Consider the following 136,074-nt stretch of genomic DNA (forward strand, 5'->3'; position numbering starts at 1 on the left):
TTCCCAAGTCCATCTTGGCTTATGGTGATCCAGGAAATTATAGACCAGTGAGCCTGATGTCAGTGCTGGGGAAAATGGTAGAGACAATATAAAGAACAAAATTGCAGAGCATATACATAAGCATGGAATATTGAGACAAAGCCAACATGGATTAGTGACGGGAAATATTGCCTCACTACTCTACTACATTTCTTTGAAGGGGCAAACAAACATGTGGAAGATGAGCCAGTCATATCATGGATCTGGATTTTCAAAAGCATTTGCCAAAGTACCTCATGCAAGGACTCCATAAGAAAGTGGAGAGTCATAGGATTGGAGGTAGTCTCCTATTGTGGATTAAAAACTGGTTAAAGGATAGAAAACAGAAGTAGAGTTAAATGGTCAGTTATCTCAATGGAGAAGGGTAAATAGTGGGGTTCCCCAGGGGTCTATGCTGGGACCGCTGTTTTTTAACATATTTATAAATGATTAGAGATGGGAGTAATTAGTGAGGTAATTAATTTGAACGACACAAAGTTATTCAAAGTTGATAACTAACAAGATAGTAAAAAATTACAAGAGGACCTTACGAGAGTGGGAGACTGGGCATCCAAATGGCAGACGACCTTTAATATGAGCAAGTGCAAAGTGATGCATATCAGAAAGAGGAACCCAAACTACAGATACGTGATTCAAGGTTTCACATTAGGAGTCACCAACCAGGAAAGGGATCGAGGTGTCATCGATGATACAATGAAATCCTCTGCTCAGTGTGCTGCTGCGGCTAAGAAAGCAAATAGAATGTTAGCTATTATTAGGAAAGGAATGGAAAACAAAAATGAAAATGTTATAATACTTTTGAATCGCTCCATGGTGTGACCGCACCTCCAATACTGTGTGCATTTCTGGTCACCGCATCTCAAAAAAGATATAGTGGAATTAGAAAAGGTACAGAGAAGGGAATAGGGCGACTTCCCTATGAAGAAAGGCGAAAGCAACTAGGGCTCTTCAGCGTGGAGGAAAAGACACGATAAAGGTCTATAAAATAATGAGTGGAGTGGAACGGGTAGATGTGAATTGCTCATTTACTCTTTACAAAATACTAGGACTAGAGGGCATGCACTGAAGCTACAAAGTAGTACACGTAAAACAAATCAAGAAACAATAGTTCTTCACTCAACGTGTAATTAAACTCTGGAATTCATTGGCAGAGAATGTGGTAAAAGCAGTTAGCTTAGCGAGGTTTAAAATAGGTTTGGCTAGCTTCCTAAAGTCTATAAGCCCATTATTAAGATGGACTTGGGGAAAATCCACTGCTTATTTCCAGGATAAGCAGCATAAAAGTACTGTTTGGGATCTTGCCAGGTACTTATAACCCAGATTGGCCATGGTTGGAAACAGGATACTGGACCTGATGAACCTTCGGTCTGTCCCAGAATGGCAATGCTTATGTTCTTATGGATATGATCGAGGTCTATAAAATCCTGAGTGGTTTAAAACAGGTAATAATGAATCAATTTTTCACTCTTTCAAAAGTACAAAGACCAGGGGACAGTTGATGAAATTACATGGAAATACTTTAAAAAACAAATAGGAGGAAATTTTTTTTTTCACTCAAAGAATAGTTAAGCTCTGGCACTCTCTACCAGAGGATATGTAACAGCAGTTAGTGTATCTGTGTTTAAAAAAAGGTTTGGACAAGTTTCTGGAGGAAAAGTCCATAGTCTTATTGAAACAGACATGAGAAAAGCCACTGCTTGCTGCAGGATTGGTAGCATGGAATGTTGCTACTAAGTGGGTTTCTTCCAGGTACTTGTGATCTGAATTGGCCACTGTTAGAAACAGGATACTGGGCTAGATGGACCATTGGTCTGACCCAGTATGGCTATTCTTATGTCCCACATCACAATGAACAGTAATCAGGATCTGAACCCCACCTCCATAATTGTCAGCCTGTTCTAACCACTACCCAACTCTTCATTGTGATTTGAGCTGCTTTTATCACCCCATACATGAGAGCTCTCTCTTATACCCGTCATATATGTTTATAAATCTATTTCATTCATGACCAGATCAGGCATGACAGCAAAGAAAAAGGAACTATTTGAAGGAAGCTGGCCAGTGCTACTGCTGCTTTGAGTAAAGCAGCCTTGGATCAAGATTCACACCCTAGCACCCACCCACAAACCTCTGGCTCGGGTCCCATAGATACTCTGGGTCCTGTTCACTACGCAAAACAGGGAAATCAACCAGGCAGGGGCAGGGCCTCCTGCACACACACAGGGTTCCACTTGAAGGAAGGTGTGGCTTCTTCCTGGTGGAAAATCCTTGATTTAAACTCAGCTCATATTGCTACCAAATAGGGTAACAGAAGTGGTCTATGAATTCTATTCTTGATGCAACAACACTAGTGCCTATCCCTAACCTTGGCTTTACGCTCAACCCTAATGCACATTTCTGTGCTTCCGGAAGGAGGACCATGACAGTGCTTTGCTGCTAGTGCAGCTGGGGACAGGAAAGGGTAGCTAGAGAAGCCCAGTCTGATGGTGGATTCCCAGAACCTGAAACCCAGTCCCATTCTATGGGTTCAGGGGCAATACTGACATTTTTCTTATTTCTAACCCCTAGTCAAGATATTTCCTGTTATGGGTCCTTCACAACTAGAGATGATTTTCCATGCCTGCTGTTTAGGGTAGACAATTGAGATCCCAGATGAAACTGTGGGCTTTTAAAGAATCCCTAGCAAAACAAGAACTAACACATTTAGAATGTTTTCCAACTCAATGTTGCAGACCACTTCTAGCTCAGAACTATTCTTCAGTCTCCTCACATGCACTGCAGCATTGAGAAAGTGAGGCCCATTCCAAAACTTTCAAATGCGGCACGGTTGGTGTTGAGGTAGGTCAGACTGTGTCCCGCTAAAATGTCCAACCTCTTGCTGAGATCTCACGTTTTGTTGGAGTGGCAGTTGCTGGCAGGAACGAAACAAAACCTGTTACTATGTCAAACCCACAGTCCCTGTTAAGGACCAGTCAAAGGGTAGGTAGAAGAATACTACTTTCTCCTTGATGTATACTTTGCCCATCTTACTAAATGTTTCAAAGTTACATTCTGGTACTGTTGCATTTTTCGCTTGAGTCTCATAGCCTAGGTGAAATAGATATTACACTGGAATTGACTTGTCACAAGATCACGATAGGATGAACAAAAACTATTTCTTCAAGGAACCAGTGATGGGTGCATGAAACAGACCCCAGATGTGATGGTTCGTAAGAACATAAGAGTAGTCATACAGGGTCTACACCAATGGTCCATCTGGCCCAGTATCCAGTCTCCAAAGTGGCCAATCCAGGGTCAGAAGTACCTATCAGAAACCCAAACAGCAGCAACATTCCATGCTATAAATCCAGGGCAAGCAGTGAACTTCCTAAGTCTATCTCAATAGCCAACTATGGAACCTGTCCAAACCTTTTTAAAACCCATATACGCTAACCACCATTGCTGCATCCTCCGGCAACAAGTTCCAGAGCTTAACTATTTTTTCAGTGAAAAAATATTTCCTCCTTGTTTTAAAAGTATTTCCATGTAATTTCGTCGAGTGTCCCCTGGTCTTTGTACTTTTTGAAAGAGTGAAAAATTGATTTACTTCTACATTCGTTGTACACCACTAAGGATTTTGTCGTCCTCAATCATCTCTTTTCCAAGCTGAGGAGCCCTACCTCTTTAGCCTTTCCGCATATGGGAGGAGTTCCATCCCCTTTGTACCCTTTCTAATTATTGGTTCTTGATATAGCACCTTTCAAGTATATCAAAGTGGTGATCAAACCAGGAATGGAGCTCTAGAGGTTCACAGAAGATCATTATAGTTAACAGAGGAAAAAGCCAGAGCTCAGCTGCAGCGATTGACTTACACCTAATATGGAATATGGCAATGTGTATGAGCCTTGCAGTAATCATAAAACTTAAGGGACCTGCAGGAAAGGTGATGATCTCTTATTCAAAGTAAATGTGAAATAAGAAACAAAACCTGTGGAGAAGAAAAGGAAAACCAACAAGAACAGCATTAAGAATGGAAACAAGGACACGTAAGCAGCTCTTCTTGACTCCTGCTAGCAGAGTTAGCAAGGTCTCACCTCCCCTCCATGTGCCTAATCCCAGCAGTGGAGTGTAAAAGCTCATCGTTCACCTTGTACCAAGAACACAGTATCCTCGACCCTGAAACCAGCTATGCAGGGATTTGTGCGTCTACACAGACAGGGAAGCAAGTTGGCAGGGGAACAGGGCAGATAAAAAGGGGAGAAAACAGGTGAAGTTGCTTACCACCAGCCATGTACGCCTCCCAGGTAAGTCTTGCTTCTGTTAACAAGAGCCCACTAGTACAAAGGAAGCAGGTGTGTTGATGTGTGAGGACTCTGTCTGGCATAGAACTTGAAATGTCCTCTACTTCCCCCCCTGCAGAACTTCAAGCACTGTGCAACGGTCGGAATCTGGACTCGGCTGCTCTTCCTCGCTGCGCTCTTGTCTGCTGTGCAAGGTCGCCAGACATGTTACCCAGTCAATATCACCATCTCCGCCGAGAAGGACAACTGCCCCTACTGCGTGACTACAGTTGCCAGCACCTGTACAGGCTACTGCCAGACCAAGGTGGGAGAAATTATTGGCAATGTTGAAGCATTCCAGTATGTAGTATGTCCCTGCAGGGCTCTTTCATACAAAAGCCATGTGTTGCAGCATATAGTGTGTCCCAGCCTTGCAGGAGTGTTCTTTATTGGCTGTAAATTTCTCTTTTTTAACCATTTTATTATTTTCATGTATACACTCGACAGCAAGGAAAACAGTTCTAATACAGCAAAATTACTAACCAATAACTGCCATAACAGGTTCCTTCCAGTCAACCCCGTCATGCTTATTTCATCCCCCCTCCCCCTTTCAGTATCTTATCAAGTCTACCTTTCGCAACACTGCATTTTAGTCTTTACTGTCCAGAGGTGCGCTGTGAGGATTGCCATTGTTCATAGGGTTTCCAAATTTTTTGATGTTGTATCAGTCGGCCGGTTCGCAGTGCAGTAAGTTTGACATCAAGCATATGTAGTCTAGTTTCTGCAGGACTCTCTGAAGGCTTGGAAGCGATGGTTGCTTCCAGCTGCTGCCAGAACCAGCTTGCTGGCCACAAACACTTGTCAGCAAATTGGTGTATTGGGTTCTGAACTCCCTTGGGTTTGAAGTGCAGTAAACAATGGTCCATTTTCATTGGATAGGTCACCCGTTACCTCAGACAGAAATTGCAAAGTCTGTGCCCAGTATGCCTGAGCATGTTTACAGGACCACCAGATGTGGAACATATCACCCGTTGGCTGTAAATTTCTCTATGTACAGCCCAGTGGAGGCACCCCTAATGGCTGTGCATTTCCATAGCTACTACTACTACTTATTCTATAGTGGTACTAGACGTACATGGCACTGGACATGAAGAGACGGTCCCTGCTCGACAGAGCTTATAAACTAATCAAGACAAACAGGACAAGTAAGGGATAAGGACAAAGGGTAGCAAGATTCCATGCAGAATCCCAAAGAATAGCAAGATTCCATAAATCCCAAAGAGTAGCAAACAAGAGAAAACGACAAAGAGCAGCAACATTCCGGAATCCCAAAGAGTAGCAAATAAGGCAAAAGGCCAGAGTAGCACGATTCTGGAATCCCTGAGAGTAGCAAATAAGGGAAAAGGACAAACAGTAGCAAGATTCCAGAATCCCAAATACTACTACTTATCATTTCTTTAGCGCTACTAGACGTACACAGTGCTGTACACTGGACATGGAGAGACAGTTCCTGCTCGAAAGAGCTTACAATCTAATCAGGACAAATAAAGGAATTACTAAGGTGGGAGTGATAAAACATGGGTACTGAACAAGCGAGTAAGGGTTAGGAGTTAAAAGCAGCATCAAAAAGCTACTGAGAAGCAGCAGGGCACCTGTAACAACTGTGCATTTCCATACCTATGACAGCCCAGTGTGGCTACCTGTAATAGCTCTCACAGTCTAGTGAAGTGCCTACTTACCAGCCTACCTTTCCCATGTGTACTGTGACCTAGTGGGTCACCAGGTTAATAGCCGAGCCACAAATCTCCAGCATTCTTTTGTAAAAACTGAGCAATCCCGTACATACTGTGACCATGTGTCCCCTTTGCTCCTAGACTTGCATTGGCTGATGGTAAAAGTAAAGTTTGCTGTCTAAAACCTTATGCGGCAATATCCTGATAACTTTCCCAGGTAGTCAATCTAGAACCTGTACCTGCGAACGTCTTAGCTTAGCTTTTCCATCTGTTAAGGATATTAGATATAAGATAATCCACTTAGGATCATATATTATTATGCTATGGAATACACTGTCGAATTCAGCATATAGTTGCTTTTAGAAAGTTTGGTTTTTTGATGATACTTCTAGCTGCAGCGCTGTATTATGCTTTTATTTTGTATGTTTTTGTGTGAAATATTTTGTGCCCGCTCTGAACCTGATAGCATAGTAAGTGTTATAAGCCACTATGGGCATATAATAATCCGAGATAAAGTTTCCACTTCTGCCTCTCTCTCTCCACCTCTGGCAGGACCTGGTGTTCAAGAACGTGCTGGCCCTATGCAGCAACATGTCTGCACGTATCGGGAAATTCGCTACGAAAGCATTAAGCTGCCGAGCTGCCCTCCAGGCACGGACCCCTTCTACACTTACCCCGTGGCAGTGAGTTGTGAATGCAGCACGGTGCAAGATGGAATACACAGACTGTACCGTGCGAAGCATTGGGCCTGACTTCTGCTCCACCAACAACCTCCCCCGCTAACAGGCATGGACTCTGAAAAAAACGTGCTTGTAACGATCAGCTGGAAAAAGCATGCAGTGTAAACTTGAATGTGCGTTATTAAAGCAACCCTTGACAAGCCATGTGCACTGTGTGAGGTGGGGAGGGGGAGGTTGCAGCCACCCTTCTTGCCGTTATTATTTATTACTATCACTATCTGTAAATTATGAATTTAATAAAACATCGCTCCTTTCTGTATGCGCACCAAAAGCATTTACAAGAAGCAGCCTGTTATTTTCTACTAAGTATGGGATCGGAGCATGCCAATGTTCATACAGAGCCCCCAATCAGACAACACAGACCCCCACCCCTAAACCCACTGTAGTAAAGGTATACTCCATCTCCTGTATAGAATCCCTGAGCCCAGCTTTGATAGGGGAACATGCCAGACCTCATATACACTGCACTCCCCCAACCCTCCTGCTGTTGTAAAGGAAAAACATTCCCACCTGCCCCTTGTAAGAGCTCCTGCTTCTGATCCAGTCACAGAAGGGGAACATGCCAGCGCCTCAGAGCACTCCCCCATCCTCTTGCAGGCAGTACACCCCTCCCTGTGACAAGTGAAGGCTTGATGGCAGAGGAAACCCATGAGGCCCGGCACCCTCTGCATTACAAGTAAACAAGGCAGTCATCAAAGACCGTGCAGGATCTCACCTTCCAGTTCTACAGATGAGATAAACCACCATCTGGCTAGTTAAAATCAAGGGCCAGAACCCCTGCCTCTCTGTTACTGCTTTATGTTCCTCACAGACTTCCTTTCTGAGATAACTCCCTACATTCTCTTTGTCCTACACACCCCCTTGCATTTCTGTATTTTCTCCTTTATTGCCTTCCAGGTTTTTTCTGTGTGCTGCAGCCCAACTGGGGACTCACTGAAAACACAATAACCACCATACAAACCCTTAATACAATGCAGATAAGGACAGCAAGACCCCTCTGGTCTGCATGAGGGGTTGCAGGATTGAAATTTTAATGTGCGCTCCCAGCCTCAGCTTGTCTTCTCTCTGTGTACGCTTATCCCGTTCTTCATAGGTTACTTTGCAAGTCATTCACCATTGCCCAAATAAGAAATGATATAGAAATAATCAAGAAGTTTCTGTAGCTGGAGTAGTTAAGTACACTAGATGGGACAATTGGTCTTTTCTGCTGTCACCCTAACTCTGTAGGCAGTGACCACCTGATTAAATCAGCCTGTCACCTCCCCCTCTAGTTTAGATTCTTGCCGTTTGCTCCAGTCTGTCCACTAACATTCCTGGTCCCTCTTCAATCTTGTATCCTTCCACAAAGGTTTTGGAGATCTCTCTCTTTACACCAGCTTGTCAGTCAAGTACTGAAAATTCTGGAGAGAGAGACACTGCCTCTCCCAGACAGGTAATCCTTCCGAGAATGCCACTGCCCGTCCCTGCACTGAAGGTGGTAGTGAAACCTGCCAGGATTTCAGGAAATGCCCAGAGAACCAAACATTGACATAAAACTCCTCACATGGTTGTTTTCTTTTCCACAATATTTATTTTACAAAAAACATAAACAGGATTCTTTTAAAGGTAAAAAGCTTTGAGACAGTTAACAGAAAGTGGTAGGAAAACTGTGCCCAGGCGGGACTAATAGCATCATCAAGACGTATCCATGGTTTCTGCCTCTGCAAAACATAAAAGGTGGGGAGTGATGTTACAGAAGAACTGGGAAAAGGTCTGGATGCAATCAAGCTTTGTAGAGAACTGAACTCGGAGCCAGGAGAAACCTCATGGAAGGACCCCAGTATCAGCACACCCCATCACTCACTCAGTTCATTGAACATGAAGGCGTCCTGGTACTCTTTCATAAACTTTGTGGAGCGGGACTCATCCAGGAAGAGAGAATACACCCGTTTGATGTCATCTACTTGCACTTCTGTGCCCTGTAAAGACCAGACATAGCAACAAGTTACACATGCCTCCTCTGGAAAAAAAAAAAAAGGAATCAATATAAGATCAGGCAGTATGAAACAGCCATCCTTAGCCTGCTATGGTGGGGAAAGGTTAGGAAGATGAGAACCTGAGGAAACACTTCAGCTTTCACTGGGGACATGGACATACTTGCTCTCCATAATTCCCTGGACCCTATCACCGTTTTTTGATGCACCCTCCCCCCCCCCCCCCCCCCCCCCCGCAAGTCTACCAGCTTCCCTCCCTCTCCGACTCAAGCACAGCATGAGATCTGTCTTTTAACTGCTGCTCCATGAGGCGATTGTCGCTATACAGGAACAGCCTTTCTGCATTGGTCCAGTAAACAAGCAAGGACACCTCCTTCCTGTTCCCTTTACCTTTCTCTTCCGGCACACCAAGTTAGCAGCTGTGATGAGCTGAATTGAGTATCGCAGTGAAGTCTCCAAACCGATTCTGGTTAACACAGTATAAGCATCCTCGCTCATTTCCACATCCTCCTCTTCACACCTTCAGCAATAACAAGAAAGGGTTTATGTGGGAAGGAGGGGCTTACCTGGCCTTCTTGGTGTATATGGAGAAATAATCTAGATCTTACCTGCTAATTTTTTTTTCCTTTAATCCCACCAGACCAGTCCAGAACCTGTCTGGTGAGGATACTAAGGAAGTGTATGTATTTCAATTTTTAATAACATTTAAAACCTGCACCACTGATAGCTCTTACCATAAACAGTAAGTGATGCACCTCAGGACTCTTATAATACATACTAAAAATAAATTGATTCCATCAGATATTGCTACATCATCAAGTCATAGACTGCCCTGATTTATAACGTCAAACTAGGAGTGCCAACATTCAATCATCCCTGCCACCAATAGGTGCGAGCCATTGTCTCATCTAAAATTATGGAGGGATTGTGTAGCTGGTAAGAACCCTAAGATTGAAATGAGTGTGTTGGTTTATATACATGCAGGATTGTATTAAGATACAGAGGAAAATGCCCATGCAAAGCCCAATGATGCAAGCAGTGCAACGCAAGAGTCTCACCTGATCTTCAGGATCTGTTTGGTCTCTTTCTCATTGTAAGGGGTGGTAGAAATGATCAGTAATCGGTCCAAGAGGTCGATAGGAATCCCATGGGGACTCTGATAATTAGTACCACGAATTCTGGAATTATAGAGATGTGCGATAAAATGCTAAACCCAATGAGACTCCCTCTACACAGAGAGAGTGAGGAAGCTAAACCCCCCCCCCCCCCCCAAAAAAAAAAACAAAAAAAACAAACCAGATACATGCCCATCCCGCTCACAAAGACACACATTATACTAGAAGAGGAAGCTAAACCCTCACCAGACACACAAACCTTGTCTTCACACAGCAACACCCTACTAAGCAGTTAGCTTTGTAGGGTTTAAAAAAAAGGTTTGATAATTTCCTAAAAGAAAAGTCCATAAACCATTATTTTTAAGACTGGCTTGGGGAAAATCCATTGCTTATTTCTAAGATGTTTTACTCTTCTGGGATCTTGCCAGGTACTTGTGACCTGGATTGGCCACTGTTGGCAACAGGATACTGGGCTTGATAGGCCTTTGGTCTCTGTTCTTATGTTTTAGGAATAATAGCCTCATGACACACAAACTTACACTAAGAGTAATCCACAGATATAGGCTTGGAATAAGCTAGGTGTTGCCCTTGTGGGATTAATGCCCATCACTCCAGTCCCTCTTTCTGCTCACCTAGTGATTCCTCGGTTGGTCGCCATGATGAGGACAGGGGCCATGTCACTCTCCAGAGCGCGGTTCAGGAAGGAGAAGCATTCGATGTCCAACATGTGCACTTCATCGATAAACAATACCTGCACAGAGAGGAATAAAAGAACCTCGGCTGAGGGAACCTGTCCTTCATTATCTTTCATCGCATATGTCTGCCCAAACTGAACCCTACACAAACAGCAATCCAGTCTGAACACTGTTACCACAGTGGGGACAAACTCTCTCCATTCTCAACCTGCAAGCAATCTTCACAATCCCGTTCCTTTTCTCCTTACCCCAGGGATAATCTCCGCCTTCCCTTCCTCTCTCCACTCTGCCACCTTTGCATTAATCTGCTCACGAACCTCTGATTTAATTTCTCCAGTATCACCTACAGCAGGCAGATAAGTAAAGAGAATCAGTGTGCTGGCCATAGTGTTTTCCTCCTCCCCTCTTTCCTCTCCCAGTTACCTGAGAAGAGTGCCAGGAAGCCCTGTGTCCGGCTGTTGATGACATCAATCTCATGCAGTGACACAGTATGTACCACCTCCTTCCGTTTCTGCAGCTCCCCATCGGGACACTGCACGAATTTAGTCTGAAAACAGGCAGAGAAGGATAAATACCATCACACTTGAGAAGTCCTTTTATATTACCTTCCCACTCCACCTACATCCCACACATACCACAGTGCCAACAGCCTCATATAACAGCACATTTTACCCATCCCTGAAATACACCACCATCATAAATCTCCTCTGCTGCAGCAACCGAGAGGCCCCACAGCCTTAATCCCTCCATCAAACTAGAGAGCCCATAGCATTATTATTTTTTTACATTTTAAATCTTCCCTCACCAATTTCGCTAAACATCAGGTTACCTTGAAATAGTCAAAAGTTTCGAAAGCACAGGTTCAGACATATTTACAGGCATGGGTAACTGATCCTGCTGGCCCGAGTCATTGTATAAGGTTGCAAATCCTGGCTCTTCCCATTATCTGGTCGGTCTGTAGTATCTTAACCCCTTTCCCCTCTACCAGCACATCCCCAGCTCATACCTGAGCACCCATGGCATCATAGTCTCGTGCCCGAGTGAAGGAGCGCCCAAGCTTGGTAATCTTTCCTGTAGCTTTATCAATTGTGATTACATCACTGCAAAAGCAAGAAGCAGAGGTGAGAAATCTTGCTTTTCGGGCTGGGGATGTTAAATTGGGGGTTCAGAGCATGGTGGAAATCACTCGCACCCCTTTGCCGGGCTATGTCCTGCTCACAGCGTGCCTGAAGGGCAACAGGTTGGGGGATGCTAGATATAAAAACACTGCACCTATTCAGACTGACTTTCTCCATTAAATGACCCGTTATCAACCTCCACCACATTTCTCTCTTACCCAGCCTGCACTTTCTCCTTGGTGAGCGACTCGATCATTTTGGTTCCCAAGTCATAAATAGTTTCCATCTCTGTAGTTTTTAACGTCAGCTTTCCCACTTTACAGCCCTGTGAATCATGACAAAGAAGGAGAAGAGCATAGTTTAACACACTAGCTCAGCCGGTAAAAGCACAATCCCTCTCTCCTCCCAGAATGAGAGCAGTCACTTACAGTTCCCGTAGCTGGTCTATCAATCTGAAGCTCAACAACTTCTCCTTCAATGATCTCAGTCTCCTCTCTGGAAAACAAGAAAAATGCAAAGAACTGAATTCCTGAACCAGTACCTGGTGACTGGGGTTTTGCCCTGCAGTCCTGAACCAACCCATAAACCCTGTCCTGTACCAGTGCTTACGCTGAACAGAGGAAGTATACCCTCATAGTCAATTCCAATCTCTTTATATGTATTTGAAATTGCAGGTGTTGGGGCTTCTTTTGTTTTTTTTTTTAATCTGAAGATGACTGGCCCAATGTACTTGAAAAAGTGAAACCGAACAGAAAGGTGGATATAACACCTAAGTACATATCTATGTAGGACTGTTTAAATTCGTAAGCAATTGTGAGAACAGGGGCTCTTTTTTTCATGCCTAGTGAGTCTGTCCATGAATACAAGTGTTTTTAGTCAGAGAAGTCACACTGAGCCCGCAAAAAGGTGGGAAAATGTGGGATACAAATGCAATAAAATAAATAAATAAATAATTTCCTAACTATTTTGAATTCCTCGTATGAAGTCATCCTTAAGCCCTCCTGTCACAAATTTCGACAAGCTTAGGCCCAAGCCTATTTCGCAACTGGTGAAAAATTCCCTTGATGCTGTCATAAACTCAACGTCCTTTTGGCTGTAATAGTGTGATAGTTGTTTTAGTCCACTTTAAAAGCTAATAAATAAAGACAAACATTAAAAGTAAAGATACTTTTTATGTTGGACTAACAATATATTTTTGACTAGCTTTCAAAGGCCTAAACTTTCCTCAGGTCAGGACAGTATAAGCAAAAGATGACAGTATCGGAATATATAAGTACATCATAAAAGCAGTTTAGTGACTGCTTCAAAGGGAAAGGTGGGGAGAAAGAGAGAGAGAGATGGATGAGATCAGAAGGTGACAAAGCTGAAGAATTTAAATTATAACATAGGCCTCCTCTTGTGCTTTTCTCTTACTCAGTCCCCCCCTCCCATTTTTGCCTTCTTGATTGCTGTAAACTGCTTAAGACACTGTCCTTGATCTGCAATAAGGTGAAATATGATAGAAATTAAAGATCTGATTTTCCTACCATGTTATAAAACCATAAAATTCTACTGCTTTGTCAATCACTCATCCATCTCTCTGGTTTTTTTCCCCTCCTTCTACCCCCTACCTTTCCATGTGAGACTGTCACTGGACTGCTTTTTTTGTAATCAATACATTTTGTATCAAAAAACCAGAATGCAAAGAATCAATACATTTTGTATCAAAAAACCAGAATGCAAATCAATACAAACTCCTCCATAACACTGCAAAGTCACTGGACTGCTTTTATGTTTCACATATATTCTGCTATTGTCATTTTCGCTCATGCTTTGACCTAAGGAAGGTGGTTTACGTCTCTGAAAGCTAGTCAAAAGCTGCATTAAGGTGCTAATTTTTTATTGGAGTAACTTATTTTCCATTTTTTATTTATTAACCTTTCTGACTGTAGACTGATTGGAAAGCACTTACGGTAGAGAAACTCATGTCAAGAAGAATTCCCTCGACAATTTGCTTAGCGGAAAGCCTTTTATTTATGCATTAGGAGCAGGAATTCTTGTATTGATTCACCACCAGAGTCAGCTTTTTATTCACTTAGTGGCTTGGCCTTGCTTAGTCCTTCCTTTTTATCCTTGCTCTAACTGCTGCACTATTTTTAATCTGCTTTCTTAGGCAGCCCGTGGCATGATGCATTTTCTTCTGCTATGACACATTCTTTTCTCTTTTATGTTTATGACTTGTTCTTGGGACTGCATTTTATTACTTTGTATTTTTGGTCTGACAATTTTGTATTGTTTTTTTCATATTGTGCATGTGAATGTATCATGGCTCCCCTTTGCTTTTTAATCTCCTAAAAAGCTTCCAAAATTGTCCTCTGCTGTAATGCTCAGAATGTGACCTGTAACACTCCACGTTTGGATTCAAAGAATGCCACACTGAAAAGACTGAACTACAGAACTGAAGGAACGCTTAATGGGTCTTGGATTCTGTGTTTCTAATGCCAAAGCACAACAGCAAGTGGGTCAAAGATGTCTGCTGGGGTCTCGTAAAAACATCAGGGAATGCTGTCTTCTCTACAGCAAAAAGGAAATAGTTTTGGGACAGAAAATTAAAAATGCACAAACTCCATGTTCCTTACTTTAATCTTTCACAATACAGTTCAATTTGAGGCACAAGAAAAAAGAAGCACCCCTTCCCCATTACTTTGAAGAGCCAAGTCAGCACTGGGCTTGAAGCTCTCTCTCTCAAGCCAGGCACCTCACTCACTTGATCCGGACCCCAATGGAGCGTCGGAAAGCCTGGGTCAAGGCCTCAGTCTTGCTCATTTCCAAGGAAAAGATCTCACTGCCAGCAATGGCAGTGAATGGTGTGTCCAGTCCCAAAGCCTGCGCCATCCCTACAACGGTACAGAAAAAGAGCACGATGCTCGGTTACACAGCGGGGAATCCATCTCTTCCTCCTCTATGTACCGGATTCTTTTGCAGGAAGACAAAAATCTGAAAACAGCATACCCATAGCGATGGCAGTCTTCCCCGTGCCAGGCTGCCCTGCGATCAGCACTGCTCTGCCGGCTATCTTCCCTTCCTTAATCATTTCCAGAATAAGACCTGCGGCCCGGCGGGCAGCCAGCTGCCCCACCATGCCCTGGGATACCTGCAGGGAGAAATGTAGAGAAATCACATACTCAGAATATGACACTGAAGCCATCACGTGAGAGAAATTAAGTAACACGTCGTGGCTGGTGGCACTCACAACATACACATGCAAGGAAGCTTCTCTCTAAAGCACGACATGCGTCAGCAAAGAACTCTGCATCCGTGACACAGCATCCTTACCTTTCAATACAGCAAAATAAGGTTATCATACCTGCCGAGGTTCCAAAGCATCGTCCAGTCCCAGCCCTCGAATGTGTGAATGTGCACCTAGGGGAGCAGAATATGGCGCACTGAATTAGATTTCAAAATCACAAAAAAAGGGGTAGGGGGGGCTGAAAATCCACTGGATCTCCAGCCTCCCTGAACTTGTCGGCTCCGATTGGCCCAGGAGCTCAATTTCATTTGGACTTTACTGGCTTTTTCCCCCGTCTTAGCCTGGGAGAAGAGAGAGACAGATCTCTTTGCTGAGGCTCTGTGGTTAGTTATATTTGATAATCTGTGAGCAGCATTATTTCCTGATCTCCCTAGGTACTTTTTAGAAAGTAAACAAATATTTAGACAGTTTTATAATTGATCCATATTTCAGTTACCTGTTATTGTTTGCTGATTGCACTTTTTCTGTTTCACTGTTCAATTTTTAAGACAATAAACAATTTTCAGCTTGTTGACTCTGCCTGTCTGGACTAATAAAGAATCCTGGTGTTTGTGTTTTGGGTCTGTGAGTGCTTTCTGGGAACTGTGGGACTACTGGGAGTGGGGCCTCCAGTAATCTAGAAATCACTGGGGATAATTTGAGAGCAGGAGACTCACCCAGAGGCGGTTGTGACCCAGTCGGTGGGAGGAGGGTGCTAATGTAGAGCACAAGCAGCAGGTGCAGGCGGACATAAGCTATGTTGGGGGACAGACCCTCTAAGTGACAATGGGGTAACCCCAGGCGGGTGGCTAGGCGTTTCGTGACAGCACTGTTGTCCTTGACTGACAAAAGAATCCTGATAGTCTGTGTTCTTGGTCTGTGGGTGTTTTCTAGGAACTGTAGGACCCCTAGGATTGTGGCCAGAGTGCCCCTAGAAACCAGCTTGCAGGTGGGAGAACTTGTCCAGAGGAAAGTGGGATCCAGCAGTGGGTGGAGAGTATGCAAGTGTAGGGACACATGCACAAGTGCAGGTGGGCCTGAGCAGTGCTGGTCCAGACCCTCCAGGTGGCTACAGGGATAACCCCAGGTGGGTGCGTATTGTCTCCACCTGCTGGTAGATGGTTATAACCCACAAGGCTCTAGACTCTGCTGCTGATGACAAAGAAAGATTACTTTTCAGTCACCTGGGCATTTTTATCCTACCCTCATACCAGCATGCAAGGGGAAGGGGAGTTCTTTACTGACCTATGCGCTCTATCCTCGTGACATCTCGCACTTCGGGCACCTTCGTTGTCTATGGGATAAGAATACAAACGTCACTAGCCATCTGCTGTGGTCTCTTCTCTGTCACCTTCTGTTAGGCACCTTATGTCTCCCACTCCACCTCTTGTTGTCTCTCTCGCTTTCTCTATCATATATCCTATCTTTTTCCTTTTCACACCCACATACCAACCACTCTTCTCTCCCTCGTTCCCTATCACTATCACACATCCCTCTATCTTTCTGCTATCATGCACCCTCTCCCCTCAATCCCGTCAGATTCTTCTCCCTCTGTCCATGTCCCTCTTCTCCTCAATCCCCAGCCTGCATCCTTCATTTTCATTCCCCCCATCCCTATACATCACGCTCTTCCTCACACCACAGGTCTCTTTCTTTCTCTCCCATCACATGCAAGTCTCTCATGCTCACCCCCTTCACTCCGTCATAGCCCCCTTTCTGCTCGTCACCCCATTTCCTGTTATGCTCTCCTTCATGTGCTCTTGTTACCCTCCATTTTCGCTCTCGTGCCCAACGAAAGCAATGGAAGTAAAACCCGGCTGGCTCAATCCGTCCTCCTTTTTCTGGAGCCATATGGTAACCCTAGTCACCCACACTCCCCTTTTCTCTCCAGTTTTCACAGCCTCACATTTTTTTTTACCAATACTCAGATGCTTGGTCACCATGTGCCCCCATTTTTCTCCCCATCACACACCCCCACCTCCCTCTCCCTCATCAAGTTTCCCTCCCCCCCCATCTGTCAAATGTCCTTCCTGGTTCTCTTTCCTCCATCGCACCCCCCTCTCTTGCTGTTGCGCACCCTTTCTCTCAATGTTTCTGTCGCCTTGTTACGCGCCCCTCCTCCTGTTTCTCTCTCCTCATCACATGCCCCCTCCTGTTGTTTGTCTCTCCCCGTCGCATGCCCCTATCCTCCCTGTTTCTCTCTTCCCCTGCCACGCGCCCCCTCCCCTCTATTTCTTTCTTCCCCCGTCACGCACCCCCTCCTCGACTGTTTCTCTCTTCCCCGGTCACGCCCCCTCACAGGCTGCTTCTCTCTCCCCCATCATGCTCTCCCTCCTCTCTGTTTCTCTGTCCCTGTCGTGCGCCCCCTCCTCTGTTTCTCGCTCCCCGCTCTCTTTTTCTACCTGTCACGCACCCCCTCCCCTTTCCCCCGTCATGCATCCTCTCCTCAGTCACAAGCCCCCTAATCTCTGTTCCTCTCTTGCCGTCATGCGTCCCCTCCTCTGTTTCTCTACGCTCTCTGCTCTTTTTCTCTCTACCTGTCACGGGCCCTCTCCCCTTTCCCCCGTCACGCGCAGCCTGTTCTGTTTATTTTTCTCTCTCCCTCGTCACCTCCCTCCCTGTCTTTAATGCTCTCGCGCCCCGTCTGTTTCTGTTTCCTCCCGTCACGCGCCACTTCTTCTAGATGTTTTTTTTCTTCGCGCCCCGTCCTCTTTCTTTTCCTCACGTTTACCGTTGTTGTTGCCATGTTGCTCCCTTGTGCGTCTCTCGCTCAACTTGATTCTGTCGCGCCGGAAGCTGTAGAAGCCCCGAAGAGGCGGGGAAGAGCCTGGGACTGCTGTAACCATGGAAACACCCCAACCGCCAGGTGACGACCGAAGAGGGATGGTAGTGGGACACCGCTGGCAAACCGGTACCGGCATCACCGAGGTCCGCGTCTCAGAGAGAGAGAGAGTGTGGAGATGAGAAAGGGACTGCAAATCCCAGCATTCAGTAGGGGGGGGGTTCTGCTCTAAGTTACTACTGCCGCCGCAGCTGATGGGGAAGCGAGTGCAAGACCCAGCATGCTTTGTGTTACTGCTGTTAACTGAGGGTGAAGGGACTGCAAGTCCCAGCAAGCTTTGCGCTACTGCCGTTAGACCCAGCATGCTTTGCATTACTGCTGTTAGTAGGGAGGAAGGGATTGCAAATCCCAGCATGCTGTGCGCTACCGCTGTTAGCTGAGGGGGACGGGACTGCAATACCCAGCATGCTTTGTGTTACTGCTGTTTGCTGAGAGGGAAGGGACTGCAATACCCAGCATGCTTTGCTCTAGTGCTGTTAGCTGACAGGGGTGCTGGTTCCTGTTTCTTTGGGTGCAGCATGATTTGTGAATGATTGACTGAGGTTTGCAAAGCTCAGCTGCCAAGTTACCTGTTCCTGGGTGGGGGGAGGAGGAGGCTTCTTGGCAGGTCCTGGGTTTAAACTTACATTCCAATGCAGTGTAGTATTTGTAATCCATAACTCAGTGCTTCAGGACCCATAATGCACTAGGATGAAATTGTCAGAAATCAAGGACTGGCCAATAAGTCTCCCTCCTGGACTGGGTAACTTGGCTGCTCTGGGTTTGGGTTCATGGGGAATGTGTGGGTTAAGGCCGGTTGTTTACAGTATAGCACTAAATCTCACTTTGAAGATTAGCTTCCAAAAAGCTTGTACTGAGCTTATGCACTTGCAGAGATGCCAAGGGTGGCCCATCCCAAAATCTGGAGATTGAAAGCCAGTGAGTGACGTTTTTCTCACATGCACTCAGGCCGAAGCACATTCCAAAAACCGACAGAAAATAAAATTATTTTTTCTACCTTTCTCATCTGGTCATTATGTTTCTAATGATGTTAGTCCCAGTCTCTGGCTTTTGTTTTTATCTGTCTTCACTTAACTATCTTGCTAGTCTCCTTGTCCATTTGGCACTTCTTTTCGCTCTATGTCCACCATCCATCTTTCTGTGTTTCTATCTATCCTACCCAGCTTCAACCCTGTGTCCTTGCCTCTATCTTCCCGCTAGGTTGAGCATCTTGCATGTCTGTGACCTATTCTTGCCCAATCCAACAAAGCTCTTCTGTGTCCCTATGTTCTCCCCACCTCACATGTCAGCATCTCTCCCTCTGTCTTCCCTCTCCCAAGCCAGCATCTCTCCCTCTCTCTTTTTCTTCCCTCCACCCCCACCATCTTAGCATCTTAGCGCTGCGTACACCTTGTAGCGCTATAGAAATGCTAAATAATAGTAGTAGTAGTAGTAGTTTTCCCTTCTCCTCTCCCAACTTTCTCCATTTTCTTCCATCCACATGCAGCATTTCCTCCCTCCCTTCCCTCTTATCCAAGTGCAGCATTTCCCCCTCTCCCTTCCCTTTCATCCACATGCAACTTTCCCACTTCTTCCATTCAAGTGCAGCATTCCCACTCCCTTCCTCCTGCGTGCCTGGCATCTTCTCTACCCTCTCCTTTCTGCCTGCCCCTTTCCCCCCTCACCCCCGTGCAGGCCCTACAAACTTGCAGGTTCGCTGGCACTGTATCAAGCTCTCTCCTGCTGCTCTGAGGCTTCTTTCCTTCTGTCATGTCCTGCCTATGCGGCAACAGGAAGTTGCGACAGAGGAAAGGACGTTGGGGCTGGCCAGAGAGGGCCTTATGTAAGAGTGCCAGCAAACAGGCAAGTTTGTAGGGCCCGCACGGTGGGGGGAGGAGGTGGGACAGACAAAAGGGAAGGTGAGAAGCCAGACCTGCCGGAGGGAATGGGGAAGAGGAAAGTGAGGTGAGGCAATACCAGACTTGTGTGGGAGATCGCCAGGCAGTAGGGAGCAAGCCAATGCTGGACTTAGGAAGCAATTCTATAAAGGGCATTGAAACTTAGGCGCTAAAAATCAGAGTGCCGAGTTACTAGCCTAAGTCAACAATTGCACACCCACATATTCCATTTCAATAGCAGATGTAAATGCGCAGCATAAATGTGGCATCCTGCACACAACTTATAGTATTCTGTACATTGCTTGTGTTGCTTGGTGATTAGCCTATTCACGGCCAGTTCAAGGCATGGGTCAGCTGAGGCACTGGCTCAGTGCACCAAGCCTCAAGGGTGCTGAAAGCTTGCCCAATCTGCTACCCTGCATTCTCTGGCTAGCTAGTAGCAGTGTGTCCTGGATCCACAACCTTTTAAAGGCTGTTTTCCCCTCCTGAGCACCAGCAGCGTTTCACCTAACGCTATCCACACCAGCCTGTGCAGAAATAGGGAGGGAAGATGCCAGGGGCTGGTGCAGGTAGCATTAGGTGAAACACTGGTGGTGCTCAGGAGAGGAAAAAACGCCTTTAAAGGTAGATGGAGGGAGAGTAGTCTGGTTAGCTCAGCCTGTGCCCATTGCCCACCCACTGCCCCCTTGCAGTTAGGCGCTATGCTAGAACTTGGCCCCTAAGTGTTCTAGCACATAAGTAGATTTGGGTGTGTACCTACCATTTCACCCCTGTTTAGGTGCGTTGTATAGAATGAGGGGCTTAGAGTGGAAGAGTAGCTTAATGGTTAGAGCTGTAGGCTGAAAACTAGGGAAGCCAGGTTTGTTTTATAAATTATTAAAGTTTATTTATTTACCTCCTTTTTTGAACAAATTCATCCAAGGTGGTGTATAGCGGAAACCAGCAGTAATACAATATGTATGCAACAGTATGCATCATAGCATGGTAAAACATGTGATAGAAGTTCAAGACCCACTGCTACTTCTGCTGCTTGAGCTAAATCCTCAAAGTCCCTCCACTACCACCAAAAGTGCCTATGTGCTTTATATCTGTTATGTCTATGCGGATAGAAGGAAAAACAGCTGTTTTATTTTCTGGATCTCAGCTCACTCCCAAGAAATGTGGTTTACTGGTTAGTGCAGTGGGCTGAGAACCAGGGAAGCCAGAGTTCAAATACCCCTGAGGCTCCTTTTAACATTAGACAGGTCAATTATTAAGCTACTATGCATGGATGTAACTCACCTTTGGCTACCACTGAAAAGGCATGAGTTAGCTCGAAATATAGGCACGTCTTTTTACAAACGTTGTGTTATGGAGTCTCTTGTGTACTTTTTCAAGGACTGAACATGGGAATCACAGGTGGGTCAGTGTCTTGGTGTGTTTCATTTGTTGATGGGGAAACCCATATACCACAACAACATTTTTCCCTCAAAATGATCCGGAAGGTGCATGGAAAAAGGGCGAGGGGAGGTGTGAACTGGAGTTTCAGGATTACTGGATTTTAAGCTCAAGCTCTACCCGTTAGATCCAGGAGCTTCTCCGGTTCAGCTCTACTGTATTCTGGTTTGATTTCACATTTACCAGGAAAGAGGAACATGCGGATGTTTTCCACAGTGGGTTGCATGATCAGAAATCCGTATGTGTGCAAGTCACGTGAATTATTTTAGCCTACTGTAGCATGATTAATACTCATCATAATCTATGAATTCCATCTGAAATTGACTTCATATCCACCAAATAATTCTGCAGTGCTTCCAAATCAGGGGTCCTTTCACTAAGTTGCACTAAAGATTAGAGTGCGTTAAATGAGGACACCCATTACATTCCTATGGGTGTCTTATCATTTAGCGTTAGCGTGCCTTAGTAAAAGGATCCCCAATGGGCATTTTCGAAAGAGAAGGGTGCCCATCTTTCGACACAAATTGGGAGATGGGCATCCTTCTCTCAGGGTCACCCAAATTGGCATAATTGAAAGCCGATTTTGAGCGTCCTCAGCTGCAGTCCGTCGCGGGGACGACCAGAGTTCACAGGGGCGTGTTGGAAGCGTAGTGAAGATAGGACTGGGGTGTGCTTAAAAGATGGGCGTCCTCGGCTGATAATGGAAAAAAGAAGGGCGTCCCTGACGAGCATTTGGTCGACTTTACTTGGTCCATTTTTTTTCACGATCAAGCCTCAAAAAGGTGCCCAAACTGACCAGATAACCACCGGAGGGAATCAGGGATGACCTCCCCTCCCTTACTCCCCCAGTGGTCACCAACCCCCTCCCACCCTAAAAAAAAATTAAATTTTTTTTTTGTCAGCCTCAAATGTCATATCCAGTTCCCTGACAGCAGTATGCAGGTCCCTGGAGCAGTTTTAGTGGGTGCAGTGCACTTCAGGCAGGCGGACCCAGACCCATCCCCCCCTACCTGTTACACTTGTGCTGGTAAATTTGAGCCCTTCAAAACCCACCTGAAACCCACTGTACCCACATGTAGGTGCCCCCCTTCACCACTTAGGTCTATGGTAGTGGTGTACAGTTGTGGGGAGTGGGTTTTGGGGGGCTCAGCACCCAAGGTAAGGGAGCTATGCACCTGGGAGTAATTTGTGAAGTCCACTGCAGTGCCCCCTAGGGTGCCCGGTTGGTGTCTTGGCATGTGAGGGGGACCAGTGCACTACGAATGCTGGCTCCTTCCACGACCAAATGCCTTGGATTTGGTCATTTTTGAGATGGGCATCCTCGGTTTCCATTATGACCGAAAACCAGGGATGACCATCTCAACATTTAGGTCGACCATCTCTAAGGTCGACCTAAATGTTGAGATTTGGGCATCCCCGACCGTATTATCGAAACGAAAGATGGACACCCATCTTGTTTCGATAATAGTGGTTTCCACGCCCCTTCGCTGGGACGTCCTTACAGATGGGCACCCTTAGAGATGGTCGTCCCCGTTCGATTATGCCCCTCTACAAATCTCAAGTAGGCCACATCTTTATGGTCAGATGGGGTCAAATGTTGGACACCCCTGTCGTAGAAGAAGATAATAAGAAAAGAAGTTTTCATTTACAGTGTTTCTGAACATAATTGTTCTTTTAAAGCACTTGATTAAAGGTGGGTTTTAATTTGCAAGAAGGAAAAAAAACTTCAAAAATGTTATGCATCATTGCTGGACCAGTCACAAACAGAAGGAAGAAACCTCCACGGATGGGATGCATGCACCAGGCGAAAATCTGTAGAGGGAAAAAGGAAAACCTCTGGCAGATGGTGTCCAAAAGACTTCTTTATTTCAGTATATTTCAAGAGCAATAAAGGAGACCCACCATGACTCGTGTTTTGGTCAAGGAATTTGTCATATCATACATATTCCCAGAAAGATCATTGGAAAAAGTCTCATATTGATAATACAAAACCAGGTATAAAAATGTAAAATTTTGAAAAACACAAATATTCTTATATTTATATGCACTAGCTGTTAAGCTCGTAAAAACGGGCGAGATTTCCAGCTACCCTCCTCACAGCCGCTCCCTCCCCCCTCTGTGCGGGGCCCCCTGCACTGACCTGACAGCGCCTCTCACCTCCGTGTGAAAGCGCTGCAGGCAGCAGCAGATTGCTCTGCTGCTGCCTGCAGCGCTTCCACACGGAGGTGAGAGGCGCTGTCAGGTCAGTGCAGGGGGCCCGAGCGGAGGAGGGCGGGAGCGGCGGCGGGGTTGGGGGGGGGCGTAGGTAGAGGTTGGTGCACGCAATGTTCGTTTCCAGGCGGCAGCGTCCGACGGTGACTCCGACTCAGTTTCCCTCTCTGTTCCGCCCTCTGACGTCATCACGTCTTGACGCGAGGGCGGGACAGAGAGGGAAGTCTCTACTGCGCATTTGCAGGTGAGTCGGTCACTTGCCGTTTATATGTTTGATTCTTTTAGAAACACAAAAAGGTCACATGAAAATAATAAGATATCTAACAACTTCTTTTTAAAAAACATAGATTTAACAATGACTGATTTATTTATATGTTTTAGATTTTTATTTGGTTGCATTTTCTGTATTTTTTAGACCCCTGATGCAGGCCAGTAGGGCCGAAACACGAGTCATGTCGGGTCTCCTTTACTGCTCTTGAAGTATGCTGAAATAAAGAAGTCTTTTGGACACCATCTGCCAGAGGCTTTCCTTTTTTTCCTCTACTGTTTTTGCTTAATGCATCATTGCTGGTTCATTTTGCCCAACAAAAAAATACTTTGCTGACCGTTTCTGAGTGTATAACTTATTTCCTTGCATTTTATTACATTTATTGACAAGTTAATTACAGGTAGCCATACCAGGTCAGTACAGCCATGGTTTCAATCAGCTAAACACTGATTCAGCTTATAAACAGATTGTGTGCCGGGGTGGGGGAGCTCAACTGGATCTCACTTTGAACATGGGTAGCAGAAATTCCCTTTATATGATGGGAAAAAAGAGGTTCTAGCCATATTGTGAGTGTAGAGTGATTGTAGTTACTTTCTTTACTTATCCATTGACTTACCATATGAAATCTGAAACTTTTGGATATGAATCATTTTCTGATATGGGCCCAGAATGGTGGGTGGAGGGTACTTACAGCATATAAAACCCCCTTTGACAGCAATACAGGGAAACAGAGCTGGAAGCTTTGAGGTTTTAACTAGCCCAGATCAGTCTTTGTAGGCAGAGCCAGCTTCCGTTGTATCTGGAGTCTTGTGGTCCTGATGCTTAGGTAAAAGCAGGAACAGTTCAACCTGACTTTAACCGGGAGAAAGCAACTCATTAGCATGTGGAGGGATAATCTGAGTGAAATGGTTAAGACCTCCACTGACCTGTACACACAGGATATTTACCCTCTTTTCAACACATGCTCATTTAAGACAGTTTGGAGAGCAGGTTCTTTGCTCCTTTATGCAGTGATTAGCTACATGTCTACAGTACGTGCATAGTTCCCTTTTTATTAAGTAACTTTTATGGCACTCTGCCTTGCGCATGCATATGGAAAGGAACTGTTCTATTGGTATGCATCCATCAATCTGCATCTCTGCAGCGGCATCAAACTGTGACCGGGTAATCACTCCCATACGTCTGATACTCCGTCTCATACATTTTTGGTACGGACATGATTTCGGGGAGAGGTCCACTGAGCGGCAGTGTCCAGGGGCACTCCAGTGGGCAGTTGATGTCATGTGATCTTTTGGCATCCAAGGGCTGCTTGAAGGTCTCCTGCACTAGTGTCTTCAGCCCATGATTGGGGACGAAGGCTGCCAGAGGGGGTGCACGCAGCACTTTGGTGGCAGTGGGAAATTGCATAGTGTCACGCATTGGCAGGGGCCGGCGAAGGGTTGGCAAAGATTCTTTGGGGAGCGGGTTCTCCTTTAGCCCATGGCCCCAGGCCTTGGGGTATTCTTCGCCCTGCCAGTAAGTCAGGATGTCCTTCCTGGGATAGCCCTCCAGCTCCTCCCTGAGTATCACCAAAATAAAAAATACTGTTAGAGGATGGAAACGCTAGACATAGGTCCACTGGAGTTTTGCGTGCCTTAACTTAGAACATAAGAATAGCTATACTGGATCTGACCGATGGTCTATCTATCCTAGTATCCTGCTTCCAACAGTGGCCAGTCCAGGTCACTAGTACCTGGCAGAGTCCCAACAAGCAGCAAGATTCCCTGCTGCCCAGTGATAAGTACAGGCTTTCCTCTGTCTGTCTTAATAGCATAGTATGGACTTTTCCTCCAGCAACTTGTCTAAAGCTTTTTTTAAGCCCAAATATGCTAACAGCTGCTACCACAGCTTACTTTGTAAAAGCCCGGAAGTCCTGGGCAGTGGTTGAGGCATAGATGTCATTCCGATTGAGCACACCCTGGTCACAGATGTAGTAGAGAGATCCATTCAAGGCCCTGTTCTCTGTGCTTGGGACCATGTCCTGGTGTGAAAAGTAAGGAAATAGAAAAAAAGTCAACCCTTCATAAGGAGAAAAGAGTGCTCACAGGTTATATGTTCTGCTGAGGTTTCTCCTGCCCAAGACCGCTTATATTGTTCCTATCATGATCATTATTATTGTTCAGCAAAAGGCTTATGCGCCTGGATGGATAGCAATGGTTATTCCACCATTGTGTCCCCAGTGGGATCAGGTATCAGAAGTATCACTCCCAAATATTGTACGTGTTCACAATCCTCGGCTGATAGCTCAACTCTCTGCTTGAATCATAATCCAAAGCAGGCCAAATTCCCATACACTAGTTTATTTGAAGAGAAAGCAGAGCATCTTTATGCTTCTCTTCAAGCTTAAATTGAGGGGCCTCTCTCTACACCTGGCCGAAGCATGCCCTTCCCTCTTTGAACGTGGACTGAGGGGGCCACACCTGGCCGAAGTGTGCCCTTCCCTCTTTAAACGTGGATTGAGGGGGTCTCTCTGCACACCTGGCCGAAGCTTGCCCTTCCCTCTTTATACGTGGATTGAGGGGGCCACACCTGGCCGAAGCGTGCCCTTCCCTTTTTAAATGTGGATTGAGGGGGCCTCTGTCTACACCTGGCCGAAAGCGTACCCTTCCCTCTTTCATAACGGATTTAGGGAGTGACTCACTTGTGATGGCCCTTTGCTGTGATGGTTCTCTAAAATGAAGGGTTGCGGTCCAGCATGGAAGGCGGGCAGGGCGGGCAGAGCATGCTGGCCAGTGAATTGGGCCTTCATCTCACTGCACTGGTTCCCAGGGCTCAGCACTGGCCTCCAGGCTCTAACATTTAACTGTGGAAGAGTAAGCAGTAATAGGTGAAAAAAATCCAGACCTGCAGCAACACAAAACTGATTTGTTTCCATAAATGTCTAGGATACTAAGAGACAACAGAAAACCTGGAGTATTTTCAGTTCTAGACACCCCCTTTCCTTCCAGTGCCAGAAAGTAAACAATGACTTCCTAGAGGAACCAAGGAACGGTGCTGAATCTGACAGACTTCTTTCTTTTTTTTTTTTTTTACAGTATCCAATCATGAATAATAACTCAAAAGAGGAGGTGGTGCCATTGAAAATGAAGCAAAAGTTGGCACAATCGGTGTATAGAACAGCATGCAAGATGAATTGCATGCCAGCATCACAAGGAGCTCTGAATCAAGCACTGCTAGGTCTCTGTTATCCAGATTTATCGAGAGCAGCGAACCAGCCAGTGTTGCGCTGTGCCAGGCTTACCTTTTCCCACAAGTCCTTATTATAGTGGACCTTCCAGTGTGCTGGTGCAATGGGGTAGCTGGGCTGCGAGAGGACCCCGCCTGAATATTTCCTGTTGTGAGCCGTGCCCGTCGTGGTCTCATAGTGATTTATCACCTCATCAAAAGCCAGTATCTCTTCTGATCTCTGTAGCCCTGGTGCCAGTGGTACAGAGAGGGTGGACTAGGGTTGGTAGGAAGGGTAGAAAAAGATGAAGAGTAAGAAGCATTCTGAGTATGTCTCCAGGTCTAGATGTAGGCCTGGGCTGTTCAGCTCCTATTAGCACTGTACGGGGATGGTGTTTTTCTACATCAGGACACAGTGCCCAGACAGCAGTTCACTGGGAACTGGAAACATTCAGGTAAGATGTAGAATCAGCGAGACATCAATGAAACAGTGGCAGTGCAGCTTATGAGATTTGGGCAATTTGATAAACAAGATTCTCAGGGCAGAATCTTGCCACTTCCCAGACTTGGAGTGATACCCCCTACCTGCTAACCTGGTGTTTATCACTCACCTTGATATGTGGAGGAGGGAAGGTAACTGGTGGCCTGTAGTTGAGCCCAATGCCAGAGCTGGTGAAATACCAGTCCTGCCTCCTCCCTGTCCTCACCATCTTAACAACCGGAGGCAAATAACTGGGAAAAGCAAAGAGATTTTGGTGCACCGTGTGCTACTGAGCTGATGCTTGCAGTGGGATCCTCAAACACATGCAGGGAATGTTTGGTTTACATGTTGCCATGGATACAGAAAGCTCCACCCCTGAAGAGGCAGGGTTCACAGCCATGTGTTGGGTTAGAAACTTTAGATGACCTTGAATACCTTCCAGGTCTATGGCCTGGAAAGGATCTGGGTTCAATTCTTGGTCTGGTCAAGGATACTAGGGAGGAGGAAGAGTCCTAGTCATTATGGAGATACAGAAATAGTGTCCTGCAAACAAGCTGTAAGGGACTCAACTCATTCTGCATTTTAAGGAAACTCCAAACTGCAAGTCCCTGTATGCACTGGGGTAAAATTAAGTGGGAATCAGCCAGACCTGAGACAAAATGGAGCCAATTTGTCCCCAGAGAATGGTGGAGGAAATGCAGGGGGGCAAGCTTCAGTCACAGATCTTCAGTAACTGCTGAGGAAACAAAGGAAAAGCACTGGGATAACGAGAAACTACTGAGGAAAGAATACAATGAGATCTTGGATATTATTCTCTTCTGTTAAATAACTGATTGTAGAGTCCGGGAGAGAAACACCCCCTAAGACTAATTCCCTGTTAGGCAAGTGGCCCCCTTTGCAAAGAGTCATTAAATATGAGGCAACAATTCTTCGAGTGGAGGAGTAGCGTAGTGGTTAATGCAGTGGACTTTGATCCTGGGGAACTGGGCTTGATTCCCACTGCAGCTTCTTTTGACTCTGGGCAAGTCACTTAACCCTCCATTGCCCCAGATACAAATACATAGCTGTAAATGTAAACTGCTTTGAATGTAGTTCCAAAAACCACAGAAAGGTGGTATATCATGTCCCATTTCCTTTTCTGAAGGCCAGGTTTGTGTTCCCCTTCCCCAGATACTAATTGTGGATCACCTATTTCCTGGTGTTGTCCATTGGTGCTGAGAAACAGACCTTCAGTATCAGAAATAAGAACAAGAGTCATAGAAATGTCTTCTCTTCAGAGGGTTAGAGATGTAAGGCCACGAGGGGGCAGCAAGGCTCCAGCCCTGGCATAGCTGAAGAAACAAGCTGCCTGAAAGAAATTCTGATCATTGTTCAGTGTTTAAATGTACAAAAGGCATGGAACTGAAAATAAAGTTAAGAGCAACAAACAGTTGAGGCAGGGGGAATACAGTAATGCTGAATGCAGATTTTGGTGAACAACCTACAGATGAGGTGCCACACAAAATAGAGTGCAGTGCTGCTCTGGGTGATTCATCGCTGTGATGTGTGGCAAAAAACAACATGTAGATAAAAAAAATGCACCAAATTAGACCATCATTAAATTCACACTGCAGCACCTTGTGACCTTGAACAAGTCACTTAAACCTCTACTGCCTCAGGTACATTCTTAGATTATGAAACCTCCAGGGACAGAAAACTATCTGCTCAACCTGACTGTAACACACTTTGAACCGCTGGAAAAGCTATGAACTAAATCCAAATTGATAAATAAACATAGAAAACAATGACAGATAAAGACCATGTGACCTATCCAGTCTGTTCATCCATACCAACTACTAATCTCTACAATCTCTTCCTCTCCCTCAGAGATCCTCTGTACATAGAAACAAAGAAAATGACACAGATAAAAACCATACGGCCTATCCAGTCTGTCCATCCGCCCAACTACTAACCTCTACAATCCCTTCCTCTCCCTCAGAGATCCTCTCTGTATAGAAACATAGAAAATGACACAAATAAAGACCATATGGCCTATCCCTACACCATCCACCCAACTACGAATCTCTACAATCCCTCTCCCTCAGAGATCCTCTGTACATAGAAACATAGAAAATGACACAAAGACCATACAGCTTATCCAGTCTGTCCATCCGCCCAACTACTAACCTCTACAATCCCTTCCTCTCCCTCAGAGATCCTCTGTACATAGAAAATGATACAGATAAAGACCATATGGCCTATCCAGTCTGTCCATCCAAACCATCTACTTATCTCTACAATCCCTTCCTCTCCCTCAGAGATCCTCTGTACATAGAAACATAGAAAATGACACAAAGACCATAAGACCTATCCAGTGTGTTTGTCCACCCAACTACTAATCTCTACAATCCCTTCCTCAGAGATCTTCTGTACATAGAAACATAGAAGATGACACAGATAAAGACCATACGACCTATCCAGTTTGTCCATCCACACTAGCTATTATCTCTACAGTCCTTTCCCTCAGAGATCCTCATCTCCACCATTGCCACTGGGATGCTGTTCCAAGCAACCACCACCCTTTTCATGAAGAAGTATTTTCTCAGATTACTCTTGAATCTGTCCCCTTTCACCTTTGACCCCTCATTTCAGAGCTTCCTTTCAATTGAAAGAGGCCTGGCTCCTCCATGTATGCCACAGAGTTCTTTAAATGTCTTGATTGTACCTCCCCGTTCCTGCTTTTTAGGCATTTATGCCACCAAGGTTTAATGTCTCTATCTTAAAAATCCCTCATCTGCCTTCCTTCCAAGATAATATAATAATATGTAAATGATATACCTGAGAATACTTTCTTGTTTTTATTATATTCATCACCTCACGTATTGAGATTACGGACAGTACTGCTGTACTGGAAAAGCACAAGGATCACAACCAAAAGAGAACTGTGGGAAATGAAGAGACTAGGATCACTTGGGGCATCTGTATTGCAACCAATAGAAAACTGGATGCATGAAAACCATGTGTGGAGGTGAAGGAGAAAAACACAAGAACTGCATTGATAATAAAGGTTATTCTGTGAATTGGGTGGAGAGAGAGAAGATCCTCAGGTGCCAAGAAATGCAGTCAGAGATCAAGAGAATGTGGTAGAAATATTTCCCATTATTAAAAGGAATTTTCAAGCACACCTGGGTAGGTTGCCTGTAGTTATCACGTCTCCAGAAGGAAGCAGTCTTTGGCACAGTGTAAGTACCACGGCCAGCGTTAGCAGTAAATTTGACAGACTGAGATTACATTCCGGTTTAGGAGTGAGGTTCATTACTGTCATTGCCTCTGAAGAAGAAAACTAAGAAGACAAGTTGATATGAGTGTATGTTAGCGGATGATCCTGCTGCCTGCTATAGGGTCAGCAGAGCTTAGGGGTACGCTGTAAAGTAAGCGGCTGCTCTTTAAGGTCACTGCAGCTCATGGTCATTCCAGAAAGTTGGCATAGCTCAGGGTCGCTTTTTAAGGTCAGCATGACTTGGGGATGGCTCTATAAAGTAGATGTGGCTCAGAGCCAGTCTTGAAGGTTGGCATGACTCAAGGTCATGCTTTAATGTCAGTTTGGCCTGGGGATTCCCTGTAAGGTCAGTGCAGCTCAGTGAATCCATGCAGGCTTTATAAGGCTGCTGCTGCTGCAACTTGGGGCCAGTGTTTAAAGGTTAGCATAAGGCTTAGGGCTGCTCTGTAAGGTAGATGTGGCTCACGGCCAGTCTTTAAGATTGGTGCAATTTAGAGTCGCAGTATAAAAAGTAACATGGCTCAGGGAGTTTCTTTAAGGTTGGTGCAATTTGGAATTGCTGTGTGAGGCCGGCATGGCTGGTGGCTTCCACTGTAAGTTGTGCCCTAGTGCTTGCAGGCTGTAGTTTATGGCTTCCTTTTGAAATCTCTAAGAAACCCAGCACCAGATCAGCCTGTTTGGTGGACCTGGGTGAGGTGAGCACCCTAGCTGCTGAACCCCTTTAGGACTTCATTCCAGAAAGAGAGAGACTAGAACCTGCAGGACTGTTCGCCTGATGCCAGCGTCTTACTAACGGTCAGTCGTGCTGCCTCCGTTACATTCCCTTCTTGTGAATCATATTTGATTCTCTTTTATATGCCTTTTTGTTTGGGTTCTGGGCAAGCTTTTGTTTACTTTGCCGTGAGCAGGAGGCCTAGCTGTACCAGGCTGCTGGTGTATCATTAAAAGAAACACAAACCAGTAACTTCCATGCTCCCTGCCCTCACCCATAGTGCCTCCTGGTCTGGGATGGTGGTATAGATCTCCTGTGGCAACACAGCAGATGTTTCATCTGTTCTATGTTAGGTATTGCTGGAACGGATAAAGCCCTCTGCTGCTCTCCTGTTTACAGAGGGAAAGAGTCTTAATGAAAAAGAACTGCAGGGAGAGGCGGGACTGCACAGAGGAAAATTGTGAGAAAGGAAGGGAGGTGATGGAGGAGCTGTAAGCTGTGAAGCTGGTCACTTAGGTGCTACTAACAAGGCACATTTCTCAGTGGTTGACATGGTTGTGGTACTGCTCTAATCATGTCTTTCTGGGGGACCCTTACCCCAGTCACTTAACCTCCCTCTGCCCCTGATTGGATTGTAGCAGTCTGTCTGATGCTGCTCTAACACTGAAAGCATTATATTGTTGTGCCAGATAACCTGTAACTTTCTTTATTTCCATTAGTTTTTGTTTTCTGCATTTGTAGTGGAGTTCAGTGATTACTCTATGAACAAGACTGAGGACTCCTCAAGAATATGTAATAGTGAGCCTTTTTTCCACACCTGACTTCATCAGCAATGCAAATAAATAGGTTCCAGGCATCTCTTTGGGACACAGGACTGCCCAGGCCTAATTCCTTCCAGGCACTGGTTACGCTTTGCAGGCTCACCCTTAACTTGCAGCAGTTGTAGGGACTGAGGCCTTTGCAATGTAACAGAAAGCAGAGAGGAGGCAAGATGCCAAACTTTAAAGATTAAAAAAAAAAAAAAAAAATCACCCATTCCCTCAGGAACCGTAATCCCTTCACTGCTGCCACAGTGTGCTCTTCTCACACCAGCTCAGACCTAGATAAAAACAAAAAGGGGGACTCTTCAAAGGTCAGACAAATGTGAGAGGTTGGTGAAGATGTACAAGAGCTTCACAATGCCGAAGTCCAGCCTTTAACTGGCAGGGACCAGGATGGTCTGGAAAGCTGCAGCGACTTAGAATCCTTTTTATTTGAAAGGAAAGAATCCGCACAGCAGTTACAGCGCAAGGCTCTACCTTCCAGGAAATGAGGTTTTACATGTATTAGAATATTTAAAAGAATCGGAATGATGCTACAGCCCCGAACTGTTCCTGAATTTCATTTACACAGTATTACGGTGCCTCTAAGCCAGATAGCACATAAGAAAGGGAAATGGGACTTGATATACCACCTTTCTGCAACTACATTCAAAGCAGTTTACATATATTCAGGTACTTATTTTGTACCAGGAGCAATGGAGGGTTAAGTGACTTGCCCAGAGTCACAAGGAGCTGCAGTGGGAATCAAACTCAGTTCCCCAGGATCAAAGTCCACTGCACTAACCACTAGGCTACTCCTCCATAAGAATAGCCATACTGGGGTCAGACCAATGGTCCCTGTAGCCCAGTATCCTGCTTCGAGCAGTGGCCAATTCAGGTTGCAAGTACCTGACAGTAGAGGAAAGGACTTAACAAGGATCTGGGGTTCCTAGCCCATTATAAACCATAAAGCTGTATTTCTCTGTTGATCACCCTCCCCTCACCTATCCTGTTAGAATATCAATGATATGCTTTGATGTCCCCATGCATACCTCCTACCCACCCCCATCCTCCCACCCTGTCAGACTGTCATAGTAATGCTTGAATGTTTTCACTTATAGACACTGTCAGCTAGCACATTTGCTTATTTCCGATCTGACGAAGAAGGGCAACCTTCGAAAGCTAATCAAGAAATGTATTAAGTTATGTCCAATAAAAAAAGGTATCATCTTATATTCTTTTCCATGTTTTATTTTGTTTGATTTCTATTGAAGTACCTGACAGAAACCCAATTAGTAGCAACATTCCATGCTACAAAATCCCAGAGCAAGCAGTGGCTTCCCCATGTCCATCTTAACAACAGACTGTTGACTTTTCCTCCAGGAACTTGTCCAAACCCTTTTTAAACTCAGGTACACTAACTGATGTTACTGCATCCTCTGGCAAACAGTTCCAGAGCTTAACTATTCATTGAGTGAAAAATATTTCCATGTAACTTCCTTGAGTCCCGTAGTCTTTGTACTTTTGGAACGAGTAAAAAAAATCAATTTATTTCTACTCATTCTACACCAGTCAGGATTTTGTAGACATCAATTATATTTGCCCTCAGCCATCTCTGTTCCCCCATGCCTGGTTTTACCCTAATGTATGCCAGGATCTGTAGTGTTGAATTTTCTTAGGGAATTTCACTTCCCTAAGAAAGTCAGAATTCCCAGGAAAGCATTAACCTGTCCTTTTGAGCTTGGATGACAGACATGGCCATCTACTCTTTACTAGACCTTTGTGACCCTTAAATGGGCAGGCAGGCTCCAGCCACAGAAAGGGAAAGGTAGAAGAGCAAACAGTGAGAGATTAAAGAGAGAATGCGAGTTCCCATCTTCTCCTTGAGATGTAAGAGCTAGAGAAAGTGATTAGGGACAACACTTCAGCACTAGAGACTGGTTTCCTACGTGTATATAGGAGACTTTGCATTGCTTCATGGCTTGGCTCAATGGCACAGGTTTCTACTGCTGGAGAGGACACACCTTTCCAGAGTAGTAAACAAGGGCCGTGGTTTAGAGAGAGAGAGAGCACCCGCCTCTGGAGTCACCTAAAACAGAAACCTATTTTGACCTCATAACCTTCAGAAAACTGAGAAGGAAGGGGGGGGGGGGGCATAAGGCGTATGCCCCGGATAAGTGGGAAGAGCGAGGGGGCACATGCCCAGCAAAGGGAGAGATAACAGCTCCTTTTTAGACACCAAGGGCGTTTTCTTTTGCTTTAGGGAAACACATAAATCCTAAGTGGTGTGGAACAGGTGGAAGTGAATCAATTTTTCACTCATTCAAAAAATACAAAGACCAGAGGACACTCAAAGTTACATGGAAATAATTTTAAAACAAATAGGAGGAAATACTTTTTCACTCAAAGAAGAGTTATGCTTTGGAACTTGTTGCTGGAGGATATGGTAACAGCAGTTAGCATATCTGGCTTTAAAAAAGGTTTGGACAAGTTCCTGGAAGAAAAGTCCATGGTCTGTTATTGAAACAGACATGGGAGAAGCTACTGCTTACCCTGGCATTGGTAATATGGAATGTTGCTGCTAATTGGGTGTCTGCCAGGTCCTTGTGACCTGGTAGCAGGATACTGGCTTCAATGGACCATTGGTCTGACCCAGTATGGCCCTCATTTGCGTGAGGGCAGAGGGGAAGAGAAGTAGCAGGCATGATCAGAAAGGAATTTTTAAATTAAAAACATGTAATGCAATAATTATTAATAGAGACAGAGGGGATTGTGTTCTGGTATAAGGTTAATCATTACAATGTAACAACAGCAATAAAAAAAATTCTATATATTATATATATTTACATACACCTATATATACGTGTGTATATATGTATAAAACAAATACACATATATTTTTTTTCTCTCACACAGGACATGGCTCTGGGAACTCAGCATCCCTAAATAAGTTAGGAAGGGGGCTGGCTGCAGAGCATTAAAATAGCTATGGGGAAGATGGAAGAATTAATAAATAGGAAAACATTTCAGCAACAGGTGGGGCAGGATGCAGCTTTTACATGCTTTTTGTAGGGGGGAAAAAAGCAGTTTGCCAATAAGTTACACTCTCTTCATATATACATACACATATCTATACTCTGTACAAACAGAATAGCAAGTGAGTAAAGAGCTTAGTGGCTGATGTGAGATATAAAGTCCTGCACTGTTCTTTCCTATGTCCGCCTAGTGCGGCTCAACAGGGTGCAGACACAGGCCGTGTCAATGCGGATCCAGCGCCAGCCCACCAGTTTATCGCTGTCCATGGTCAGGGCACGCACATATGACTGCTTGGCCTTGCACTCGGAGATCCAGTGCCTTCGATCAACTCCACGGCAGCCACTGCTCGTGCCTCTTGATGGGTTGCACTTGGTCTCAAAGAAGTATTGCTTGAGGGGCCCTCTCAGTGTCTGTACCTCAGAGAGCACAGTCACCATCGTGCCGTGGATGTCCACAGCATTGCGCTTGTCTGTCACCCAGATGTTCATGCTGTCACACACAGAGAGCTCTCCCCGCCGTGATGGACTACCCTGCTCGGAGGAATCTGCACGCTTTACCCTGGAAGTCCTGTTTGCCTGCTCCAGCTGTCCGGCATGGTCCTCCATGAGGAAAAGTAGAGGAGGTCCTGCTGGTTCCTGGTGGGAGAGGGCCACCCTGGGGGAGTAAAGGTCCCAATCCTTGCTGGTTAGATTAGGGTAGGGGGACTCCAGGTCGAGATGCAGTGCAACTGACTCGACGTGTTGGTTATGGTTGGTAGCAACATTGATGCGTTGGTCCCTGCTATTGTCTTGGGTCTTAAGGGGCACAGCGCTGATGGCACAGACACATGATATCACCATGGCATAGAGGCCGGCGATCATTACTCAAACCAGCATGCACACCTGCAGGGGAAAGGCAGTAAATACTGTTAGAAAATAGATCTCATCCAATTCTATACATATTGCAAAGTTTAACACATGCTTCCAGATACAGGTACAACCCACCCACTTGCGTCACATGATATGGTTGAAAAAAGGGCAGAGTACAGCTTTTTGTCTCTGACTAATTCAGGGAAAAGTGATCATCATCAAAACAACCCTGCTGCTCTTATACAGCAATCAGCCCTCAATTACAGGTTTACTACTACTTATTATTTATGATAGTACTACTAGAAGTACACAGGTTTAGCACTTTTATTTATTAAAAATTAGTAATTGTCCATAGCTCCAGGAGATGAATTTATAACATCTGTAAAACATGATAAATGGGATGCTTTGGCAGCATTGACATCAGCATCAACACAAAGGGTCATGCATTTAGTCTTTGAAACCCATGATTTACTTGATGGATTTCTTCAATGCCATGGCTTCAAAACGCCTTGGAGTCAATAACAGCTGCCCTAATGTCAATGTTGAACACTTGGGAGAGGGGAGAGAGGAAGCTTCCTGAAGTGTTGAATGAAATCACCCAAGGTCACTGGCTACCCTCACTGAGATCTTGACTTCTAGTCAGGAACAGACCTGGACTTCTCCTGTGGCATACTTTTCTGTGTCTGATTCAGAGCATGCCTTGGGTTCAGATTATGAGCCAGATTTCTCGGAAGAGGAGTACTCAACTGGCTTCCTATTGAACCTCTGTCCTTCACAGGAAAGAAAGTGATAAAGGGGATGTAACTGCTCCCATATGAAGAAAGGCTGAAGAGGTTAGGGCTCTTCAGCTTGGAAAAGAGATGGCTTGGGGGGATATGACTGAGGTTTACAGAAGGGGTGGAGGTGAATCGGGTTTTTTTTTCATTCAAAAAATACAAAGACCAGGGGACACTCGATGAAATTGCATGCAAGTACTTTTAAAACAAATAGGAGGAAATAGTTTTTCACTCAACAGTTTAGCTCTGGAAAACACTGCCGGAGGATGTGGTAACAGCAGTCAGCATATCTAGATTTTAAAAAAGGTTTGGACACGTTCTTGGAGGAAATGTCCATAGTCTGTTATTGGAATGGACATGGAGGAAGCCACTGCTTGCCCTGGGATTGGTAGCATGGAATGTTGCTACTAATTGGGTTTCTACCGGTACTTGTGACCTGAAAAGCAGGATAGTGGGCTAGATGGACCACTGGTCTGACCCAGTATGGGCTATTCTTATGTTCTTAAATTCTCCTCTTGAAGACCTCACCTTCCCAGATTTTGTTAAGGAGACATCTATCCCCATTTACATTACAGAAGGCAAAACGCAGGAGAAAAGTTAGATACATCCTCCAATTCCTTGTGATTTCTACCCCAAGGAAGGCCCGAAGGCGTCTGTTCACAAGATCCTGAGGGACACACAGATGACAATGGAGGAGGCCCCCTCACTATCCATCCCATTAATAAAAAGGCAAACTCCATGTAAAGGCCTGCAGATTTGAGATGCGTCACTTTCCTATGTGAATTAATCTGCTCTTAAAAGAGCCAATAGTTCCAACAATTTACACTTCTGTGCTCCCCGAGGAGATGGGAGGAAAGTCTTTCAGACTATGTTCTCTTCCCACATAGCTTTGTACTAGTTCTTCATGAACCACTGCATGTGAGACACTTCGCCTAAGACAGAAGCGTTTGCAGATTGCACGTGAACAAGCCTTTCCTGCACCTTTTAACCGAGGTGTGAAGCTCATAGCCATGAGCATGTATGAGCTCCAATAATCACTGCAAAAGCTCTCAATATCATCTCAAACGCATCCACCCATGTGCGTTCCACGCTCTTTCGCTGCACTAGTCACCTGAGCTTATGACAGATCAATCAGTCTGTAATTTTCAAACAGCTCATGTACATAAGTGACTTTTCTGCATGTACAATGTATTTTCCCCTGGATAATTGCTCTTACCTAACTGTATGTACGTGTGCTTTATTCGCATGGAGCTGGGGTTGAGTTGCAAGGTACGCACTCCACACATGTAATTACGCCTGCCTCGGTGCAATAACATTTATACACCACTGGGGATTATTATGAGAAACACACATGGATTTTGCCTTTATAAAATAAGCATGAAAAAAGTTATAGACAGCCTGTTATGGTTTTTAAGATTAATTATCAAAATCTGGAGGGGGAGGGCTGGCTAGGGATCCTAAAGAGTGGAGCACAAGGCTGAAGGTTTCCCTTGCTATCTAATATCCCTACACCAGTCTGGCCTCCCTCCCTCACTTTAGTGTGTGGTGCCCTGAAGAGTCCTTTTATATATTGACAGTGTGTAATTAGAACTGCTTTAAACATCTTTATACAAACTGAAATAATCCCAGTTGGGATAAGCTCTCACACACCTACAAACATCACGCCCATACGTACTGACATGTGAATCACACACGCACGTCCATTGAGGCACAGGATGTACCTAAGCATCGTTCGTGCCCAGGGTGTGTGTAGTAAATACCATTACCCACACGCACTTGCTAGATGTATAATTGCTATCGGAATCATGTGTGATTAATGGCTGACACAGTCCTGCTTTTTTAAATGCTCTGCCATGTAGGGAATTGCAGAATTTTTGTAGCAACATTTGAAATATATGTGCCAGAATGCAGAGTCATAGCATAGAAGCTCACAGGGGGCCTGTCCTCTGACTACCTAAGAGTGGTGGGCGGAATAAGGAGAGAATCCTTTTCTACTGGGTTCCATGGACCTAATGGTTGGGCATTAACTGCACCCACCGCAGGAAAGTGCTGAGCCCCTCCCCTCCCCCTCATTGTGGACATTTCCAGAAAAGCCAAACTATTTTATATCTTGTCAAGTACTCTAGCCAATCGATTACTGTTTATCTCATGCATACACACATACATGCATTGAACAGAAAGGATCCCCCCACCCCACTAATAAGAAGCAGTCCCCTTTCAGCCTCAGACAGGCTGAACTGGAATCTGCTGCAGGCTGGCAGAGTGTCCCAAAACCATATCAGACTCAGCACAATCCTCAGGAAGATCAGGGAGCATCCTGGGACAAAGGCAGGCTAATGTTCTCTGCAACGGCCCGACCAGAAGAGCCGTCCTTGCAACAATCTAGCAGCCCTTGTGTAAGGAACAAAAGCACTTTCAGACACTGGTAACCTGAGGCACCTGAGCCCAGCATCCCAATGAAATTTTAAAAAAGACAATTCTCTCATTACACACAGAGCCATCACTAGACAAGTCCTGAGAAATCATTCCAAAAAAGTGTCGGTGTCGCTCCCAGTTCCCATGTAAGCTCAGAATCTACCCTTCTGCTGAGATCAAGGCCACACAACGGAAATTTACCTCTTTCTAAAGAGGAAAAGGAAAGTATTTGTAATGTAATTTCATGTTGGGAGTGTCGAGGTGTGGTAGCTGTGTTAGTCCACTTTTAAAGGTAATCAATAGAATATAAATATAAATAAAAAAATAAAACATGGAAAAGAAAATAAGATGATATCTTTTTTATTGGACATAACTTAATACATTTCTTGATTAGCTTTTGAAGGTTGTCCTTCGTCAGATCGGAAATAAGCAAATGTTGGTAGATGACAGTATATATAAGTGAAACATCAAAGCATTTCAGTGACAGTCTAACAGGATGGGGGTGGATAGGTGAGAGACAGGAAGAGTCGGGTGGATGAGGGACAGGGAGATGTGCATGGAGACAGGAGGGTGACAAAGCAATACAATTTTATGGTTTATAATGGGTTAGAAAACCCAGATCTTTGTTAAGTCCTGTCTGGTGGGTGTCAAAATATTTAATCATTCTGACTTCAAAGGTCTTACTTTCCTGTATTGTTTTAAAGTTCCCTTTCAGGATTCTTACCATGAAATCACTGGTACAGTGTTCTGGTTTTGTGAAGTGCTGCCCCACAGAGGTGACAACCTGATTGGTACCAAGTTCCTGGAGGAAAATTCCAGTCTGCTGTTGAGACAGATATGGGGAAGCCACTGCTTGCCCTGGGACTGGTAGTACTACTACTACTTAACATTTCTAAAGCGCTACTAGGGTTACGCAGCGCTGTACAGTTTAACAAAGAAGGACAGTCCCTGCTAAAAGGAGCTTACAATCTAAAGGACAACGTGTGCAGTCAGCTTACAATCTAATGGACAACATGTGCAGACAGTCAAATTGGGGCAGTCTAGATTTCCTGGATAGAGGTGAAATGGTTAGGTGCCGAAGGTGACATTGAAGAGATGGGCTTTGAGCAAGGATTTAAAGATGGGCAGGGAGGGGGCTTGGTGTATAGGCTCAGGAAGTTCGTACCAAGCATAGGGAGAGGCAAGGCAGAAAGGACGGAGCCTGGAGTTGGCGATGGTGGAGAAGGGAACAGAGAGGAGGGATTTGTCCTGTGAGCGGAGGTTTCAGGTAGGAGCGTACGGGGAGATAAGGGTAGAGAGGTATTGAGGGGCTGCAGATTGAGTGCATTTGTAGGTTAGTAGGAGAAGCTTGAACTGTATGCGGTACCTGATCGGAAGCCAGTGAAGTGACATGAAGAGAGGGGTGATATGAGCATATCAGTCTAGGCGGAAGATAAGACGTGCAGCAGAGTTCTGAATGGATTGAAGGGGGAATAGATGGCTAAGTGGGAGGCCAGTGAGGAGTAGGTTGCAATAGTCAAGGTGAGAGGTAATGAGATAGTGGACGAGAGTTCGGGTGGTGTGCTCAGAGAGGAAAGGGCAAATTTTGCTGATGTTATAGAGAAAGATGCGACAGGTCTTGGCTATCTGTTGGATATGCGCGGAGAGGGAGGAGTCGAAGATGACTCTGAGGTTGCGGGCAGATGAGACGGGGAGAATGAGGGTGTCATCGACTGAGATAGATAGTGGAGGGAGAGGAGAGGTGGGTTTGGGTGGAAAGACAATAAGCTCTGTCTTGGACATGTTCAGTTTCAGGTGGCGGTTGGCCATCCAGGCAGCAATGTCGGATAAGCAGGCCGATACTTTGGTAGCATTGAATGTTGCTACTAATTGGGTTTCTACAAGGTACTTGTGACCAGGATTGGTCACTGTTGGGCTAGATGAACTATTGGTCTGACCCAGTATGGCTAGTCTTATGTTTTTATGATTTTAGAAGGGATAAGGCACCATTTAAAGTGTGAAAAGCTGATTTACGTGTACAAATTGGCACACACTATGAGCAGCAACTTTAGAAAAGTTACTGCTGTAGTAATATGTGGAAATGGCAGCATGAGGTGGGACTAGAGCTTGTTCCTCAGGAGCTCAAAAGCACCTCAAAGTGCTATAAATTTGAGTTCGGGGCAAGAAGAGCAACCCCTAAGCCCCCTTCCTGACCTACAGCTTCTTCTAAACCCTCTCCCTTCTTTGCGCTTTTCAGCATATTATATTCCCTTTCTACATACATGCACTCCTTTAACAAATTCACTGCTACCCCCCTCTTGGTCCTCTTATTTACATTAGATATTTTATGAATTTTGTACAGTCCTTTATGCAGATATTCTCCCATAAAGTTCCCTTGCCCAGAGTGAAAAAGGGGATTTCTATTTTCCTTTTCTGGATCTCATTTATCTAGCTCAGCTTGTGTGGTTAAGGCTGGTTCACAGTAGCCCCACAGGATGTGTAGCTACAGTTAGTACTCTAAACAAAAAAAATGGGGGGCCACAAAAAGTGGCTTCCAGTACTCATCAGGTCAGTGCTCATCACAGGTGTACCTAGCTGACTCTTGATCATGGATTACATAATTTCTGCATCACTGTTTGCAGCAGGTCATCTTCTACGCTTTGGTCCCAATTGCAATGAAACCTAAGCTGAAGAGACTTGACATTGGTGTCCACAACTGCACATGTGTTTCTGTCTTTTCTTCTCCATCCTCACCCAATTCTGTCTCCCCTCATCTCCCAAGAAGCAGGGCTGGGGAGTCTGAGCCTAACACAATACTAGCAAAAACACAAAGGAAGATGGGTGAATAAAGACTAGCATAGAGGAAAGAGCTGAGCAGCCTTTTGTGTTAGAAGCAAAGACCGCAGCCTTTCCAAACAGGACTTCCCCTCCAAGCCCTATCCCTCCTCACACAATACCCTGTGCTTCTCTGCACCCAGGGAGGGGCAATTGTTGGGACCATAGTCAAAACTGAGTGCACATTTTTCCAGTAATGCATCCTTCATCAATCCCATACAAACTGAGAAAAAGCTAGAAAATTCAGACAGAGTAATAAAGGAGACAACAAAAAGACACCTTAAGTGCCAGTACCAAGTGACTGTTCTATACAATGTAGAGAAAGAAAAAACATCAAAGATCAAGAGATGCAATCAGAAACCGAGAATACAGGATAACAGTAATATTGTCTTTCACTAAACAGAAAATAAGGAAACCAAGAACTGTATCTGTTTTCTAGATGGTCTAACTAGTACTTGGGGTATCTCTCGACCGCTTGGTCAAGTTCCATGAGTTGAGGCCAGTAATGTCGTGACTCTTTTAGCTAAGGCTGAAAATTTGTATAAAATGGGGGATGAGCACACCATTACACTCATTAAATTATTTGAGCCTTGTTTAAAAAGTAAAAAATACCCACCTCCTACCATAAAGGTTTGGAAAAGCGACTGTCACTATAAGGAGGAGCTATGAGGCATCTTAACATCTCTTTACAAATCTTGTGCATTCTCCTACAGAGAGAGGCCCTCCATTTCTCATCACCCTTAAAAACACGCTTTCAGGCAGAAAATAAAACTCACAGATCTCATCTGACAAGCTTTACTAGGGAGGACTTCCTAATTTGGCAAATAAGCTGTCAGAAACTAATTTGTCCCCGAGGCCCCCACAGAAGGTGGCACGCACTTCTACTCTGGCTCTGATTGGCCACTGTAGCTAAAAACAAATTGCATTGTGCCCCTAAGGTGAAGAATAAAAATTGATGATCAGGCCATAATTTGATTAAGAGTAACAGATGTTAGCACTTTCCAAGTGGTATAGTCATGTCCCATTAGCAGCCTGAAACACCTCCCCATTGCTGATGGCCCTCGAGGCCCTTTCCAGCCTTCAGTGAAGCAATAGTTTTGCTTACATTCTTTCCCTGGTCTTCCACAGGGTGCAACAATTGTGTGTTTTTGACCTCACTGACTTTAAAGAATAACAGGGCCAACAGAAAACCAAAAAAAAAAGAATGTCATACTCAAGGGAACGAGTACTGTCAAGTCTCCATCAGCTTAGACACTGTGCTATTCTCCTCTCAGTCAGGACACAAAGCCAAGATCATGTAATATTCCTGGGAAAAGAGAGAGAGTACAGAGGTGCCTGATGGCAGACTGGATTTACAGGGAATTAATTGCCAGCAAATGGCTCTCTTCATTGGAACCATAAAGCAGCCCTGGGGTCATTCCCAACAGCAAAATATTTGGACAACAACATCTGTGCACCACTGCTGAACCTGAAAGATCTCCAGTGAGGTGAGGAAGAGTATGGTTTAATTTATTTAAACTTCTCTTCCAATGTTCACCTCTCCTGCTCTTGCCTTCTTCACTAACAGATTCCCCAGTATTTCTATTGCCGAATCCCTAAGATTCCTTCAGGAAAATAGAGACATCCTACATAGACTGCTAAACACAGATTATCTTCACTGAGTTCCATCAGCTTCCCCACCCTATCTCTTGTTCATTCATAGACCCCTATGCAATGCATCAATACAGTATACATTTACCGTACAGAAACGGTCTCCAAAACATATGAGACTTCTGATATGGGAATTGCTTCCCGAGAGAGGCCAAGAATTACAAGGAGATTGCAAAAGCTGGCGGATAAATGAAAAACTAGACTATTGGAGGTCCAACACCGACACACTGCATTACCTCTGCTGTATCACTGCACCCGGCAATCTCCAGCCCCAGTTCTGTATCGCTTCATATAGCACGCTCCAGTATAGGCTACGTTTATTTTACCCTTACCTCTTGGCCCACCTACTCTAAAGTCAACATCTTTTTGGTTTCATTTTCTCTAAGTGGGGGCTTATAAGAGGAGGAGAAGGATCATTTGATTATTAGCAACAGCTCCCAAACCCACTCATGAATACTGGCATGACAAAGAACAATTGGTACATCTGGAGTCTGCTAATGAGCTCATGGTAAATGAATCCTAACAATCCCTTAAACCTCCCCCAATCTTGCACTTCCACTCAATCCCTGAGGAAGCCATTTTGTTTAAACAGCGATGTAGGCCAAAAGTGTTATGGAGAGGTGGGACTTTTCAATCAACATTCAGCAAATACATAATATAGTTGAAAATGTAACATCCTGTATTTGTGAAGCCTGGGAAATTACTGGAGGGAAAGCAGGAGCTGGGATAAGCTCTGTGTTGCCACAGGAGGAAAGATAGCTGAGCCTTGCAATTTTTATCTAGCCTTATATTCAGGCAGAGAATTGTCCACAATGCAGTCTACTAACTTCTGCCCCGGCTCATGAGTGACAAAGAAAGATGGGAGAGCCCGGGCTGGCTTAACCACCAGGTGAACTAGGCAGTCACCTAGGGGGAGCAGCCTCCAGAGGGTGGTGAAGAACAGTGGTAGTCAAAGCAAAGCAGTAGCTCCTGCCAGCCGCACAAACTCAAAGAACCATCAATGCAGACTTTTACTCACAGAAAGAATGTACATAAGTACATAAGTAATGCCACACTGGGAAAAGACCAAGGGTCCATCGAGCCCAGCATCCTGTCCACGACAGCAGCCAATCCAGGCCAAAGGCACCTGGCAAGCTTCCCAAACGTACAAACATTCTATACACGTTATTCCTGGAATTGTGGATTTTTCCCAAGTCCATTTAGTAGCGGTTTATGGACTTGTCCTTTAGGAAACAGTCTAACCCCTTTTTAAACTCTGCCAAGTTAACCGCCTTCACCACGTTCTCCGGCAATGAATTCCAGAGTTTAATTACGCGTTGGGTGAAGAAAAATTTTCTCCAATTTGTTTTAAATTTACTACACTGTAGTTTCATCGCATGCCCCCTAGTCCTAGTATTTTTGGAAAGCGTGAACAGACGCTTCACATCCACCTCCTTAGTCTTTCTTCATAGGGAAGTCGTCCCATCCCCGCTATCATTTTAGTCGCCCTTCGCTGCACCTTTTCCAATTCTACTATATCTTTCTTGAGATGCGGCGACCAGAATTGAACACAATACTCAAGGTGCGGTTGCACCATGGAGCAATATAACGGCATTATAACATCCTCACACCTGTTTTCCATACGTTTCTAAATACCACCCAATATTCTATTCGCTTTCTGAGCCGCAGCAGCACACTGAGCAGAAGGTTTCAGTGTATTATCGACGACACCCAGATCCCTTTCTTGGTCCGTAACTCCTAACATGGAACCTTGCATGATGTAGCTATAATTCGGGTTCTTTTTTCCCACATGCATCACCTTGCACTTGCTCACATTAAATGTCATCTGCCATCTAGCCGCCCAGTCTCCCAGTCTCGTAAGGTCCTTCTGTAATTTTTCACAATCCTCTCGCGAGTTAACGACTTTGAATAACTTTGTGTCATCAGCAAATTTTATTACCTCGCTAGTTACTCCCATCTCTAAATCATTTATAAATATATTAAAAAGCAGCGGTCCTAGCACAGACCCCTGAGGAACCCCACTAACTACCCTTCTCCATTGTGAATACTGCCCATTTAACCCCACTCTCTGTTTCCTATCCTTCAACCAGTTTTTAATCCACAATAGGACATTTCCTCCTATCCCATGACCCTCCAATTTCCTCTGTAGCCTTTCATGAGGTACCCTGTCGAACGCCTTTTGAAAATCCAGATACACAATATCAACCAGCTCCCCTTTGTCCACGTTTGTTTACTCCTTCAAAGAATTGAATGGGTCATTTTCAAATGGATAAATTACTCTTGGAAAACTGGTTCATAAAATTAATGTCCAGTTTTACATTTTTACAGGATCATTTTGGGAGCAGTGGTGCGATTGCTGAGCTTAATCATCCAAAAAAAAAAAAAAAAAAAAGTCTCAAGGGAGAACCAGGGCCTGAAATTTATCAAGGGGTGGGGTTGCGGGAGGTTCAAAACTGTAGGTTCACCTAGAAATCTAATCTTGTACCAAGCCTGAAGAGAGCTTTTTCCACCATTCCTTAACAACTTATTTACACGTAAATAATTTAACATTTCTTATAAACCTGACCCACCATACAAAAGACTTAGCAAGACCATAAAACACTACAAATGACAAAACATTTCATGTAAGTCAGAAGCCATCTTTCAAAACTAAATCACTGGAAGGGAATCCAGAATAGAAATCCTACATTAACATCTAGGAAACAAAGTTTTCAACTTGTCCAATAAGATAAATATTTCATTTTTTGTGTGATGTCAGAGGCTAACACATTCCACAAAGAGGGCCCGCAACATTAAAAAAAAAAAAAAAAAAAAAATCACACAAGAGCACCAATGCACCATACCCACTTCTCTAAAGATGGAGACCCAAAGCAACTCCTGCTCACCCGTCATATATCAGAAGCGTCTTGCTGAGTCAGACCAAGGATTTGTTGAGCTCGGCATCCTTTCTCCAACAATGGCCAGTCGGGATGGTTTGGAAGTACCCGAAAGATCGCTTTCCTGTTGAACACTCCCAGATACAATAGCTAAAAATCTTCATGCCTGCCTTGGTTCTTCAGAAAACTATTCCAAAATGCTTTTAAAGCCAGCTATGCTATATTAACCGTGACCACATCCACTAGCAAAAAAAAAAAAAAAAAACTCCATGGCTTAATTATGCAGTGAATGAGAAAATATTATTTTCTTGCCAATGAGTTTAATGGAGTGCACCCTAGTCCTAGTACAATTTAAAGGAATACATATCCATCCCTTATTAACCTGTTCTATTCCACTCATGATTTTATAAATCTATCTATAGATGCAACATTTCAAACTGACTGGGGTATCAAACAACACAAATTACCCCTCCCTGGATACAGTGAAAGAGCTTATTCAGCACCCACAGAGCTGGTTCCTCTGTCCCTCATATCTCCTCACAGCTGTTTCTTATCCAAACTATGAAGCCCTTACTTCCACACAAACACACCTTCCCAATGTATTTATTGCTCCCTGATGTATTTATTGAAATTAAATATTATCTAAATCAAGACAAACAAGTTTAAATACTGTAGCAAATACAATCAGCAATCTTTACAAACAGGTAAAAGTAAGTTAATAGAAGAAGGGGCTCATTTCAAATAGACTTACAAAGTTACATAGTATCCTATGTAACATAAGAACATAAGTGTTGCCATACTGGGACAGACCAAAGGTTCATCAACTGTTTCTAACAGTGGCCAGTCCAGGTTACAAGTACCTGGCAAGATCCCAAAACAAAACCATACATTTTATGCTGCTTATCCTAGAAATAAGGAGTGAATTTTCCCCAAGTCCATCTTAATAATGGCTTATGGGCTTTTCTTTTAGGAAGCTAGCCAAACCTTTTTTAAACCCCGTTAAGCTAACTGCTTTTACTGTATTCTCTGGCAATGAATTCCAGAGTTTAATCACATGATGAATGAAGAAATGTTTTCTGTGATTTGTTTTAAATTTATTACTTTGTAGCGTCATTGCGTGCCCCCTAATTCTAGCATTTTTGGAAAAAGTAAACAAGCGATTCACGTCTACCCATTCCACTCATTATTTTATAGACCTCTATCATATCTCCCCTCAGCCGTCTTTTCTCCAAGCTGAAGAGCCCCAGCTCTTAGCCTTTCCTCATAGGGAAGTCATCCCATCCTCTTTGAAAGTCTATGTGCTTTGAAAATGAGCCTCAAAATATATTTGTATCACAGACCGCAATAAAGGAAAAACCAAGGAAAAGAAAGCCTAAAGCTCATCAAGCAATTCAAGGATTCTGTCTGTTGTTGTTTAGTGTGTGTGTGTGTGTGTTTTATTGTGATCCGCCTTGGTTAAAGGTGGAATTTTAAATACATAAACCATAATGATATATAACAGGAATAAGGAGATAACCCTCAGCAACATTATAATCTTAAAATTAGAGAATCTTAGTTACTATCGTAGAATTCAGAGGAAGCTTCAGCCTCTTAGCATCTGATAAAAATATCATAAGTAATGCCATACTGGGAAAAGACCAAAGGTCCATCAAGCCCAGCATCCTGTCCCCGACAGCGGCCAATCCAGGTCAAGGGCACCTGGCAAGCTACCCAAACGTACAAACATTTTATACAAGTTATTCCCGAAGTTGTGGATATTTCGCAAGCCCATTTAGTAGCGGTTTATGGACTTGTCCTTTAGGAAATCGTCCAACCCCTTTTTAAACTCTGCCAAGCTAACTGCCTTCACTATGTTCTCCGGCAACGAATTCCAGAGTTTAATTACGCGCTGGGTGAAGAAAGATTTTCTCCGATTTGTTTTAAATTTACGACACTGTAGTTTCATCGCTTGCCCCCTAGTCCTAGTATTTTTGGAAAGCGTGAACAGATGCTTCACATCCACCTGTTCCACTCCACTCATTATTTTATATACCTCCATCATGTCTCCCCTCAGCCGTCCCTTCTCCAAGCTGAAAAGCCCTAGCCTCCTTAGTCTTTCTTCATAGGGAAGTCGTCCCATTCCCGCTATCATTTTTGTCGCCCTTCGCTGCACCTTTCCCAGTTCTACTGTATCTTTCTTGATTTATTTATGTTTGGTTTATTCCTACTGTACACCGCCTTGAGTGAATTACTTCAAAAAGATGGTAAATAAATTCTAATAAATAATAATAATAATAATAATATTATTAATAGTTAGCCCCCAAATACAATACAGCTCTAACATTTTTTTTTTTGTTACATTTGTACCCCGCGCTTTCCCACTCATGGCAGGCTCAATGCGGCGGGCAATGGAGGGTTAAGTGACTTGCCCAGAGTCACAAGGAGCTGCCTGTGCCGGGAATCGAACTCAGTTCCTCAGTTCCCCAGGACCAAAGTCCACCACCCTAACCACTAGGCATAAGGGAGGTGGCTCTAACCCCGTAATCACTTTGTTGCTCTTCTCTGAACCTCCTTTTCTAGTTGCACTATATCCCAGTGATGTAGCAACAGGGGTCCAGGCCTACCCAGCGACTATGTGGCAAGCAGGAATCCCCAAGCCCCACAAGTTGGAGGAGATCCGGGGAGGGGGGAGGTGTCACTTAATTCCACTACCCTGACCTCCCTCCCCCCTCCCCATTACCTTTAAATCCTTTAGGTCTTCGCTGGCAGCAAGCAGCAACACATTACCCCTGCCCATGCAGGCCTGAGCCATCCCTCTGATGCAACTTCCTGTTCACAGGACGAGGAAGATGCAGAGGAAAGGCTCGGAGCCGGCATAAGCAAGGGGAATGAGTTGCTACTTGCTGCCAGCGAATATCTAAAGGATTAAAGGTGAGGGGAGTTAAGTGAACCTCCCAATTATCTGGGGGGGGGGGGGGGGGGGGGAGGGAGAGATGCAGGGCAGTGGGGGCAGCTTGAGGTGGGGTTGTTATGCCCATCCATTTTGGACTCAGTCCACCCAAAACTGGGCGTCTGGCTATGCCCCTGCTATATCCGTTTTGAGATCAAGGTGTAGATGCACAATGGATGTATAGAGGCATAATGATATTTTCCGTTCCAAACAATTCCTTGGGGGCAGGGAGGTAGGGTTACCAAATTTCAGGACAGGCTAATCTGGTTTCAGTTTTACCCCACTGCCTGTATCAGCAATTTCATGAGTTTATTTTTTCTAATGACCATTTACACAACATGGCTTTCGCCCTTTACACGGTACGGAAATCCTGCTCCTTTTTTTGACATCAGAGATAAAAAGATACCTTGAGTAAAGGAGGTCAGGCTGCCTTGTTGCAGTTTAATATTTTGGCAGCCTTCAATGCTACAGATCAGCCATTGTTGCTTCATAGACTGAGGAAAAGTGCTGAATTGGTTTTCAAAGTTTTTAGGTAAGAAATCTTATGTAGTTCATAGGAATTCTGATTCCTGGGTATCTGGGTGTGGAGTGCCCCAGGGTCACCACTGTCTCCTTTGCTATTTAATGTATATATGAAATCTCTTGGTATACAAGTTTTGTCTTATGCAGATGATATCTTTGTACTGTGTCCTGCATTAGACACTTTTGACCATACTTCTTCAATGTTAATTGAAATTATATCCAAAATAGATTTCTCCGAGGACATCTGCACCTCCTGTATCGAAGGGGGGTGATCCTCTCGGTGCCGATGCTTCTCTGGTGCCATCTCTCTCAACATCCCGGAGCTCCCGGCACCGTGTGTCGAAGGAGAACGCCTGTCATCGAGACTCCTTGGTACCGATGAGGAGGATGTGGAATCCTCACGTCTCCTCGGGGCTGGGTCCGACGAAGGTCGGTCCCGGGGGGCCTGCATAACAGGAGGCCTTGAGGCAGGTGGAGACCCACTCGACGCCTCGCTGCTTCCAGCACGAGTTGGTCTCTCAGCAGCTATTACCTCTCCTCCCGACTTCGATGCTCCTTTCAATGTCGACGCCGCCGACCTCGGTACAGATGTCAAAGGACCGGACCGAGCCCCAAAAAGCTTTTCTCGTTGGGCTTCTCAAGACACTTGGGTCCGTTTCTTCATACGAAGACACAGACTACAAGCGGCTGGGCTTTGGTCGGGCTCAAGGCACTGGATACACCAGGCATGGGTATCGGTACCTGAGATGGTCTGGTGGCACCAGTTCAACGTTTGAAGCTGCTGGGTGTCTTCGATGACATGGAAGGGAAAACGGCTTCAGCGAAATCAAAAGATGCAATTGTGCCTAATAAAAGAAAAAGGGCACAAAAAATAAGGGAATAACCCGGCCGCGAGGCCTAAAAACCGGCTGCGATGAACAAACAAAGGAAACTTGAAAGAGAACAAAACTAAAAAAAATTTCTTTTTTAAGACAATAATAAAATAAAGAAAAAATTAGGAGAAAAAGAAAAACTCGAAGACTCCTGGGCCTGAGAGGAGCGCAAAAAAAAAAAAACTACCGCACCTCAATGCGGAGAAAAGAAAAGTGAAGAGGCACGCTCACACGATGTGCGGGAAGTCGTCCGTGCATGCGAGGTGCCGCAAAACTTTTTATTTTTGCTTGGAAAAATTTGCTGTTTCCTGGGCCGAAGCGGACATCAACCCACATGTGACAACAATCAGCCTGCTGGCCTCGGAGAATACCTGCTACAGGTAAGTATCTTCACTTTATGGGCTAATGTGAATTTTTTAAAATTAAATAGACAAAAGACCAGTATTGTTTGGTTTGGAAATTTTGAATAATTGACTTACTGGAGAAATATTACAGATCACAAAATCAGTCCAATGTCTTGGACGTAATGTTGGATTCAAGATCATCTTCGATGTACATATTACAGCTCTTGTAAAAAAAAAAATTAATTTTAATTTACAGCAACTGGGAGCAATTCAGTCTAGCCTGAGCATGGAAAGCTTTAAGAGTTTGACCCAGGCTATCCTCCTATGATATTTAGATTACTGTAACTCCTTGTATGGGGGGATTACATTGAAGCTTTTGAGTAGATTGCAACTGCTTCAGAATACGGCTGTTCGACTGATTTTTAGATTTAAGAGAGTGTCTCCTCTTTTTTAAAGATTGCATTGGCTACCGGTTCAGTCACATATTAAATTTAAAATAGCTTGTATGTTTTTTTTTTTTTTAAACCTTAGTGGGTCAAAATTTGGCCTGTTTATCTAAATATTTAATTATGTTATTTAGATGGCAAGATTTCCACTCTATACATTCCTATACCTTACTGTTTCCAAGCTTTCGGGGAGTTAGATTAAAAAGTTATTTGAGTAACTCGTTTAGGTATCTAGCTGTAAAAGTCTGGAATGATATTCCGAATTCTCTCTCTTCATAATTTTTTATTTAGAAAACCGCTGAAGACTTTTTTGTTTTCAGACGTAGACTTAGTTTAATTTGCCCTATTCTATTCTGATAAGTTATTTGTAATTCCATCCGATTCAGATGTTTTTCTTATTGTGATCCACAATGAATCCACTGGAGATATAGCGGAATACAAGCTACGCATAGAATAGAATAGACTTCTCTAATTTTTCTTACAGAAATCCATAGGGGCTTCAGAACTACAAGTTCTTGCAGAAACTGGGTAAAACCAGGAATAGGTCAAATGTTTTGAAAAGCTAAAGCCACTTTTCTTTTTATTATAATTTATATTCCATCTATACAAAACATTATATTAGATGGATTACAGTAAAAGCTACATATAATAAATATAAATAGCTCTGGTTACATCACAGGAAGGTAGTGTATCAAATCCCTGACCCTATAAAATCTTCCAAAAACACACAATACTGTAATTAAAAAAAACAAAGATAAAAATATAAAACCAAAAGTCAGGAATGGCTAACCCCCCCCCCCCCCCCACCAAAGATTTGTTCCTTTTTTGCTAAAGCGCTATGCAAACAAAATATCCTTTAGCTCAATCAAGTGGATCTGAGTCCAGGTTAAATCTGGTGGAATATACATTTCTCAGACAATCCCTGGGGAAATCCCTTAGTGTTCCCTGTGGACTGCCTTCAAAGTGGATAAACCGAAGTCAGAAAATTCCTAAGTACATAAGTAATGCCATACTGGGAAAAGACCAAAGGTCCATCGAGCCAGCATCCTGTCCCCGACTGCAGCCAATCCAGGTCAAGGGCACCTGGCAAGCTACCCAAACGTACAAACATTTTATACAAGTTATTCCCGAAATTGTGGATTTTTTCGAAGTCCATTTAGTAGCGGTCTATGGACTTGTCCTTTAGGAAACCGTCCAACCCCTTTTTAAACTCTCTGCCAACCTAACCGCCTTCACTACGTTCTCCGGCAACAAATTCCAGAGTTTAATTATGCGTTGGGTGAAGAAAATTTTCTCCTATTTGTTTTAAATTTACTACACTGTAGTTTCATCGCATGCCCCCTAGTTTCTTTCCCTGCGCTGGCTGGGATTTTTCGTTGATCTCTTGGAGATATTCTCTTTAGGGTAGGGAGGGTTTCAAATGGCTGTGTGAAATGCGAGTGTTGACATTTTATGAACCCACATCCTTCCCCCTCTCAAGACTACCCTGGCTATGTCAGTACCTAAGTCTGAGCACCTCTGATCTTTGCTGCATGGTGGCCTAAGCCTTAACTTCTTTCAGTGTTGGCTTCTGGAACTCTTCTTTCCTAGAGCTAGTCAGGGTTTCAGTTTTCTAGACGGTGTCCTCCAATTCTGGAGATACGCTTATAGAAAGTCATCAGGGACTTTTCAGCAAAGCCCTTGCCTTGTGAGAGAATGTCGACCATATAGAAGGGAAATAACGAGGAACCTCTGAGGTTTTCCACAAAGCAGTGGGTGCCTATGTCCTCCTGCACTGGGCTATAGAGAAGGAATGCAATGCTAGACTGCACAACTTAGGCATTGCTTCTTACATCCTCTTTTCACTACATAATAGCCCTCCCTAGTAAGTAAAAGGTGTTCACTGTTTAACGTTGTGACCAAGGACAGTTTTGGAGAGTGGAGAAAGATGGCAAATGAGTGCTGTTAAACATAGCTACTCTTTCTGGAACCAACCTCTCTTCTGTTAGCGTTTGCCTTCCCGGGACTATGGTGAAATGGGCAATCATCATTGCTTGTGGCTCCTGATGTCATTAATGAGAACAAGGGTTTCAGCTGCATCCTCCTCTTCTGACAGGAAGACTTCTTTCAGATTTTTCTCAGTCCAGCCCCCTAGGAGGTGTGCAAGGTCTCATCACTGCCACCAGAGTGGCTCTGCTGGAGGTCAATTGGACAGGTAGTATCCCAGGACTTTCCTCAGTTAGTGGAGTTGGAGGGGCATATCTATTGTAGATGATAGAGGATCTTTTGAAGCCAGGGGCCTGTCTCCAGCTGAGAGGCAAAAAGCAATCTGATTTCTCATCTTCTCAATGCCACTAGAAGAAAGGAGTCTGACGTCCCTATTCCAGATCCAAATTTCAAACACTGTGAATACAGTTTAGACTCGAGAAAATCAAGTCTCTGCCTTTCACGCCATGAATGCTTCAAGATTCAGGAGCTGTGTGATGGTGGTGGAGGGGAACTGACATTTGTTCACTCTAGGCAGATTACTGATTAGTGTTCTGCCTCTTTATATGCTGAAAAATGTATTTCCAAAAAGATTGAAAGGTCCCAGAGAGGTCGTCCCACCAGAGTGTAGCATTTCTGTTCACCATCAGTCAACTGCCAGAAGTGTATTCAGGTTGGTGGTCGGCGCTTTTCCAGGAATGGTTTAGACATTGCACAGAGTAAGGAGGTTTGGAAGGCAGCTCTTATGGTTCCCTCACCATCACACTCGAAGTCTGTTTTGGCTTAATAAGGCTGCAGTGTTTCCTGTTTAAAAGATGTTCCTTTTCCCAAAGGTCTCCAAGCAAAGGCAGTTTCTGTACCTGTCCTGGGGCAGAGATTGTCTTTGGTTTCCTTGGAAATGTTCAGTCCCCTTTCACCTCATGGATCCTCTATGGTTCAAGGTGTAGTTCTTTGGTATTTCTAAATTCTCCAGTCTTTGCGCCCTCTGGCAATGGTTCTATTTTGCTGGGACAATATCATGTTCCCACACTGGAATGTTCCAGACATCAGTAATTTTTTTTAGTCTTTCTCCTAAAATATGCAGCTTTTTTCTGTTACAGTTCTTATGGGTTTCATGTGGTAACAACAGTTGGACTGTTTCCCTTAGGGCTTTTTCTTCTTATGGCTTTGTTTGTCCTTTAATTATTTTCGTCATTTTCTATTTTAGGATTGTCGTTTTCTTGGAATTATTGTAAATGTTATATATGTGTGTCAGACCCCCTGGTTTTTAAAATCTCCCTCGGAGTCTATCTTTCAGCTGTCTGTGTTGTATTTATGCTTTACTTTTAGAAGTATGATACCTGTGTGGAGGTTTCTGATGATAAAGTAACAGCATCCCCAATCTGCTCACGTTCAAAGAGACAGACAATCTGAAGAAAAGTTAAGGGGTTTCATTTCTGTGTTTGTAACTCTGCACTTGAGCACAGCAAGCCCTCAGCTGATGGCAGGTCACCCAGTATACAGCTCTATCTCCAAGGTTAGAAGTAGATGTAGTCAGGAAAGAAGGGAAACAGGGTTTGCTACCAAGAATACAAGATAAGCCATGCTAGGTAGTACCAAAGTCCATGGAGCCCAGGCATACTGGCTCCAGTTTCTTATAGCCTAGTGCAGTGAAGGAGTAGCCTAGTGGTTAGTGCAGTGGACTTTGATCCTGGGGAACTGGGTTCAATTCCCACTGCAGCTCCTTATGACTCTGGGCAAGTCACCTTACCCTCCATTGCCCTAGGCACAAATAAGTACCTGGATTATACTATGTAAACCGCTTTGAATGTCAGAAAGGCGGTATATCCATTCCCTTTTCAAGGGCTAGGTGATAGCTTTGCTCAGTATCTAGCTAGTAATTTTCTATGGACTTTTTCTCCAGAAACTTGTCCAAAGCCTTCTAAGTTTATCGCTGACACATTCCACAGCTTAATTGTACACTGTGTGAAAACAAATTGATTTTCAATAGTGTGTCCTCTTGTTTTAGTGTTGTTTGAAAGGTTAAAACAACTGTTCTCGATTTAACCAATCCATCCCATTCATACTTTGTAAACTTCTATCATATCCCTTCTCAGCTGTCTCTTCTCCAAGCTGAAGAGCCCTAACCTGTTTAGCCACTCTGTATAAGGAAGGTGCTCCCTCCCCTTATTTTTCTTACCCTTGTCTGAACATTTTCAAGCTCCACTATTTTTTTTACATGAAGTGACCAGAATTGCACATAATACCGGAGGTGCAGATGCCCTAGGGACCTAAAGCACAATATTCTTAGTTTTGTTCTCAATCCCATTCTGAATTATCACTAATACGATTTGCTTTTCAGCAGCTGCGACACACTGAGCTGAAACATCAACGTATTGTCGACAGTGATGCAGAGATCTTTTTCTTGAGTGGTAACATCTAACTCAGAAACCATAAGTACATAAGTATTGCCATACCGGGAAAGACCAAAGGTCCATCAAGCCCAGCATCCTGTTTCCAATAGTGGCCAATCCAAGTCACAAATACCTGGCAAGATCCCAAAAAAGTACAAAACATTTCATACTGCTTATCCCAGAAATAGTGGATTTTCCCCAAGTCCATTTAATAATGGTCTATAGACATTTCCTTTAGGAAGCCGTCCAAACCTTTTTTAAACTCCGCTAAGCTAACCGCCTTTACCACATTCTCTGGCAACGAATTCCAGAGTTTAATTACACATTGAGTGAAGAAACATTTTCTCTGATTCGTTGTAAATTTACTACATTGTAGCTTCATCGCATGCCCCCTAGTCCTAGTATTTTTGGAAAGCGTAAACAGATGCTTCACATCTACCCGTTCAACTCCACTCATTATTTTATAGACCTCTATCATATCTCCCCTCAGCCGCCTTTTCTCGAAGCTGAAGAGCTCTAGCTGCTTTAGCCTTTCCTCATAGGGAAGTCGTCCCATCCCCTTTATCATTCGTCGCACCTTTTCTAATTCCACTATATCTTTTTTTGAGATTCGTTGACCAGAATTGAACACAATATTCGAGGTGCGGTCATACCATGGAGCGTTACAAAGGCATTATAACATCCTCATTTTTGTTTTCCATTCCTTTCCTAATAATACCTAACATTCTATTTGCTTTCTTAGCCGCAGCAGCACACTGAGCAGAAGGTTTCAACTTATCATCAACGACGACACCTAGATCCCTTTCTTGGTCCGCGATTCCTAACGTGGACTCTTGCATGAAGTAGCTATAATTCGGGTTCCTCTTTCCCACATGCATCACTTTGCACTTGCTCACATTAAATGTCATCTGCCATTTAGACGCCCAGTCTCCCAGTAACATAAGGTCCTCTTGTAATTTTTCACAATCATCCCGCGATTTAACGACTTTGAATAACTTTGTGTCATCAGCAAATTTAATTACCTTACTAGTTACTCCCATCTCTAGGTCATTTATAAATATGTTAAAAAGCAGCAGTCCCAGCACAGACCCCTGGGGAACCCCACTAACTACCCTTCTCCATTGAGAAGGGTAGTTAGCATTTTGTACCTGTACTTGGGAATTATTTTTTCCCCTATGTGCATCACTTTGCACTTATAAGCTTTCTAAAACACTCTCCTTAATGTGGATATGACTTTCCCACAAAGAAACAGCAGCATTTACAGATGTAGTTTAGTGATTTCAGAATGCTGTTGTTTACACATCTACAAACCCAGAATGTTTGTAGATTTGAAAGGAGTATATGGTAGGCACGGTTTGAATGGGCCTTAAAATTATATTATTATTATTATTTGTTGCATTTGTGTACCACATTTCCCACCTCTTTGCAGGCTCAATGTGGCTTACATAGTACTGTAAAGGCGTTCGCCAAGTCCGGTAGAGAAACAAATACAAGGTGATATTGTGGTCGAATAAGGTATATGTGATTTTACAATGGGAATACATTCTATATATTTTATATTATTTTTTTAAACAATGTACTATTTTTCAATCAATCAGAAAACTCTTTAAAATTAAAAAACAAACAGCCAATGAACACATTACAGTTACCCCTCTGTTAGAATACAGTCCTGTTTTCAGGTCCCATAAAATTCTAATTCTCCTATACCCACCACTTTACATTTTGAGATATTATCACCCAACTTTCCTTACTAAAATGTTACATCCAGATTTATAGATTCTACTGAATTAGTATCATTTAATCATATCTGAAGCTCCATAATATTTTCTGAATAACCATGTTTTTAGCGCCTTGTCTGAATACCTTATATGCAAACAATCCCCTTATTGACCCATATAGTCCATCCCACAGATCTGGATCTTGTCCTACTCTAGGTTTCTTAAAAAAATGAATATCACATAATCTTACATTGTTTTACCAAGGGTTATTGTTTTTAATTGAACATCATCGGAATGAAATTGCCAAGATTTGTATATAGGAACATAATCTGGGGAGAATCCAAATAACAGTAGTTTAAATTGTCTTCTGGGTTTCTCTGGGAACCACTGAAAAGGAGTTGTGCCACCCATCCTTTCCCCCTCATTATCAACTTGGTCACAACATTCTGTGGCACCTGCAGTCTCTTTAGCCGTCTATCTGGAAGCCCCAGGAGGCACTATATTACCAATTAACAATTTGCAAGAACAGTTGATAGCATTGTTTAGCATCTAGAAAAGGCTTAATATGTTTTACACAGTTCAGCTTGAAAATATTTTTCTCACGAGTCTCTTAAATCCAATACAATCCCCCAAAGTTTAGCCGCTCTGTGTATAGGTACTACTGAGCCTTGTAAATTAGGTCATTCCTGGGGGGCATTCTGCGTTTCTACCTCCAACCCATATGACCTCTCTGTCTCTTCTCGATTTAGTTTCATAAGAGTTTCTCAACATCCAACCCTGGATACAATCCAAGACCTGTGACATAAGTATGCCTAACAGTTGTCCTTAGGGGAAAGAGCAAAACAATGTAATCAGCCTAACAAAAATATGACATCTTAAAAATAACGCCCAAAAGGACTCATATGCAGATTAAAAAGAATAGGTGAAATGGGAGAAACCTGTGGTACCCCGCATTCATAGCTCTAAAATCATAGCATTCCAATTCACTCGCTTTTTTAAAAATCTGTAGCCCAGTTCCTTACCTTCCTTGTCTTAGCCCAACGGCCCAATAATGTTGAATGTTCTACTACATCGAATGCTTCTGAAAGATCTACATTGTAAAACAAAATTCTGCACCCCCTTATCCATATTCATTTGTCAATAAAGCCACCAATCCAGACTTTGAAATTATGAGTCAATGCTATCACCATAGTCCATAAGAAACTATTGCAGCTGTGCTGCCACTATGGATTTGATTTTCTTGGTCAAGATGAATATTCACTACAGGATGATAATTCTCACATTTACTATCATCAAAATCCTCACGTTTCAGCAAAGGATTGTAAACAATCTCTTCCAGCTCAACAAGATACATAACTGACCAGATGAGTCATCAGTCTCTCAGATAAATCCTTGCATAATCTATCTGGACAGGGGTCTAACATACATAAACAGCATACAGAGTGAAATCAAAAGAAAAGGAACTCCATCAACAGTCTCCTCTATAACCATTGTTGCCCTGAAAATGTGACATTACCTTTTCGGCTTTGCTCTGTAACTGGTTCCACATACTTTGTATGAAATGGGGCGCCCCATATGTTTATAGCTGCTGCTCTTGTGCAACTGTAGGGTTTTTAAAGTGATGCTCCTGCTGCATGTGCAGAAAAATATACATCCTTATACAGATTTTACAAAAAAGCTCCACATCTGGCAGAGTCTTTTTTATAAATATTGAGGGAATCCTCAATGTCTCGACCTAGATGTCCCAATTCCTTTACTCAGTGTTCTATGCAAAATCAGGCTTTATATGTCAAGTGCCATTTAGACGCCCAGTTTCCCAAGATCTTCTTTCAATTTCTCATAATCCTCTACTGTTCTAAAACTTTCAATAATTTTGTGTCATTTGTAGGTTTGATCACCGCACTTGTTGCACTTTTTTTTCAAGATATGTTAAACAGCACAAGTCCCCCCAACACAGATCCTTGGGGTACTTCATAGTTGCATCTTTTTCCAGGTAAAAAATTAACCATTTAGTTCTACCGTATATCCTTTTTTTTAACCAGTTATCAAGTTGATGATATTACACTGCCTCCCAGCCCATGAATTTTTAATTTCCTGAGGAGTCTCTCATGAGAGACTGTGTCAAGTGTTTTGTAAACATACAAAGAAACTACACTGACCAGCTCCCCTTTATCCAGGTTTGCTTATGCATTCCAAAAAGCCCAATGAACCGAGAAGGCAAAATTTGCATTTGCTAAACTCATGTTGACTTATTCCCCTTGAGCATGCCTGTATGATCAGTATTTTTGTTTAGAATAGTTTGCACCATTTTGCCTGGACTCATCTGTAGTCTCTTACATCACCTTTTAAAAATTGGTGATGTATTTGCTGCCCTTAAGTCCTCAGGTACTGTGGCCATTTTAAATTGTAGGTCACAGATTACAATTAACAGGTCAGCAAATTCATGGTGAATACCAACTAGTCCTGGTGATTTCTTACTCTTTATTTTGTCCATTTTCTCTAAAAAAAAACATAGAGCATGATGGCAGGTAAAGATCATATGGCCTGGCAAGTCTGCCCACCCATACCAGTTACAAAATTGTACAATCCCTTCTTCGCCATCTACGATCCTCATCTCCACCACATCTACTGAAAGAGGTCATTCCATGCATCTACCACCCTTTCCATATAGAAATATTTCCTTAGATTACTTCTAAGTCTACTCCCTTTCACCTCATTCTATGCCCCACATTCCTTTTAATTGAAAGGGGAGAGGGCATTAGAGAAGGGAAAAAGACGAGATGCTGGATGGGGAGTGAGGCATCAGAAACGCTAACTCCAACCCTCCCTCCGACAAACTGTGCCTATTCCATCTTTGATCTCTCCGAGAGGCATGGTGATGCATTCAGGGTGCCCATAATTTATAGCCCCAACCAAAAGCAAATCTGCTATAGCAAGTGCAGCAGCCATGTACAAGAACATACTCCAAAGCACTAGTTCTGCAAAACCAAGGCTTAGATCTGAAGTACAGATTAGTAATAGAGCTGAGGCACAGGGAAATAAGGTGATCATCCCAGGGTAGTCTTTCCAATTCCTATGGACAAGATCGGAGCTCAGTCTGTCTTCCTGGCTTCTGCAGGAGGGCGAGGAGAAAATTCTCTCCCTACATCTGCAAACTGTGAGCAGTTGAATCTATAATGCAGGTAAGTGGGCATGAGTCCGAGGCAGATGGGTTGGATACACAAGAACCAAGCAGTGGGCAGTGCTCCCCCTTGTTGTAGCATCACTCCCAGAACTCTGCCCAGATCAGTGCCAGTCATTTCAGGGCTTGTTCAGGATCCTGCCACAGCTGAAGGCTACAGGGGCCCCTGAGCTTCAGCCAGGTATTTGGAGCTTAACATCAGGCAGGTTCTGACCTGCTGAGAAAACAGCCCTCTACTACAGGATGAGAATGACAGCCCAGAGAGAAAACTGTGCCAAGACCCCACATCCCAGCTACAGGAAACAGTAGAGGCTGTGCTACTGAGATCTGGGGTGCAGGACAACATAGTGGGGTCAGATATTATCATATATCAGCTAAAGGAGAGAGCAGAAGGGTGAAAGAGGAGACCAACAAAAACACAAACAAACAAACAAAAAAACAAGGTAACTTGAAGACTGGAGAGAGAGAATAAGGTGCAAAAGAGCAATAAAAAATGAAAAGGTAAGTCAGAGTGAGAAATGTAAAGAAACGTCTGAAGGGAAAGGATGGCAAGCTGTCCAGATCAGGAGGAAGAGCTCAGGAATCTGATGGCATGAATTCACTTTCTGCAGAGCTGAGCCGGAGGCTCCTTTAGTCTGAGGTTAAGTTGTAAAACAGTCCCAGGACCCTTACTCCCCCCCCCCCCCCCCCCATTTCTCCCTGACAGAACACTTTATCCCATTGCAACTTGCAGTGCCTCCCCACATTCCCCGGCTCCAGCTGCAGGCCAGATGTTCCATTCTGGAGGGCAGAACTGCAGCTGTGAGTTGTGTTTGTGTGTGTATATGCTGCACAGAATGGGTCAATCCTCTCTGACCCCATCTCTCTCCTCTGCATACCCTCCAACCCCCACCACTGAGCTATATTTCACAAGCCTTGAAGCGAGAGGGGCCTGAGGTTCTAGAGCACATGGCTATTCTTGGCTGTTAGCTCAGAAACAAACAAAACACGCTTTCCCAGAATCTCAGTGCATTATACAATCCTTGGATTTATACACCACAATGATTTCTACGTGAAATGACATGAATGGAGAGAAGAAACACGAAGGTCACAAAAAGGGGCAGAGAACTGGGGATTACAGCTAAGAAAAGGAGGATAAAGTGACTCACCCCAAGGTCAAACACACAGTTAGCGTCAGCACAGGGACTTAAATGTGAAACACAGGTAGATAAAGTGACACCCCAAGGTCACACAGAGAGAATCAGTGACAGATCTGAGGCACAGAGAGATATAGAGACTCACAAAAGGATCATAAAAAATTATTTATGCTAGAAAGAAAGAAACTGCTAGTCTCTAAATCTGCATCAAGAAGCCTCATGGAAAGTAAACTGAATTCTTTCTATGGTGCAAAATGTAGTAATATTTCACAAGTTGTTTGAGCCTTTTTCTAGACTTTAGCCCACTCTCAACCGCTCCAAGCACTGCACAGACTACTTCTTGTTATAAGCGGCAGAACAGAGGCCTTTCACTGCACTGTCCATGGAAGCTTCTTCCATTCCAAACACGTCCTGGAAGGATTTGGGAAATCCAACAGTTTCAGAGCTCTAGACGTCAGTACAGGTGAATAATCCTAGTCGCTTTCATCACACACACATGACCTCCAGTCCGCACATCTATTTTCTATTTCCAAGGAACAGTCTACTTGAAAAACCCTCACATAGGTCGATCTCAGTCAGCAAAACTCTGTTTCATGACACCACACATCTGATCTCCCTAGAAAAGGGGTCCTAGCAGACAATGAGAGGCTATATACATACGCTTAAGCACAGCTATAGCCTCCCTCCTGGAACACTGGAAGTAAGCACTGAACCAAGCTTTGCCCAAACATAAAATTCAGTATACCTTAACTCTGCCCAGAGCCATTCAAATCGATCCCATTCTTCCCAGGAAGAATTTAAATTGTACCAATTCCTAAAACCATTTCGCAGCATGATGCTTATATTTAGACACAGAATATCATGCTATGCCCAGACAACATAGCCATATGTCCAGGGAGGAGGGGGGACCAGGCCCTGCCCCTACCCAGACACAAAGTGCGTACCTGACTCCTGGTGCGTCCTCTCCAACCTGTCACTCTCTGCTCACTGTAACCCCTGGCACAAACATCTCAGCTCCAGGTGGTCGTGGCAAAGCACTCCCCTTCTCCTGCCTTTTCAATGTTCAAAGGATGCGGCTGGGCCCCTAATGCTGAGCAGGTATCTTCAACCCGGCCTCAGCACAGACTGGGGATGGGGGAAGCTTGCACCCTTGTATCTCTGTCTATTCTGCTATCATCAAAGGAGGAAAATAGAGGGTGTTTCAACTTTCACATAAAAACTTAATAACACTTTAAACAGGAGGCAGATCAGGTTTCCTACTCATTCATACAGAATGGAAGGGGAGGGTGGATAGGCCAGCAGTAAAACCAGAAGAAAAAAAAAAAAGTACATTAGCAGCGAGAAGAAAAATGCATACTTTCCCTCCTTTGATGTTGACTTTTTTTTGTGAGAAAGAATATTGTTTGGGAGAGAGATCGGTTTTGTCATTAGGACTGTAATGTAATGTAACCCGCAGATAAAAGACCTCTAGAGTTACCCTCACATCACTTTTAAAGCTATCTCCTCTCTCTCTCTCTCTTTTCACCATCTGACTTTGTTTCTTTCTTTCGACATCAAATCACCAAAGCCTGGAGACCGATCCATCAGTGGGCAATTAGAAGCATTAATAACAGAGTCTTAAAGCAGGCCATTGAAGGAGGGAACAGAGAAGCAAACGCCTTTGGTTTGCAGAAATCTAAGCCACAGATTCGTGCTTGGCTTGTCAGGTGGCTTATCAACACCTTGTGGAGGGCAGTGGAGCCCCTAAGGAGACTCTCCCTCCCTATCGCCCTGGTTTCCTCTCTGGCTAGCTGCCTTGCCCCAAATCCCCCTTCCCTTACCACATGTTGACTGACAACTGGAGTTTTAATTTCAAGAGCCACCCATGCTAAGATTACAACAAGGTGAAACATTTCAATTAAGTTAATGCATCCCTTTCCCCCCTCTAGCTTGGGCAGCAACAGAAGCACGCTGTGTTTTATTTAGAAGCCAAGCTCAGCTTTCACTCTCTGCCATATGCACCAGGTGGGAAAAAGTGAAAGGAGCCCCCAACAATCTGGCTACTAAAGGACATAAGCACCTACCGTCCAGACATAGGCTGATGTGCTCCCAGGCTTCATGGGCAACATGTGCTTGCTTGAAAAGGTCCCCACAGCAAACAAACCAGCACCCACCCCCTTTGCTCACACGTGCAGTTTCCCCCCCGGCCCCGATCTTGCTGAGATCCAGGTGGGAGCTGGCACTACCGCAGTTTCCTGAGCAGATCTTTCAGAGGTTTGGGTTTTCTCCTTGGATCCAGTGTTTGGCCAAGGAAGCTGTCTCCGGAGCAGGAAGAGAAGGCTCATTCTTGTTAGGCAGGGAGGAGGAGCAGGACAATCTCTGCAGCTTGTCAGCTTCAGGGAAAGAAGAAAAGAGAGTGGGGTTAAAATGCCAGCTCCTGATTTCTGCTCTCTCTCTCTCTCTCCCCCTTGCACCTTTAATGTGTGGCTGTCTTCCATTCCTTCTACCTCTGATCTCTCCCCTTTTCCAACACTGAGCCTATTCTTTCTCCCTCTTCCCTTTTACCTCGGATTCTTCCTTGTTCCCCCACTTCTGCATCTGATCCTTCCCTCTTTTTATACCTCCGACCCGTCCCTGTACCTCTCATTCCTTCCTGCTCAGCTGCAGCACGCCAGCCAGGTATATAATTTCTTAAAGAAGTTTATACATAAAAAGCTCCTATATTTCCTGCTGACGCGTCCTTGAGGCCACACCTATCTTCTTGTTAATTTCAGAGCAGTTATTAAGAGCCTAGGAATAATTAATTAGCAAAGAATATTAAAGGAGTACAGCTCAATCCAAGCTAAAAGCCTTTGTGTTAGTTCTCAATGACTATTTTCCCATTTATTACAAAATGCATGAACGAGAGGTGTGACCTGTTTGCTTTGGGTAGAGGTAGAGGGGGGCTTCCTGACTGGCTTGGGGCTGTTAACTCACCTTTGCCCCTGTACACGTGTCACACCCAGCTACCTGGGAAACACATGCATTATTTAACCAAAGAGGGGTGCTTAGGGCAGCAAGAGGCAAGATCTACCTGCTACAGAACCAACTGCTATTCTTGGGGAAGAATTTATCCTTTGGTGGCCTAAGGAAAACAAGCACCTTGGGCCACTCATCATCACATAAAATTATACATTTAAAAATTCCCACATCTTTGGTCATACATGGTTCTCTCTGTCTGTAGTGGAAGCAGCAGGTAGGAAATACATCTTACTGTCTCCTTCTGTAGAAGAGGACATCACATAACAGGTAAGAAGAATAGACAGGCTGCTGCAGGGCTTCTAATCTCTACATTTCTCAGTAAGATTCATTCTATTCTCAAGTCTGGTAATATAGTTATTGTGGTGTCGTGCGATTTGCCCACTGCTTTCAATCGCATGGATCGTGCTTTATGACTGTCGTGACTCGCCAATATTCGATTGAGGGGGTATTAAATATAAACCAATCGCTCTTTTTCAGTTCATACCACTGCACAATCTTCTACCTCTCACCAGCTCACCTGTGGGGTTCCCCAGGCTGCTGGCAATATTAGGCCAGGACTATAATATTAGAGCTTTTTATTATGCCGATGATATCCTTTTACTTTATCCAACCTCGCCTCTTATACTAGACCTTAAACCACTGAAAGATTGCCTGTCAGCCTTAACTCAGTGGTTATACACACAAAAATTAGTGGAGTGGAGGATTAGCCTAATGGTGAGTGCAGCAGCCAGGGAACTGGGCTTGATTCCCACTGCAGCTCCTTGTGACTCAGGGCAAGTCACTTAGGGGGCCTTTTACAAAGGTGCGTTAGCGGTTCTAGTGCACACAAATGATTAGCGCCCATCTCCAGTGGTTAGTGTGTGCTAAAAATGCTAGTGCGCCTTTGTAAAAGGACCCCTTAACCCTCCATTGCCCCAGGTACAAAATAAGTACTTGTACAAAATATGTGAACCACTTTGACTGTAACCTATTTCTCTTTAAACCCAGAAAGAAAACAGTAAGCTGTTGGATGCCTGGCTCTCATCCACAACTGTCTTTAGTTCCATACTTATTTGAAATGGACGTAGCACCTGTACAGTTATTTCAGTATGTACGGGTATTAGTCGACTCATCTCACCTCTGTACCGTAAATTTCTTGATTGGTGCAAATTGTTTTTCGACACCTCTTCACCATTCATTACGTAGTGTCTTAAATTTTTCTACTGTGCCTACTCTTATATGGCATTCTTAATTTCACAATTGGACTACTGTCACTTGGTTTATGCAGGTATTACCAAACAACACTTGCGACGTTTACAAACCTTACATAACTCTGCCTCTCGTTTCCTGTGCCAAAAAAATGATCATGGTACTCTCTTATGATGGTCCTTATATTGGCTACCAATTCATTTTTGCACCCGATATAAGATCGTGTGTTTGACCTTTAAGACCTACCTCTTGGGTAGTCCTTCCTACTTGTCAAGAATGGTTATTCCCTATACCTAGGATATAACAAAAGAGAGGGAACGAAGTACAAACTAAAGTCCAAACAAAAAAAACAGCACCACGGGCCTTTAAAAATGGAACACAGTTCTTTAATGAATGAGCCTTGACAAAAAGACCCGACACGTGTCGTGTTTCGGTGACTAGCACCTGCGTCAGGGGTCACAGTGATGACGTGGAAAACTTGGGGAATAACTCGAATATATTCCTCTACAATATATTATTCCTTACCCCACGTCTCATGGAGTAAAAGCTACAAAGCACTTTCACTTTCTGTATCCAAATGGATGAAAAGCTGTGCTCTTAAAAGGCTTTTGAGAGCACAGCTTTTCATCCATTTGGATACAGAAAGTGAAAGTGCCTTGGTGCTTTGTAGCTTTTACTCTATGAGACGTGGGGTAAGGAATAATATATTGTAGAGGAATATATTCGAGTTATTCCCCAAGTTTTCCACGTCATCACTGTGACCCCTGATGCAGGTGCTAGTCACCGAAACACGACACGTGTCGCGTCTTTTTGTCAAGGCTCATTCATTAAAGAACTGTGTTCCATTTTTAAAGGCCCGTGATGCTGTTTTTTTTTTTTTTTATTCCCTATACCTAGACACGCTCTTTACGTTTCCTCGATGGTCATCGTCTCACTCTTTCTGCTCCAAAAAGAAGGTGCACTATGAAAGTACTAGAACATCTGCATTCTTTTATTTAACTCCAAAACTATGGACTGACCAACCCACTTATATCATAACTCTCCTTTTCAGAATTGAAATCCTACTTAAGAACATATTACTTTGAACTAGCTTATGGGTCAAGTTCCTGATTTTTTTCCCTCTCTTCGGTTCTGCTATGTGTGAAGGATTTGTGAGCAATCCCTTTTCCCCTTACTCCATATTTAACCCTTTCCTTTTCTTCTTTATCCAAAGTTTGAGTGTGTCAACGTTCCGATCAATTTTAATTGTGTTCTTTTCTAATGATTTTATGAATTTTATAATTGTAAACAGTTTTGACCAAATTCTGATAAGGCAGTATATCAAATTAATGAATAAACATAAGTATTTATGTTCTACCTAACCTGGACATGGCTCAAAGCCAATCAAAATAGTATAGAAAATGGGTCTGGTCCCACGACACAATCACTAGCAGATCAGTTCAACATAAACTAAAATAGCTTCCTAGTTAACAAAGAAAGATCAAATACATAAGCTTTCACCTGTTTTCTAGGTGCCACCCATTTATCTTGCTGGCAGCAGTTGACTTCTCAGGGCAAAAGCTTCCTTGGAAACCACTGAAGTAGCACATTGGAGGGGGCTCCTTCTACACATTTGGACCTACACACGTGCTTAGTTTGTTTATGCCTTCACCTTCGCTCTATTCTCACTTTTCCTTTATAAATACAAGGAATTTCCACTCATACAAAAGAGGACAAAGTGGAAATGACTAGACCAAGGCACAAGAGGTCTCTACCTGGGCTCCCCTAGTAGCAGAACTAGCCTTTATACACATAAGGGCCACCCAAACACACCACACTCATTCCAACACAATGGAGTAACTACTTTAAAGCAAAAGGCACAGAGTGTCTCATAGTTTACTGCACGGTAGGCAAGAGTAATGAGAAGATTTTGTTAATGGGTGTAAACTATGTGCAGGGATATCGGGGGAAAAAGTACATTACTAAGAAACAAAGGAATGACTGTATAGAAAAACTTAGTGAGCTCTTGTAAAGAGTCTTAAATTGGGGGGGGGGGGGGAGCATCATAGAAGAAAGGTAATGTCCATTATCAAGTAGAGGAACAACTCAGTCAAATTCTTCTTACCTAAGATAAGCTTTCCAACAAAGACTTGAAGAGTTCTATAGACATTCTCTGCCATTATCCAAAAAAAGAAATGCAAAATCCTGTTTAAAACAAACATGTCTTCTCTTTTTGATTTTGCATCATCTGGTTTTCAGAGAAGGCAGTCACAGCTTCAAGAACTGCCTAAAACTGAAGACATGTCAATTACTGACCATCACAAGACATGTTCCAAAATGCTGGATGGTGATTCTGTAGTAGTTGGAGTAAGACACTACCAAGACTGTCAAGAGTGGCAAAAAGTGATTGTTTATTATTTGATATACCACCTTTCACTGAAAACAAAGGGTTATCAACATAAATACTCAGAAAAAAGAACGAAACCGCACTTGTTGTTAAGAGAGTGAGAAAAAGAATAGAGATGATAGACAACGACAAAGAGAAGTTCATGGTTTATAAACCTGCCCTTCACACAATTACAGAAATAAAATATTCCAGTCAGATACTACTTATAAATGTCAACACAATACACGTTAAAACATCTGTCTTATCTTAAGGAAACAGAAATCCTGCTCCACTGAAGCACGGACAGTACCAATGAACTGTTATGACCACCGGCAGCTCAATTGTGATAAGAAAGGATTAGGATGTTTACAGTGAAGATAGTTTAAATTTCCTCCACTAACCTGAATGTAGTTGCTCTTCTGGAAGATACTCAAGAGGAGAATTAGCCTAGAGCTACAGTGGTCATCAGTGCTGTTAGAACCAGACAGAGTTGGATGGTGACGGCCATTCTTTTTTTCTGTTTGCTTGTAGTAAGGATTTTTTGCTCGTAGGCCGGATGATTTTTATTTGTTGTTTTGTAACGTCACCCCAAACAGTATCTGTTTTTCTTAGCTAGGCTATGGTGAGTAATCCCACTGGGTGCCAAATTTTTCCTTAAATTTTCTCCAAACAGTTGTGGTTGAGTTGTGGTTATTAGATAAGATATTTTGCACTCCAGGTTTCCTTTGATCAATAACCGTCCATTCTTGATTAATGTTAGTGTATTTGAATTTCTTTAAATTGTTGTTTTCTTTGTTTACACATGCCTTGAACTGAGTGGCTTGGAACTTTGGGAATAATGTTCGATTTCCTTTAATGGTTGTTGTATGATCTATAATTTGTTACGTACGCGTTTTCAATTATTTTCCATGTTAAAATATTGTCATATTTAAACAAAATACAGGTAATTGGTGGCCAGCCGTCTTCAACTAGGTCTTTGGAGATGAAGTGAAGAGAGCCATGAAATTTCTTCCAAGATTATTTGTTGCATTTGTATCCCACATTTTCCCACCTATTTGCAGGCTCAATGTGGCTTACATAGTACCTTGAGGCAATCACCTTTCCGGTATGACAAATACAGAGTGATATTATGGTATAATAAAGTGCATGTGTGACAGACACATAAAGGAATAGAAAGGAGGAAGCATTAAGTTCAGTCCAGTACAAGTATTAGTACTGATTGAATTCCTCTAGACACTATCACTCCCTATGCCTTAGCTGTTGCCTGCTGTCCCAGTCCTAGCCTTCCTGCCTCCTCCTCTACTCCTATCACCTTAGCCACTTCACATCTATCCGCATCCACCTTAGCCCTATATATGACCCCTATACACATTCTCTTCATCGCCCTGTCCCTTCCTAACCTCTTCCCCCCTCCCCTTCCACTGTCTACCTCAGGAACTCATTGCCCACCCTTGTCCCCTCCCGTCCTGCTCATTACTCCCCTACCCTACCTCCCCCCACCACCTCCCCAGCTCTCCTGCCCCCTCATCATTCCTAGCTCTCAACCTTCTACACTTCCTCCCCACCATTAACCCATCCCCATTCCTCCTTAACACATCCCGTCTTCGTCATCTTCGTCGACCCTCCTCCCCCACCCTCCTCCGCACTCTTACGCCTTCTCCTACTTTCCGCAGGTGACGTCAATCCCAATCCAGGTCCCCCTCACCTCTCCTCTCCATATCCATGTAACCGAACCCAGAATGCCTCCAATCTCATTTCTATTCCCCTTCTCCCCCCCCGCTTCCCTCCCCTTCTCGTGTGCCCTATGGAATATCCACTCAGTATGCAACAAACTCTCCTTCACCCACGATTTATTCATCTCCCGTTCCCTTCAACTGCTCGCTTTAACTGAAACCTGGATAACCCCTAACGACACTGCCATGGAGGATATCTTTTCTCCCACACTCCCCGCCCAGATGCACGCGGTGGAGGCGTTGGGTTTCTTCTCTCACCCTCTTGTAGTTTCCAACCCCTCCTCCTGCCACAGTCCCACTGCTTCTCATCCTTCGAAACTCATGCCATCCGTCTATTCTACCCGACACCACTCAGAGTTGCAGTCATCTACCGCCCCCCTGATAAGCCCCTCTCTTCATTTCTTACTGACTTCGACGCTTGGCTCACCGTCTTTCTTGATCCCTCATCTCCATCCCTCATTCTTGGTGATTTTAACATTCACGTTGACAACCCATCCAACTCCTACACTTCTAAATTCCTCACTCTGACATCCTCCTTTAACCTCCGACTATGCTCTACCACCCCTACTCACCGTAATGGCCATTGTCTCAACCTCGTTCTCTTCTCTTCCTGCTCACCTTCCAATTTCTGCACCTCAGTCCTTCCTATCTCAGATCATCACCTAGTCACCCTCACACTTCATCACCCTCCCCCTCAACCTCGCCCAACTATAACCACTGCCTTCAGGAATCTCCAAGCTGTCGACCCCCCCTACCCTATCCTCTCACATCTCCAATCTCTTCCCTTCCATCTCGTCTTCTGAATCTGTCGACACGGCTGTCTCTACCTACAATGAAATTCTCTCCACTGCTCTGGATACCCTAGCACCATCTGTCTCTCGCCCCACTAAGCGCATTAATCCTCAGCCCTGGTTAACCCCTTGCATCTGCTACCTTCGCTCCTGCACCCGATCTGCTGAACAACTCTGGAGGAAATCTCGCACCCTGTCAGACTTCACCCACTACAAATTCATGCTATCCTCCTTCCAGTCCTCCCTATTCCTTGCCAAACAGGAATATTATTCTCAATTAACCAATTCTCTTGGCTCCAACCCTCGTCGCCTCTTCGCCACCCTCAACTCCCTACTTAAAGTGCCCTCTGCTCCCACCCCCCCTTCACTCTCTCCTCAAACACTAGCTGATTACTTCCGCGATAAAGTGCAGAAGATAAACCTTGAATTCACTTCCAAGCCTTCTCCTCCCTGCGACTTCTTAACCCACTCCCTCAACCAACCTAACCTGGCCTCCTTCCCTGAGATCACCGAAGAGGACACTGCTTGCCTCCTTTCTTCCTCTAAGTGCACCACCTGCTCCTCTGATCCCATTCTCACCAATCTGCTTAACAACATCTCTCCTTCAGTTATCCCCTCAATCTGTCACATCCTCAACCTCTCTCTCTCCACTGCTACTGTCCCTGACACCTTCAAGCACGCTGTAGTCACACCACTTCTCAAAAAACCATCACTTGACCCCACCTGTCCCTCCAACTACCGCCCTATCTCTCTTCTACCCTTCCTCTCCAAATTACTTGAACGCGCTGTCCACAGCCGCTGCCTTGATTTCCTCTCCTCTCAGGTCGTCCTCGATCCACTTCAATCCGGCTTTCGCCCACTACACTCGACAGAAACAGCACTCTCTAAAGTCTGCAATGACCTGTTCCTTGCCAAATCCAACGGTCACTATTCCATCCTCATCCTCCTCGACACCGTCAATCATAATTTACTTCTTGACACACTGTCCTCATTCGGGTTCCAGGGCTCCGTCCTCTCCTGGTTCTCTTCGTATCTTTCCCAACGCACCAGAGTATTTTCTAATGGCTCTTCTTCCACCCCTGTCCAGCTCTCTGTTGGGGTTCCTCAAGGATATGTCCTTGGACTGCTTCTTTTCTCGATATACACCTCTTCCCTGGGCTCGCTGATCTCATCACATGGTTTCCAGTACAATCTCTATGCTGATGACACCCAGCTTTACCTCTCCACTCCCGACATCACAGTCGAAATCCAGGCCAAAGTTTCGGCCTGCCTTTCAGACATCGCTGCCTGGATGTCCAACCGGCATCTGAAACTGAACATGGCAAAGACTGAGCTCCTTGTCTTTCCACCCAAACCCTCTTCTCCTCTTCCCCCACTTTCCGTCTCTGTTGACAACGCCCTCATCCTCCCCGTCTCTTCAGCCCACAATCTCGGAGTCATTTTCGACTCCTCCCTCTCCTTCTCTGCCCATATCCAGCAGACAGCTAAGACCTGTCGCCTCTTCCTCTATAATATTAGCAAAATTCGCCCATTCCTCTCTGAACAGACCACCCAAACCCTCATCCACTCGCTCGTTACCTCTCGTCTTATTGCAACCTTCTCCTCACTGGCCTCCCGCTTAGCCACCTATCCCCCTTCAATCTGTCCAAAATTCCGCCGCACGTCTTATCTACCGCGTGAACTGATACTCTCATATCACCCCTCTCCTCAAGTCGCTTCACTGGCTCCCGATCCGCTACCGTATACAGTTCAAGCTTCTCCTATTGACCTTCAAGTGCACTCAATCTGCAGCCCCCCATTACCTCTCTACCCTCCTCTCCCCGTATGTTCCCACCCGTAACCTCCGCTCTCAGGACAAATCACTCCTATCTGTACCCTTCTCCACCACCGCTAACTCCAGACTCCGCCCCTTCTGCCTCGCATCACCTTATGCCTGGAACAGACTTCCCGAGCCCATACGCCATGCGCCCTCCCTGTCCATTTTCAAGTCCTTACTCAAAGCCCATCTCTTCTCCCTTGCTTTTGGCGCCTAACCACCTTCCCCATTCATGATACCTACACTGACTACATAGTTTGTTACCTTTAGATTGTAAGCTCTCTTGAGCAGGGACTGTCCTTCCCCATGTTTAAACTTGTACAGCGCTGCGTAACCCTGGCAGCGCTATAGAAATGCTAAGTAGTAGTAGTAGTAGTAGTGTTGTGTTGCAGGATTCAGGTGTTTAAGTTGGGTCGTTAGGGTATGCCTTTTTGAACAAGATAGTCTTTAGTGATTTCTGGAAGTTTGGTAGGTCAAACGTTTTCACGGCGTTTGGTAGCGCGTTCCAGAGTTGCGTGCTTATATAGGAGAAGCTGTATGCATAAGTTGATTTGTATTTGAGACCTTTGCAGCTTGGGTGGTGAAGGTTTAGGAATGAGCGTGTTGATCTTGTTGTGTTTCTGGTTGGTAGGTCTCTGAGGTTTTTTTTTTTTTTTTTTTTTTTTTTAAATCATTTATTTATAATTTTTTCATTTTACAAGGATCACTTGCAAAACAGTAAAACAGAGATGATTGTACATTAAAACAATATTTGAAGAAAACAATCTCAACAAGATAAATGGATTTTGTACAATCTTTCTCTTTCTTAGACCACAAAATAAATAGGGAGAGTGAAACAAGACAAGGAGATCAATTTAAGCAACAGCAAACAAAGAAAACGTGGTATTAACCCGATTATCCCCAGTTATTATTTATCTAAATCATTTTTCCACATTGATCATCTGGTTGGTTTCTTCAAGACCATAACGGTGCATAGTCCATCAATTTCATTGGAAACATACTTATTGTCCAATATTAGTGAAAGTAATACACCTGATTTCATTTTTTTTCCCTTTTAAAACCAGAAATTGTTTAACAATACAAACCCTTGAATCTCCAATCCAATTCCCGCTGATTAAAGTAATCCCAGTTTCACAGGCTTCACTCCTTTTGAATTAATATATTAAGAGGAATCATTTCAGAGGAAAAAAAAACATTAGGAGTCATACCTGGAACTCTGGGAAAACAACAATCTCGATATTAATCATCTACAACAATATTCATTTTGTTCAAATTTTTTCTGGTCTTATTATCATTTTCAAATCTTAACCGTTTCTACTTCAGTAGAACTTCATTTGCTGTATATTCTCAAATGATTCGATTAGATTATCCATGTGGCTCATTAACAAGACTATATCTGAAGCAAAGTCATTCTCTACCACCGTCAGGTCCTGGAGCACCCTCCAGATGACATTCAATGCAACCTCCACGGGAGCCAAAAACTCCAAGCTGATAACTCTTAAGGGTTTAGGAGTAGCACCGCCGACACGGGTTCAGCTGTAAACGACTTCCGTTTCAGCATACACTCCTGACTCACTCCTCCACCCCTTTGGACATGGTGGTTAAATGATTTTTGAGCGATGAAGTTGTTTCCAGGTCCAAGAGCATCGACGCTCCTTCGTCGGTGCTAATCAAAGGACTCATCAACCCAGTCATCTATGGGCAGCTCGTCATACAGCGGTCCCACACTTGCTGCACAGGGGACAAAACGCTGGTCATCGGCGGCTGACCCCCCATTGTCCCCTTCCTCTGTTAAGGCAACTGCAATGCAGAGAGGAAATTTCAAGTGAACAAAAACTGAACTTCAGAGGACAGCTGGGCCGTTGAGTGTACGAGCTTCAGGTCACCATCTTTCCCCTCTCCCTAATTTGGGACACTCTTTGTCTGGTTTCTCCTCAGAGGCCTGTCTGATATGGGTAACCCTTCAGCATAGCCCTCTGAGTCATTGAAACACGGAAGCCCCTCCACCACTTACAAGGTGGTGTCCCTTCGGAGGGGCTAGGTTTAAGATTACCACTTACAAAGCCTGAAATGTAAGTGGTCTCTGAGGTTTAAGATTACCACTTACATTTCAGGCTTTGTCTAATACTGCATCCGAGACAAGATTCACATCAAGGAGGTGATGGGAAAACTACTTTCTGGGTTCCTTACTTCACCTGCACCACTTCCAGGGTCAAGCTTCTTACTAGGTGGCAAATAGGGCTTTGGCCCTTACTACTTTGAGAGAAAAATCTCTAGGCTCCATTCCATTAACCAATCACAGCCAAAAATGGAAGCCAGACCTCCATTTTCTGTTTTGGAGGGAGGCTGATAATTTACATAAAGTACTGGCTTATGGCACTCTGACAGATGAGTTCTTTGGATAATACCAGAAAACTATTCCCACAAGTTGCTCACAAAGAAGGCTGTTAACTCTCAACCTTTGAAATTACTACATTTGGATAATCTGCCTGCTGGTAGACCACCTGTTCCACCTTAGGACAGAGATTAATAGTTCAAGAACTTAAAATAAGGGCATCAATTTTCTCAATAGAGAAATGTAAATAATAGAGTAGCTCAGGAATGCATACCGGTACTCTAAACATATTTTTAAATGATCTAGAAAAAGGAACAATGAGTAATGTAATCAAATTTTCAATTTGAAAAACGTTTTGCAGCAGTAATAACAAATAGCACTTGCAGTTATTCTGTAGAAGGGAAACCCTTTTCCATTCAACTATTGAAAGGTTTATGCAAGAAAAGTCTCATGGGCACCTTTGCGTTCCTGCTCATGGCCATGAGGTCCATTGCTGACCTTTCCTAGGGCTGCACAACCTCCTCTACCATTCCCCACGATCTAGGTGTTTCTGCTGAGGAAGTCTGCTTGAACATTCTCCCGCTCCCATTTCCTGGGTCACAAATAAGGCTGACAAATGTTGCTCCACCCAGGTCATCACCAAGCACACTTTCTCTGACACGTGTCAATTCAGATATGTTAGATAAACAGAATTCCCTACTAAGAAACCAAAGGAGGACATGAATTCCCGGGGAAGAGATTTTTCATTGTTGCAAGCTGGCCATGTTGCTTCCAAGCTCCCCAGCTTTATCCTGAAGCTTAAGTGGAAGGGGTTAGGTCTAACCTGTAACTCCCCTGTAAGCAGGCAGATACTTTAACCCTCGCCCAGATCTAAGCATACAGGGATTAATATGAAGCAGGCAGCTGCTAATTTTCTTATGACATGTCCAAACACTGAATGCAGAGTGCCTGTTGCATTCCATGCACCTTAAAGAGGTACAGTCTTACTTGGACAAGAAAAAGGTATTTCTAAGCTGCACACACATTACAGATGTGTTAGAGCTGCATCATACAATATCTTTTCTCATATACCAATCTGACTGAGGTTCTCTTCTGCTGTCACCATAGAATTTGAGAGACCTCTTCCCATGAAGCCTGCAGGTGGCACAATAGCTCCTATGTCATGACCTGCTGCCTGGGCATCAACACAGCTATTTTAAAACTAACTTGGGAACACGGAACTTCACGCTTATTTTCAAAGCAAAAGCTTGTGTGGTGTTTTCCATTGAAATACTGGTGAGCAGTGGCCCAGCTATTGCTGAAACTAAAACTATATGCCCAAGATTCATTAAAAGGTGTCTTCTTTTAAGCCTTCCATGCTCCTTTATTATTTCTAGTCATTTAAATTGGAGTATTTCCTATTTCTCTAAATGCCATCTTCCTCTGGCTTGAGACTCCCCCCTCCCCCCTTCATTATTGTGGACTGTGTTTATATTATCGCTTCTCATGCTTCATAGGTAATATTTTATGTTTAGAAACGAGACAAAGTTTCTTTTCAAAGGTTATACTTTGTATAGTTTCTAAATGAAAACAGAGCAGCCTTTTTTGTTGCACTAACTTTGAAAATTATTTTCTGAAGATGTACAGGCTATCAAAGCTCATTTGAGTTTTTCTAAACACACAAATCTAATTCTTATGTTTGGGACTATCAAACCATGCTTTTTGGATAGAGTGCTATAACAAATTTTGTAAATAACAAGTACTAGCAACAGATTTGTTCTCATTTTGTTTTACAATGAATTTTTTTTTTTTTGGCTTTGTAAATGTATAACTGTCGTCTCACATAGATTTAAAAATCAGATCGATGCCGCAATTAGCCTTCTGCTACATAATTGTTAAACTGCTGTCAGTATGTTTTCTCACACCCCATTGTGCACGATGTGGAGAGCAGCCTCAGTCCCACATAACCTTCCACGCTTTCTTGGGGGGGGCGCTAATTTTAACAGCTCTATGCTGATAAACCATCCAATGTTTGTCAATGCCTACAAGTGCCTAGGAACAGTTGCCGCCTTTATCGGACCATAAGCCAACAGAAAAGAACAAACTTCTGAGTTTTTAGAAGGATAGGATTTTATAGGATTAGTGAGAGGAGGGGTGTGTTATTAATAGATTTAGGTGTCAGTAATCCGGCTTTGCACCGCTTGCACAACCAGTGTCTACTGAAGCCAGACAGGAATGGACCCTTTCATCCCTGCTGATACTACTCAGGGAGCCATCATCCAGACAGCCCCTGTTCCCTACCCACTGAACAACATAGCACCAAGCTGTGGCTAAAGTAGTGAAGGCCTTCCTTCCCTCTTTTACACAGCATAACAGACACCAGATAAAACTAGCACCTTAGGGAAGCTCCTCTCCAGCACAGGAAAGAGGCATGCCTTAGTTAACTAACGTGCAATTATTCATGACTCCCCTGTGGAGTTCCTGTTTCCCAGCACCAGCTAAGGGAGAAGGGAGCAAGTCAGTGGGGCATCAAAGAGTGAGAAAAGGAGAGTGAGCGGGGTCTCCACCTTCTAGATTCAAAGAGCAGGTAAAATACCAACAGAATGGCTAATCCCCCCCCCCCCCCGCCGCAAAAATATTTCTAAAGGGGAAAAAAAAAAAAAAGAAACCCTCTCTCCTTTTCAGCAAACACTCATACTGAAAGTGGGGAAGAGTAACAGATGCCCAGTCTTACATGCCAAGAACAGCTTCATCCCAACAATGATCACATCCTTGTGAAGTGTCAGAGAACATTACCCTAACACTTACTCAGCCCCTCCATGTAGAAGGCAGACTGTTAGCCAGAATCTTAAACAGAGAGGCTGAAACGCAGCGCACACTTCCCCTCTCTGCAACCTACTGCCCCAAGCTGTGTGGCTTTAGCAATAGAGACAAGATGGTCACCTCTTCTCCCCATACATAAAAGGGCCGAGATGGGGGGGGGGGCACACTGATAGGGGGGGGGGGGGAAAGTTTGTCTATAGAAAACAAGAGCTTATGGCTGCATGTGGAACTATGCCACTCCCAGCCTCCTGTTATATCCTGAGCCCTGGCCACTACTTTGCCATGGAGGAGTCAGCGGAAGGATATTAACCTGTCATACCTAAGGCAATCAATCAAACTTCTCCTTGACAGGTTCCCCCTCCACAGCCTCCAGCACATTCATTCATAGGTGAGCAGGATAGGCCTTGCACACACTGCTGGCAGCATGCCTACCACAGCTCAGGTACTGCCTTCCCCACATTGTGATGCTTTAGAATATTTGGGCTGGCACCAGTCCAAAAGAAAAAGATCCCCAGGGAAAGGCTTCTGCCCTTCTCCCTCCTCATCCCTTCCTTTCCAAGCTTCGCCATGCCTCACCCTTCTCTCCCCTTCCACTATCTGTCTTGCAGTGCTATTCACTCATCTTTCCTGAGCGCTACTAACCCTCCTCCATTTCCAGTCTCTGCTATTTTCATCTCCTTTCTTTTGCATTTTGCTGGATCTTCTGAAAGTATGCAGGAGGGCCAAAAATTATGGCTACTGGACTGGAGGGAGCTGGAATGTGCATGGCAATGCAGCTGGAAGCATTTTCCTCCATTTCACCAGGTCTGCCCCTCTCTTCTATAGGTCCCACCCCTTCCTAGGGCAGTTTCTAACCACCACCCCCCCCCCCCCCAGCATTCAGCACATACTTTCCCTCTGACCTGCATTCCAGCTTGTGAGGCTGACTCTCCCTCCCTGCCACTGCACCTTCAAGGGTTGTCGGATTACTCTACTCCGCTACCTGCTCAACAGGGGTACACCCAGGCCCTGGTAGTTTGGTTTTTTTAATTTAAGGAGAGGGGATGTCTTCAACATTTTTCTCCTGTGCATTAGGATTTTCAGGTCAACTTGACCCTGTCACATAAACCTTCAATTACAATTGGTGCAGTGGAGGGGGGGGGGGGGGGGAATCCCTTCCAGCTGGCCCATTAATAAAATTGATAGACCATAGTGCAATGTGGAACTTACCAGATCAAGTATGCCTGTATCCAAAATTTGACCATAAGGTATCACTGTCATGCAATCGCCAAGACCTAAGAAAAATTGTTCTTTCAGGGAAGTTAAGAAAAAAAACGTTTATTTGTTGTTGTTGTTTTTTTTTTAATTACAAATTGGAGCACATCTGCCTACAATCAAGTTTCCTTCCACATCGAAGAAAACTGAAGGCAGGTCTCTGCCATCCACTGCATGCCTTTAAATTCCAAAGCAAGGCCTGAAACAGAATCACACCTGGCTGTTCATTATACAGTCACATTCTTACAAGTGCGCTCCTTCAGTCAGAAGATGGTGCAAGGAAATAGCAGCGAGCCAGTGTTCGAATCCTGCTTCTCCCACCAATACTCTTGATGACCTTGAGTCAGTCACTTCACCCTCCTTTGTCTTCAGGTACAACTTAATTTGTAGGTCCATTCGGACAGGGAAATAACGTATTGTAGTTGACAATAACTTACTGTCAGCTCAGCAAGTTAACCATTTCCAAATCTGAAGTCTCAATCCAAACCTTACTCTGCCCATGCCACCTCCATATCTCTGATCCCCATTTAGCACTGCTGCCTTTGTCCTAGGGAATTTGGGGGGGGACATACAGATGTGCAACATCACCACACCCCATACAAGGGATGGCCAGTTAGAAGTGTATAAACAGACATGGAGGAAGCCATTGCTTGCCCTGGGGTTGGGTTTCTGTCAGGTACTTGTGATCTGGATTGGCAGTTGTTTGGAACAGGATGCTAGGCTAGATGGTTCAGTATGGCTATTCTTATGTTCTGATCTACATACACAGTATGTAAGGGCAGTAATGAACATGGATAGAGCCTGCATGAGATCCACAGAACATGCACAGCCCTGTGTCTCGATACATGTATGCAGACGTGTAGTGCACACATTCAGTACAGAAACCTAAGTTTTAAAGATTATGCACATGAAAGTAGGCAGGTTCTCAGGACAAGATGACTGTTGGAAAGCTTGGAAGCTGGCAGTTAGGAGCAGCGGGTAGGCCTCTGAGCATCGGCCCCTGGGTCACAGATCCTCTCCATGCTCGCCTGTTGCTTTGCCATTTAGGTTGGTGGTATGAGCGCTCTAGAAAAGAAGAGAGAAGAGGTAAAGCATATGTTACGCGATCTTCTCCAGCACCGCTTGGGAGAGTTCTCCAGGGACTGAAGAAAATTTCTTTCCTCCCATACAGCAGTCCTTTGGGAGATCAGAGTGTGTGTGTGTGGGGGGGGGGGGGGGGGGGGGGGGGGGGTGGTAGGAGGCTGTGGATCCTGTTCCCCGCCCCTCCAATGGTAGGTTAAAAGTCCCACAAACAAAATACCCTCTTCCTTCTCTTTAATACTGACTGGGACTGGGGTCTCTTTATGGTGCTGTTCTGCAGTCTAGCAATCCTGCTCTGGGGAGCTGTCAGTCCACTGCAAGGGAAGAAGAGAGAACTGGGATGAGTTTGGAAGATGAGTTCGTTATCTTGAACTTCCTCCTGCAGGGTCTGGACAATATGTTTCATCTAGCTAGACTCATGGCTCTGGGGAGAGACAGACTACATCTATCGGAAGAAGAATGGGACTTGTCCTCTGCTTTAGTGGTACCAATTCATGGGGGCGTTATGGGCCTCCTCTGACTATAGAAAAAAAAAGTCTAACACTATCCTACCTACTGTCATGAAATGCCTAGCCACCCAACTGGGGTTACCCCGTGGCCACATAGAGAGTCTATCATTTTGACACCCCAGCACAGCTCAGGTCCACCTGACCCTGACGATTGTGCTCTACATTAGCACCCTCATCCCACCAACTGGGTCACAACCACCTCCAGGTGAGTCTCCTGCTCTCAAAATTATTCCCAATGATTTCTAGGTTATTAGAGTCACATTCCCAGTGGTCCCACAGTTCCCAGAAAGCACTCACAGACCCAAACACAGACCACCAGGATTCTTTATCAGTCCAGACAGGCAGAACGAACAAACAAATGTGTTTCTTCTCGAAACAGTGGACAAAAAAAAAAAGTGCAAATAGCAAAAACAGTAACAAGTAACTGAAAAATGGATCAATTAGACTAAGTATTTGCATACTTCCTAGAAAGTACCTATTAACACAGGAAAGGAAAACACTAGCACTTGAAACTCAGATTGCTATAACTGAAAAGAATCTTATTTGATGCTTTCTAAGAAGAGCTGTATAACCTGTGTCCTAGGTGCTGAATGAGAACAGCATCTCCTCCCCCTTAGGCACACCCCTCTCTCCATTTGCCCACTTTTTCCTTGTTAAGAACAGGTGAAACCTGGCTGCCACATCTTACTTGACAGAGCGCTGTCGCTTCTTGGTAGAGCATCTGGTGATGGAGGAGAGGGACCGAGGAGTGCTTGAACGGAGCCGAGTTAGAGGACCCTTTGCAGAAAACACCGCAATCTTAGACCTGTGGATGGGAGAGGTAGAAATAGGACAGATGCAGAGAAATGCTGCTTCCAAGTCATGCCACAGCACAGAACAAACTACTAGTGCACGACATGTTTGTCACAAGTAGAGATAGTACCTACCCAAAGGAAGAAGTACTGTCTGCGTCTTTCCAGTTGCAAACCCACATTTTCCCAGCAGAGGATTGGAGAAGCATTAAAGGCCATTATCCTGTTTTCCTCCAAGACATCAAGGTAGCATTCACGTTCTGCACAGCCAGGGCAGCAGCAGGCACAGTTTGCACGCTAGTAGCAAAGTTCTGGAGAGCAGATGTGGCTAAGGGCTTCCGTCTCTTTGTCACTGCAGAGGAACAGAAGTTGGGGGGCTCTTGGACATCAAGCTTCGGGGTGCAGGGAGAGGCCCTCTGCAGAGGCCACATGACTTTTTGAAAGAGGAGCTGCCCTCGCTGCTGGTGCTGTTATCCAACATCAAAACAGGGGCACATTTACTGGATATTCCCCCACTAGACTGGGCAGAGTTTGGCTGTTTTGCCCGTAGCTTTATAGTGGCTCTGCATCCTGCTCCACATGGGGTGCTGGAGTCTGGACGCTGCCGTTTCTTTAGAGGAACCACAGGTGTGTTTGGTGAGAGACTGAGGTCCACAGACTCTTCCCTCCTGCACCGCTTTTGTGGTGGGTGCCGCGGTGCTGTCACTAAAAGGGAAACAAAAATACTAGAGGAAAAAAAAAAATTTCCTTTCCTGCGCAATACAACATTTGATTACTGCACTTGGCGACTCAGGCTTTATATCCCCATACTGCCTCTGCAGCCCAGAACCTTCCACGAAGAAGTGTACAAGCTGCACAACCCCCTACCTATCCTACCGGAAGATATTTTTTTTGGCCCTCTGCTGTGACCCTCATTGCTGCAGGACTTTTCCCATCTCTCCCCCATTACAAATCTGTACTGCAGGTGGTATCATTTTCAGACATTTCTAGTTTATCACGACCCGCAGGGAATGAAGAAGAGAGCGCCTACCTTTGCCAAGCTGGAGCTGCAGTTCCTGGTTTGGGATGATTTCACTAGGCTTTGGTTTGGTCCTTGTATCCTGTGTCTCCAGCCTTTCCTTCCACGTTGCGCATCCATCATTCCGGAGAAGACTTTCCACCTCTTCTATCTCCATAGTCATCTCAGGGGTGCACAATCCAGTCCCTTTTAGGACACAGTGCTGCCTGCGGACCACCCTCAACAGGACACCAAGCAGCCTGGGGATGAATTAGGAACACTGTTATTCTTACAGAGTCAACGTTCCTACCCTCTGGAGTTATTTGGCACAGATTAGGACACGGACACCTTCAGACTTACATCTCCATCTGACTATAATCCAGTCTCCCCCGTGCAGCTTTAAGATCCTTGTGTTCAAGCAAGAGTGAGTTCCTACTCTTTAAGGAACAGCAGAATGAGGAAAGGTGAGATTCCTGCATCAGAAAAAAAAAAGAGACATGGGGGGGGGGGGGGGCAGGGGCAATAAGCAAATTCAGGAACTGCTGAAGGGGAGGGAAGGGCACGTCAGAGCTGGTTTCATAAGAAAGGAAAGCACCTGCAGCCCGACTTGGTCCATCTCTGTCAGCTGTTCTGTCCCTTCACTCTCACACCCAGGAAGTGTCTCTCGCACGGGGGGCTCCTTTAGCCTATATAGAAGGGAAAGAGTAAGACAGCCAAGATCATTGGTTCACCTACTACCTACCACTGCCGAGGTCTTTGAAGCACTAAATGTCTTCCGCCATCATAATGTGTGCAGAGGAAATGTCTCCCTACCGTGCAAGTACTAGCATGTGCATTTATGATTCCACTCTGTCCCCGATTAGATAGCTACATAGCACCCACCTCCTTCCCACCCTGAGGGAGACAGCAGCATTACAAGCCATCAGAATAAAACTTACCTGAAGCAGGTCTGTGCTTGGGGGTCCATCTTCAGTGCTGCAGGACTCTGGCTGCTCTCATATGCTTTCAATTTCTCTCGCAGCTCCATTACCTGAAGGACACAGAAGGGAGGCAACCCATACGTTATGGACAAACAGTCCACATATCCACCAGTGCTATGCCACAAGGTGCAGGAGGATCAAGATGGATAAGGAAAAGAACTCCCAGGATTGCCTAAATACAGCACTGTCATTGGGGCCAGTAGATAAAAGCTATATGTTTTTTTCCTGCAACAGCTCAGCCAAAAATCTGTTTTTGGCCAGGTGGTTGAAGAGGCACTGTAACTTCATTGCAGTTGTCAGTCATCCCTCATTCCCATCCCTTCCCCCCCCCCCCCCCCCCCCCACCTAAAAGCACTGTGACCCAAACATGAGCACCATGGCAGTCACTGAAAAACAGCCGCGTATGCAGGGGTGGGGGGTGGCAGAGATAGTCTTGCCCGATAACTCACCTCCGCTTTCAGTTCCTTGCATACGGCTGCGTAGTTACACATGGGGCACTCCACACTGACCACATTACTCTTTGGCTGACAAAACAAGAATCAAATTAAAGATCAGCAAGATTTCTGCTTAAAGACCAAAGCCAGTTCATGTTGCCAGATTAAAGAAACCTCTAATTCCTCTCACACTGCCATTTCATGAAGGGGGGCAACCAACCCCCCCCCCCCCCCAGGGGCTAGTCTGACCATTGTTCGCTACAGTACAGGGGCGCAGATCACCATGTAGCAGCAAGAGCTCATGCTGTCCCTCACACTGATGGCATAAATGCTCAGTTCCATGTTGTACACCCGTCCCTACAAGTCACAAGATCAAAAAGCAGACAACAGTGTCTCCATCCAACCTTTTACCCCCGTTTCTCAACAGTTTCATGGCATATACACCCAGATCGCTACTATATGGTGGAGAACTACCCACGTCCGTCCCCCAACCCCTGCAGAGTGCTCCATAGAGAGGATGTCCTCTTCAGTGATCACAGGGCACTTACAGATAGCTTGATCTCTTTGGCGCGGTTGGCGTAGCGCAGTGTGTTGTAGGTGTCATCATAGCTGCGGGAGGAAGGGCTGATGGCCGTGATCATCACTGTGCGGCAGTTTCCCCCAATAGAATCCTTCAGCAGTCGTGTCAGCTTGCTATCCCGGTATGGCACATGAGACTTTCCGGCTCTGAGAGAGAGAGAGAAAAATCATCAGGCCAGAAACACATGACCCAGAACACGAGTGAATGTGGTCAGAACCCCTGTAGATCCTTTCGCACACACAATCACATTAGGAAAGTTTCTTTAACAAAGTGATAGCATTGTCCTCCAAAATAGCAAAAAAATCCCCAGCCTCATCACCAGAATGACACAGCATTACCTTGGCATCTGCCAGTGCATTTATCACATTGATGAGGGCCAGCAGAGAGCGGTTAATGTTGGAACCTTTCCCTTAGTCTCTCGCCCCGGGCATTTGTGGTAGAAGCTCGCTCTGACCCTGCCAGGTCGATCAGGCTCATCTTAGCCACACGGAAGTCTTGACTGAGGCCCCAACGCACGGTCTTGCTGTTTCACATGAATCTGTCACGGGGAGGGGGAGTAAAAGGACACTCGGAATCCCCAGTGAGAAAACAAGAAGTTCAGCTTAACTAGCATCCTTTCCTAAAATCATCACATTAGAAGAAGTGAGGTATGTTTTCTAGTCTCAGCTAGATTCTTCCCCCCCACCCACCCCCCCCCCCCCCCTCCAACGATTGTACCTGGAAAACTGCATGGGATCGTGACGATGTAGCATTGGCATCGGTGGGGTGCTGAGTGCGGTTCTTGTTCCCCCTCGCCAGCATCTGCAGCAGGTGCTTAGCTGAGTCTGGCTGCAGATGAAAAACAAAAAACACAAGGGAAGGCTTCAGACAAGCTTGCACAGCCAGCTTCCTTCACAAAGACAATATTGCATGATGATTCGTCTGCTTATACCTCTCGCACTTCTCCCATCTATTTAGAATCTCTTTCGATTCGCCAGAATCCTTTCAGATTTCTACCCAGAGCACCAAGTCAATCACTCTTGGGTTTCTCACCCAGCCTCATCCCAGTGCACAATGGAATCTGTAGGTTTTGTTGCCACAGTGGGACTTAGCTTTAAAGATATTCTGGACTGGATACAACACTCTAGCCAAGCACATCCATTAGTACCAGTTGCCTGTACCTGATGAAGGAGAGACCCTGAACAACAACCCCCTTTTGAGGGTCCTCTCGAATGGCCAAGGGCCCCTGAGGCTCCAGCAGATCCTGGATTTGTTCATTGTACACCTGAAAGAAGGAAACAGGAGTCAGAAGGCAGGAATGCATGTAATGATAGCAGAATAAAGTTGTAAGATTCATGCTCAGGGAGCTGTGAACACAGAGCTGGGGAGGGGAGTACAGATGTTCGAACATTACCTCAAGATAAGAGATGAGCACTTCACACTGTTTGTCCTCCTGTTCCTCCATCCTGCGATACAACTCTATCATAGTCAGGTACATAATACCTGGATCCCTCTCATCTCCCAGCATTGTGTGGGTCTTCCCAGCACCCGTCGCACCATAAGCGAACACTGAGGAGAAGGGCCACCAAATCAGTCATTAGGCACTAACAGATGGTATGAGACTAACACATATGGCTCTCATCTAACCCCCTCTTCACATATGAATGTCAGTGAGCACTGGAGTTCTGTTCTCATTCATGTATCAGCCATATCAAACAGATAAAGGATATCCAAGGATAAACCTGGCCTGTATTTCCAAGCACCCCAACACCCTGAGCCACACCCCCATCCAGAAAGTGAAGGCTCTAGGGAAAGTGTATAGCACCAGTAAACTTGCTGGGCTAGGGACATATATGACATGGCATGGACCCCACAGATGAAAAAACAGCTTGGGGATTGGTGCAGATTTCAGCAAGCTCATTTTAGAAACACTTTAATCCCATTCCGACCCTCAGAACGCATCTGCAAGGGGTTTGTGAGACATGAGAGACACTGGGGGGACACACTGTAGTAATTAAGATGCCATATTTTATGGGTTTATTTACTACAAATGAAATGTTGCTTGAATGTATTTAAGTTAATGGGATGTTCGATATTTTCCTTCTTAATCATTTCAACGACATCAAAACCCAACTTGAATTATAGAGAAAAAGAGCTTTACCATGTGCTTCTGATACTATCATGTAAGGCTTTTCACGCAAATGAGGAAGAGCCTCAATATACATCATAAATTTTCAGGGGATATCCCAGTGAATGAAAGAGCTTTATAACAAGTGTAGAAAGCTCTCTCTCAAGTCCTCTGGAATCAAGGATAAAGCTGATTATATGAGGGACAGACTGAAATGTGCACCTTCATATGAGCTCACCGGAGCAGTTGTAGCCATTCAGAACCCCATCCAAGATGTCCTTGGTTATATGTTGGAAAACCTCTTGTTGTCCAGCTGCTTCTCCAAACACATGGTCAAACACAAATTTCTGCTCTCTTGTCTTACGCTTGGGAGGTTCTTGGACACCTGACCCCTGCAAAAATCCTGGTGGGCTCAGGCTCCTCAGGGTTCAAGATCAGCAATACTGGGATCCACCACCTGCACAACTCGATGCTGGTTTACCCTCCTGCTCCTGCTGACTAAGGGGTCGCACCCTCACCACCACCAACACATTGCCCTCCTCGGAGGCCATTGCAGATACCGTTGGAAAGTCACACAGATACCTCCTTCCTGTTGCTGTGAATTAGAATAGAAAGATGGTGAAGATCAACCACTTTGGATATGCAGGGCAACACTTGAATGAAAAAGACCTGCAGAGCTCTGGAATTGAGCAACAAGGGAGCCAGTGCAGGGGTGGGGGAAGACAGACAATAAGGAGAGGTGGGTTAAGAACACTGGCTGGTTTGTAAAAACTGGAGGATGCTATTTGGATACAAGGGTTGGAAGAGAGAAGCAATGGAAACACACATTCAAGCAGCGCACTAGCTACAGATGGTGAAGGCAACTAGCATAGTGGACAAGTTCCTGTAGGGGAGGTCCCATAAAGAAGGATTAGCCAGATAGATCTGGGAATGCTATAAATAGACCTACTTTAGGGATCCATTTGATATTTGTGAACTAGACTGGCCAATGTCTGAGACAGAATGCTGGGCTTGATGGACAACAGGTATAAGGGTTAGGAGGCAAGTTAAAGTTAAGAAGGGGGTTTGAAAATATGCATAAGAATTATAGGTGGGGGATGGATAGATATGGGGAGATAGTTTAAGTGGGTGAGGTGGGAGGGAAGGTCAGAGGTGGAAAGAAACATAGAAAAATGTAGGCAGAAAAAGACCATATGGCCTTTCCCACTCTATCCATCCATGCCATCTACTCTCCTATCACTCCCTTAGAGATCCTATGTACTTGTCCCAACCTCTCTTGAATTTAGATACTGTTTTTTGTCTCCACCACTTTCACTGGAGGCCATTCCATGAATTTGCCACCCTTTCCGTGAGAAGTATTTCCTCAGGTTACTTCCGAGTCTGTCCTTTTCACCTTCATCCGATGTTCCCTCATTCCAGAGCCTTCATTTCAATTGAAAGAGACTCGCCTCTCCTGTGCATTTATGCCGCATAGGGTATTTAAATGTCTCTTTCATATCTCCCCTCTCTCACCTTTCTCCCAAAGTATATACATATTGAGATATTTAAGTCCTGTCCCCATATGCTGTATGAAGACCACTGACCATTTTAGTAGCCGCCTTCTGAACCGACTCCATCCTGTTTATATCTATGTTGAAGTTTCGGTCTCCAGAATTGTACAGAATATTCTAAATGAGGTCTCACCAGGTCTCATACAGAGTCTCATACAGAGTCTCTCCAAATTTCCTACTGGCCATTCTCTCCCTATGCACCCAAGCATCCTTCTAGCTTTCGCTGTCGCCTTTTTCTACTCTTTGGCCACCTTAAGATCATCACATATGATCACACCCAAGTCCTGCTCTTCTTTCATGAACAAAAGGAGTTTTTCACCCCCTAAACTTGTACCATTCCCTTGGGTTTTTTGCAGTCCAAATGCATTTTTAGCATTTAAAATCTTAGCTGTCAAATTCCAGCCCATTCATTTAGCTTTGCTAAGTCCTTCTTCATGTCATCCATATCATCAGAGGTGTCTACCCTATTGCAGATTTGGTATCATCTGCGAAGTGGCAACCTTACCAGACAGCCCTTCAGCAATATTTCTTACAAAAATGTTAAGAAACCGGCCCAAGAACTGAAACTTGCGGCCCACCACTGGCAACATCCTTTCCCTCAGAATGAATTCCATTTACCACTACCCTGTCACCTCCACTCAACCAGGTTCCTAATGCAGTCACTTTAGGGCCCAACTCAGTTTATTTATTAGGCATCTGTGTAAAACCATGTCAAATGCTTGCTTAAAATCGAAATACACCACATCTAACGCTCTCCCTCAACCCAACTCTCTGGTCACCCAAAGAAATTAATCAGATTCTCCAACAAGACCTGCCTCTACTGAAATCATGTTGCCTTGGGTCCTGTAATCCATTGGATTCCAAAAATGTTACTATTCTCTGTTTTAAAAGCGTTTCCATTAATTGACTTACCACAGAAGTCAGACTTACCAGTCTGTAGTTCCCAATCTCTTCCTTACTTCCGCTGTTATGGAGAGGGACCGCATCTGCTCTTCTCCAGTCCTCCGGGACCACTCCTGACTCTAAAGAAGCATTGAAAAGGTCAGCCAGTGGAGCCGCTAGAACTTCCCTAAGAGGCTCATTTTCAAAGCACTTAGCCTCCCCAAAGTTCCATAGAAACCTATGGAACTAGCCTCCCAAGTGCTTTGAAAATATGCCTCAAAGTCACTTTAGTACCCTCAGATGTATGTCATCTGGCCCATCGGTTTGTCCACCTTTAAGTTTAGCCACATCCTCACAAACACAGTCCTCTGAAAATCATTCGGGACTACAACCCCTCCGTTCCTATTCGTGTTTGTATTCCATGGTCCTGCTCCTGACCCTTCAGCTGTGAACACAGAACAGAAATATTTGTTAAGCAATTCCGCCTTATCGTTTCAGCTTCTACATATTCCTCCCCTTCACTTTGAGTCTCACAATGCCACTTTTCACTTCCTCCTATCACTAACATGTAAAATATGTCATTTCCCTCCATTTTACTGTATTGGCTATTTTTTTCTTCCATTTGCATCTTTGCTTTCCTGACTACTCTACCAGCTTCTCGTAGCTTTTCCGGATATTGTCTTCTGTCTTCCTCTTCGTCTGCGATCTCTTGTAGTTTATAAAGGCTAACCTCGTTTTCCTTTACCTTTCAGCTACTACTTTTGAGAACTAAAACGGCCGCCTTTTTCCTCTTTTATTTACTTTCTTTACAAAAAGGTTGTTGCCCTTACTATAGCTCCTTTCAGTTTTACCCACTGCTTTACAACTTCTTCCAAATGTTCCCATCTAGACAGTAATTCCTTGAGGTAATCCCCCATCTGAATAAAGTTAGGTTTTTTTTTTAAAGTCTAGAACCTTCACTTATCTTAATATTAAACTATACCATTTGGTGATCACTGGATGCCAAATGATTACCTACTAAAACATCAGAAACACTTCCCATTAGTAAGCACTAAGTCCAGTATGGCCCCATCCTGCTTGGGTTCCATTACCAACTGCTGGAATAGTTTCCCCTGTGGGAAATCCAGGATCTCCCACTTCCCTATCTTGTAGGATCTGAAATTGTGTGGCTTTAATACTATCTTTAACATAAATGCCAATCCCCCTCTCTTTCTGGAACAGATTAAAGCCCAGTATAACTATATCCCAGGCATCCATCACAGCCTCAAGATCTAAAACCTTATTTCCCATACTTCAGGCATTAGTATATACTACTTTCCAGATGTTGCCCCTTTTCCCCATTTGTGCAGATGTATTTAATACTTCACTTACCTGGGGGCTTTGATCACCTTGCCCCAATGATTCTAGTTTAAAGCCCTCCAGTAGGTTGAGCACAAGGGTGGAGATGGATAGACCAGAGGAAATGGGATAGCAGTAAGGGTTGGGGGGGGGGGGGGGGGAACGACAGATGGGGGAGGGTAGGGAAGTGGACAGCTGTAAGGGTGGAGGTGGATAGATGGGGGAGTGAAAGGGATAACTGTAAAGGGTGGAGGGGATTGATAGGAGAGGAAATTGGGATAGCCATAAGTATTCAGGTGGATAGATTGCGGGGGGGGGGGGGGGGGAATATATGGGGGAGGGGCAATGGGAAAGGATAACTGTATGGGTGAAGGGATAGATGGGGGGAGGAAAGATAGCTGTAAGGATTAGGGTAGATGGGAGAAGCAATGGAGATAGCTATAAGGGTGGGGGGATTGATGGGAGAGGGAAGGGGACAGTATGAGATGGACACTAAATTTGATCCCGAGTGTTACTTACCTGTTTTCTATGATTTCCCAACCTCTCTATTAACTAGGGTTCCGTAGTACTTATCTCCACTACTATTTAGACACGCCTGTTATTATTACCATTTACTGCAGACACGTCCGCTGCGCCGCTTCTCGCTGCATTCAAATCACGCGGACTGTCCCAAGCAGTCTTGCGATTGGGCGACGGGGCGCGGCGCAACGCGTGCCTGCCGGGAGCTGTAGTTCTCAAAGGGAGTTCCTGCCTGTTACGTCACAGGTGGCTGAGGTACGCTCGCTCGCTCGCTTCAGGAACAGCAGGTGACGCGCATAGCATCACCTAATGTTATGGTCTGTGAATTGTATAGAATCCACGCTTTTCAAATCTGAACAAAAATATTATTGTAACCATTAGTTGGATCAGCAGATAATAATATGCATATACTAAAGAGAAATATTGCGCATTCATCCAAACAAGACCAATGTAAGGTTCAAATGTTTAATCATGGCTAGATCTATTCTGTAACTGGCTCATTTAGGACATGGATGTACCAATGTACATTAAGCATGCCATACTGGGACAGACCAAAGGTTCCTCAAGCCCAGTATCCTGTTTCCAACCCAATCCAGGTCACAATCACAAGTGTAAAATATATTTTATGCTGCTTATACCAGGAATAAGCAGTGGATTTTCCCTAAGTCCATCTTAATAATAACTTAGTGATTTTCTTTAGGAACTAGTCCAAACCTGTATTTGCACCACAGAAGCTAAATATATGTTTCTTGGTAACTGGTGAACCAGATGATGATTAAGTTCTGGTCCCACTGTGCTCTAAGCTTGTTACTTGTTCTTGTCCTGTGTTGGGTGATAAAATTATGTGATCATTTAGATTTAATGGTTTCTTCTGTTTTGCATATTAGTACCTGGTAAACCAGCTGATGACTAATAATATTCCTGCCCTTACTTTGGAGCTGGAATAATTCAGGAGTTCTGGTCTCACAGTTCTTAAGCGTTTTGCTTGTTCTTGTCCTTCTGTGCTTGGTAATACATCCTGTATTATCACACAGCCTGCAACACCAGAGTATCACAGCACATTACGTTCTACTGCTAGTTGTCTTACTACACAACAGCACAACATCACACATGTTCACATGTTGTAAGTAGTGATCCATCACATGTTTCTTTTTATTTTCTAAATGCAAAATACCAAGATACACTTAAATGCAATTCTGTAAGAAAAACAGGATCAAAAAGCAACTTGCCCGAGGGGTCCTTCTACTAAGATATGTAAGCGTACAGACACGCTTATCGCAATGGCTTACCGCGTGATGTCCTCAGGCAACCTGTGGTCATTTTCAAATCTCGTGTGCCAAGTGAGTGCTAAATAATATTTATTTTTAATCGCAGAGGGGGCATGTTGCACTAATCAGTTAACGCATCCTATTTCTGGAATGGGCGGGACAAATTGTTGTTCTTTTGGCTGCTGTCAGAGACAGGGTTGCTGGGGCTCGATGGATCCTTGGTCTGTTCCAGCATGGCGATGCTTATGTACTTATGTACGGATTTGATTAGCGCAGGATTAGCACATGAGCCCTTACTGCCTACATGAGCCCTACTGTCTGATAATTGGCTGTGCATTAGTGCCAAAATGAGTGCATGGCATTAGTTCAAACAATAGAAAAATTGGCCAGTTCCCGGCTGGCAGTGAAAATGGCCATAGCATGCAGAAAAGACCCGTGTAGGGTGTGCTGAGGCCACTCTTTACCACAGCTTAGTAAAAAGATCCCGAAATATATGGTAAGGGACAGGGGCCTGGGGATGGGGATAAATGGCCCAGCCTCACAAGAAGAGTGGCCACATGGCGAGAGCAGCAGCTGAGACTGCGCAAGGTCAGGGTTCAATCCCGTTGACACTGCTCATGACCTTGGGCAAGTCACTTCACCCTCCATTACCTCAGGTGCAAACTTACCTCCTGTTGTTACTAAGCTGCGCTAGCAGCTGCTATGCGCTAACGAATGTTTTTCCAAACAGAGGCCTAAACAATGTATCTAACCGAACATGAAATTAATTTGGCTGTTGGATTTTCCTTAATTATAAACAAGTTGCACAGTGCTATAGTTAAAAATAGACCTGAACTTCTTCTTTATATCTGGGGCCTCCTAATCTGCACTGGCCCATCCCGGGCCTCTGATTCTCTGCAAAGCACGATGAGGGACAAGTAGATCAAACAGAGCCAAGGAGACATCACTACTTAAACAGACGGCGGATATTAACATGCTTTAGGACTTGTAAGGAGCAGACCCCAGAATTATTTTCACTTTGAAATACAGATAGTTGAGCAGAGTCAAAAATATCAAAATATCTCATAAAAGAGATAGTGGAATTAGAAAGGGTTCAAAGAAGAGCGACCAACATGATAAAGGGGATGGAACGTTCTCGTTTGAGGAAAGGCTAAAGAGGTTAAGGCTCTTCAGATTGGAAAAGAGACGGATCAGGGGGAGATATGATCGAGTCTACAAAATCCTGAATGGTGTGGAACGAGTAGAAGTAAATTGATTTTTTACTTGTTCCAAAAGTACAAAGACTAGGGACACTCGAGGGAGTTACATGGAAATCTTTTAAAACAAATAGGAGGAAATAGTTTTTCACTCAACGAATAGTTAAGCTCTTGAACTCTTTTGCGGAGGATGTGGTAACAGTAGTTAGCGCATCTGGGTTTCAAAAAGGTTTGGAGAAATTCCTGGAGAAAAAGTCCATAGTCTGCTATTGAGACAGACATGGGAAGCAACTGCTTGCCCTGGGATTTGTAGTATGGAGTGTTGCCACAATTTGGGTTTCTGCCAGGTACTTGTGACCTGGATTGGCCACTGTTTGGAAAACAGGATACTGGGCTAGATGGACCATTGGTCTGACCCAGTATGCTACTCTTAGTTCTTATGTTCAAAATGTGAAACATGTATTTAACCATATGGGGTCAATCTTCAAAGCTGTCCAGATGGAAAATATCATCCAAGGACAGGGACTGGTTTCATGTGTGAGATGTCTGCTCCTTAGGACCAATGGCAGATTAAGGGAGGGTGACTGGGACAGAACGTACAGGAGGCTCATACGTGGCTCCATTAAGGCTGAGAGCAGAAGGCATTAAGGTTAGGGGTAGCCTGGACGCAAGGCCTCCTTACTTACGGTGATGGCAGGTGGGAGATTTTCTCCCCCGATGCAGAGAAGGTTCTTCTCTTACCCTCCTGCAGACAGCTTGAATGAAGTCATAAATATGCCATATTAGTCCACTTACAGTAGATGCATAGGTATACGGGATACTAGCTCTGTGACTCCTTGAGTATCCACAGTACTGAAACCAGCTTTTTCATTATGTCCAGAGAAGGGTAATCTGTATAGAGTTTAGTACCGCTCAATCATTTCAAAAAGTCTCCTGAAGTTGTAAGTGAAAACTTTCATATGGACACATTTAATCTGTTTGTGACAAGTGCTCTCAACAGATCTGCCCCCTCCATCAGATCAATGCTCACTCAGCTCAAAGGGTTAAAGCTCTTCCCTGCACTTCTGCCTGCAGGCTGTGTGGAAAGGCTGGAATGGACGTGTCAGAGCGGGGAAAGCTGAGGATTATGCTTCTGAAAAGGAAGAAGAAAACAGCCCAGGAGAGAGACTGAAGAGGGAACACAGCCAGACCCAGAAAATGAAGGGTTGAGGGCAACTCCACTGTTTGAAGAGACCCATGAACCTATCTACTTCATTTTCATCTTGTCAGACTGGATCTGGCCATACAGGTCTCTCATGATATTGAGATTTTACAGGGTGCTTGGCCCAGGTAGGGTGTGGATACTGGGGCATAGGAGCAAACTTCTAAAAATGATTGAAGCAGCTTAATCCAAGATAAACCAGGTACTTGTGACCTGGATTGGCCACTGTTGGAAACAGGATGCTGGGCTTGATGGACCTTCAGTCTGTCCCAGTATGGCAATGCTTATGTACTTACTCTTCTTGGACACAGTGGTTTGTTGAAGCACCCACTGCATGGTCTGGGTTTCTGCAGAAATGTAAACACCATCAGAACAGGGCATGTGCCGAAGACTGAGAGGAGAGAGGTGGACTGAGAAGTTTTCCTGGTCTTGCTATGCCCCTCACAACTTAACATACTTTTCTGGCTGTGGAATGCAGAGGGAAAGGCTCAGCCCTCCCCATGACATGCACATGCATATACATATACAAACACGCCAGAATTCACAGCACACGTGCACTCCCCTTCAGCACTAGTTTATACTGTTCTGCCTGTCTCCGTCACACCTGCTCCCAGAGCCCACAGGCAGAGAGAGAGAGTCCTTTGCTCTGCTCTGTCCATTGGGGGGGGGGGGCTTAACTTGCTCTCCTTTTCTCAGAAGAGTGGCCACATGGTGAGAGCAGCAAGCTGAGACTGCGCAAGGCCAGGGTTCAAATCCCGTGGACACTGCTCATGAGCTTGGGCAAGTCACTTCACCCTCCATTACCTCAGGTGCAAACTTACCCTCCAGTTTACTAAGCCACTCTAGCAGCTGCTGTGCGCCAATGCCAACACAGCCCATTCACTTTAATGGGCTGTGTTGGAATTGCTGCACGGCAGCTGCTAGCACAGTTTAGTAAACATGGGGGTTAGATTGTAAGCCCTCTGGCAAGGGAAATAGCTATTGTACCTGATTGTAACTCTTCTTGAGCTTGTATTTGAAAAGGAAAGTAATATGAAATTGAAATCCTTAGAGTGTTGAAACACTCAGCACCTTTCAATATCCCTTCATCTCCCCCCCTCCCCCAATGTCCCATCTGCAGGAGGCTTGCTGGCCCTGCTGTATACTGAGGACAAAGACTGAGCCTATGGGAGATCCTACTATATAATAAAGGCTGAACTAACCCTTTGTGGGACCATAGGCAAACAAGTGTGCTGGCCATACTTTTTCTTCCCTGGTATAACTACTAAACAAATAATTCTGTTCATTATTCATTGAAGAAGGGATTGGAGAAGGAATGTCAGCAATAAGCAGGTGTATATATGGCAAAGAAGTTGACATCACTACAAGTACAGAGGAAAGGTTTGAATGGAACCAGCAAAACTAAAAGAGAGAGAAAGCCCTGGGGCCAGATGGGTTACATTGCCAAATATTAAGGGAGCTCAGAGAGGTTCTGATAGTTCTACTGAAGGATCTGTTCATTATATCCCTGGAGATGAATGGTCCTGTAAGACTGAAGAAGAATGAACGTTGCCTCTTCACAAAAGCAGTAACAGAGAGGAGGTTGGAAAGTACAGGATGGTTGGTTTCATTGATGAGAAATAATCGAGACTCTGCTGAAGGAAAGGATACTGAAGCATCTTGAATCCCATGGGTTACAGGATCTGAGGTAGCATGGTTTTACCAGTGGAAGAAACATTTCTTTGCTTGGATGAACAGTGCATTAGATTAGAAGGAGACGCTGGATGTGGTGTTGGGATTGATGCCAACCTGCCTCATCAGGAGTTAGGGCGCCAACACTCCTTCAGTTGCTGTAGTAGCAGAAGCTCTCTAGAGCTCTTACATGGTCTCTAGAGTCGTCCAGATCATTGGAAGGGGGTCCAAGCTGGGCAGCCATATCCCTGTGTGGGCCCTGCCCCTGCAGGCAACTCCTCCCCTAGAATGTCCTTGGCACTATTCAGTTAAGTGATGGGCCTGTGCCTCATGATCTGAAGAAAGTGAAACAGTGTGATATGACAGTGGCCAGGGCCAGAGAAATGCTAGAAGGCATAGGTAAGGGGATCAAGGAGAGGATAATGCCCCAGTATACAAGCTGTGTTTCTTATCAGAAGTCATTGAAAAAATTCTGTTTACTCAAACATCCTCTTTTGTTGAAAAATCTCTTGCTATTCATCCAAAACAATCTGGCTTCAGAACTCATTTTAATACAAAAACAGTCCTCATAGCTCTTCTAAGCAAAATGTAATCTCATCTTGACAAACAAAGGTGGTATAACAAATGTGACTAAACTTTACAGAACACTGGTCAGATTGTTGTCCCACAGGAGGTCCTGTCCCCAGACTCCCTATCCTACATAGCACACCAATTCTTTAATGAAGGAGGGGTTAGAGAGTGAGTGTGTAATGCTCTCTGCTGTCTTAGAAGAACTGATATACCGAGGGGACAATCAGTGGCAACATATTCCAGCCCCTCTGCCTTCTTTTCCTACTCCTTAGCTGTAGTCCTTTTTATCTTTTGGTTTTAGGAAGTGGAAAAGAGGGATTAAGGAAACTCAAAAAGGCCAGGTGTGGCTGCCATACACTGAAAAACAGGGAGGGAGGAGAGGGGAGACAGAAAGCCAGAGTATGAGAGAGGAAGGAAGAAGGAGGAGTGACAGGGAGAGTCAACAGAGCCAAGGATTAGGGCTGAGGTACAGGGAAAGTTACTAACCCCAGAATCACACAAAGAGGGTCAGTGACAGGCCAGTAGCATCCATACCACTAATAACCAAAATAACCGAAGGAATGGTAACTAAACAACTCACAAACTATCTAAACAAACACTCAATATTGCGACTGGCAACAATATACTCCTTCTACAATTTGACATGTCAAGTGCCTTCGATATGGTTGACCACGGAATCCTGCTACACATACTTGAATACTTTGGCATTGGAGGAAATGTCCTGAACTGGTTCAAGGGATTCCTAACCCTACGTTCGTATCAAGTCACATCACATTCAACCACGTCTAAGGCATGGACACCTGAATGTGGAGTACCACAAGGATCACCCCTCTCACCAACCATTTTTAACCTAATGATGATCCCCCTGGCTAAACTCGTATCAAACCACAACCTCAACCCATATATATACGCTGATGATGTTACAATATACATCCCTTTCAAACAAGACATCAACGAAATCTTCAATGAAATCAATCAAAGCCTACACATCATGAACACATGGGCAGATGCATTTCGTCTGAAATTAAATGCAGAAAAAACTCAATGCCTGATACTCACCTCCCAATACAACACAAAGGAATTTACCACTATAAACACACCAAACCTAAACCTTCCAATCTCAGAAACGCTAAAAATCCTTGGAGTCACTATCGACCGCCGCCTAACACTCGAAACTCACGCAAACAACATAACTAAAAAGATGTTCTACTGCATGTGGAAATTGAAAAGGATAAGACCATTCTTCCCAAGATCCGTCTTTCACAGCCTAGTGCAATTCCTCGTACTCAGCCATCTGGATTACTGCAACTCACTATACGTGGGTTGTAAAGAGCAAATACTGAGGAAACTTCAAACAGCCCAAAATACAGCAGCCAGACTCATCTTCGAAAAACCAAAATATGAAAGTGCACAGCCATTAAGAGAGAAACTACACTGGCTACCACTCAAGGAACGCATCACTTTCAAAGTATGCACATTAATCATTCACAAAATCATTCACGGCGAAGCCCCAGCCTACATGTCTGAGCTAATAGATTTACCACCCAGGAATGCCAAAAGATCATCTCGAACTTTCCTCGACCTTCACTTCCCCAACTGCAAGGGCCTGAAATATAAGGCGCTACACGCGTCGACCTTCACTCACAGAAGCACGCAGTTTTGGAATACAGGGGTGATATGATACAGACGTTCAAATATTTGAAAGGTATTAATCCACAAACGAACCTTTTCCGGAGTTGGGAAGGCGGTAGAACTAGAGGACATGAAATGAGATTGAAGGGGGGCAGACTCAAGAAAAATGTCAGGAAGTATTTTTTCAAGGAGAGAGTGGTGGATACTTGGAATGCCCTCCCTCGGGAGGTGGTGGAGATGAGAATGGTAACAGAATTCACAAATTTGTGGGATAAACATAAAGGAATCCTGTTCGGAAGGAATGGATCCTCAGAAGCTTAGCGGAGATTCGGTGGCAGAGCTGGTGGTGGGAGGCGGGGCTAGTGCTGGGCAGACTTCTATGGTCTGTGCCCTGAAAATGGCAGATACAAATCAAGGTAAGGTATACACAAAAAGTAGCACATATAAGTTTTCTTGTTGGGCAGACTGGATGGACCGTGCAGGTCTTTTTCTGCCGGGGATTAGAGCTGAGATACAGAGAGACAAAGGAACTCACTCCAGGGTCAGACACAACAGCAGAACAGGGAGGTAGAGTGAATCTGTCCAGGGCCACACACATTCAGTGGCATAACCAGAGCTCTGCCAGCGCAAGCCCCTTTTGTTCAAGTCTCGATGTGCCTTAGGGGCTGATGCCATAAAGTGCACTAAGCTTTGCTTATGATTCCTGGGTGCTCAGTCTAAAAACTTGTCTTGCTCATGAACTAACTGTGCATAAAGCCTTGAGTAGACGTCAGGCCACAGCATAGTTATAACCCATGGTAAGGAAGAACAAATGCAGAAAAGTCCATGGATGATCCAAAGGACTTGGGTTTTAACACAGCCTCTAAGGAGGAGTCAAAGTTTCACTTGGGTTGGTCTAGTGAGGATTTCATGCCTTTTTTGATCTCTTTACCACACAGTAAAGGACCCACATCTTTTTCTTGTGGAGGGGGGAACAACAAAATGCCGAACTGTTGACAACAGTGGTATTAGCAAAAATTGTGTATCGGCACTCAGAGTTTTATGTTCTGGAATGATGTTCTCTATGTAACTAATAGGGTTACAAAAATCGCATGCACAGAATAGTATTCCAGCGCATGTGGGTCAGAGCTTCTAAAGAATAAGTTAGCCCTCTACTCACCTTTGAGACCTCCAATGTCCTCTCAAGTATCATCACTATCTGTACCTTCATTAAAAGAAATTGTACGATGTGATACCCTCCAGCGAGTCTTCTCAGGAGTAGCCCCCATGCTCTGGCATTTACTCCCAGACGGAGCTACTTATAACACGAGACTACCTCTACTGCAGGAAGCAGATGAAAGCCTGGCTCTTCTCCCAAGCCTTTCCACTCATTCTACATTGCTGCACACCCTGTACCTTAGACCAGTTCCTCAAATCTTGTTGAACTGTACAACATTTTAGCCACTCATCTACAGTTTGCATCCCAAACAGGGCCGGTCTTAGCAAGTGCGGGGCCCTATGCAGACCAATCTGATGGGGCTCCATCCTAGCCCCGGCCCCCACCCTAGCTCCAGGGCCGGCCACCCCTCCCTCCGAGCTCCCGGGCCATCCCCAGGGCTCCCCAGCTCCCTCCCTCTCTCCCCGCTCCAAGGCCGGCTGGCCGGTCTCTCTCTCTCCCTCCCACCCACCAGCTCCAAGGGCCCCCTCCCTCCCCATTCCAAGGCCTGTCTCTCTCTATCTGCCTCCCACCCACCAGCTCTAAGGCCCCCCACCCAGCTCCAAGGGCCCCCCACCCTCTGAATTTTAAGTTACCTCGTCGTCGACATTGGAGTGCCCGCAGGTAGCAGCAGCCATGAAAAGCGTGTGAGCTGCTGGGCGGCGCTTCAGGAGCCTTCCTTTCCCTTCCCTCGCTCAGCTCTGGTCCTGCCCTCGAGGGCGGGACCAGAGCTGAACGAGGGAAGGGAAAGGAAGGCTCCCGAAGCGCCACCCAGCAGCTTGCACGCTTTTCACAACTGTTGCTACCTGCCGGCCGCTCCGACGTCGACGACGAGGTAACTTAAAATTCAGAGAGCGGGGGGACTGGAGCTTGAGTGGTCGGGGCAGGGGGACTTCAGGCGAGCCGTGCGGGGCCCCCTTGAGCACGAGGCCCTATGTGGTCGCCTCGCCCTAAGACCGGCCCTGATCCCAAAGTCTGTATGCTACCCGTCTTGTCCCCTTTTCATTGTATTGTACTGACATTATGAGCATGTTATTTGATCGCTCTACTATATTGCTATTCAGGTGTGTCATTTCTACTGTGCAGACATGGCGTTTATCATAGCTATGTTATCTGAATTCTCTGATGTGTGCCTATTAAGGGGTTTCGTTTGTACTACTACTACTATTTACTACTATTTAGCATTTCTATAGCGCTACAAGGCATACGCAGCGCTGCACAAACATAGAAGAAAGACAGTCCCTGCTCAAAGAGCTTACAATCTAATAGACAAAAAATAAATAAAGTAAGCAAATCAAATCAATTAATGTGGACGGGAAGGAAGAGAGGAGGGTAGGTGGAGGCTACTACTACTACTACTATTTAGCATTTCTATAGCGCTACAAGGCATACGCAGCGCTGCGAATGGTTACAAGTGGTTACGAGTGGTTACGAGTGGTTACGAGTGGTTACGAGTCAAAAGCAATGTTAAAGAGGTGGGCTTTCAGTCTAGATTTAAAGGTGGCCAAGGATGGGGCAAGACGTAGGGGCTCAGGAAGTTTATTCCAGGCGTAGGGTGCAGCGAGACAGAAGGCGCGAAGTCTGGAGTTGGCAGTAGTGGAGAAGAGAACAGATAAGAAGGATTTATCCATGGAGCGGAGTGCATGGGAAGGGGTGTAGGGAAGGACGAGTGTGGAGAGATACTGGGGAGCAGCAGAGTGAATACATTTATAGGTTAGTAGAAGAAGTTTGAACAGGATGCGAAAACGGATAGGGAGCCAGTGAAGGGTCTTGAGGAGAGGGGTAGTATGAGTAAAGCGACCCTGGCGGAAGATGAGACGGGCAGCAGAGTTTTGAACCGACTGGAGAGGGGAGAGGTGACTAAGTGGGAGGCCAGCAAGAAGCAGATTGCAGTAGTCTAAACGAGAGGTGACAAGGGTGTGGATGAGGGTTTTGGTAGAGTGCTCGGAAAGAAAGGGGCGGATTTTACGGATGTTGTAAAGAAAGAAACGACAGGTCTTGGCGATCTGCTGGATATGAGCAGAGAAGGAGAGAGAAGAGTCAAAGATGACCCCAAGGTTTCGAGCTGAGGAGACAGGGAGAATGAGAGAGCCATCAACAGAAATAGAAAACGGGGGGAGCGGGGAGGTGGGTTTGGGGGGGGAAAATGAGAAGCTCGGTTTTGGTCATATTTAATTTCAGGTGGCGTTGAGACATCCAGGCAGCAATGTCAGACAAGCACGCTGGAACTTTGGTTTGGATGCAAGGTGAGATATCAGGGGTAGAAAGGTAGATTTGGGAGTCATCAGCATAGAGATGGTAGGAAAAGCCATGGGATGAGATTAATGAACCAAGGGAAGAAGTGTAGATAGAAAAGAGGAGGGGACCAAGAATAGAACCCTGAGGTACGCCGACAGGCAGAGGGATAGAAGTAGAAGAGGATCCACCAGAGTGAACACTAAAGGTGCGGAGGGAGAGGTAGGAAGAGGACCAGGAAAGGACAGAGCCCTGGAATCCAAGTGAGGACAGGGTATCGAGAAGTATGATGTGATCGACAGTGTCAAAAGCAGCGGAAAGATCAAGAAGAATGAGGATGGAATATTGACCTCTGGATTTAGCCAGTAATAGGTCATTGGAGACTTTAGTAAGCACAGTTTCGGTTGAGTGGAGAGGGCGAAAACCAGATTGTAATGGGTCAAGAATAGCATGTGAGGAGAGAAAATCAAGGCAGCGGCGGTGAACAGCACGCTCAAGTAATTTGGAGAGAAAAGGAAGGAGGGAGATGGGTCGGTAATTAGAGGGACAAGTAGGGTCAAGTGAAGGCTTCTTAAGGAGAGGTGTGACCACAGCATGTTTAAAGGCAGCAGGGACAGTCGCAGTGGAAAGTGAGAGGTTGAGAATGTGACAGATAAAAGGAATAAGAGTAGGAGAGATGACATTAAGAAGGTGGGTGGGAATGGGATCAGAGGAACAGGTGGTACATTTTGAGGAAGAAAGGAGAAGTGTAGTTTCCTCAATTGTAACTTCAGGAAAGGAGGAAAGGGAATGAGGGGAAGGAGAGAGAGGGGAACGGACTAGTGGAGGGAGAGCTGGTGAGGTAGAGAAAGCAAGGTTTATCTTTTGAACCTTGTTGTGAAAGAATTCAGCAAGGGTCTGAGGAGATAATGAAGGGGGAGTTGGGGGAGGGGGGCACCTTGAGGAGAGAGTTCAATGTGGTGAAGAGAAGTCGAGGATTAGAGCCAAGAGAGTTGGTCAGTTGGATATAATAATCCTGTTTGGCACGTAAAAGAGCAGATTGGAAGGAGGTCAGCATGAACTTAAAGTGTAAGAAATCAGCAAGGGCCCGAGATTTCCGCCAGAGGCGTTCGGCAGAGCGGGTACAGGAACGTAGGTAGCGGATATTAGAAGTCAGCCAAGGTTGGGGTTTTGTACGCCTTACAGGGCGGGTCATCAAAGGTGCAAGAGTGTCTAAGGCAGAGGATAGAGTATTGTTGTAAGAAGAAACAGCCTCGTTGACAGACGTGGATGGTGCCACAGTAGAGAGGAGGTTTGAAACATGGGAGGATAGAGATGAAGGGTCAATATCGTGAAGATTCCTAGATAAATTAGATAGGATAGGACGGGACTGGGAGGGAGGCGATTTAAGTGTGAAAGTTATAAGATGGTGATCAGAGGAGGGATGATCAGAGGCAAGGAAACTAGAAGGTGAACAGTTGGAGGAGAAGATGAGATCAAGACAGTGACCATTTTGATGAGTGGGGGAGGTGGAGCATAGTTGGAGATTAAAGGACGACGTTAAAACGAGTAACTTGGAAATATAAGAGTTGGAAGGATCATTAGCAGGAATATTAAAGTCACCAAGGATGAGAGGGGGAGGAAGGATCATGGAAGAAGGCAAGCCAGGCGTCAAAGTCACTGAGAAAGGATGAAAGGGACTTATCAGGGGGACGATAAATGACCGCTATTCGAAGAGGCAGAGGAGAGAAAAGGCGGATAGAGTGGACTTCAAAGGAGGAAAAACAGTGAGATTGAGGTGGAAGAAGGGGTTGAAATCTGGAGGAGGGAGATAGAAGTAGTCCAACACCGCCCCCACGGCCAGCAGGGCGAGGAGTATGTGAAAATAGATAACCGCCATGGCACAGGGCTGCGACTGAAGCAGAGTCATCAGGGCAGAGCCAGGTTTCTGTTATGGCGAGCAGATGGAGGTGACGCGAGATAAAGAGGTCCTGGATATAGGGGAGTTTGTTACAGATAGAGCGGGCATTCCATAGGGCGCAAGAGAAGGGCAGAGAAGAGGAGGGGAGTAGAGGAATAGAGATGAGGTTAGAGAGGTCATGGTGAGATCTGTAGAGTTTGGATAATAGTTGGTGAGGAGGGCCAGGATTGGGATTGATGTCACCAGCTGAGAGTAAGAGAAGGAGTAAAAGAGAGCGGAGGAGAGTAGGAGAGGTGTGGCCACGAAGGCGTCGAAGGCGAGAGGTATTTAGGTGGAATGGGGAAGGCAAAATGGAGGGAAGAAAGAGACGGAGATTAAAAGCCAAGAGGGAGGAAGAGGGTAGGAGAGAAGGTGAGGTGATGAAGTCAATGGATGGGGAGTGAGTTACTGTAGCGGAGAGAGGTAGGGGGTGAGGGAAAAGATTAGGAAGGGACAGAGCTAGGAAGAGAATGTGAATAGGGGCCATAAACGATTAAGGTACTTTAGCAACTGGAAAAAGATTAGATACAAAGAGAAAAATGCACCTAGAGCGGAGGCCCTGAGTGGATCGGGGTGGACCTGGGTGTCACTCCGGAGAAGGCTGTAAGGATATGCAGATGAGCTGCAAGTCCTCCACAGCACCTGAAAGGCAGCCGGTGGTAGAGGTGGGCACCTCTCAGCTGAGGAAAGGCTTACCAGGGGTATTGCTCTGACATTGTGAGTGTCATATTTATGTTCCATGAATGTTCTTCCATGCTGCCTGTTATGGTATCAGTCATACTGTACTGACATTTATCATATTTCTGTAATATGATTGTTTTACAGTGCCGCTAAATGCTTGTATTTCTGATACTGCTTCGTGTTAGTCCTATATTAGTAGGTTTCAATTTGCTGTTTCCAAGTTTACCTCATTGATTGTATGTATGCTTATGTTTGGTCATTTTTCTATTGTTATGCTGTTAATTAAATTGCAAGTTTTTATAGTCGAAACTGGAGGATAACAAATGAAAACACATAAGTTATTGGAGGTTGATACTATTATACTTTATTATGTAAATGATGTTAATCCTTTCTTTTGTCAATAATATCACAATAATATATCAGCTTGTTGGAGGGGAGGAATGGGGAAGGGAGGGAGGGGAGAAAGGGGAACATGGGGGGGGGGGAAATTATTACAAACATGTTGTTGATGATATATTTAGATGACTGCGTTGTATATATACTCATTTTGGTGTTGTATAATGGTCTGTTATTACGATAATACAATAAAAAAGTTGAAACATAAATTGCAAGTTTTATGATAAACTGTGCTGTACACTGCCTTGGATGAATCTCTTCATAAAGAAATACAAACATAAAAAAGAAACAAAAAACTGCGAATGCCAATCCAATTTTTTTGTGTGCCAGATATATGGAAACTGCCGGTAGAACAGACCTCTGCTGTCAGCATATGCTTTTCACACACAGCCCAGGTTCATTCTATTTGCTTGCTGCATTGGGGGGTGGGGGGGGGGGGGACTGGTTTTCTTTGACCCCTCCAATGAAAAGCCTTAATACACACTTTTGGCCGTCAAATTTCACACACTATGGTCCCAGCTGCTCTTCTCTGGCATTATTTATTTACATGTGAATTAGAAACAAATACCCAGTGTACCTGAATGTAACTGAACTTCAGCTACTACTGAAAAAGATGTGAGCAAAATCCAAATAAATAAATCAAACTCTTCATTTTGCTTTAACACAGAGCCCTGATGCACACTTTCTGCATCTGCAATAGAATTTCAAGCACTTGCAGGAGACTATGGTCCCAGCCTTTCTTCTCTGGTGCTTTAATGCCCCCTAGTGCTCTCTCCCTCTCATATTCACAGGAATTTGAAATGGTCGACTTATTTATTTATTGGGATTTATTAACCACCTTTTATGAAGAGATTCACCCAAGGCGGTGGACAGCAGGTACAGTTTAACATAAAGCTTACAATTTTGTTAACGGCATAACAGTAGTAAAATAACCAAGAATAAACATAAATTAATGAGGTAAACTTGAAAACAGTAAATTGAATCCTTGTCTATTTTCTTATGTATTTCCACTATTCATGATGTAATGTAAGCCACATTGAGCCTGCAAAAAAGGTGGGAAAATGTGGGATACAAATGCAATAAATAAATAAATAAATTGAATCCTAATAATAGGACTAACATGAAACAGTATAAAAAATATACACATTTAACAGCACTTGAATTCAAATACCAGAGATATAATACGATGTTAGCATAATACTAATGATACACCTAATAAGCATCTTTGGAGCATTCAACTAATATAGATATGATGCTAAAGATTTTCTACAATGAGGTTTTACCATGTAGATGAGGGACCAATTTGATGGGAACAAGATGCCTGGTACAGAGTTAGTTGGGATAATTTGATGGTTAGTTAAACTGAAGGCAACTTCATTGTATAGTTAAGCAAGAGAGATAAGGAACTAATTGATCTAAGTTAGTCCAGGTGCAGAATGGGTGTACAGTCAGTCACCCTATGTATTAAAGACTTGAGAGAAGAGCCAGGCTTTCACCTGCTTCCGGAGGTAGAGGTAGTCTCGAGTTATACCTAGCCCCTCTGAGAGTAAATTCCAGAGCTAGGGGGCTCCTCCTGAGAAGGCTCGCTGGAGATAGTGATGATCCTTGAGAGGATCTTAGGCTGGGGGAAAGCTCGTGGTTATAAGTAGTGTTGAATCCGGCTACTTCTTGGGATCCTGCCAGATACTTGTGGCCTGGACTGGCCACTTTTGGAAACAGGATGTTGGGCTAGATAAGCCCTTGGTCTGACACAATAAGGCAACTCTTTTCTTCTTATGTACGTAACCCTGCACATACTTTTAACTGGGCACAGGAAGGTAACTTTCAAACTTCAGCAAATGGCTTTGAAAAGAACTCTCAAATAGTGTTTGAAAATCAAATCAATTGTCAGATGGTGTGATCATATGTGATGATCTTAAGGTGGCCAAACAGGTAGAAAAGGTGACAGTGAAAGCTTGAGTGTATAGGGAGAGGAATGGCCAGTAGGGTAATGATGCTCCTATATGAGACTCTGGTAAGACCTCGTTTAGAATATGGTCTTTATCTGCTTACAGTTTTCTATGTTGCTATGTTTAGAAGTTGGTAAAGGGCAATTTGAAGTTTTGGGTGAGAACTGATCATTTTGAAAATATGGCTAGGCACAGAAATCCATACTCCCTAAGTCTGTTAACCTGAGACTTCATATTTACTAACTGCACATTTAAATCCCCTGATAATGAGGCAATTAGCTATTCAGAGCAGAAAACCAAATGGCCGAGCACAGTTCCTGGACTTTAAGGCAAGATCTGCGGTGGTATAAAAGCTTAGTTCTTTCTCCTGTGTTGCGGAGGATTTCATACCTGCTCCTTCTCTTTACTACGAGCAAATAAGAGCCACAACTTTTTTTATATAGCTTTGATCAAAGAGCATGGATGAATAAGAAAGATAGAACTGAGGGGAGGTATGCTGGACTGTTGCAAACTACATGCATGTACATCTGCGCAGGTGCTGGAATGCTAGTCTATGCAGAAATATCATATGCACAGCACTCTGGGTCGATATCATTTGTTTGTGCAGCAGGTACAGCTACCGTTAGCGCAAACCTGCGTGCTCTTCCATAAGTTAGCACACATTATTTGGTTTCTGCATATTACTAGGGCTGATGTTAGAGGGGGGTCCCCTGAGCCCCCCAAGCTTGTGAGAAGCTGAAGGAGATAGTGGGTCTTTGGAGCTCTCTCCCAAATTTCTGCCCTATGCCCCAGCATGATTAACACTGGCCCTGGACATTACTCTTGCATCAGGAAGTTAGTGCAGGTGTCTGCATTGGCCCCTCTCTATACGCATATCTTCTCAGGAAGAAGACACATAGATGAAGGAATGGGATGCAGGCATGTGTTTGTGTGTGTTGGCTGGCCATTGTGCTGCTTGAAGCTGACCTGGTGCAGTTCCTGTTCTTCCTCCTTTGGCTGCTGTCCTGTCCCCTCTCCCAGGCCTAGGGTTGGGTTTCTGCCTGCCTGCCACCCCGGCCAGTCCAGAAAGAGAATCCACTCTGCCTTTATATTTAGAAAGGTCTGAAGTTTGTTTAGGCTGCTGAAGAGGGAAAACTTACCCCTTGGCAACAAGGAGGAGGACGTGTGGCTCGAACACCTGTCATCCCTTCCTCACCCAGGGGAGGGAGAACGCCTTCATGAACCATTTATCCTGGCTTGAAGGAAATGCATATGACGAGATTTGATGCACTGTGCCCTAATGTTTGAAAAGTGCAAATACCCAGTGACTCTTCCTGGATTGGCAGGAGGAAAAGGGAGGATAATAAAGAGATTGTGGATTTAGCTCACACCTGTCTCAATAGTAGCTCAAGGTGAGTTACATTCAGATACTCTAGGTCAGGGCTTCCCACACTGTGGGTTGTGACCCAGCGTGACCTGGCCTGGAAGTACATAGGCATATCATTATGCGGGGTTGGGAAGGTTGCTGTGGTCATGACAATGGGGTCTTGACTCCCCCCCCCCCCAAAAAAAAAAAAAAAGACTGGTAAGCATTGCTCTAAGTATTTCCCTGCTCCAGAGGGTTTACAATCTAGGCTTATGTGTGAAGCAGAAAAGGGATAAGTGATCTGCCCAAGGTCACAAGGAGGAGCAGCAGGATTTGAACTAAGCTTCCCTGATTGTCAGCTCAGACCACTAGGCTACTCCTCCACTCCATTGATTCCTTTAGTTCCCATCCAAGGCTAAAGCCTCACCTCTGCTTTTTCAGAAAAGAGAATGGGGGGAGGGGGAAATCCCCTTGAAATGAGTGTCTATAGAGCTATAAGGAATCCAACTAAGACACTCCATATAGACAGCAATTGCAGATATAGTGCTGTTAAATTCCCACTGCCTCATGCTTCTCTTGGATACTGGTGAATGCACCCTGAACTCTGTCCTTCACAGCATGTGAAGCTCGAGGCTATACCCTCAGGGACCGGCCCTTGAACAGCACATCATGAAAACAGTCACAGTTCCCAAGGAAGGAACATAGCTGGGGATAGAAGAGCTGCCTTTTCCCAGGTAAAGAAAGTGGTGTTTGTGGATTTTTCAAAGGGATCTGGGTGTGTGGAGCATCCCCCACACTAGAGTTAAAGACAGTGCTGGAGAAGGGGGTCCTGCAGATGAAGGAGGGGCACTTTTTATAGAGGGTAGGGGATCACTGCAGGTGAGGAGGGCACATTATACAGGGGTGACAGAGCACATGATACCTGGAAAGCATTGACGCAGATCAAAAGTCAGATGCTATGTGGTTAATCTTGCATGTTTCTTCCTAAACACCTGTTGCTGTCTGTCAGCCAGGGTTTAAGGATATGATATACCAGTATTTCAAAGCAAAGCAGAGCAGATTTTCACAGAGGTCAGCAGGTGGCTCCAGTGGATCTGCATTTCACTGTAGAGGTGGCAGAAGATACATGGTAAGGGGCATTTTTGTGTGTGCTCACTGTCAAACACTGCAAAAGAGCCCCCCCCCCCACCACACACACACAACCACCTTCTGAGCTAGGAGGTGTATAGTTTGCTGCCTTGTCCGGGATGGTGGCTCCCCTCACTAATGTCTGTTGACTCTACTCCCATGGAATCCAGAGCATGCCTAGATCTTAAATTTAACTCTGCTTCTCAGCAGAATGGATCAGCAGACCCATGAGTGCTAGAGAGGTGCCAAAAATGGCAAAAGTTACAAATTAGCTAGTCTCTTCACCCTGGGAGTGCAGGAGTAGCCTAATGGTTAGTGCAGCAGGCTTTGATCCTGGCAACCTGGGTTCAATTCCCACTGCAGCTCCTTGTGACCCTGGGCAAGTTACTTAACCCTCCAATGCGCCAGGTACAAAAACTTAGATTGTGAGCCCTCTAGGGACAGAGAAAGTACCTGCATATAATGTGTACAGTGCTGCATATATCTAGTAATTCTATAGAAATGATTAGTAGTAGTAGAGTCAAGCAAACAGGCTGCTGCAGTCCAGGCTCTGCCCTCCCTTGCATGCTGGGAGTTGTAGCTGAAGCACCAACTTTGAGGCAGTAGAAGCAACAGGCTCCCTCTCTCTTAAGTTAGTACCACTTGGGGCACTACAGATCCCAGAAGATTTAGAAATTAGAATGAAATTAACCTCACAGGCCCACAAGTGGGTTCCTGTGTACCAGCTCTGACTCATAGGACAGAAGGCATCTCACCTGATGATGGTTGGTTTGCCATCATCTGGTGCCTGCTTCAAGGGTTCATCATGTCCTCATTTTGAATAGTCAGTATCCATCCCTTGAACCCATCACAAGAAGGGAGACCCATTCAATTTCACCAAGGTGTTCCCTTGTAATGTTGGGGTATAGTCATTGATGAACTTTTTCTGTGGAGTATTCAATTATGCATCTGGTGGAAGGATGGGATGAATTAAAATAATTGTGAAATTGTTTGAGAGTCTCTTTTCTCTCAGTCCAAATCATAAAAATGTCATCAGTATATCAGTATGCAGCTACCTCCACATACAAAAATGTCCATTATACACAGCCAAACCACACAATACCACCATATACACCCTGACTCAAGAGACAGAGATAAACACCTCAAATCCTGACCGCGTCCTTCAAACAGAAAGGCTACAACCTCAAAATAATCTCCAAAAAGATCGCCTCGTCCCTCAAAACACCCAGGAAAAACTTATTGCAGTACAAAGAACAGAAGGCCACAGAGAGATTCCCTCTTGTAAAGAAATACAATACAGAGCTGGAAAAAGTGAGAATAATAATAAAAGATCTACAGCCACTTCTCCAGGAGGATGAGTTCCTGAAAGAGATAGTCCCAGTTCCACCTAATCTGAAACAAAAATTAGTGAAAACAAAGCTCCCAGTAGACACTGAAAAAGAGAATGGCACACGTCCCTGCAAATATACCAAGCTGCAAACTGTGCTAACACATATCCCAGGACTCCACAGTCACTCACATGGGAAAGACATTCAGCATACGGAGATCCAACACATACTCATCTATAAATATAGTGTATGTTATTCGATGCAAAAAATGGGAAGAAGGAGACTATCCGGCTCATTTTCGAAGGAGATCGCTGGCCATCTTCCGACACAAATCAGGAGATGGCCAGTGATCTCCTGAACCCAGCCAAATCGGTATAATCGAAAGCCAATTTTGGCCAGCGCCAACTGCTTTCCGTCGCGGAGCCGGCCAAACTTCAAGGGGGTGTTGGTAGGGTAGCGAAAGCGGGACGGGGGCGTGATTTGAGATGGCCGGCTTCACCCGATAATGGAAAAAAGAAAGCCGGTCTTGATGAGCATTTCGCCAGCTTCACTTGGTCCCTTTTTTTTCAGGACCAAGTTTCAAAAAGGTGCCCGAACTGACCAAATGACCACCGGAGGGAATCAGGGATGACCTCCCCTTACTCCCCCATTGGTCACCAACCCCCTCCCACCCAAAAAAAAAAAATATTTTTTTTGACAGCCTCTATACCAGCCTCAAATGTCATTCCAGCTCCCTGACAGCAGTATGCAGGTCCCTGGAGCAGTATTTAGTGGGTGCAGTGCATTTCAGGCAGGTGGACCTAGGCCCATCCCCCCCTACCTGTTACACTTGTGGTGGTAAATGTTAAGCCCTCCAAAACCCACATGTAGGTGCCCCCCTTCATCCCTAAGAGCTATGGTAGTGGTGTACAGTTGTGGGGAGTGGGATTTTGGGGGGGATGTGGGAGGCTCAGCACCCAAGGTAAGGGAGCTATGCACCTGGGAGCTATTTTTGAAGTCCACTGCAGTGCCCCCTAGGGTGCCCAGTTGGTGTCCTGGCATGTAAGGGGGAACAGTGCACTACAAATGCTGGCTCCTCCCACGACCAAATGCCTTGGATTTGGCCGGGTTTGAGATGACCGGCATTAGTTTCCATTATCAGCGAAAACTGATGCCGGCCATCTCAAACCCGGCCATCTCTGACATTTAGCCGGCCCCAACCATATTATCGAAACGAAAGATGGCCGGCCATCTTTTTCGATAATACAGTTCGGGACTGCTCTTTGCAGCGCCGGCCAAATAGATGGCTGGCGCCATTCGATTATGCCCCTCCACAGTGCTCATTTTCAAAGTACATAGACTTACAAACCTATGTAACTTTGTAAGTCTATGTGATTTGAAAATGAGCCTCCATATAGACTAGGGAGTTGGGACAGATGCTAAAGACAAGAATCAACTTACACAGGCACCATGAAGCTAATCAGGGTGACAAGGTCAGGTATACATATAAAGTAGCACATACAATGAGTTTATCTTGTTGGGCAGACTGGATGGACCTTAAAGGTCTTTATCTGCCATCATTTACTATGTTACTATGTTATGTTACCTCTGTGGAAGAGCACTTTGCAGGAGCAGAGCACTGCATGAAGCTTGCCACTATGTGGGACCTAAATTGGCCACTGTAGGAAGCAGGATACTGGGCTCAATGGACCATTGGTCTGACCCTCTTATCAACGACCTTATGGTCAAAATATTTAGAAGAAATTTTAAATCAATCCAGAAATCTAAAATGTTTGAATTTAAAATAAGATACATTGCCAGTAATAAGAAGAAACTAAACAAAATCTGAGTTTCCTCTCACATTATAAACTACAATTTTCTACTGCTTTGTCACCCTCTGATCACCTGGCTATCTCTCCCTGTTTCTCACCACCTCCTGCCTTTCCCCATGAAACTATCACTGGACTGCTTTTATGTTTCCCTTATAGATGTGGATATTGTCTTCTTTTGCTTCTTACCTGAAGAAGGAGGATTTGGCCTTCAAAAGTAAAAAAATGTTTTAAGTTTATTCAATAAAAGTGTATCACCCTCTATTTGTTTTGTTTTATTTTTATCTATTAACCTGAGACAGAGGAGAAATGAGAAAAAGACTTGGAGGAAACGGAAGTTGGTGCTGGGTTGTATATGAGATTTATATCTGCTTGAGTCAGTTTCTACTGGTTAGACTGGATGGACCATTTTGCTCTTTATCTTCTGTCATGTATTTTGTTACTCTGTGTTGGGATGAGATGAGCCCTGAAGCAGGAGCCAGCTGATGGCTCATGGCTGAGATCTCTTTATCCCATTCTATTAAGGTTTTGCTATTGAAAGATGAAATTTTAAGTCAACCTTGTTTGCTTTTTTTTTGGAGGGGGGGGGGGGCATATCACATATAAACTAGTGTGTGTGTGTTTTTGGAAGGAAGGAATTTAAATCTGTTGTATCGGTGTATGTTTGCAATTTAACTGGAACTCCTCAATCAAGGTCGCCTCAATCGTTACGCAGAGTAGGTGCTCACCTATGGCAGTGGTTTTCAGGGGTTGCAAGGAGTAGCTCCAGTCAAAGAAAAACATTACACCCTGACACAAACTCAAAGAACCTGCAGCACGCACATTTACCCATGGGGGGAGGGGAATACATTTTCAAACATAGAGATGCCAAGTTACCCAGTTCCTGGCTGGAGACTTTTGGACCAGTCCTGGTTTAAAACTTGCAACCCAAAGCATTGTGGGATTTGTAGTGCCTGATCTTTCCCATCAAAATCAGTGCTGCAAGTCCCATAATGCACCAGGAGAGAAGTGGTCAGAAATCCAGGACAGTTCCAAATCTACAGCTTGGAACTGGGTAACCTGACATCTCTGAGATAGATATTTCAGAGAGCTGTTGATTATGAGTAACTCTTTCAGCTTCTTCAGATTGAGTTAGTTTTGGTCATGGCTAATGGAACAGGCTGATCCAGTGCTGGTTTTACCCTGTACTATGCCGGCACTAATTGCAAGTCCAGGCACGCCACAGGGTAAAACTAGGACTGGATCTGTCTTCTCCTACTGATATGGAGCCAAGCAGCAACAGTATTTGCGATGAAGGCTCCCAACTCAATGGCTATATTTTTGCTTTTCAGCACTGCCGATCCAGCCCTGCAGATATGGGCTTGTAGCTCATGGGGCCATCTGAATTATAAATCCTGCCATGCAGTCAGGATAAATCCAGGGCTGGACTAGTTCCTTATGACATGGTTTGTTGGTAACTTTTCACTGAGGGGAGAAAACCATGTATCCATATAGTGATTTGATTGGTCATTAAGACCCTGGATCCAGATTCGCCTGACAGGGTTGATCCTGTCCTAGGTTTACCCCATTGCTTGCAGGGACTTGTAGTTCTGATTTCCCAATTGCATTCTCTAAAACAAGCTTGTTTGCCTGCCTCCAATTTCAGAACAGAGAGAAGACCGCTCATCGACCATAAGAGGACTTCCCAAAGATCCAGTGATGCAGCAGCAAGGCCCACTCATATCTGCCAGAGCTGCCAAAATCTCAGAGGGATTAAAAATGACACCCAAGAAAAAGATGAGGCCCCTTGCCATAAAATACTTTTATTGCCCAGAGATAAAATGTGCAGTCACAGAGATGTTCACATCTAGGAGCCTTTTACTTGATGAGAGGTAAGGGAAGGGGGTGCACAAAATGTCACTGTAAACATTCCAGATTCCAAAAAGCTTTCATGGACTTCACCTCAACCCCATGCACCTTTTTAACATTGTAGAAGTCATCTTTTTCTTTTGTTTGGGGATTTCTCTTTGAAGAGTTTGGAAAAGTTAAGAAATATAAAAAAAGGTCCAAAAATGGCGAAGTAATCAAACAGGAAAACCTTCATGACCAATAATTAGAGGCCTAAACCCAAGTCCTCAATGGAAGAGGATAGGAAGTCCTTGCCTAGAAGATTCCTAGTAATTAAAGCTCTGGCCACACCATACCTTTTCTATCTAGCATTCTCCTGAATGATTTTCAACTGAACCAATAAATGCTAGCCAGATGAAGTTCCAGGAGCTCAGTCACTGATGGGTATCTAACTGGCACACTTACTGTCTTTCTCTTGGATGATGGTCTGGAGTTGACTGCCAGCCATGTAGCAGGTAGCAGAGTGGTCCCAGGCACTTACAAGAAGGAAGGTGTCTTGTGTTGGCCAACCAGTGATGCCCTATTCAGTCAATCCAGCTCACTTCTAAATATCATTGGAACAAGACCATGTCAGTTCCAGACAAGAGGCTGATAACTTCTGGTCACTTACAATACTTCAAGGTTTAGGAAACACTACAATTTGCTACATAATGCCTGCGCGCTATGCCTAGCACCCACCTAGGGTTAACCTTGTGGTCAACTGGAGGGTTCTACCCAGCACTGCCCAGGCCCACCTGCACCTGTGCATGTGCCCTACACTCGCATATCCTCCGTCTGCCTGCTGGATCCTGCTTGCCTCTGGACAAGTTCTCCCACCCGTAAGTTATTTTCCTGGTGGTTTCTAGGGACACTGGGAGCCACAATCCTGGGCCCCCCAGTTCCTAGAAAACACTCAGAGACCAAGAACACAAACTGCCAGGATTCTTAGTCAGTCCAGGACAACAGAGCTAACAAACTAATAGGTTTATTATCAAAACAGTAGAGCGGTGAACAGTGAACATTTAAACTGCAAACAGGAACAGGTAAAATAAGAATTTGGTGTTAAATCTAGCTGAACACTTTTTACTACCTAAGTAGTACCTGAGGAGGTCAGGAAAAAGAAACTGTTCACAGGAATTGAACAGGGCCTCAGCACTGAGGTCTAATCTCTCTCCACACTCCCAACTCTGAGACTCAGGATGTTTGATCAATGGCACTGCAAGTTACTTTTCCCTTTTGGGGAATGTAACAAAAAGAAAATAGACCTCTGTTGCAGCTATAATGCAGAGGTCAAACAACACCTGCTGGCCAACCAAAGGAAAAAGTGTCAAAGGGTAGCAATACAAATCACAAAACATGGGAGCCCCCTGTTCCGCCATACATCTAAAAGAGCATTGAAATGTAAGAACAACTAAATAAATAAAGTTAGAGCCAACAATATGATTCTCCCTTTGGCAAATTATGACTCGCTGGGATGTTTTGTGATTTTCACTAGCCATAAGATATTCAAGAGATGGATACTACTGAGGTCTTTGGAAAGGCTGCCATGATTAAGATAATGGTATTTCTGAAGTCTATGACATGCAGAAGAGACAGGGTGATGCTACCAAGGTTAACAGAGGTGAATGATGTGGGGAGGAGATATTTAAGAAGGTGGCACCATTGGAATCTATGGGACTGAATGATGTGAAGAAGAAATATTTAAAAGGGTGATACTACTACTACTACTACTATTTAACATTTCTAGAGCGCTACAAAGTGTACGCAGCGCTGTACAAACACAGAAGAAAGACAGTCCCTGCTCAAAGAGCTTACAATCTAATAGACAAAAAGTAAAGCATACCAATGAAGTCTATGGGATTTGAATGATATAGGGAGAGATATTTGAGAGGGTGATATCATTGAAGTCTATGGGGTTTGAATGATATGGGAAAAGGTATTTAAGAGGGTGATACCATTGAAGTTTATGGGGGTGAATGATGTAAAGAGATTTTTAAGAGAGCGAAACCATTGAAGTCTATGAGGGTGAATGATGTGGGGGACAGATATTTAAGAGGTTGATGCTATTGAAGTTTATAAGCTGATTTTCTTCCTTTGAAGTTAAGGTGTTTACATTTATTGACTGATGATTTTGTACTGTACATTATGCTTATTGCAGCCCACCTTGATGTAGTTGCACAGTGGTGAATAATTGAATTTTAAATGATAAATACATTAATGAGATGTTAGAATTGGGGCAGGCATTGAGTGCAGTGATTAACTGCCAATACTCTGAACGCTTAAGCCCTTGTCTCATCATTTGTACATCCTCTCTGCTTGCCCTGATATAGATGTGTGCTCTCAAACTCTCTCTCTCTCAAAGGTAAGCTGTGAGTGATTTCGCCATTGGCCTGCTTGTAGCATCTGACAGTTCTTCCTCCCCTGGGAAAGACTGCAGAGTCTCAGGCATGGCCACCATGCTGTCTCTCTGGAGTAAGTGGCGAGAAGGCTTGAGTCCTTCCCTAGCTACTTGCTGAATGGTGAGGACCTTATAAGTGAAAGCAAGAACCTATCATCATAACATGGCGAGGGTTTCCTGAGATGACTGGTGTCCTGTGAAGAAGTAGCTACACTGCATTGTGTCCTAGTAAGGCTGTGTGGGAATGGAGTGTTTCTCATCAACCTGCTGATGGATGCTGATAGGGAAAAGAGTCTCTGTGACTGTGAAACTGGCATCTTGGACAGTGTCTCTAGTGTGAGACATCTCTTTTCTACAAAATGAGATAGTTATCCAATGTGCAAAGAGATATATAGCAGAGAGAGCCTCCTTGTAGCACTGAGATGACACTCCACCTCCAAGGCTCTCCTTGGCACCTTGTGCTATTAATCTTTTGAGAGTTTCCTTACTGTATGATAACCATTCTCACAGAGTCTTACAGAGAGCAGCAATGCACACTGTCAGGTTCTTTTTCTAATATTTCTTTGACTCTCCCTAGAGAAAGGGCTCTATTTGCCTTCCTGATAAACCCCATTCAATCCATGTTGATCCATTCTCCAGCAATCTTGCAACTGGTGAATCTGTTTCTCTCCTTTAGCCAAGGCTCCAGCTCTCTGTCTCTGTCATATGTAATTAAAAAATGTATTTCTGAAGTTTCATGGCGATTTGTAGGTCGAGGAGAGAAGGCGAGAGGATGCTCTCTGTACCATTTGAATTTAGAATTTTCCTGAATTGGCCAAGTTGAAGGGCCAGTAGGGAACCCCCAGCCTCCTTTGAAGAATCTTTCACAATCTGGATGTATGACTCACCTAGGGGTTGCCACTGGTTCCAGATTCCCCATCAGGGTTGATCCAGTCCTGGGTTTACCTTGGCTGCATGCAGAGATTTGTAATTCCGATTTTCCCATTGCATTCCCTGAGAAAAACAAGACTACAAGTCCCAACATGCAATGGGGTAAAACCAAGACTGGATCAACCCTGTCGGACTAATCTGTAATCGGTTGGCAATCTTAAGATCTCTCACATTCCTGCTGAACAGGGCTTGTAACACCAGGCAGTAAGCGTATTGCCTAATCCTGTGACTGATGAGGGAGAGAGAAGAGGGAAATAGAGAGAGAGAGAGAGAGAGAGAGAGAAGGAGATTCAGCTCAGAAACACTTTTAGATTCCTGTAGGCTGCAATCACTGGAAAAGAAAATCTCAGCCCTCAACTTTGCACCTGGGATGTAGCCATGTGTGGACTGTGGTCCTTCCACTTTGGAGTCAGGTCCATCCAGTTAGCAGCAGCACAGCCAAATGAGTGGAGATCTGAAGCCAGTGACCACATCATTACTGCCTAGTGCCCACCCATGTTACCCCCCCAGACCTCACCAAACAATCAGTCCTGCCTACATCACTGTTCTGCACAGTTTACAATAAACAACACCTTTGTTGTGCGGAACACACTGCAATATAGGAATCTTCCTTGAGTTTATTGCCTTGGGTTTTCTCCCCTTTACTATTGGCATGATCTAGAAGGATCCCTGGTTGATAGTAAGACACTTTGATGGGAAGGTGGAGGGGGAGGAAAGCAGAGTCTGCAGGTCACACCTGAGTGATCAGGTGGGTAGGTTGAGCAGGATTCAAAAGCTCTAGCTGTCCTCTGTCTATAAGGCAGACTCCATCCAGAAGGTCCGAGTTGGGGTTGGTGCACAAGAGCTTCACATTGTTGCCAGCCTCCAAAGGTTCTTTCTCCATTGATTTGGAGGTACAACAGGACATGTTGGGGCAGCTACTGATGTGTTCATACTGGCCCGTGTCTGAACACTCAGTTTCTCGGTGGTAAAAGTAGCTGAAGTTGGATACAATGACTGGCACGGGCAGGGAAATGGTCAAGACGCCAGCGATGGCACACAGTGAGCCCACCAGTTTGCCAGCCACTGTCACGGGAGACATATCCCCATAGCCCACTGTGGTCATGGTCACCACAGCCCACCAGAAGGCCTCTGGGATGCTTGTGAACTTTGTATCCTCATGGTCAGCCTCAGCGAAGTAGACAGAGCTGGAGAAAAGGATGACCCCGATAAAGAGGAAGAAAATCAGCAGGCCCAACTCTCTCATGCTGGCCTTCAGCGTCTGGCCGAGGATCTGGAGCCCTTTGGAGTGTCGGGAGAGCTTAAAGATACGGAAGACTCTTACTAAACGGATGACCCTGAGGATGGCCAATGACATGGCAGGCTGGCCAACTCCCTTGTGGCGTGCCAGTTCAGTCCCCAGGGACACAAAGTAAGGGATTATGGCTACAAAGTCGATCATGTTCATAATGTCCTTGAAAAAGGCTGGCTTGCTTGGGCAGGTGGCGAAGCGAACCATCAGCTCAAAGGAGAACCAACAGATACAAATAGTTTCCACAATAAAGAAAGGGTCACTGAAAGGGCTTCTCTGGACCAAAGTATGCGTATTGTTTCCTTTGTGGTGATGGGGTGGTATCTGGAAAAGAGAAGACAGTCAATATGGTTGGCTTGCAATGCAGCTCATTCCTGCCCTGCAGCACCCCCTGCTATTCCAGTACTGAGACTCCACACACAGAGCTCTGCCAATGCACCTCACTCCTGTACTGCAGCATCCTTTGCTATTCCAGTACTGGGACCCTCACACAGAGCTCTACCAAAACATCTCACTCCTACCTTGCAGCATCTCCTGATATTCCAATACTGAGACCCCCATCACACAGCAAAGGACAGCTCTACAGTACCTCACACCTTTCTAGGATGCTCTGACCCATCCCTGTAACATATGAGATCTGATAGATGTCATGGATTCTCAGATTGCACCAGCTGGAAGGGGTTATGTAGCAAATTCCTCGAACTGGCTACCTAATTCTGTGGAAAGCAAGGCCCAGATAAACATATTTGGGAGTAATGGGATGGTGTCAGAGTATCACAGAACCTTAGTTAAGAAAGGAATCTACTTCAGGCTGTTAATCGCTAGAAGGACACACAAGACATTTTTAGGTTTTAAATCTTCAGGTAACACCTAATTTGACTCAATCCTGTCACTTAAAAAGACCTTCTCGAGGCAGGAAGGTGGTAATATTCCTGTCTGTGCTGTCTCCCTCTGATCTGTGTCCTGCAGTGGATGTTGTAAAAGAAGAAGTGACATGAGGTTCTCCATAGGATGAAACAGTGGTGATGTGTTTGCAGAAGGGCCAGTGGGACCAGAAAGGGGAAGCATGGATCCATGCACACAGGATGTCAGACGCACACACACAAACAGATTCAAACTTGATCAGATCATTCTTCCATGCTGCGCAGCCGAGAAGAGGACTTCGGCTGGCAGGGGTTGAGGTCCCCCGCCAGCACAGGTACACGACAGCGGCGGGGGAGGGTTGGCGGCGGGAAAGAGGGCTTGAGAGGGTCATGGCAGGGGGGTCCAGGGGTCAGGAACTCAGAGGGGAGGGGTCTGGAAATCAGAGGGAGGGAGGCAGGGAGGTGGGGTCTGGAACTCGGGAGGGGGTCTGGAACTCGAGGGGGGAGGGAAGGGGGCCTGGAACGGGGGGGAAGGGAGGGAGAAAGGGAGGAAGGGCGGGGGCCTGGAAGGAAGGAGGGAGGGGGTGTCTGGAACTCGGTGGAGGAGAGGGGTTTGGAACTCGGGGGAGGGGACGAGAGGGGAGGGGGGGAATGCACCACCTGTACAAAAACTAGAAAAAAAAGCAGGGGGACGACCCTGGAACTGGGAGGGAGGGAGGGGGGGTGATGACGACCCTGGAACACAGAAGGGGTGACACTGGAACTGGGAGGGAGAGAAGGGGTGACACTGGAACTGGGAGGGAGGGAGGGGGCCCCTGGCACACACTCTCACTCTCACACACACACTCTCTCTCTCAAAGACACACTTGCACCCAGTCTCAATCTCTCTCTGTCACACACACACACTCGCACATTCACTCTCTCTCTCACACACACTGTGTCAAACATACACACTCCAAGGAAAACCTTGCTAGCGCCCATTTCCTTTGTGTCAGAAACGGGCCTTTTTTACTAGTTTACTATCCAGCTTATAATCGAAAGTGATCACCGGCCATTTCCCGACATAAATCGGGAGATGGCCGGCGATCTCGGAAAAGCGGTGAAATCGGTATAATCGAAAGCTGCGTTTTTGACAGCATCGCTGCTTTCCCGTCGCCTCGCTGGCAAAAGTTCAAAGGGGCGTGTCACCGGCTAAGCGAAGGCGGGACATGGGCGGGTGTGGGCGTGGCTACCAGATGGCCAGCTTTCGCCGATAATGGAAAAAAAAAACCCGGCGATAAGCAGTATTTCGCCGGGTTTACTTGGTCCTTTTATTTTCACGACCAAGCCTCAAAAAGGTGCCCCAACTGACCAGATGATCACCGGAGGGAATGGGGGATGACCTCCCCATACTCCCCCAGTGGTCACCAACCCCCTCCCACACTAAAAAAATAAAAACCTTTTTTGCCAGCCTTTATGCCAGCCTCGAATGCTGTACCCACCTCCATGACAGCAGAATGTGTTCTATCCTCCGACAGCTTTTCCCTTTTTGTGATGTGGCTCTCAGGTGAGTGTGACACCTTTTCTGTTAGGTGCACTGCAGAGTCACATCAGCAATGCATTGTGATGGGTGTAGGGTACTGGGCTGTACTCCCCCTGCTAACTGGGTCAGAGTGTGCCCTGTTTTACCTCTGTTAGTCCATGAGGTAGTGGCCATGTTTGTAAGCCAGTTTTAGATCCCTTTCATGTGTTAGCCATGTTAGAGAACTTAGTTCTTACCTTGAATGTGGCTGAAAAAGGGCATTGTACAGCATTCTGCCAGCTCTGACCTACTGCTAATCTCAGTACCAGGGAGACTCTTTGCCAGTGGGGCACAACCTCTGATCTGCAGTTAGTAAACGTGGTTATTCAAATAAAGGACTTTTTCAAAGAGATTAATCTTCAGGTGTCAACTGGTGTGGCAAGCTTATACAGCAGCAACAAGTCCTGTCCCTGGAGCACTTTTAGTGGGTACCGCAGTGCACCCCCCCCCCCCCACCTGTAACACTTGTGTTGTAATGGGAGCCCTCCAAAACCCACTGTACCCACATGTCTAGGGTGCCCAGTTGGTGTCCTGGCATGTCAGGGGGACCAGTGCGCTACAAATGCTGGCTCCTCCCACGACCAAATGGCTTGGATTTCGCCGGGTTGGAGATCACCGGTATTTTTTTCCATTATCGCTGAAAAACAAACCTGGCGAAATCCAAGCCATTTGGCCGGGCTAAACCGTATTATTGGAAAAAAAATGGCCGGCCATCTTTTTCGATAATACAGTTCCGGCCAGCTGTAGCATCGCCGCCACAATAGATCACCAGCGACCTATTTGGCCGGTGACGTTCGATTATGCCCCTCTATGTTACTCTTTGGGGTTCTACATGGAATGTTGCTACTAATTGGGATTCCAGAATCTTGTAACTCTTTAGGATTCCAGAATCTTGCTATTCTTTGGGGTTCTACATGGAATATTGCTACTCTTTGAGATTCTATATGGAATCTTGTAACTCTTTAGGATTCCAGAATCTTCAGAACTTTTAGTACAAGAACAGTGCTGGGCAGACTTCTACGTTCTATGGCCTGAGAATGGCAAGGACAAATCAAACTTGAGTATAAAGTATCACATACCATGTAAAATGAGTTTATCTTGTTGGGCAGACTGGATGGACTGTACAGGTGTTTATCTGCCGTCATTTACTATATTACTATGTTACTAACCTTCAGGGATTGGGAAGTCAGTGTGTTCTGCAGGGCTCCAAACAGTGGTGTGCTGGAGCCGGCTCACACCGGCTCGCAAGAGCCGGTTGTTAACTTTGCTCGGCTCTTGCGAGCCGGTTGTTGAAACGCGCGAGCCGGCTCTCCTCCCTCCCTCTGGATCCGGTCTCTCACGTCACCGATCTGACTCTTCGAATTCTTTGGGGCAGGCAGTTTTGCCTGCCCGCTGCCAGCGCTGACTCTCCCCCGCTGGCGCTGCCGGTTCACGCTTTAAAAATGGCCACCGAGACTTCCAGAGGCGGCCTCGCGAGACTTCTGCTGAAGTCTTGGAGGCCGCCCTTGTAAGTCTTGGCGGCCATTTTGAAGCGCGAACCGGCAGCGTCAGCGGGGGAGAGTCAGCGCTGGCAGCGGGCAGGCAAGACTGCCTGCCCCGAAGAATTCAAAGAGTCAGATCGGTGACGTGAGGGACCAGATCCGGAGGGAGGGATGAGGGAGGGAGGAGAATTCGCCGAACAACTCGGGAGGGGGTGGCAGGGGAGAGAAGGGAGTCGCTGGGCATTTGTGGATGGAGGGGAGAGAAGGGTCGCTGGGTATGGGTGCATGCAGGGCAGGGGAGAGGAGGGTCAGTGCTGGACATGGGTGGATGGAGGGCAGGGGAAAGGAGGGTCACTGGGTATGGGTGCATGCAGGGCAGGGGAGAAGAGGGTCGCTGGGTATGGGTGCATGCAGGGCAGGGCAGGGGAGAGGAGGGTCACTGGACATGGGTGGATGGAGGGCAGGGGGAGAGAAGGGTCGCTGGACATGGGTGGATGGAGGGCAGGGGAGAGGAGGGGAGAGAGAAGAAATGCTGGACATGGATGGAGGAGAGGGAAGAGTGAGGAAGGAGATGAGATGAGGGAAAAGGAAGAGAAAAACTGCACATGGATGAAGAAAATAGGCAGAAGCTGAGGACCAGAAATGAAGATGAAAGGAGGAAAAGAAAGAAATAAATGGAAAGGAAGCCCTGGAAACGGAGTTAAGAGGACAGATAGCAGAAGAATCGGATACTGGGCCAGCATGATCAGAAAAACAGTCACCAGACAACAAAGGTAGAAAAAAAATCATTTTATTTTCATTATAGTGTTTGGAATATGTTCACTTTGAGAATCAGGTGCTCAACATTAAAAGTTTATATTTATTTACTTATTTATGGCATTTTATCGCACATTAAACATGAATTAGATTGAAACCTGGGATCATTTAATTTTTTTTCCTGGAGTAATGCATTGCCACCCCCCCCCCCCCCCCCCCCCCAGGCTCTCTCTCCAGCTATAGCCAGCTCTGCAATTTGGGAGGGGGGGGCGCAGAGAGGGACTGGGGAGAGAGCCTGTTGTTAAACATTTACCAGCACACCACTGGCTCCAAGCCAAGAGAAGAGTGACCAGAGGCTTGGGCTGCCTCCACCTGAAACTGCTTCAGAAGTAGATTGAAGAGACCGGTAAGCTTGGCATTTTTAGACCAGTTTCAGCCCAGTGGCGGTTTTGGGTATAACAAGCTTCCTTCTCCTGGCTTATCTTATTAGAACCTTACTAGACCTGCAGAAACTGAAAGCGAGCAGATCAGTTTCTATAATTATTTCATTCTGTGTCATATCCTGACTGCACAAGACCCCACTCTGAGAACATGTACATAATAGTGCCAAGAAAAAAAAAGACTCAAAATTTCAGCCACGGGCAGGCTGCGACAAGTAGGGGTGATCAGAGACACACTGAGCCTATCCCAGCCTCATCTGGTTGCATTTCTCTTCTTGTATTTCTTAGCATGAGTAGAACTATGAGTCCACAGATGCAATGCAGTGAGGCAGATGACAAATCCTGGGTTGCTTTGAGTGGCCCCCAACAACTGTAAGGTCACCTCTGCTGCTAAGGATATCACTCAGGGACTGTTTGGCTGGAGAGGCCATGAAAAGAAGACAGACTGAAACACTATAAGTTCATTTAGTAGAAAGTTCAGACCCAGGGGTTACAGTTTACCTGCAATGTTAGACATGAGCTACTCTCAGAAGGAGGCAATGTGTCATCTGTGAAGTCTCCAGAGTTTTATGACCATTGAAACAGCATGTGAGGACAGAAGAACAGGTGAGCACAGAGCTTCCCAGATGAATAGCAGGCTTGTGGAAGCAAGGCAATTGTCTGGGAAACCAGGCCACAGAAAAGAATGGTGTGTCCATGTGTGAGAGGTGTAGAAACATCCCTGTAAGCCCAGGTCGGGGAACTGAGCCTAACCTGGGGGCGAGGCCCAGGCTACACACGTTTGGGAATCACTGCTAGAAAGAATCCTCTGAAGATCAGGACCAAAGAGCACTGAGATCCATTTGCACAGTGTTTAAAGCCATTAGTTCCCAGACTGTGACCTCTAAAGCCAACACAGGGGCTCTGCAGAACAAAAACAAAGGGGGGGGGGACCCAATTTTTTCTCAGATGCTGCAACTTCTGGCCAAAAGCAGCAGCAGGACCACTGGGGATAGGACAGCAGCAGCCCTGTGGTCAGAAGGTACATGTAGGGCTCCAGGATCCAAAGAGCAGTGAGACAACTGTAGAGGCCCCCCCCCCCCCCAGCTTGGGAGGAGGGGGTTTTACACTGTCTGAAGAAGCAGGAGTGTTGGAACTGGATCAGAGGAGGCAGCAGCTGGACCAGAAGCAGCCTGTGGGGCCAGGAAGCACAGTGCAACAAAAACAGGGGCGGGGGAGGGTGGGGGGAGACTAATGAGGGTGTTGGGGGATGGCTGCAATAGAGTGAGGCTGCGGAAGGGGGAAAGAATGGAGAAAGAGACAGAGATAGATTGGGAAATGGAGAGGGAAAAATCAATGTGGACAAGAGGAAGGAGGAGTAGTGGAGGAGAAAGGTTGTGAAAGTGAGGTCAGGGGTTCTCCATGGACAGCACGATAACTCAAACACACATGTGGCACAGTTGCATGACATCATCCACGTGTGGGTGACTCATCCTGCTGTCCACAGAGAGAAACCCTGTTTAAGCAACTACCTGAGGTAGTTAAGACACCTAAAACTTAAATTATCCCCTTTGAAAAGAGATAAAAGGTTGAGCTCCTAAATGTAGGGCTAAGGGGAAGAATTATAACAGGCCTAGCCCTGGCTTTCCCCCACCTCAGCTGACTAGACCAAGGCTTACATTGTCACCTATATTTCAAGCACATTTAGGGGGAAGAGTCAACTGAAAACTTCAGCAAGTAACTAAAATGTTTTGGAAAACTCTCCCTATTACTACTACTACTACTACTATTTAACATTTCTAGAGCGCTACAAAGTGTACGCAGCGCTGTACAAACACAGAAGAAAGACAGTCCCTGCTCAAAGAGCTTACAATCTAATAGACAAAAAGTAAAGCATTTAAATTGACCCTTTGTTCACCATATCACAAATGTGAACTTGTACTCAGTCCTGCTGCCAGCTCCAGGCTGTACATTGGCTCATGACTTTTTCTCTGAAAAGAAAATAAAACCTAGCAGGGTCATCTCTTCCTCTCTTCTTCAGCCACGTTTCTGGGTACAAAGGATTGAGAGAAGAGAGCTTGCTTTCTACGAGTGGCATCTGGAGATGTAGCCAGCCACCAACACCCTCCTGAACATCCTTGAGATCAGCATCCAGTTCCATTTTAGATGTTCCTTTGTTTCAACTGATCTATCTGGATGAATATTGGAACTTGATTTTTTTATGTGACCGAGCCAAAACTTTGGAACACCTTGCCTTTAGAGGTGAGGTCTCTGAAACATTTGTCTGACTTAAAAAAGCTTTGAAAACTGTTTTATTTCAGAGAGCATTCTCTATTTAAGGAATTTGAATTAAGACTGCTGTTGATACTAGACTTGGTATAATTTTTATGATGCATTCGAGTATGTTTATGTTTTTATGATTATGATTGTATTTTGTTATCCACTCAGAATTGTAGGTGATGCGGCTAAAAGTTTTATAAATACATAAATAAAATACTTCAGAAAATACTCTCCTGTCATGAAAGACTCACAGTGGTCATGTTTTTCAAGATGCAGGAGCCAGACCACAGATCCCACAGTGAGTTTGGAGCTCAGGACTACAGAAAACCCCCCTTTAATGATCTGGAACAAGAAGCTCCCCACCCCCAAATTAGACAAGTACCCGCTTGTGTATTGTCATGAATTATGGCCGTAACAGGCGGTGAAAGGTGACTTAGTGCACAAGATAAGAAAACATCACCCTGGCCCTAATTTCTGGGATCACAGACCTGCTAGTCCCCGGGACTGGTAGCATGGAATGTTCCTACTATTTGGATTTCTGCCAAGTACTTGTGACCTGGATTAGCCACTGTTGGAAGCAGAATACTGGGCTACATAGACTATTGGTCTGACCCAGTATGGTATTCTTACGTTCTTATCCCAGAGCTGACAATACCAAACCTAGAAGTAGGGTGTCTGACTTTCAAAGCTATATAGAGAGATATCATCTCTTAAACTCCCTCTGACATGCTTTGGGGGTCAGAAGATATTCTTTTACACATCAGACCATGAATCTAGGCCCCCCCAAATCCCCATCCCACCCTCCCATGAAATCCAAGATCCAAGCAGTGGTAGAAGAAAGGAAGTGAAAGAGGACTTACAGGTAAGGAGATGTCCCGTTCATCTCTGAACTCTGGCAAGGTCTCCAAGCAAAAGATTACAATGGAGATGAGGATGACCATGACAGAGATGATAGCAATGATGCGGGCAGCAGAGGAGCTATCTGGGTGCTCAAACAACAGCCACACCTGCTTCATAAACTCATGCCTAGGTAATGGAGTCTCCTCCTCCTTAATAAAGCCCTCATCTTCCCTGAACTTGGTGAGTACTTCGTCTCCAAGTTCATAAAACTTTAATTCCTCCAAGAAGACGTCCAACGGTACGTTGGCTGGACGGCGGAGGCGACCCCCCGACTGGTAGTAATACAGGATGGCATCGAAGCAAGGCCGGTTCCTGTCAAAGAAGTACTCATTCTTCAAAGGGTCAAAGAACTGGATTCGTTTGCAAGGGTCTCCGAGAAGAGTGCTGGGGTAGCGGCCAAGTGTCCTGACCTGAGTCTCAAAGCGCAAGCCTGACACGTTGATGACCACTCGCTCACAGCAGTTTTTCTGATGACAGCAGTTTCTCACCGTGGGCAGCAGGGAGACGTCCATCACTGTGTCACGCATAGTGCCAGGTTCCATGGCTGGAGCTCAGGACCTTCCTGGCACTGGTGGGGAATCCATAGTCCTCAGCAAAGTCAACCTCCACCTGGGGGACAGGTGGGAAGAGAGCCGTAACGGCCCGTCTCAGGCTTAGCCACTCATCTCCCTCCTTCTGCGGTTTCACCAGGCTGACTTTGCCTCTTTGCTCCTCTCCACATGTACATATAGATCAAGTCTATGAGGAAATTGATTCCACCTTACTCAGCATTTCCACTTCTCTCTGAGTTTCTCTCACATTTCACATTGTTTGCTTCACATCCTCTTTCTTCTTGTCTCCACCGCCTTTACTATTGCTTTTCCCCACTTTCTCCTCTGCTTTTTCCCTATGTTTCTCTTTCTCCCTCTTTTCCTGCTCCTCCTGTCCTCTGTGCCCAGCCCGTGGACCCAATGCCACCCTCAGGGAGTCTCTCTGGTGTAAACAGATTTACAGACTTCACAAGTATCAAGTTCTCCAAAGGACATCAGCTCCAAGTTGCAGGCAAAATAAAAATATACATCCCCAGCTCCTCCCCTTCTCCCCCCCCCCCCCCCAGTTCCCAGTGCTTGTAAAGTACTGAAGCTGCAGTCCAGTCATGCTCCAGAATCCAACAGAGAAGAACCTCTATAAATAACAGATGTACTCATACAGCCCTGCTCACAGGAGCTGGAGAGGAGTGCCATGGACACTACAAGCTCAGTTTAGGTCTTGTAGATGGATCCAAGGTACAGCTGTCACCTAGCTAAATTCAACTCCCCAATCTATGATAATCTACCGTTTGCAGTCATTACATCCAATCCCAAGTCTGCAGGTGTGATAGCCAAAGCCAGTTTGCTTTACACATCCATTAGTTGTAAATGTCTGTATCTGGTTAGATGTCTATAGCTTTTTATCCACCTAGAATCTATTGATGAAATTAGTATGGACTATAAATCACAAAAATAGAATAGATAACAATCCTGCCCAAAGGCAGAACAATTGCTGGAGAGATACAGAATCTGGGATCCCCCCCTTTCCCCTCCAATCCAGTAAACGTTGATAGAGACTGGAAAATCCATGCCATCTCGATACCTGTTTGGAGATCTGGGTGAAATGAGGGGTCTCCATCCAACTCCTTAATCTTGCGTGTACAATTTGACACTTGGGGTCCTTTTACTAAATTGTGCTAATGGTTTTAGTGTACGCTAACAATTGGCATGTGCTAAATGCCATGCAGGCCATTGTATACCTATGGGCTACACAGTGTTTTAATGCACACTAATCCATTAGCACACCTTAGTAAAAGGACCCCTTAGTGTACAATTATACATGCAAAGTTATGGAATAGTGTCAGTTATGTGTGTAACTTAATTGCTTAATTAGCTGCTAATCTTTGCTTACACCCTACACTGTCAATTAAAATGTTCTATTGTGGATTGTGTTGACATTGTAAGTAATGTAGTATGCCATACTTTGTATTGTTATTTAAGTGCAGATGAACAAAAGAAGGATATGGTTCTCACAATAATAACAAATGGATAAAAAGCAAGGACGATGCAGGCGATGGAAGATGTCTTGTCAATCTATATCAGAAAAGGTCTGTGTCAATCATTAACATCAGTGCGTGGAACAAACGACTTGATGCGTCAGTGTTTCGGCACTAAGGCCTGCATCAGGAGTCAACATTACCAAATCATAGTTGTGACACTGATACACCTGAGTGCACCTTGAAGAGTGGACCAGAGCACCAATAAAATTGTCTCACAGAGAAAGCAAAATGCTTACGTTCGTACCTTGAAAAAACTCCAAGGAGAATTCAATGCGCATGCATAGTGAAGGATTTAAAGGGAGGGCATTCCAACATTTTGCCGCTTGGTATACAAAACTAGTAGTACGGTGAACTGCTATGAATTTACAGCCTGTCTCACTAACACAGACTACTCAATAATTACTGTTGATTCTTTTGGATTCGTATTAAGTAAATGAGACCTTTATTAGAGGAGCTAAATTCTACAATGATTAAGATAAATACAATGATTAGCTCTATACACATAATGATTAGCTCAACAATCATTACATCACTGGTCCCTACATCTAAGCAACGTTAAGAGTTCTTAGACCAGGAAAGGAAGCAATAATATACATACATCACTGATCCTTACATCATTCAAGCTCATAACATCAGCTGGGGGGGCCCGATTCACAGCAAGAGCCAGGAGCTTCTTGGACCAGGAACAGATCCTCTGCGCAGTACTTCTACTCACAGATGAGCCCCCACTCTGATGTGACAAGCCCTCCTTTTTATTAGGCTCTAAGCTCATGTTCAGAGCTAGGGAAAGTTACAGAATGCTTCTAAGGAAAATTACAGAATGCTTCTCTGTTTAGGTAAACAAGCCATACTGTGGGAATGTGGTCACATGCTCCCCAACTCCAGGTGGCCAGGCTGGACCTGAGAAGCAAGTGACATCCTCCCCTTCACATACCAAATTAATTAGAGCTGTGTCTTATCTTCTGCATTCCAACTTATAAACAATCATTTTTAAACAGAATTACTTCTAATCAACAATACAGACGCCGAGTGCACTGGTCGGTCAAGACAGAATTGAAAAACAATCTTTAAAATTCACTTCCATTACATACGGTTTTAAATTTGACTTGCATCAGCACTGAATATTGAAGAGTACAACTATTCCTTGTAACTTACAAGTCAAAGAGCAGCCACACCTTGGACAGAGATCACAGCAGGACACCCTCTAGTGCTACAACTAACAGCTCTTGCAATGGATCTTTTCTGATATAGACTATCCCCGAAATTCTATATATGGCACCTTATGTTGTACACGCTAATTTGACCACATGGCCAAATTGTGTGCACAACTTAATTAACAAACCATTCAGCAACGATAATTGGTACTTAACCAATTCTCAGAGGACAAGCAGGCTGCTTGTTCTCACATGTGGGTGATGTCCACGGCAGCCCCAGGTCTGGAAAATCTTCCTAGCAACAAAGGTTGCTAAAAGCCTTCGAGCGCGCGGGTGCATGCACCGCGCATGCGCGGCCGTCTTCCTGCCCGTCACACAAGAATCCCACTTCAGTCTTCTTTTTTCCGCAGTTAGGAGTGGCTGTTTCGCGGTTGCTCTGTGCCCCAGAGAAGAAGAGCCTTCATTTTCGGCGTTTTTTTTGCCAATTCCCTTCGTTTTTCGTTCGTCTTCAGCTCGCATTTGAGCTGTGTCTTAAAAAAAAAGAGTTTTAGTTTTCCTTTATTTCTTAGTTTTTCTCCATTTAAGTTTCCTTTTGTTTGCGTGTGCGGCCTGTTTTTTTTTTTTTTTTTTTGTTACATTTGTACCCCACGCTTTCCCACTCATGGCAGGCTCAATGCGGCTTACATGGGGCAATGGAGGGTTAAGTGACTTGCCCAGAGTCACAAGGAGCTGCCTGTGCCTGAAGTGGGAATCGAATTCAGTTCCTCAGGACCAAAGTCCACCACCCTAACCACTAGCCACTCCATTTTTTGTGTGCCCTTCTTTTGGCACCATAGCGACTTTTGATTTCGCTGCCGCTATTTTGTCATTGATGACATCGAGGATCGCCAGCGGCTTCAAGAAGTGCACTCGGTGCACTCGGGCAATCTCAGGCACCGACCCTCATGCGTGGTGTATGCAGTGCCTTGGGGCCGATCATCGCCCGGACGCGTGTAAGTTGTGTCTTAGCCTTAAAAAGCGGACACAAGCGTTGAGACAAGCTCAACGGGAACGTCTGTTTGGAGCTTTGCCCAGTACTTCAGCTTCGACGTCGACAGCGGTACCGAGATCAGCTGTGGTGTCGATGTCGGCACCGGAGACTGCATCGATGTCAGGAGCGCAGGTAATGGCTGTCCAGAGACCATCACACGCTGGCAGCAGTGAACCATCGAGTGGGTCTCCACCTGCCTCGAGGGCTCCTGCAGTACAGGCCCATCGGGACCGACCTCTTTTGGACCCAACCCCGAGGAGACGTGTGGATTCCACGTCCTCCTCGTTGGTACCAAAGGGTACCGGTGATGTACCTCAAGCGAAGGCAAAGAAGCACCGTCATCGGTCCCCTTCTCGTCACAGTACTGAGAGCTCCGGGGCGTCGAGGGATTCGGCACCCGGGAAGCATCGACGCCGGAAGGACCGCTCACCCTCCATACAAGAGGTGTCGATGCGCCGGTCTCCGGACAGCCTGGTGCTGCCTCCTCGTCCTCGGCAGATTCTGCCTTCGACTCCTGCACCGATCCCACAGCCTTTCTCGACAGACACTCTTGACGAGCGCCTCCAAGCCATTCTTCCAGGGATCCTGGAAGGGCTGCTGATACCGTCTGTTCCGGTACCGGCGGTGCTTGCGCCTATGGTATCATCGATGGATGTGGCAGCTGGCTCCCCACCTGTGGTGAGGTCTTCGACGTCGGTGCGGCCTCGGCTGCCACCCAAGTTCACTCCCCATCGACATCGATGGAGGGAGCTTCATCGCCGCTGACACGGGAGTCAGCTTCTCGGCATCGCCATCGGGGCCATAGCTCCTCGGTGTTGAGACGGGCTCGGCTTTGGACTGCAGTCAGGGAACTCCTGTCCGATACCGAGGAAGAGGCCTCATGGGAGGCAGAGGAAGACCCAAGATATTTCTCTTCTGAGGAGTCTTGTGGTCTTCCCTCTGACCCCACTCCTTTGCCAGAGAGAAAGCTTTCGTCCTTTGTGTGGGAAACGTCTACGGCCATTCCCTTCCCGGTGGTAACTGAGGATGAGCCCAGGGCTGAGATGTTCGAGGTCCTCGACTATCCTTCACCACCTAAGGAGTCATCCACTGTCCCTCTACATAATGTCCTCAAGCAGACATTGTTCAGGAACTGGATGAAACCATTATCTAACCCCACCATCCCTAAGAAGGTTGAGTCCCAGTATTGGATTCACAGGGACCCAGAGTTGATGAAGACCCAGTTGCCTCATGACTCTGCGGTTGTGGATTCCGCTCTCAAGAGAGCGAAAAGTATGAGAGATTTCACCTCGGCGCCTCCGGGCCGGGAAGCTCGGACTTTGGACTCTTTTGGGAGGAAGGCCTACCACTCCTCTATGCTCATGTCCAAAATTCAGTCTTACCAGCTCTACAAGAGCATTCATTTGCGGAATAATGTGAAGCAATTGGCAGACTTGGTCGATCAGCTCCCTTCGGAGCAGGCCAAGCCTTTTCAGCAGGTGGTCAGGCAGCTGAAGGCGTGTCGTAAATTCCTGTCCAGGATTGCTTACAACTCTTTTGATGTGGCATCCAGAGCCACTGCTCAGGGTATAGTGATGCGCAGACTCTCATGGCTGCGTGCCTCTGACCTGGAAAATCGAGTCCAGCAGCATCTTGCGGATGTTCCTTGCCGGGGGGATAATATTTTCGGTGAGAAAGTCGAGCAGGTGGTCAAGCAGCTCCACCAGCGGGAAACCGCACTCGACAAACTCTCCCACCAGGCGCCTTCAGCATCTACCTCATCAGGTAGACGTTTTTATGGGGGAAGGAGGAATGCTCCCTATACTTATCATAAGCGTAGGTACAATCCATCTTCCCGCCAGCCTGCTCAGGCTCAACCTCAGCGAGCTCGTTCATGTCAACAGCGTGCACCTCGACAGGCCCCTGCAGCTCCCCAGCAAAATCAAGGGACGGGCTTTTGACTGGCTCCAGGCGAGCATAGCCGCAATCAAAGTGTCCATGCCAGACGATCTACCGGTTGGGGGGTGGTTAAAATTTTTTCACCAAAGGTGGCCTCTTGTAACCTCTGATCAGTGGGTTCTTCAAATAGTCCGGTGGGGATACTCCCTCAATTTGATCTCCAAACCTCCAAATTGCCCACCGGGAGCTCAGTCCTTCAGCTTCCAGCACAGGCAGGTACTTGCAGAGGAACTCTCCGCTCTTCTCAGCACCAATGCCACCGGGGCAAGAAGGGCTGGGATTCTATTTCAGGTACTTCCTTGTGCAAAAGAAAACAGGGGGGATGCGTCCCATCCTAGACCTAAGGGCCCTGAACAAATATCTGATTCGAGAAAAGTTGAGGATGCTTTCCCTGGGCACCCTTCTTCCCATGATTCAGAAATATGACTGGCTATGCTCCCTGGATTTAAAGGATGCTTATACACACATTCCGATACTGCCAGCTCACAGACAGTATCTTCGATTTCGTCTGGGAACACAGCACTTTCAGTATTGTGTACTGCCCTTTGGGCTCGCCTCTGCACCCCAGGTGTTCACCAAATGCCTGGCGGTCGTTGCAGCGTTGCTAAGCAGGCTGGGAGTGCATGTGTTCCCTTATCTCAACGATTCACTAGTAAAGAACACCTCGGAGGCAGGAGCTCTACAGTCCATGCAGATGACTATTCAACTCCTGGAGCTACTGGGGTTTGTCATAAATTACCCAAAGTCCCACCTTCTTCCAGTTCAGAGACTAGAATTCATAGGAGCCCTGCTGGACTCGCAGACAGCTCATTCCTACCTTCCCGAAGCGAGGGCAGACAATCTTCTGTCGCTGGTTTCCTTGGCCAGAGCGTCTCAGCAGATCACAGCTCGGCAGATGTTGAGACTTCTGGGCCATATGGCCTCCACAATTCATGTGACTCCCATGGCCCGTCTTCACATGCTCAATGGACCCTAGCTTCCCAGTGGTATCAAGCTGCTGGGGATCTAGAGGATGCAGTCCAGTTGTCCACCGCTTTTCACAATTCCCTGATATGGTGGACAATTCGCTCCAATTTGACCTTGGGACGTCCCTTCCAAATTCCTCAGCCTCAAAAAGTGCTGACTAAGGATGCATCTCTCCTGCGGTGGGGAGCTCATGTAGATGGGCTCTACACTCAGGGAGCTTGGTCCCTTCAGGAATCGGGTCTTCAGATCAATCTCCTGGAGTTGCGAGCGATCTGGAACGCTCTAAAGGCTTTCAGAGATCGGCTGTCCAATAAAATTGTCCAAATTCAGACAGACAACCAGGTTGCCATGTACTATGTCAACAAGCAGGGGAGCACCGGATCTCGCCCCCTGTGTCGGGAAGCCATCCAGATGTGGCTTTGGGCCCGCCGTCACGGTATGTTTCTCCAGGCCACGTATCTGGCAGGCGTAAACAACAGTCTGGCCGACAGGTTGAGCAGGATAATGCAACCTCATGAGTGGTCTCTCAACAGGGCAGTTGTCCGCAAGATCTTCCGAGTGTGGGGCACCTCCTCGGTGGATCTCTTTGCCACTCAGATCAATCACAAGGTCCCTTAGTTCTGTTCCAGACTTCAGGCCCACGACAGGCTAGCCTCAGATGCCTTTCTCCTACATTGGGGGTCAGGCCTTCTGTATGCGTATCCTCCCATACCTCTAGTAGGGAAGACTTTGCTGAAACTCAGGCAAGACCGCGGAACCATGATTCTGATCGCTCCCTTCTGGCCGCGTCAGATTTGGTTCCCTCTTCTTCCGGAGTTATCCTCCAAAGAACAGTGGAGATTGGAGTGTTTTCCAACCCTTATCACTCAGAACGAGGGGGCGCTTCTGCATCCCAACCTCCAGTCTCTGGCTCTCATGGCCTGGATGTTGAGAGCGTAGATTTCGCCTCATTGGGTATTTCTGAGGGTGTCTCCCGAGTCTTGCTTGCTTCCAGAAAAGATTCCACAAAGAGGTGTTACTCTTTCAAATGGAGGAGGTTTGCCGTCTGGTGTGACAGCAAGGCCCTAGATCCTCGCTCTTGTCCTACACAGACCCTGCTTGAATACCTTCTGCACTTGTAATAGTCTGGTCTTAAGACCAACTCCGTAAGAGTTCATCTTAGTGCTATTAGTGCTTTTCATTATCATGTGGAGGGTAAGCCTATCTCTGGACAGCCTTTAGTTGTTCGATTCATGAGAGGTTTGCTTTTGTCAAAAGCCCCCTGTCAAACCTCCTACAGTGTCATGGGATCTCAACGTCGTTCTCACCCAGCTGAAGAAACCTCCTTTTGAGCCACTGAATTCCTGCCATCTGAAGTACTTGACCTGGAAGGTCATTTTCTTGGTGGCTGTTACTTCAGCTCGTAGAGTCAGTGAGCTTCAAGCCTTGGTAGCCCATGCTCCTTATACTAAATTTCATCATAATAGAGTAGTCCTCTGCACTCACCCTAAGTTCTTGCCGAAGGTGGTGTCGGAGTTCCATCTGAACCAGTCAATTGTCTTGCCAACATTTTTCCCGTTCTCATACTCGCCCTGCTGAACGTCAGTTGCATACATTGGACTGCAAGAGAGCATTGGCCTTCTATGTGG

General features: G+C 45.1%; 6 protein-coding genes across 9 annotated transcripts; 1 reads left to right on the plus strand and 5 right to left on the minus strand.

Annotated features, from left to right (window-relative positions):
• The first annotated feature begins 4,233 nt into the window (after nt 1-4,233).
• Nucleotides 4,234-7,022, plus strand: LOC115466600 (lutropin subunit beta-like). Its single transcript, XM_030197946.1, is given in 5 exon segments — nt 4,234-4,322; nt 4,438-4,623; nt 6,584-6,605; nt 6,608-6,735; nt 6,737-7,022. Coding segments are annotated over 5 exon segments (429 nt in total). The 5' UTR covers nt 4,234-4,307; the 3' UTR covers nt 6,815-7,022.
• Nucleotides 7,023-8,331: 1,309 nt separating this feature from the next.
• RUVBL2 (RuvB like AAA ATPase 2) lies at nt 8,332-17,852 on the minus strand. Of its 2 annotated transcripts, none has more exons than XM_030197923.1 (15): nt 17,666-17,852; nt 16,186-16,234; nt 15,019-15,074; nt 14,664-14,805; nt 14,419-14,548; nt 12,101-12,167; nt 11,891-11,997; nt 11,561-11,654; nt 10,978-11,101; nt 10,803-10,897; nt 10,492-10,610; nt 9,803-9,922; nt 9,135-9,264; nt 8,615-8,729; nt 8,332-8,471 (listed from the first exon to the last, which is right to left on the minus strand). In XM_030197923.1, exons 1-15 carry the CDS (start codon nt 17,684-17,686, stop codon nt 8,446-8,448), a joined length of 1,395 nt encoding a protein of 464 aa, XP_030053783.1. In that variant the 5' UTR covers nt 17,687-17,852; the 3' UTR covers nt 8,332-8,445. The 2 variants fall into 2 exon arrangements, with proteins under 2 accessions (XP_030053783.1, XP_030053784.1); XM_030197924.1 differs by having other exon boundaries at nt 17,672-17,851.
• Nucleotides 17,853-24,038: 6,186 nt separating this feature from the next.
• Nucleotides 24,039-27,566, minus strand: LOC115466590. The gene is made up of 5 exons (XM_030197930.1): nt 27,391-27,566; nt 26,856-27,056; nt 26,256-26,417; nt 25,468-25,595; nt 24,039-25,133 (listed from the first exon to the last, which is right to left on the minus strand). Exons 1-5 carry the CDS (start codon nt 27,487-27,489, stop codon nt 24,725-24,727), a joined length of 999 nt encoding a protein of 332 aa, XP_030053790.1. The 5' UTR covers nt 27,490-27,566; the 3' UTR covers nt 24,039-24,724.
• A 7,076-nt stretch (nt 27,567-34,642) lies between these two features.
• On the minus strand, nt 34,643-64,755 carry NTF4 (neurotrophin 4). 3 transcript variants are annotated; one of them, XM_030197935.1, is made up of 3 exons: nt 64,572-64,755; nt 64,016-64,324; nt 34,643-35,948 (listed from the first exon to the last, which is right to left on the minus strand). In XM_030197935.1, the coding sequence occupies exon 3, from the start codon at nt 35,925-35,927 to the stop codon at nt 35,244-35,246; it is 684 nt and encodes a 227-aa protein (XP_030053795.1). In that variant the 5' UTR covers nt 35,928-35,948; nt 64,016-64,324; nt 64,572-64,755; the 3' UTR covers nt 34,643-35,243. The 3 variants fall into 3 exon arrangements, with proteins under 3 accessions (XP_030053795.1, XP_030053796.1, XP_030053797.1); XM_030197936.1 differs by lacking the exon at nt 64,572-64,755 and adding an exon at nt 64,497-64,559; XM_030197937.1 differs by lacking the exons at nt 64,016-64,324; nt 64,572-64,755 and adding an exon at nt 62,897-62,959.
• A 15,036-nt stretch (nt 64,756-79,791) lies between these two features.
• Nucleotides 79,792-91,122, minus strand: LOC115466602 (kinesin-like protein KIF18B). The gene is given in 22 exon segments (XM_030197948.1): nt 79,792-80,303; nt 80,559-80,630; nt 81,514-81,630; nt 81,752-82,043; nt 82,046-82,321; nt 82,647-82,873; nt 82,974-83,086; nt 83,209-83,299; nt 83,552-83,643; nt 84,043-84,117; nt 84,576-84,751; nt 84,936-85,011; nt 85,013-85,114; nt 85,116-85,145; nt 85,325-85,435; nt 85,755-85,871; nt 86,001-86,155; nt 86,953-87,097; nt 87,099-87,152; nt 87,154-87,192; nt 87,194-87,309; nt 91,004-91,122. Coding segments are annotated over 21 exon segments (2,574 nt in total). The 5' UTR covers nt 87,266-87,309; nt 91,004-91,122; the 3' UTR covers nt 79,792-80,161.
• Nucleotides 91,123-116,256: 25,134 nt separating this feature from the next.
• On the minus strand, nt 116,257-128,259 carry LOC115466584 (potassium voltage-gated channel subfamily A member 7-like). Its single transcript, XM_030197922.1, has 2 exons — nt 127,251-128,259; nt 116,257-119,354 (listed from the first exon to the last, which is right to left on the minus strand). Exons 1-2 carry the CDS (start codon nt 127,830-127,832, stop codon nt 118,470-118,472), a joined length of 1,467 nt encoding a protein of 488 aa, XP_030053782.1. The 5' UTR covers nt 127,833-128,259; the 3' UTR covers nt 116,257-118,469.
• Nucleotides 128,260-136,074: the final 7,815 nt, after the last annotated feature.

This window comes from Microcaecilia unicolor, chromosome 3 (assembly GCF_901765095.1).
Source record: "Microcaecilia unicolor chromosome 3, aMicUni1.1, whole genome shotgun sequence".
Taxonomy (NCBI): Eukaryota; Metazoa; Chordata; class Amphibia; order Gymnophiona; family Siphonopidae; genus Microcaecilia; species Microcaecilia unicolor.

Excerpts from the sequence above, each read along its gene's own strand:
- LOC115466590 (XM_030197930.1), bottom strand. The coding sequence starts at position 27,489 with ATGGTGAGGACAGGGAGGAGGCAGGACTGGTATTTCACCAGCTCTGGC. Across the intron at positions 27,057-27,390 it reads TCCCTCCTCCACATATCAAG|TCCACCCTCTCTGTACCACT; the intron begins GTGAGTGATAAA and ends TACCAACCCTAG. Across the intron at positions 25,596-26,255 it reads ACAGCAAAGGGCCATCACAA|GACATGGTCCCAAGCACAGA; the intron begins GTGAGTCACTCC and ends TTTTCACACCAG.
- NTF4 (XM_030197935.1), bottom strand. The coding sequence starts at position 35,927 with ATGATCGCCGGCCTCTATGCCATGGTGATATCATGTGTCTGTGCCATC.
- RUVBL2 (XM_030197923.1), bottom strand. The coding sequence starts at position 17,686 with ATGGCAACAACAACGGTAAAC. Across the intron at positions 11,655-11,890 it reads AAGGAGAAAGTGCAGGCTGG|TGATGTAATCACAATTGATA; the intron begins GTAAGAGAGAAA and ends TTGCTTTTGCAG. Across the intron at positions 11,102-11,560 it reads ATGATGCCATGGGTGCTCAG|ACTAAATTCGTGCAGTGTCC; the intron begins GTATGAGCTGGG and ends GCCTGTTTTCAG.
- LOC115466584 (XM_030197922.1), bottom strand. The coding sequence starts at position 127,832 with ATGGAACCTGGCACTATGCGTGACACAGTGATGGACGTCTCCCTGCTG. Across the intron at positions 119,355-127,250 it reads AACGGGACATCTCCTTACCT|ATACCACCCCATCACCACAA; the intron begins GTAAGTCCTCTT and ends TCTCTTTTCCAG.